The following is a 108,902-nucleotide window of genomic DNA, read 5'->3' as shown; positions in this document are numbered from 1 at the left end:
TCCAAATCTGTTCAAAAACTCTTGCAAGTTTCTACAGACGGACAGTGAACACTATGCTGACTGATATGGAGGCTCCAATGTACAGGATCACAAGAGGCTGTGGAGGGTTGTAAACTCAGCCAGCCCCATCATGGAGAAAATCTTCCCCACCATTGATGACATCTTCAAGAGGCGGTTCCTCAGTAAGGTGACATCCGTCTTATTGACCTTCACCATCCAAGAAATGACCTTTTCTCATTACTACTATCAGGAGAGAGGTAAAGGAGCCTGAAGACCCACATTCAATGATCTAAGAGCAGCTTCTTCCCCTTCTGAAGATGAAGGAATCCATGAACATTACTTGATTATTCACTATTTTTTGCACTCATTTTGTAATTTATTGCAATTTTATGTCTATGTCTTGTACTGCTGCCGCAAAGCAACAAATCTCTCTTCACACAAGTCAGTGACAATGACCTGATTCTGGTAAAAAGGGGAAAGGTAAATCACACTTTATGATGTGCCTCATCATACTGAAAATGTTTAACATGCAATATATTCCCTGGTAGTAATATAAAGAATTGCAGGTACATTTCCCTTCTGAAGATGGAGGAATAGAGTCCGATGAGGGGAAACCTCTCCACTGATTCCTTGGTTAATGGTAGAGATCCTTGGCATAGAAAAGGTGGGGAACCCCTTCTCTAAAGCAACAAAAAGGGTTAATTAGCCCATTAAGGGGCACACAAGTGACAACAGTGCTATGTAAATAAAGGTGTTAACACGACCTAATGTGTGGACCAAATGACACAAAGAATCGTAAAGATTTTGTACTGTGTTTATTCTGTCTATATACATTATCAACAAAAGTTTTTGGGGAAAAAAGTCTATTGGGTGTAAGGCATTTGGATTTACAACATTTTTCGCAACACTTTGATGTCACTCTACATTCAAGGGCTGTGAAAATGCTGACACTGGTCTTAACCAGCATTCTGATAGCTGCTGGGCATTAGTTCTCAGGCTTCGCTCCTCTTTAAAGCTGTTGTAGGAGTTTCCCAGGTATCCATTGTCCTGCAGTTGTTTCTATTCTATTGGCTGTCTACACCAAACTGATTGAGGTATTACATGGGTTTGCTCACTCTTCTCAAGTGACTAACCTCGCTACAGATCAATCATCCAAAATGTCTTTCTATATACAAGTACCTTCTTTAGATTTCCTATATACCAGTACCCTCTTTAATTTTCCATCATTACTTCTTGCTTATAACTCAGTGCCATACTTTTCCCATTACCCCCCCAAAACAACTGCACAGCACCCTGCTTACTCCTCCGCAATAAACTATTTGTCCTATTCTTCCCTCTTCACAGCCACACCAGTGACCCCTTCTCCAGTGATAGCCCCTTTCCTACACCCATGGAATTGCTTTCTCCCTCCAACCTTACTCCCAGTCTGATGGATACCCTCCGGAATGGCACATCACAGATGAAATCACACACACACACACACACACACACACACACACACACATATTGCAATGAGTATATGTGTTTGAAAAGTTGGAACATTTCCCCCTCCCACTCCCAAGGGCATTCCTCTTCAGTTTGGTCATGGGTTAATCATCCCTGCCCTGCATAGTCCAGTGACTAGCTAACATGCTCTTATGTGAATAAAAGCTCCCCGACTAAGATCTGAGATGTGAGAGAGGAAAAGCAGCAAACATACATTTTGTGAAAAGACCTCCTCCAACCATTGGAATTGGGATGACATTTCGATGGAAACAGCTATCAGAAAACCATCAATAGTCAAAAACAATCAGGCTTAGAAATTACAGATATCCAGGTGAAATGGATGCAGCATTTCACGTGTGCTCAATGTGCAAAACTAGGGCAAAGATCTTTGGAGTAGTCTGTGGTAGAAGCCCAAGAGAAGATTAAAATTCCCATGGAGAATCCTGGGAGGTAAGATGACATACCAGAGCCTGCTTGACACATTTGTTATGCCTATCAATTTGCATTTCCTGTGCACAAGTCCTTGAATTCTGTATCCATTAAATGGTGCAATATGCAGAACTCAGCATCAAATGGCAAGATCATTCAGAAATAAGACAAGTAGTGTACAAAGGCATACTTTTATTGCATTTAACAGAAATAAAGAGGTCACTAGAAATATTACCTGTATTGTAAAAAGTATGTCTCTCCTTCAAAAAATAATAAACAGAAGGTGCTGTGCCAAAGTGATTATATACATTCTGCCTTCTAACAGGTACTGCTGGTAACGTATTGTAAAGCTCAAGTGGAAAGATGGTACCATTAATCTTTTGGTCCATGACACTTCCATTTTGCCTGGCTTTACAGTTATAGAAGCATCTACATCTTTGAGCTTCAACTATATTCATCAGTTAGCACTGCACAGCACAACAATAAAACCTCTTAAAATATAAAGACGATTGGATAGCCATTTTTTTGTTTTTACAGATGCATTCATCGTGGTCACAGTGTAGAGACATGAAATCTTCCAGAAGCCTCTACGTGACTTGTAAACAAGGTCAGCCAAACTATGGGCAAAGCAATAAATACAAAATATAGCAGGTACTTCTGCCTTTATCTTACAAAACAGGTACATAGTGGACACTATTTTCATAAAATACAAAAGGTAATTTTAAAATACAGCCTTCTGTACCCTCATAATACAAATCCAGAAAGAAATATTCTTTACAAAAATAGTACAAATCTTTGCAATGCAAACCCAATTTTATAATGAGGGAGGATACCCACCAAAGAGCAAAAGTTCTGTTAAAGTCATTAGAAAAACACATGGGTCATGCAAACTTACCAATATATTGCTCGAAGTAATTTAAGTGATACATTCCAGAATAATATATTTGCATTTATTTTCCAAAAATCAATGGCTCCCTGTTCCTTGAAAGTTATAATTCCACCCACATGCACCAACAGGTCCTTTAAATTTATCAACAATTGATGAAACTTCATGTAGTCCAATATATAGTTTTTTTTTTGGAAAAGGTACAAAAATCAAGGAAAGTACTGCCTGTGCTTTGTGAGAGTTGAATCCTTCATATATGGGAGGAAATAAAGGGAGTTTATCAGAAATGTAAGCTGCATTGCCTCTAGATATCAAGGTTTACCCAGATCGGAAAAAAAATGATTCAGGCTAATTACTGTGTGTGTACCTAAAAGGGATAGACTTCAAAAGGTTGGTGATTGGAATTGGCTCCATTTCTGGAGCAGTCTGAACTCACAAAACATATTAATCAGGAACGGGAATTAAAAGCCACCCACAATCAGAAACACTACTGCTTGAGGGCCGCAGATGCTTCTCTTTCCATTTTGACAGAAAACTTTAACCCACCTATTGAATCACTGAAGGGAGGACCTGCACATTACTGACAACTAGCTCTGCCTTTGCAAATAATGCAGTGTGAATTGTACAAGTGTTCTTCAATTTACAACATTTCTGAACGTCACCAAGCCATCCACTGCCCAAGTTCAAAAAAATGCTTGAGTGTCTCAAAATTCACCCTTGTCAAGTTAAAAGTGCAACAAAAAGAACCAAAAGTTCCAACTAATCTATTTCCGTTAATACAAATCCCACTTTTTAAATTTAATTTTACCGGTTTATTGAAGTCACTTTTCCAAGTGTAATGGGCCCAAAACTGCACACTGACTGCACTCAAATTAACATATGTTGATGCTTAAACCTTCCAACTTCTACCTAAAGATAGAATTCCTATCAAAATGTATGCTGTAAGAGGATGTAGAGGAAGCCCAGGGCATCACTGGTTGGGGCAACACTTCTGTATACTGTTGACTAACATACTATTTGCTTTAAAGTTAACCTCTGTTTGCACATGTGTGGACAGCAGCTAAAGCATACTTACTGAATAGCTGCTGATCTTATCGGTATGGAATATTCATTAAGCCATTAAAAGGAAGCTTTAAAAATACTGCACAGGTATACCCTGCATATTATATTTGTTCAAGATTGTCATAGCCAATAAATTCAGAAATGAAAAACAAAAACTGAATACAAACAAGCCAATTTAAATGTTTCTAAAAATTGGTTGAAGTCCCCAAAAGCGCAATTCTTTGGTCCAACTTCTGGTGATTTATTAATTGTAGATTTAGGAGTCTTCCTTCGGTTTTCTCTTCCTGACCACGTTGTCCACCTCATAGTTGGAAGATGTTGCTTCCAACTCCTCCTCATGTTCACCATTTTCAAGATCATCCTCAAAAGGGGAATCTTCTCCACTGACCTTGTCACTCAAGCCATCCCCTTCTGCCTCTGCCTCCGCCTCCGACCCATTTGCTTCCCATTCTGGAACATCTTGACCCTTCTTCTCCGCTTCATCAGAATCCTCCTCATCAGCCTCATTTTCTTCATTTTCTCCTTCAATAACCTCTGTCAATAAAGATATCAGACATGCAGTGTTCTCAGACACAATCACTATGTAACAGACTAGTAGCCACATGTTAAATTCTGTTCACCATTTCGCAACGTAGCCAACAACCAGTTCCTAATACCTGGTGTCCCATGTTTTAAGAACATATTAAACCATCTCCTTACCCATACTGCACCACTTTTGCACCAAGAAATTACTCTGAAAGCTTTACTAATATTTAGAAAAAACATATAGCACACAGCCCAGCTTTAATCAAACAGAGAAGGTTCCACATCATTTCACCCTCATCATCCCTTCACCCCAGGCCCCCTCAGGTGCACTCTTCCAAAAAGCACTGTGCACCCAGCATGTGGTCAAATAATGGCCTGCTTCTTCTTTTGCATCTTGACATCTACAGTATACAATAAGTGAAGCAAACTTGTTAAGTCTGACTCTCATTGACAAGTGAAAACTGGAAGCTTGGTAAGGTGTGGACTCACAGATGCTGACACACATTTCAATAACATACTGCACCATTAGTTACAACATTATCAAGTAGACTCTTTGGCCAGGTTTCTGGAGGTACGAGAATAATGAAGAAGAATCTAAGTGAGCACCAGCTGATCCAGGAAGAAATGTGCGGTTATCTGCAACAATCATAACTACACAACCAAAAAGCAAGTTGATTAGTTACTCTTATCATCCATTTACCAGGGCAGTCCGATCTAGGCTGACATCTCGCCACAGCTGGGGAGAGACTGGACCATGGTTCCACGTCTCATGACAACAAGTGAACGTCAGATGAAAGGTGACTGGACTCAGCTATGGGCAACCCCATCACACATCCCACAATTTCACTATTTGACCCAAACTCAACCCTCCCTGCCTTTCGGCCTCCAATCAATCACTGGCCACCCAGGCATGGACACCAGGAAGAATCAGCCCAAGTCTCAGCTCCTGCAGCCCTCCAGGGAGCAGTCTGAACACCAAGTACTGGCTTGCTACTCAAAGGGCCTCTCTACCCAATAACCATAAACTCAAAGAGCTCTTTTAAAGAGCTGCAAAAAAGCACCGATCATTCCTGCTCCAGCCTCCATGTACATGTACGTGAACCCAAGTCATTCACAATAAAGCCAATGTTGTGGAAGACAGCGGTTTTTAAGGATGGGTGGGCAGGAAATATGTCAGCTTCTTTGCGAGCTTGACATGTTTGCCTCAATGATGAGAGGTGAACATATCACTTTGTGTTTTGATGTAATCCTTTCAAGAGGCCTGCAGGGTCACCATTAGAGCAGTATGATCAGGTATCATGTTTACTGTCAAATGCACACATACAGGTACGTACAGGCACAATGAAAAACTTGCAGCACTATCTCAGGCCTGTTGCATTAGAACTGCAATAGAACCAGATTGGCCGGGGGGGGGGGGTGGAGTGGAGGAGGGAGAGGGGAAGTGGTCCTCCCAAAGTTGCTGCTTAACCTTCCTGAGTTCCTCCAGCAGTTTATTTGTTGCTCCCTACTTCCCTGGCCACTGTTTAATTCTCCAGCAACTAGGCAGCTCTGCAATATGGCTGGCAGTGGTCTGAAAACAGGGCCAAAAACTGTTGCAGGCCCTGCTACGGGCTCATCTTATTCCTTGCACCCATTCACCTTCCCCACAAAAACAGCAGCCCACATGCTGAAGGCACCAAAACAAATCTGCATTCTGATCAACACTCCTAAAAGCGAAAAGGGGTATGCACAGCAGCGGGGTGCAAGCTTACTGCTAGGTGTACAACACAGCGGTGTGCAAGAATACCCAAATCAAGACGCTCTTACCTGCTGCTTCAAGCTTATGTTGACGCTTCGGTGGACATAAACAATCAGCAATTAAGACCAAAATCTAAAGAAAAATGACATAATTGATCACTGACTTCTCAGGAAATGGTTAATGAGTGTGACATTCCAACATTACACCAACAGCTGTGCAAGGACAAGTGAAATCAAGAGGGGCACGCTGAGCTGAGGTGCCACCTCACAGCTCCACCTGTCACTGCTGACTGCGTGGAGTTTGAATGTTCACCCCGCATTTATAGGCATCCGTTACTCTCATGAGACCATGGATTTGCGCCTTGGAAGGTTTCCAGGGCGCAGGCCTGGGCAACGTTGTTTGGAAGACCGGCAGTTGCTCATGCTGCAAGTCTCCCCTCTCCACGCCACTGATGTTGTCCAAGGGAAGGGCATTAGGACTCATACAGCTTGGCACCGGTGTGAACGCAGCACAATATGTGGTTAAGTGCCTTGCTCAAGGACACACGCGCTGCCTCAGCCAAGGCTCGAACTAGCAACCTTCAGATCACTAGATGAATGCCTTGACCACTTGGCCACATGCCAACACTGCAAAGGTTTTCCCCAGATGCTCCAGTTTTGACCCAAAGCCCAGACGGCATACGGGTTGGTAGGCTAACTGGCCACTGCAAATTATCCCCAGAGGGTATGGGAGTGGTAGAATCTGGAGGCAGAGGAAGATGGAAAAATTGTGCAAAGAAGGATAATTTGATAAATGGAGGATTGGTGTGTATGGGTGTTTGACAGTCAGCATGGGCTTGGTAGGCCAGAGTCATATTACCCATCTAACTTCCATAACTGCTTTGAAACAACAAAATAAAATTTATTAAAATTAATATCTGAATCCGTACTCAATTTACTTAGAATCACAAAGGAGCACATCTTTAAATAAAATCACAAGGCGCCAAGAGAATACAATAAATTCAAGATATCACAATTATAACATGTTGCATTGTTGTAATTACTGCAATTAACAGGTGATACTGCATAGTCACAAGGTATACAACACAGGCACCAAAATAAATTTGACCTTAGTCAGAAGCTCTGAAGGTAAAAAAGACAGTAAGCATTGGACTCTGGTCATTGGAAATGGTCTTTGGAAATGCAGAGTTTACAGATTATATTACACCTGGTCAAGCACTGGAGGCAATATTGCATGGGATTGAAACTTGCCCAAGTACAAATTTGTTGAAATGGCCATTTTATGGAGAATTGAGTAACAAATCTTACACTCCTCCACACCCCTCCTTCATTGCTGTTCCCCATCCTTGTCTGTGCTCTATTACTCTTTAGCTCTATACATAACATCTTGTGCTCAAAAGTTCACTGTTTGCCTTGCAGTTGTGCCTTCACGCTTGCAATCTCAAACAGGGTTTTTAATCTTTTTTCTTTGAGCCACTTAAAGAAGTGCTGCCGCTACTTGCAATGGGCTGGTTTAGAAGTGTAAAAGTAAAAAAAGCTAAAAAGAAGATCAAAGGGACTGAGATAGTAATAAAAAGCTTACAACAAGCACGTATCACGAAAGTGTTGACCAATACTTGTAAAACTTGCTAGGCCACAAGGATCAGCAGACAGCAGCAGCTTTTAATTTATGTAGTAGCATTTTAATCATCAGAAAAACTCCAATAAGAGAACATAATTGGGATGGTACTGGACTCGTTGGCTCTTCAAATTATTTTCAAAATTCACTTTAATTCACTTATTTTTGAAAGTTACAAAGTATTTTTCCAGTAACTTTGATAAGCTTAAAGAAACATGGGAGTCAAGTCTCAAATGAGTTGGAAGGGTGGTGTGAGAATTAAGGCCCCAGTGAGTTGGAAGACAGCATGGCCAACATCCTCTGGGGGCAATCACAATCTTTTTTCCCCAGAACAGAGGAGTCCAGAATTAGGAGGGTATAGGTTTAAGGTGAGAGGGGTGGAACTTAAAGAAGACGAGGAGCAAGCTTTTCCACAGGGAGAGTTGCAAAATCTAGAACCAGCTGCAGAGGTGGTGGCGGCAGATACAATCACAATTAAAAGCTGTACTGGTGGGTCCCTTCCCCTCCTGTCTTCTCCTATCATTTTGGATCTCCCCCTCCCCATTCCACTTTCAAATCTCTTACTAGTTCTTCCTTCAGTTAGTCCTGACGAAGGGTCTCGGCCTGAAACATCGACTGTACCTCTTCCTAGAGATGCTGCCTGGCCTGCTGCGTTCACCAGCAACTTTGATGTGCGTTGCTTGAATTTCCAGCATCTGCAGATTTCCTCGTGCTAGTGGGTACTTGGATAGGAAAGGAGTAGAGGGATGTATACTCAATGTGAGAAAGTGGGATCAGCATGAGTAGACTTCACAGTCCGCATGGATGAGGTGGGCAAAAATCCCCTTTCTCTGCTGTATGTTTCCATAAGTCTACGAGCCAGGTGCCAACAATCAGAATTTCTGGATAGTCAGTGAGCAGATTGTTGTTGTTTTACCTCAAAACATAATCCAGTACACTTCACAGAAGCAATCAAACAGGACATGATGCCAAGCCTCATTAAAAGAAATCATAAAGATAGGTGCTCAGAATTTTGTTCAAAGAGACAGGCTTTTAAAGGATCATCTTAAATGAAGAGGCCGAGGCAGAGATGGAGAAGTTTCAGAAAGGGGTCTAGTCACCTATAGTAAAAATTGCAATTACATTGGTGTTGACATGTTAAGAATGTGAGCGCAGGAAAATCAAAATATATTACTAGCACTGTATCAGTCTGGAATGCAAAACGAATTTTATCTGGGATAGCCAAAAGATAAGTTACAAAGGGTTACTAAGTACCTTAGAAAAAGCATGGCTCAGTTCAGATTCAGAATTATCATGTTGGGGATACTAGCTTACCAAGCCAAGGATGAGACCAACCACGAGAGTAGCCACAGCAAAGATGACGTAGGAACCCCAAACTGGAATTCCCAGTGTATCAGTCAGGTAGCTATGTAGTTGCTGTAAATCAAAGAGAAATAAATGGATTAGTTTTTTTTCCAGGACTTCCCATGTTAATGCTAGGATCTTCATCTTCCTACTATTTACATATGGGGGAGGGGGGAAGACTGCTAGCATTTCTCAGGATAATCTGCAATCCTAGTTGTCTCTGATGAGAATCTGGATATTCTTAACAACCCTCTGAACCGGCAACACATTCAAGAACTGCAAGTCAACACCTCAGCTGCAGGGTGGGTGCCATCAACAAAACAGAGGAAGTTTTATAAATCACTCATCTTATTGAAAATGCATCCCAGAAGGTCTGAGAATGAGGCCTAAATTTAGGTACGTACTATGAGAATTCTCAAGGACGGCACAGTAGCGCATTCACTTTACAGCACCAGCGATCACTGATTGGAGTTCGATTCCCACCGCTGTCTGTCAGGAGTTTGTATGTTGTCCTGTGACTGCGTATGTTTCCTCCTGGTGCTCCAGTTTCCTCCCACATTCCAATGATGTACACTGTTAGTGAGTTGTGGGCATGATTATGTTGGCACCAAAAGCATGGCAAACCTTGCAGGATGCCCCAAGTACAATCCTGGGGTGGACTATGTTGGTCTCTATTGCAAAACAATGCACTATATGTTTTGGTATTTCAATTTAAGTTTGACAAAAATTAGCTTTATCTTTAAGTTGATTGAACATCAAATGCTTCGAATAGTTGCTTGCAGCCAATTCGTTGGCTCTGCTATCCAGAATGTTCACTGCAGTTTTAGCCCAATGATCTCGGCAAACAGTTTATACCATACAGCAGTGGTCCCCAACCTCCGGGCCGCGGACCGATACCGGACCGCAAAGAACGCAGTGGTGCAGTGGAAGCCAGAGCGCACTCAGCACATCTTTAAGAAAAAAGCTGATATAAACAAGCTAATTAATTAGGTGCCGCCCGGCACATAAATGTTGGCCCAGATCAGAGGCGATTGCCGATTTCACTTGCTCTATGCGATGTTCACTTCTCTTTCCAGGGTGCTGAAGCCTTTAGCTGTTCCATTGTTTGGTCAATTTAAACGCCAGCCCAGACAGGCTGAAGAGACAGCGCTTTCAGGATCAAGGTGACATGCTGAATCTACACAAACTTCTAATAAAGTATAGGCGCTGCTGTGCTTTCTTTGTAATGACAGTTACGTGCCGGTCCTAGGACAGATCCTCTGACACTTTCCAGAGACAGAAACGTTGATCCTTAATGCCGAAGAATTTAAAGTTAATGACCCTCTCCACCTCAGTTCCTCTCATGAAGACCGGCTTCTGGGCGGCACCTAATTAATTAGCTTGTTTATTTCGGTTTTTTTCTTAAAGATGTGCTGGGTACGCGCCGGCTACCGCTGCATCCCTGCATGCTTCGCGGCCCAGTATCGGTCCGCGGCCCGGAGGTTGGGACCACTGCAATACAGGAATACCAAATTAAAAAATAGCTCTAATATTCAGAGATGCAACAAAGATTAACAGCAGAGAAATGCTCTATTCCACTGAATCAAATTAAACATACAAATAAGGGAAAATCGGCAGATGCTGAAAATTCAGAGCAACACAGACAAGATGCTGGAAGAACTCAACAGGCCAGGCAGCATCTATTGGAAAAGAGTAAACAGTCAATGTTTCACGTCAAGACCCTTCATCAGGACTGATGAAGGATCTCATCCTGAAATGTCGACTATACTCTTTTCCATAGATGCTGCCTGGACTGCTGAGTTCCTCTAGCATTTTGTGTATGTGAAGCAATACAAATAGTCAGCAACCAATTCTGAAGTAAAGACTGCACCTTCCCATCATAACAAACTCAACACCACGCATATTACTCATTTGAATATCTTTCAAGGCCTTTCGCAGCAGTACTATCACGCAATATCTGACCAAATCACTTAAAAAAGGACAGATAACCAAGAGCTTGATCAAAGATGTAGGTTTAGCAAAGTGCCTTGGTGGAGGTCCTATTGTAGCAAGTGCTGCAGCCAGTAGAAACACAGCCCAGAGCTCGAGCACTCTGCCCTAACCTTCAGTGCTGTTCGCATGGAGTTTGCACGTTCTCCTGGAAATTGCTTGGTTCTTCCCTGGTCCTCAATTACCCTCACACAAGTGAATTGGAAGATTTATTGGCCACTGCAAATTGCCCCAAGTTTGTACCGTATGTGAGTGGTATACTCGGGGGGATGTTGATGGGACTTGGTGGAGAATAAAATGGGATTAACATAGAATTAGAGAAAGGGGTTCCCAGCCTGGGGTCCAAGCACCCTTTGGTTAATGGTAGTGGTCCATGGCATTAAAAAATGTTTGGAACCCCAGGATTAGAGTAAAAGGATGATTGATCTCCATAGTGTGTCACTCTGACTCCATAAGAGGTGAAAGGAGAGAGGCAGAAGGTTTAGTGAGAGTAGTCGAAAGCTTAAAACCATGGAAACTACAAGAACAGTCTCGGTTGTGGAGCAATCAAATTCAGATATCATCCAAAGTCTAGAATTTAACTGTATAAGAAACCGTATATGGTTGTGGAGTTTGGGGGAGGCAAATCTTGAAGAACCCTATTAAACAAGGATGTGAATTTCAAAACTGAGATTCTGCTTTGCCAGGAGACACAGGAGGTCAGCAAGTACAACAGTGTTGGAACAGGACTTCAGACAAGTTTGGCCAGAGGCTATGCAGTAATTAGCCTCAAATCTGAGCCTGGGCAATGGCATGCTGGAGTAATGAAATCTACAGTTAATGAGCGAGCACAAAGCTTCAACAGCAGGTTAACAATACAGCAGGAACAGGTCGGACAATGGACGGGGGCACCAACAAGACCAGCCGAGCAAGTCCAAAAGCAAAATCTGGAAAATGCCGGAGAACTGAAATAAAACCAGAAGAAAAAAAACACTAGAAATATTCATCAGATAAGGCAGTAACTACAAATTTTAAAAAATTGAGTCAAAGTTTCAGTTTGTTGGTTCTACCGTTTGAGTGGTGAAAAGGGCCCCTAATTGCCACTTTCCCCCAACTCTAAACCCTTACTATATGGCTAATTTAAAGCAAGTTAACATCTCCCTTTCTCTTAAAATCAACTGCAAATTATTTTTAGCATCTATTTTAAAATTTAAAGTTAATAAATATTAAATTTGGGATGCAGTTATAAAACAGCAGAGAATTTGAGCAAGCAGTGTTGTATGCTACAAGAATATTCAAAGCCCTGTAAATTACTTTGCACAGATCAATAATTTGCCACTTGCACTGTGCATTGCAATAACACGCACAAACAGAATCTTCAGACCTTCATGGCAACTAATTTGCAATCCCATCTGTGGAATTGGCCATGGTAACTTGTTCAATTTCTTCTTTGGTGACTGAGCAATTGCAGAATCTTAATGGAACTGGACTGATATTCATAATGTACTCTATTCAAACTGAACATTAAATAAAAAGACAGGTTATAGACACTGAGGTTGCATGATGCTGCCCATCCATTTGCTATTTAGTTCCAATATAAATAAGCTTGTCATCTATTCTAGACCAACTCTCACACTTGAACTGAGATTGCAACCTGTCTGCAAGTTAAAATCCAAACCTTCAACCCCCTGGGTTAACACAAGGGCAGCCTGCTCAAAGGCAGTACTTCTGAAGCATCACTTTCATGTCCCATGACTCTCTTTTACCCTTTATATGCTTAAAAAAGCTTTTAGTATCTTCTTTGTTATTAGTCACCAACTACCTTTCATAATTCATCTTTTCCTTCGTTAGTTCCCTTCTGCAAATTTTGAAAAGCTTCCCAATCCTCTATCTTCTCACTAGCTTTGGCTTCCTTGTATGCCCTCTATGTCTTGTATACAGGCCTAACATGGGCAAATGGAGTAGAGGAATATGGGGCTAACATGGGCAAATGGAGTAGAGGGGTACAGGCCTAACATGGGCCCCATCACTGCTATTTCAACACACACATGAACTAACACTATTTAAAAACTGCTTGCTCTAAGCAGTGTTGTCTAAATGCCACACAATCACACACGACCGATGCTAGCAAGAAGCCATTCAGCAACTGTCTCCATCCTAATTAAGCGACGCAGTGTCCCGCATAAACAAAGGAAATCCTGATTATTTTCTCGATTAGTTTTGGCTCATTAAAAGTTGTCTCAAATAAGCGGCTGTCCTAATTAACCGAAGGCCCAATTAACCAGAATATGACAAACAATATTGCACCCAGCAGACTTCCAATCAAAGAAACACCCCTCTGCCTTCTTAACACCAATCTATTGACATAAAAGAAAAACTGGTCACCTTCTATATGGCAAGAGAATGACCCACTATCATCTGTCTGAGCATTCAGCTCATGTGGATGCCATAGGTTTAAATACTGGTGATCAGGCTTCCTCGATTATAACGAAAAGGTGATGCTGGAAATACACAGCATGTTGGGCAAAGAGGGAAAGTGGAGAGAGAATGAAGAATTTGGGATGTCGCTGGATTGGAGTATTTTAGTTAAAGGGAAAGAATGGATAGGCTGGGCATGTCTCAGAGCACAGGAGCTAAGCACAGACCTGACGGAAGTATGTAAGATTATGAAAGGTGGACTGACAAAATAACTTTCACGTGTTAGTGGTATCCAAAACAAGAGGGCATAGGTATAAGGTGAAATGAAGAAGTTTTTAAAGAGGATCTGAGGAGTAATTGTCTTTAGAAATAGGGCGTGGTTAACTCTTAGAACTTGTTGCAAGTGGAAGTGGTGGAATCAGATATAATTAGTCATTTTAGCAGACACTTTAATGAGCAAGGCATAGAAGGATATGGGCTAATGGGATCAGTCAAATGGGATTAACGTAGATGGGAGAGAATGGTCAACATGGACGTGGTGGGCTGTTCAGTCCATTTCCATAATCTCCAAGTCTGTGACAATGACATAAATTGTCTTGGGTTGGCCCAAACTTCTTTTTTCCCCCCAACTGAGTTCCAAAGTTGCATCTAGATTTTGTGTTCAATTTTCTGCCCAGCAAGAAAAAAGTGCTTGACTGGAATAGAGTAATTCCTTGAATAGTGAACAGTAGATTTACACATTTTCACTGGCATCTTTAGGGTATGCACTTGAGTCAAAACCATTTTCTTTTGCAATGATTGCACAGCACATTCTGTGTTTAGGAAGATACTATACCAGAATTACTAGAGTGCATTTTACACAGCTTAATTTTGTTCAACAATAAGTTTTCCAGGAAAAGCTTGGAGACAGTGCTAAAGGGAGGATAGGCAGGTGATAGAGAAGGGACGCATTCAGACCGATGGCTTGAGATGTGTATCTTAATACGAGGACTATTATGAACAAAGCAGATGAGCTTAGAGCGTAGATCAGCACTTGGAGCTATGATGTTGTGGCCATTACAGAGACTTGGACAGTGCAGGGGCAGGAATGGCTACTTCAAGTGCCAGGCTTTAGATGTTTCAGAAAGGACAGGAAGGGAGGCAAAAGAGGTGGGGGCATGGCATTGTTGGTCAGGGATACTGTCACAGCTACAGAAAGGGAGGAAGTCATGGAGGGATTGTCTACTGAGTCTCTGTGGGTGGAAGTTAGGAACAGGAAGGGGTCAATAACTCTACTGTTTTTTTTTTAAAAAGACCACCCAATAGTAACAGAGACATAGAGGAGCAGAGAGGGAGACAGATTCTGAAAAGGTGTGATAAAAACAACAGGGTTGTTGTGGTGGGAGATTTTAATTTCACAAATATTGATCGGCATCTCCCTAGGGATAAGGGTTTAGACGGGGTGGAGTTTGTTAGGTATGTTCAGGAAGGTTTCTTGACACAATATGTGGATAAGCCTACAAGAGGAGAGGCTGTACTTGATCTGGTATTGGGAAATGAACCTGGTCACGTGTCAGGTCTCTCAGAGGGAGAGCATTTCGGAATAGTGATCGCAATTCTATCTCCTTTAGCATTGGAGAGGGATAGGAACAGACAAGTTAGGGAAACGTTTAATTGGAGTAAGGGGAAATATGAGGCTATCAGGCAGGAACTTGGAAGCATAAATTGGAAACAGATGTTCTCAGGGAAACGTACGGAAGAAATGTGGCAAATGTTCAGGGGTTATTTGCATTAAGTTCTGCATAGGTACGTTCCAATGAGACAGGGAAAGTACGGTAGGGTACAGGAACCGTGGTGTACAAAGGGTTTTGTAAATCTAGTCAGGAGGAAAAGAAGAGCTTGCGAAAGGTTCAAAAAGTGATAGAGATCCAGAAGATTATAAGGCTAGCAGGAAGGAGCTTAAGAATGATATTAGGAGAGCCAGAAGGGGCCATGAGAAGGCCTTGGCAGACAGGATTAAGGAAAACCCCAAGGCATTCTACAAGTATGTGAAGAGCAAGAGGATAAGATTAGACAGAATAGGACCAATCAAGTGTGACAGTGGAAAGGTGTGTATGGAACCGGAGGAGATAGCAGAGGTACTTAATGAATACTTTGCTTCAGTATTCACTACGGAAAAGGATCTTGGCGATTGTAGGGATGACTTGCAGTGGACTGAAAAGTTTGAGCATGTAGATATTAAGGAAGAGGATGTGCTGGAGCTTCTGGAAAGCATCAAGTTGGATAAGTCACCAGGACCAGATGGGATGTACCAGAGGCTACTGTGGGAAGCGAGGGAAGAGATTGCTGAGCCTCTGGCAATGACCTTTGAATCATCAGTGAGGACGGGAGAGGTTCCGGAGGATTGGGGGGTTGCAGATGTTGTTCCTTTATTCAAGAAAGGGAGTAGAGATAGCCCAGGAAATTATAGACCAGTAAGTCTTATTTCAGTGGTTGGCAAGTTGATGGAGAAGATCCTGAGAAACAGGATTTATGAGCATTTGGAGAGACATAATATGATTAGGAATAGTCAGCATGGCTTTGTCAAAGGCAAGTTGACTGGATTTATTGAGAATGTGACTAAACACATTGATGAAGGTAGAGCCGCAGATGTAGTGTATATGGATTTCAGCAAGGCATTTGATAAGGTACACCATGCGAGGCTTATTGAGAAAGTAAGGAGGCATGGGATTCAAGGGAACATTGCTTTGTGGATCCAGAACTGGCTTGCCCACAGAAGGCAAAGAGTGGTTGTAGATGGGTCATATACTGCATGGAAGCCAGTGACTAGTGGTGTGCCTCAGGGATCTGTTCTGGGACCCCTACTCCATGATTTTTATAAATGACCTGGATGAGAAAGTGGAGGGATGGGTTAGTAAATTTACTGATGACACAAAGGTTGGGGGTGTTGTGGATAGTGTGGAGGGCTGTCAGAGGTTACAGCGGGATACTGATAGGATGCAAAACTGGGCTGAGAAGTGGCAGATGGATTTCAACCCAGATTAAGTGTGAAGTGCTCCATTTCAGTACGTCAAATATGATGGCAGAATACAGCATTAATGGTAAGATTTTTGGCAGTGTGGAAGACCAGAGGGATCTTGGGGTCAGAGTCCATAGGACACTTGAGGCTAAAATGCCGTTTAAGAGCCAAGAGGTAACGCTGCAGCTATATAAGACCCTGGTCAGACCCCACTCGGAGTACTGTGCTCATTTCTGGTCGCCTCACTACAGAAAGGATGAGGAAACCATAGAAAGGATGCAGAGATTTACAAGGATGTTGTCTGGATTGGGGAGTATGCCTTATGAGAATAGGTTGAGTGAACTCGGCCTTTTCTCTTTGGAGGGATGGAAGATAAGAGGTGACCTGATAGAGGTGTTCAAGATAATGAGAGGCATTGATTGTGTGGATAGTCGAAGGCTTTTTCCCAGGGCTGAAATGGCTAGCATGAGAGGGCATAGTTTTAAGGTGCTTGGAAGTAGGTACAGAGGAGAGGTAAGGGGTAAGTTGTTGTTGTTGGTGTTTTACACAGAGAGTGGTGAGTGCATGGAATGGGCTGCCGGTGGCAGTGGTGGAGGTGGAAACGATAGGGTCTTTTAAGAGACTCCTCGATAAGTACATAGAGCTTAGAAAAATAAAGGGCTATGGGTAGGGGCATGTTCAGCACAGCTTTGTGGGCCAAAGGGCCTGTATTGTGCTGTAGCTTTTCTATGTTTCTAACATTCTCCGGGAATAGAAACCAGCATATGAAGGGTAAAATTACAAGAAATGGTGTACAATTTATAGGCATTCTTCTTAATTTACTGGATTAATGGATAATCCAAATATAATCATTTAGAAGAGGGATTTAGTGGAATAGATACAGCAAAATGTCTTTCCCTGATGGGAGAATCTGGGCAACAGGGTTCAAGTGAAAAATTACAGCTAGGCTGTTTTGAAGTGAAATCAGAAAACCCTAGAGGATATAGCAATTCTGCAGCATATTCCCTCCTGAGGCTAGGAAAGCCTTGACAATAACAGGCTTTAAGTTTAAGGTTCATTTTTATCTGATAAAGCTATCAAGGGATACAGAGCACAGGGAGTTGAGTGGTGCTGAGGACATCAATCACTGACCATCCCACTAATATTCCCACACTCCAAAGTTATCAGAAAGCATGTTTGTTTTAAATCTGATTCTCTGCTAACTTACTCACAACTCTTTCAAGAAAGTAATTTCCAATGCCACTTTGAGAATTCAATTAAAAATGGCATTATAGTCCACAATTTGGAGACATCAATAAGATTTGGAGAATGGTCTGCTCATAAATCACTGTCAATTACATCTATCAATTCATTTCAATAGAATCGACCAATAAATCATCAGCTGGGACAGAACAAAAGCCAGACAGTCAAAATCTCTGGGACACCTGACAAATAATTCCACCAGCATCTCAGTCTCACCATCATGACAATGAAAGCAGTACAGAACGTAGAGCGGGTACGCACCATTCATGCCCACTTATGCAGACCATTTTGCATTCTGGCAACAGTTAAACCACTGACTACTTTTAGCTCTGACTGTTAAACAAATTTATTTATTTAGATAATCCATCTCTCAAATTTGTGATACTCTGTCAGTAGCAGATCAATTACTCTGTGAGAGGTTTTGTACGGCTGGCACTTACTCTAATCCATACAGAGAGCCGGAAAAGACCTGCCATCCCAGACATCCTGAAGGAGGAAGAAATAAAGCAAATTAATAACAGGAACTAATTAGCTGTGCCATAGCATAACAAAGCAACTCAACAGAACATAGCCATTTGACCACAGGATAATGGAGTCAAAATCAGCTAGCATGGCTTCAGTGGGCCAAATGGTCTCCTGAGCCGCACGATTCCATTCCAAAAGGTGAGTGCGAATTAAAGCTCAAATTGTCTTCTAATCCTGATGATCAGGAGAATTCGGATCTTCAGGATCAGCCTTGTGTGGTGACTCCTGCTGGCTATTATTCTTTTAGCCTTTGCGACTTTCCTCAATTATTTATTTCACTTCAAACATTTCCCCACCTTAGCCATGTGCCATATTTTCTGATTTCACTGACCATCTATGTAACACCTCATCTCTGTTCCCAGTTCCTTTTCCACCCAACTACATCCCAAAGAACACAGCAAACAGCACAAGTCTGGCAAATCCATTCACCAGTCTCGGAGAGCAAATATCTTCATAAATAAATGATTCAGGCAAGCAAGAACACACAGCTTTTAAAAAGTATACTAATGAAATATACTTCACTCTTTTACCTACAGAGCTAACGTGTGCTGTGCAAAATCAGATCTGCCTCTTTTTGCCCCAATAGAAAGAAATGCAATCACTTACACAATGGAAGATGGGGATTTCCACCCACTGATCGACTCCACAGCCTCCCATTTCTTCTCCTTAATGAAGCTTCGGAAGTCTTCCAGCATCCGTGCGCCATGGTACTTGCGAAAAACCCCTTCTTTAGCACTGCAAAGAGAAAGGCAGAAGTGCTTCAGAACTGAGATGTCATCAGCAGACCCTCAAAGTGAGTCTCACTTGCATTCAAAACAATACAATTAGGCAACTCCCATCAATGTACGTAACCAAGATAAAGTGGGGAGAGGTTCAATGAGCTGCACACAAGAACTGAGGAGTGCCGTCGATCGTCATAGCACAGAGACATGCCTTTCAGCCCACAAGATCACTGCCCATCAAGCACACATTTACAAACCCCATTTCCAGAAAAGTTGGGATATTATCCAAAATGCAATAAAAACAAAAATCTGTGATATGTTAATTCACGTGAACCTTTATTTAACTGACAAAAGTACAAAGAAAAGATTTTCAATAGTTTTACTGACCAACTTAATTATATTTTGTAAACATACACAAATTTAGGATTTGATGGCTGCAACACACTCAACAGAAGTTGGGACAGAGACATGTTTACCATTGTGTTACATCACCTTTCCTTTTAATAACACTTTTTAATCATTTTGGAACTGAGGATACTAATTGTAGTAGATTTGCAATTGGAAATTTTGTCCATTCTTGCTTGATATAAGACTTCAGCTGCTCAACAGCCCGTGGTCCCTGTTGTCTGATTCTCCTCTTCATGATGCGCCATACATTTTCAATAGGAGATAGATCTGGACTGGCAGCAGGCCAGTCAAGCACACGCACTCTGTGTCTACAAAGCCACGCTGTTGTAGCCCATGCAGAATGTGGTCTGGCATTGTCCTGCTGAAATAACCATGGACATCCCGGGAAGCGACGTCGCCTTGATGGCAACATACGTCTCTCTAAAATCCTAATATATGCCTCAGAGTCAATGGTACCTTCATCACGTACATGCAACTTACCAATGCCGTGGGCACTGATGCACTCCCACACCATCACAGATGCTGGCTTTTGCACCTTTTGCTGATAACAGTCTGGATGGTCGTTTTCATCTTTGGCACGGAGAACTCGATGCCCGTTTTTTCCGAAAACTAGCTGAAATGTGGACTCATCTGACCACAGCACACAGTTCCACAGTCTTTCGGTCCATCTGAGATGAACTCAGGCCCAGAGAACTCGCCGTTGTTTCTGCATAGAGTTGATGTATGGCTTCCTCCTTGCGTAATACAGTTTCAAGTTGCATTTCTGGATGCAGCCACGGACTGTGTTGAGTGACAATGGTTTTCTGAAGTACTCCCGAGCCCAGGTGGCTATAATTGTCACAGTAGCATGATCAGCCATTATCACAGTGAATGGCGGTTCTGGCTCGAAGGGCCGAATGGCCTACTCCCGCACCTATTTTCTATTGTTGATAGCATGACGGTTTCTTAGGCAGTGCCGCCTGAGGTCTCGAATATCACGCGCATTCAACAGTGGTTTCCGACCCTGCCCTTCACACACTGAGATGTCTCTGAATTCTCTGAATCTTTTTACAATATTATGTACTGTAGATGTTGAAAGACCTAAATTCTCTGCAATCTTGCGTTGAGAAATGTTTCTTTTGAACTGACTAACAATTCTCTCACGAATTTTGGCACAAAGGGGTGAGCCATGACACATCCTTGCTTGCAAAGACTGAGCCTTTGATGGATGCTACTTTTATACCCAGTCATGATACCTCACCTGCTACCAATTAGCCTGCTTAATGTGGAGTCTTCCAAACCGGTGTTACTTGAATATTCTGTGCACTTTTCAATCTTATTTTAACTCTGTCCCAACTTTTGTTGAGTGTGTTGCAGCCATCAAATTCTAAATTTGTGTATATTTACAAAATACAATTAAGTTGGTCAGTAAAACCATTGAAAATCTTTTCTTTGTACTTTTGTCAGTTAAATAGAGGTTCACGTGAATTAACATATCACAGATTTTTGTTTTTATTGCATTTTGGAAAATATCCCAACTTTTCTGGAAATGGGGTTTGTAGATTGATCCTAATTTTTTATTAGTTTCTCTGTTTTCATCAAATCACATTGAGACCAATCCCATTTTCTGTTCTTATTTTCCAATGTTGCTCAATTTCCCCTTATTACACACAGGAGATAATTTACAGAGGCCACGGAAATACTATGAAAATCCCAAATACAGCTCCATCAAAGAGCAACACAGAATGTAAAGATCCAGCAATGTCAGCAGATTGATAAATGTTTCCCCGCTAGGGCATCATGCACCAATAGTTACCTTGAGTTACCTTGTGTTCCAGAGGTAGAAGTCTGAGAAAAGTATGTAATTCAAGAACGTTATCCCAATCCTCAATAATTATTCCACCTACGGGACAGTCTGAATTTTACAGTTCCCATAATTGTCACTTTGTGGTCCCACAAGTTAAATTTACTGCAGAACAGGTTATTTTGTACAAGAGCACTATGACATCAGAACTGTTTCCCATTCCTATTCATTCAACATCATCTTGCCTTGCGCGTGAATTAACTTACATTCAAAATACATTCATGTTCCTTGCCTCACTAATTCAAATGTTAGGAGAATGCTCCACATTCTAATCAATCTCCTGGATGATTCTTCCCGAGTCATTTGTGCAAATATTACATATTGTGTCTCCGAGCTTTGGTCTCACTATAACAGGAAACATTTTCTCTATTTCAACCCTATCAACACTTTCCATCCTCTTCAAGACTTCAAAACATCTGGATTAAACGTTGCTGGTGGATGAACTATCCCAACTTAAAGTTAACAGTCATCAAATCAATCAGGCTTCAATCACATCAACTCTAGCTAGGTTTGAACACTGATGCCTGGTAATTGGAGAACAGTGGAGGAAAGAGTATTTTCTTCCAGGTTTTTGGTTGTAAATAATCCGATCATTCTGACAATTGGTGGAAATGACGCTTTGCATCAATAAACCTGATATTTGTCAGTAAATCTGACTTGAATTAAGACACAGCATTAAAAAATGAGAATGGAAAGAAACATCATAATAATCCTTTTACTTACTGATAAATGGTTGGCAACGTCGTAACAAAGAAGCGGCCACTCAAACCTAAGGAAAAGATTTTGAAGAAAAGCATTTATGACAGTATTGTACTCTAATGCCTTATCATAACACAGAATTATTGATTTTTGAAAAGATGCAAATTAACTTTACATTTACACATCATGCCCTAAGAGCCCAATGTACTGAGCGTGATGTACATTCATATTTTTAACAAAAACCTTGCATTTATACATTACCTTTCATCATCTCGGGACCTCCTAAACCAAATGAAGTACATTTGTAATAATAACACATGTCTTCCAGTAAATGCCTTGAGCTTTAATCATTTGAAAGGATTTAATTCCTGGCCCAATTTGGAACTCAGTATAGCCACAAACAAGGCATGGTCACTATCTCATATACCAATTTAGGAAACATACCAACACATGCAGGCAGGACAGGAGAGACAGATAAAGCAATGTAATCTGCATTCCAAAGCAAAACTCTAGTTCAGACGTCTTGGTGATATGGGCTCAGGCCTTATCCAGACAATTGTTTTGAATGCTACTGTGTTACATGTTTACTTAATTCAATCAGGCAATGACAAGAATAACATAAGGGCATTAAAACTCCAGACTACAGTAGCATAAACAGCACAAAGCAGAATTCTAGATTGTAGAATCAAAATCCTTTTGTGTAAGAATTCAGTTTCACCCTTAGTTGACATTTTAAATGTGTTCTGCCAAGGAATCACCAAAGAGAAATGTGACACTAGGACACACTAATTTTAAGAAAATGTGATCGTGATTTATAAGCAGTAGAACATGTTTGCCAAGCTCGGAAGTGTCCTGACACTTGTGCACTGCTCACTTCTCAGCAGGCGGCAATCAGCGCAAGAGGTCAGTCACTGGCGACATCGTAATGTTTAAAAAGAGCTCTAGTGTTTTTTGGCTTTTTACTCAACGGGTGGCAATCAGTGAAAGAAATCGTTCATTGGTGAGGCAGCGCCAGGTTTAAAACAAGCTTGGGCGCTCTTCCGCTTTATTATTGGCGGGCAGAAATCACTGGAGGGCCAATAAAAAGAGGTGCAAGTAGTGCAGCCATTGTTGGACTAGAGTAGTGGTCACCAACCCTTTTAAGCCCAAGATCCCCTACCTCGACTTCAGTGAAAGGCAAGATCTACCTACTATATCGTTTAGAGAAAAAACAGCTCAGATTGTACTTCCAATTTGAGGCCTTTTATTTGGGCGAGTTGTATTTGAATTACACAAAACACTTTTGTCAAACTTTCAAATTAATTCAATCAAGAAAACACTGTAACTAGCATATCAAACAGGCCATAGCTGTCTTCCTTTAAGAATATTACAATACTTCACACCTTTAATTCTAAGTTTCATTATTTAATTTTATTTCAACACGAAAAATAAATGAATAAATATTGACTGTTGCACTCAGTGTGATGACTGGGGCTGAATACTTTCTGCCAGTTCCCTGAAATTTGGTTCATAACTACAGACAGCCAGTCTGAGACAGTCTGTGAGGTGTAGGGTTGCCAACTGTCCCGTATTCCCCCTGCTAAGGTAGAACGTTCTTATGAAACCGTTCGTGCCGAAATGTTTTACGCCGAAGCAATTTATATGGAAAAAAATTTTGAGCGTTCCCAGACCCAAAACAATAACCTACCAAATCATACCAAATAACACATAAAATCTAAAATAACACTAACATATAGTAAAAGCAGGAATGATATGATAAATACGCAGCCTATATAAAGTAGAAATAATGAAAATTAAGCCAAAACCAATTCGTGGGGTAAAAAAAAATTGGCACGTACACGCATGCGCACACAGGTGCCCGCGCAAGACTTCATGGTCATGGTAATCTTTCTCAGGGTAAACACAAATGTCCCAGGATTTGACTGCTACTTTTGTCCGTTATTTGGGAGTGAGAAAGTTAGCAACCCTAGTGAGGTGTCTGTCAGTAAGTCAGCTCCTGTACTTAGATTTAATAATTTTCATCTGTGAAAATGCAATTTCACATAGATAAGTTGACCCAAAGTAGGCACTGACTTTTAGTGGTATAAAACCAAAGTGCACACGGCGCATTGCTCTGCCCCATCAGTAGTAATTGCCACCAGTTTATGAATGGGGACGTCATTTTCACGGACATATTTTTTAAAACTCATTGTAAATATCCTCACCTCTCGTTCTTTCCTTTAATTGCAAAAGAGTGAGGAAGTCCTCCTTTGTTGTAAAATCCTGGAAAGCTATTCTGACAAATACAACAAGCTGAGCTGTTTGCATTACATCCAGGGATTCATCGGACTGTAGTGAAAAATAATCACGTCCTCTGACAGTGACTCTACCCTCCTTGTCACTGTTGCAGGGCCAAGCGGTATATTATGTATTGCGGTTGTGATGCCGTTTTTGTTTTTAAAGTCATTAAAAACAGTCTCTGTGGTAATGACCATTGCTTCCTTGAATAAATCGCCATCTGTAAAAGGCTTCTTGGGTTCAGCCAAAAGGTGACTTACACGAAATGATGCTTCAATAGCAGCCTTATTTTGAGCAGCATGTTTTGTGAAAAACGATTGCTGGGCCTTCAACCCTGATTTCAGCTCAACTTTCCAGGCACGAATTGCGCTCTTTGGGTGGTAGGTGTCTTTAAATTCCTGGTGGTTGGTGTTGTGGTGCCGCTCCAGACTCCCCCTTTTAGTCAGTGCTTGTGTTTGGTGGCACAACATACATACACACTTGTCTTTCACCAAGGTAAATCGAAATTCATCTTCCCATTCTGGATGGAATTTGTATGTTTTCACCTTCTTTCGTGGAGCCTCCGCTATGCTATCAGGATATCACGAGTGATTGCCCATTGCATCGCCTCTGATCTGGGCCGACATTTATGTCCCAGGCAGCACCTAATTAATTAGCTTGTTTATTTCGGCTTTTTTTCTTAAAGATGTGCTGTGTGCATCCCAACTACCGCTGCACCACTGCCTGCTTCGCGGCCCAGAGGTTGGGGACACTGCCGTATATTGATGTTTGTGACAGTCTGTACTCTTATCTAATCTGATTGGTCACTTTGATGCAGCACAGGCTACACTGAAAACGCGGTGCATGGCGGGGGGAACTACACACATGCGCACTGGGCAGAAAGAACGGAACTAAACTCCCGCAACCCGGAAAAAATCTCTCCTTACAAACAGCTTTTTAGCGAAAATATTGCTATATTACCATTATCCTAATTAGTATTACTTACTTTTATAATGCTCACATTGCAACAGTATTTGTGTATTTATTTTTGATTTTCCTTCGGGATCTACTAGGAAAGTCTCAAAGATCGACGGGTCGGTGACCCCTACAGTAAAGAATTGTAATAGTGGCCCAGCTTTGGCTCAACAGGTTTGGGCAAGCTCATGCTGAGGCTCTAAATAAGTAAGGAAGGAAGTTTCAAAAAGTTTTTTTTTCTCTGTTAGAACATAGCTAGTGCGCTGAGAATGGATCTTTGTGAGATGTGGGGAATTTAAGAGACCTCCAGTCTTCCTGAACTACATCTGCAAGACGTGCATTGAGCTGAAGTTCAGAGTCTGTGTTAAGGAACTGGAGCTGCAGCTCATGCGTGAGAAAGAGAAGGAAATTAGTCGAAGGTACAGGAAGGTAATCACCCTTAAGTTGCAAGAGGCAGATCCCTGGGACCATAAGGAGAGAGACAGGGAATAGGCAGATGGTGCAGAATACTCCTGTGGCCATTCCTCAATAACAGGAATACTGCTTTGGATACTGTTGGGGAGACAATCTACCGGGAGAAACTGCAACGACCAAGTCCCCGACACAGTGCCTGAGGAATTGGTGCAAGGAGGTAGGGTTTCAGATTTCTGGATCATTGGGGTCTCTTCTGGGGAAGGTATGCCCTGTAAAAAAAAGGGTGGCTTACACCTAAACCGAGGAGGACCAATTTCCTTGCGAGAAGGTTTGCTAAAGATGTTGGGGAGGCTTTAATCTAATTTGGCAGGGGAATGAGAACTGGAGCGATAGGGCTGAGGATGGGGCAGTTGATATGCAAGTAGATGCAGTGTGTAGCGAGACTGTGAGGAAGGACAGGCAGGTGATAAGGCAAAACTGCAGTCATTGGGATGAGTTTTAGTCTAACAGGGTGCCAAAATCAGAAAGGGTGATTAATACAAGACTGAAAGTGTTATATTTGAACGTACACATTATACAGAATAAGATCGGTGAATCTGTAGCGCAGTTAGAGATTGTGGGCATCTCCAAGTCATGGCTGAAAGATCATGGTTGGCAGCTTAACATCCAAGGATACACATTGTATCAAAAGGACAAGCAGGTAGACTGGGAAGTGGTGTTGCTCTGTTGGTAAAAAATGAAATCAAATCCTTAGAAAGAGGTGACATAGGATTGGAAGATGTAGAAACCTTGTGGGTAGAAGTAAGAAACTGCTAAGTTATAAAGACCTTGATGGGAGTTATGTACAGGCCTCCAAAACGGTGGCCAGGATGTGAGCTACAAATTACAAGAGGATATAGAAAAGGCTTGTAAAACTGGCAATACGTAGGTAGGTTGGGAAAAATGGGTTGATGCTGGATTCAAAAGAGAGGGAATTCGTAGAAAGACAACTTTTTTAGAGCAGCTTGTGGTTGAGCCTACTAGGGAAACGGCAATTGTGGACTGGATGTTATATAATGACTCAAATTTGACTAGAAAGCTTAAGGTAAAGGAACCCTTAGGAGACAGTGATAATAATATGATACAATTCACCCTGTAGTTTGAAAAGAAGCTAAAATCAGATGTAAACAACAGGAATTCTGCAGATGCTGGAAATTCAAGCAACACACATCAAGGTTGCTGGTGAACGCAGCAGACCAAGCAGCATCTGTAGGAAGAGGTGCAGTCGACGTTTCAGGCCAAGACCCTTCGTCAGGACTAACTGAAGGAAGAGTGAGTAAGGGATTTGAAAGTTGGAGGGGGAGGGGGAGATCCAAAATGATAGGAGAAGACAGGAGGGGGAGGGATGGAGCCAAGAGCTGGACAGGTGATAGGCAAAAGGGGATACGAGAGGATCATGGGACAGGAGGTCCAGGAAGAAAGACAAGGAGGGGGGTACCCAGAGGATGGGCAAGAGGTATATTCAGAGGGACAGAGGGAGAAAAAGGAGAGTGAGAGAAAGAATGTGTGCATAAAAATGAGTAACAGATGGGGTACGAGGGAGAGGTGGGACCTTAGCGGCAGTTAGAGAAGTTGATGTTCATGCCATCAGGTTGGAGGCTACCCAGACGGAATATAAGGTGTTGTTCCTCCAACCTGAGTGTGGCTTCATCTTTACAGTAGAGGAGGCCGTGGATAGACATGTCAGAATGGGAATGGGATGTGGAATTAAAATGTGTGGCCACTGGGAGATCCTGCTTTCTCTGGCGGACAGAGCGTAGATGTTCAGCAAAGCGGTCTCCCAGTCTGCGCCAGGTCTCGCCAATATATAAAAGGCCACATCGGGAGCACCGGACGCAGTATATCACCCCAGTCGACTCACAGGTGAAGTGTTGCCTCACCTGGAAGGACTGTTTGGGACCCTGAATGGTGGTAAGGGAGGAAGTGTAAGGGCATGTGTAGCACTTGTTCCGCTTACATGGATAAGTGCCAGAAGGAGATCAGTGGGGAGGGATGGGGTGGACGAATGGACGAGGGAGTTGTGTAGGGAGCGATCCCTGCGGAATGTGGGGGGGGGGGGGGAAGATGTGCTTAGTGGTGGGATCCCGTTGGAGGTGGCGGAAGTTACGGAGAATAATATGTTGGACCCGGAGGCTGGTGGGGTGGTAGGTGAGGACCAGGGGAACCCTATTCCTAGTGGGGTGGCGGGAGGATGGAGTGAGAGCAGATGTACGTGAAATGGGGGAGATGCGTTTAACAACAGAGTTGATAGTGGAGGAAGGGAAGCCCCTTTCTTTAAAAAAGGAAGACATCTCCCTCGTCCTAGAATGAAAAGCCTCATCCTGAGAGCAGATGCAGCGGAGACGGAGGAATTGCGAGAAGGGGATGGCGTTTTTGCAAGATAGAATGAAAAGCCTCATCCTGAGAAAAACGCCATCCCCTTCTCGCAATTCCTCCATCTCCGCCGCATCTGCTCTCAGGATGAGGCTTTTCATTCTAGGACAAGGAGGATGTCTTCCTTTTTTAAAGAAAGGGGCTTCCCTTCCTCCACTATCAACTCTGCTCTTAAACGCATCTCCCCCATTTCACGTACATCTGCTCTCACTCCATCCTCCCGCCACCCCACTAGGAATAGGGTTCCCCTGGTCCTCACCTACCACCCCACCTGCCTCCGGGTCCAACATATTATTCTCCGTAACTTCCGCCACCTCCAACAGGATCCCACCACTAAGCACATCTTTCCCTCCCCCCCTCTCTCTGCATTCCGCAGGGATCGCTCCCTACGCAACTCCCTCGTCCATTCGTCCACCCCATCCCTCCCCACTGATCTCCCTCCTGGCACTTATCCGTGTAAGCAGAACAAGTGCTACACATGCCCTTACACTTCCTCCCTTACCACCATTCAGGGCCCCAAACAGTCCTTCCAGGTGAGGCAACACTTCACCTGTGAGTCGACTGGGGTGATATACTGCGTCCGGTGCTCCCGATGTGGCCTCTTATATATTGGCGAGACCCGACGCAGACTGGGAGACCGCTTTGCTGAACATCTACGCTCTGTCCGCCAGAGAAAGCAGGATCTCCCAGTGGCCACACATTTTAATTCCACATCCCATTCCCATTTTGACATGTCTATCCACGGCCTCCTCTACTGTAAAGATGAAACCACACTCAGGTTGGAGGAACAACACCTTATATTCCGTCTGGGTAGCCTCCAACCTGATGGCATGAACGTCGACTTCTCTAACTTCCGCTAAGGCCCCACCTCCCCCTCGTACCCCATCTGTTACTCATTTTTATGCACACATTCTTTCTCTCACTCTCCTTTTTCTCCCTCTGTCCCTCTGAATATACCTCTTGCCCATCCTCTGGGTCCCCCCTCCTTGTCTTTCTCCCCGGACCTCCTGTCCCATGACCCTCTCGTATCCCCTTTTGCCTATCACCTGTCCAGCTCTTGGCTGCATCCCTCCCCCTCCTGTCTTCTCCTATCATTTTGGATCTCCCCTTCCCCCTCCAACTTTCAAATCCCTTACTCACTCTTCCTTCAGTTAGCCCTAACGAAGGGTCTCGGCCTGAAACGTCGACTGTACCTCTTCCTAAAATCAGATGTATCCATATTACAGTGGGAAAAAAATGGAATTACAGGGGCATGCAATACGAGCTGGTCAAAGCTGATTAGAAAGGAACACAAGCAGGGATGACAGCAGAACAGCAATGACTAGAGTTTCTGGAGGAAATCCGGAAGCCATAGGACAGATACATCCCAAAGATGAAGTAGTACTCTAAAGGGAGGGTAAGGCAACCGTGGCAGAGAAGGGAAGTCAAAGACAACATAAAAGAAAAATGGAGAGCAAATAATATAGCAAAAATCAGTGAGAAGGTGGAAGGTTGGGAAGCTTCTAAAAACAAACAGAAGGCAACCAAAAAAGACAAAGAGAAAAAATGAAATATGAAGATAAGCTAGCCAATAATATAAAAGAGGATTAAAAAAAGTTTTCTCCCCCCCCCCCACCCCCACAGATATACTAAGAGTAAAGGAGAGGCGAGAATGGATATCAGACCGCTGGTAAACGACCTTGGGGAGGTAGTAATGAGGGACAGAGAAATGGCAGAGGAACTAAATAAATATTTTGCAACAGCCTTCACTGTGTAAGACACTAGCAGAGTGCCAGAGATGCGAGGGTGTGAGGGGGCAAAAGTGAACATTGTTACCATTACTTAGGAGAAGGTGCTTGGGAAGCTGAAAAGTCTGAACGCAGATAAGTTGTCTGGACCAGATGGACTACAACCCAGGGTTCTGAAAGAGGTAGCTGAGGAGATTATGGAGTTATTAGTAATGATCTTTCAAGAATCACTAGATTCTGGAACAGTTCCTGAGGACCGGAAAATTGTAAATGTCATTCCACTCATTAAGAAGGGAGGCAGAAGAGAAGAAATTATAGGCCAATTAGCCTGACTTCAGTGGTTAGGAAGATGTTGGAGTCCATAATTAAAGAATGAGGTTTCAAGGTATTTGGGGGCACGTGATAAAGTAGGCCAAAGTCAGCATGGTTTCCTTCAGGGGAAATCTTCCCTTACATATCTGTTGGAATTCTTTGAGGAAATAACAGACAAGATGGACAAAGGAAAGTCAGTGAATGCTGTTCATTTGTTTTCTCAGAAGGGCTTTGACAACGTACTGCACATGAGGCTGCTTAACAAAATTAGAGCCCATGGTATTACAGTAAAGGTACCAGAATGGATAGAAGATTGGCTGACTGGCAGGAGGCCAAGAGTGGGAATAAAGGGGGTCTTTGCTGGTTGGCTACCAGTGACGACAGGTGTGTCAAAGGGGTCGGTGTTGCGACCACTTCTTTTCGTATTGTATGTCAATGATTTGGATGAAGGAATTAATGGCTTTGAGGTCAAGTTTGTGGATTTTACAAGGATAGGTGGAAGGGCAGATAGCATTGAGGAAGCAGAGTGTCTGCAGAAGGACTTGGACAGATTGAGGGAATGGGCAAAAAACTGGCAGTTGAAATATAGTGTAGGGAAATGCATGGACATGCACTTTGACACAAGGAGTAAAAGCACAGACCATTTTGCAAATGGGCAGAAAATTCAAAACTCAGGAGACACAAAGGGTCTTGGGAGTCCTCGTGCTGGATTCCCTAAAGGTTAACGTAGGTTGAGTCAATGGTAAGGAAAGTAAGTGCAATGTTAACATTCACTTTGAGAAGACTAGAATTCAAAAGCAAGGATGCAATGCTAAGGCTTCATAAGACATTGATCAGGCTGCAGCACTCACAACACGCTGGAGGAACTCAGCAGGTCGGGCAGCATCTGTGGAAACGATCAGTCAACGTTTCGGGCCAGAACCCTTCGTCAGGACTGAAGAGGGAAGGGGATAGGGCCTTGTTGGAAGGGGAGTGTTGCTTTGACCCCAGCATCTGCAGAGTATTTTGGGTTATTGATCAGACTGCATTTGAAATACTGAAAACAGCTTTGGGTCCCTTATCTAAGAAAAGATGTGCTGGTATTGGAGAGAGTCCAGAGGAGGAGTCAAGAAAATGATCCCAGGAATGAAAGGGTTAACATACAAAGAGCATTTGATGACCCTGGGCCTGACGCCTACTGGATACTGGAAGGCCTAAATAAGAGTGGATGAATTGCGGATGTATCCTATAGCGAGGGGGTCCAGAACTGGTGGACACTGCCTCAGAATTGAGGATGTCCATTTAGAACAGAGATGAGGAAAAATTTCTTTAGCCAGAGGGTGTGGAATCTATGGAATTCTTTGCCACAGACAGCTGTACAAGCCAAGCCATTGGGTATATTTAAAGCAGAGATTGATAAGTTCTTGATTAGTCAGGCGTCAAAGGTTACAGGGACAAAGCAGAAGAGTGGGGCTGAGATGGATAATAACTCAGCCATGATGGAACAATGGAGCAGATTCGATGGGCCAAATGCCTAATTCTGCTCCTTGGCCACACATTGGGATGCAGGTCAACTCAATTCATTTGAAGTGCAAGTCTACTTATTGGGTACAGAAAAATAGGGATGTGTGGATCGGGAGGAGGCAGGAAACAGCACTATAGCCCTCTCTTTGAGTCTCACTATGATATGGTGCTCCAAACCACAATGACAGCAACAGGATCACTGGGGTCACAAATCACCCTATACTCATGCATGGTGCAGAGTGAGCCGAGTCCGGGCTGGATGTCATGAAGAGATCAACAAATAAAATAACATTCCTGAGGTGACTGGTGAATTTAAGTATCATGCAAAGCTTTTTCCGTCTTACTGCAATGGGGAAATAAAGATGACAGGTCAAAGCATTCTGGGCTAATTTTTGGGCACTGTTCACATCACACAAGTTTATGACATATGCAACGACGAAAGGGAGAAATGACTTTCACAGTATGTTAAATCACACTCCAATTTGTGCAGTCCTTTTTCCCTCACCAGCCCAGAACACGAAATTGACACAAACAATTCAGGATATCTGCAAAATGATTTTTCAATATGACTTGCACAAAAAAGGCACTGTGGGTCTATTATCACCATTTATAGTTTGATAGCCAATGAGTTTATTGCTTTCAATTCAAAGTTCTTCCAAGGCAAGAGAAAAGTGTGCTCCCAGTAAAACTAAAATACTGGTTTCACAATGGTTTCTTTCTGGGATTAGATCTACAGGAAATTATAAGCAGGATAACAAGTCTGGATCCCATTCAGATCAGTCAACCAAAGAATTACATATCCATTCCACTAGGTGGTGCAATTACATTGGAAAACTGGAATGTTGTGAATCAGGTTTGCATCATTTAGGATTAATAAATTTAAGTTTGTTGTCAGATGCACAAGTATAGTGGTATATGGGGTGTCCGGGAGGGGTAGCACCTCTGGTGGGGTAACATGTCACGTCCTTTTCAAGGCGGGTAGTCCACCTTTGGTCCCCACCTGGCACTCAGCTCTCACCTGTGGCTCCCCATAGCTATTTGCATGCAACATCGGCCACACCCCGGGCAACAGCTTCGAGAAGCCGGCTAAACCAGGTGAGGGTAGCTGACGGGTCTCAAACCCTCGGTGAGATAGGGAGTTGTCTATCCCAGCATGTGAAGACAGACTCCGGCAGACTGAGCGGATGAGACCAATGGAAGGTCCAACAGTCAAGGTGGCGGACCCTGCAAGCATCGTGGAACGTGTAGAGCAGGACAAGACACAGAAGACGTCCTGGTCATCCACTGCACCTAGTCCCATCTCCAGTCATCTCCACTCTGTCTTGCCACTGGATCTAGATGGGAATTGGGAAGACAGAGTGAGGCTGACGCTGCACAACTCTCCCTCACTTAAATCCAAGTCACGCGCTAGACTCGACACCATCATAATGGTGTTGAGGTCCTCATTGATGTTGACAATGGACCAACACACATAGTGAGATACAGGTTCAATGAAAAACTGTCTTCCAGCAGTATCACAGGCACACAGGCTCAAACACATAAACATAAAATTATACAAGACAATGAAGAAAAAGACTCTGCAAAACAAGACACTACTGCAAAAAACCCACAATGCTTACCCCCAAATAGTAATTGAGCTCTAAAGCTGATAGGCTTGGGAACAAAATCAACTTTTTGAGATTAAAGAGAGCTCCCTTAAAATATGCTGCTTCAATTGAATAATTAAATGCACATGGAGTCACTTCGTACCTCTTCTGTTCCAGAGGCTAAGATTAGCCCAACATACACTCAGAAAAGGTAAAAATCAAGAAAAGGAAAACCCATTTCCACATGACTGGTTCACAGAACAAAGAACATTACAACACAGTCCTTCTGCCCATGGTGATGTGCTGACCTTTCAACCTACTCTGAGATCAAACCGACCCAACCCTCCGTTTTTCTATCATCCATGTGACTTTACAAACAGGTCATTCCTGTCGTCAGTACCAAAGGTCTAACAGTCTGGCTTTACACAAAGATATAGTCCTAATACAAACAAGCGAGACTTATGCAGATGGTTTTTTTTAAATAGACATTGTGGCTGACAAGCCCCTTTCTGTAGCAAAAGAAAAACAAATCGTTGGAGGAACTCAGCAAATCAGGCAGCGCCAGAGGTGGTAAAGAAATACTGTAGTCGAGACCCTGCATCAGGACTTGGAGTGTAGAATGTAGGTTACTGACTCAAAGATGAGGGCATGGGTGAGGCAGGAACCAGCAAGTAATAGGCGGAACCAGTTGTGGATGGGCTGTGTAACTTTATGACTCTTGTTTTCCCTCCTTCAGATTTTTTTTTATTTCAAAATATACTTTATTCAAAAATAAATATATACAATAAACCATTCAATAACTTTTCATCCTTTACATACGTTTCCATTATACTCAGTAAAATACCCGTGTTTATAGCCACCCACGTGGCACTCCAGTAGTTCAGCTTAGCATCTCATTGTTGAGGGGTATACTCCCCGCCCACCGACCCCTCCCACTCCCACGGGTGGAGAAACCTATACTGTGGTCCTTCCCCACCGGGCCCTTGCGGTGGCTGCACCAAGTTTCAGTGCGTCCCTCAGCACGTACTCCTGCAGCCGAGAGTGTGCCAGTCTGCAGCATTCTCCCACGGACATCTCCATGTGCTGGTAGATCATCAAGTTTCGGGCTGACCAAAGAGCGTCTTTCACCGAGTTGATGATCTGCCAGCAGCACCGGATGTTGGTCTCCGTGTGCGTCCCCGGGAACAGCCCGTAGATCAGAGAGTCCTCTGTCACGCAGCTGCTGGGGATGAAACGTGACACTAGCCCGTCCATCCTCCTCCACACCCTCTTTGCGAACTGGCAGTGTGCAAAGAGGTGGGTCACAGACTCCTCCTCACTGCAGTCCTCCCGTGGGCAGTGGGGTGCGGAGATGACGTTCCGGGCGTACAGGAGGGCTCTGACTGGGAGGGCCCCTCTCACCGCCAGCCAGGCGAGGTCTTGGTGCCTGTTGGTGAGATCTGGCGATGAGGCATTTTGCCAGATGAACTGGACAGTCTGCTCAGGGAACCACCCCACTGTGTCCATCACGTCCTTCTCCTGCAGCGCCTGCAGGACACTTCGTGCCGACCACTGCCTGATGGCCTTGTGGTCAAAGGCGTTCTCCTGGAAGAACTTTGCTACGTGGGATAGGTATGCCGGCAACGACCAGCTGACTGGGGCGTTGCGCGGGAGTGGGGCCAGACCCATCCTTCGTAGCCAGGGCGACAAGTAGAACCTGGGCACATAGTGGTACTTGGTGCCCACATACCTGGGCTCTACACACAACCTGATGCAGCCACATACGAAGCTGGCCATCAGGGTGAGGGCGACATTGGGGACGTTCTTGCCCCCGTTGTCCAGGGACTTGTGCATGGCGGTCCGTCTCACCCGCTCCATCTTGGATCCCCAGACGAATCTGAAGACAGCTCGGGTGATTTCCGAGCGGTAGGAGCGGGGGACGGGCCAGACCTGCGCCAAGTACAGCAGCCCTGAGAGCACCTCACACCTGATGACCAGGTTCTTGCCCGTTATCGACAGGGAGCGCCCTCCCCACAGTCCCAGTTTCTGTTTCACCTTGGCAGTCCGCTCCTGCCAGTTCTTGTTGCACGCCTCAGCCCCTCCGAACCAGATCCCCAACACCTTCACGTGGTCGGACCTGATGGTGAAGGGGACGCTGGATCGGTCGGGCCAGTTGCCAAAGAGCATGGCTTCGCTCTTTGTGCGGTTGACCCTGGCCCCCGACGCTAGCTCGAACTGTTCGCAGGTGCCAATCAACCTGCGAACTGACCTCGGATCAGAGCAGAAGACGGTGACGTCGTCCATGTACAGGGAGGTTTTCACTTGGGTCCCTCCACTGCCTGGCAGCGTCACCCCTCTTATGCCCTCATCCCTCCTGATGGCTTCCACAAAGGGTTCTATGCAGCAGACAAACAAGACAGGGGAGAGGGGGCAGCCCTGCCTGACTCCAGACCTGATGGGGAAGCTGTCTGTTTCCCACCCGTTGACCTGGACTGCACTACGGATGTCTGTGTAGAGCAGTCTGATCCAATTCCGGATTCCCTCCCCAAATCCCATTTTGGAGAGCACGTCCGCCATGTACGTGTGCGATATCCTGTCGAAGGCTTTCTCCTGGTCCAAGCTGACCAGGCAGGCGTCCACCCCCCTGTCCTGCACGTAGGCGATGGTGTCCCTCAGCAGCGCGAGGCTGTCTGAGATCTTCCTGCCCGGTACAGCACAGGTTTGGTCCGGGTGGATCACCTGTCCCAGAGCAGACTTGACCCTGTTGGCGATAGCCTTGGACAGGATCTTGTAGTCCACATTCAGGAGAGAGATGGGTCTCCAATTCCTAATGTCCTCCCTTTCCCCCTTCTGCTTGTAGATGAGGGTGATGATGCCCTTCCTCATGGACTCAGACATACTGCCAGCCAGAAGCATAGCGTTGTACACTTCCAGCAGGTCTGGGCCCATCCAGTTCCACAGAGCCGAGTACAACTCAGCCGGTAAGCCGTCGCTTCCGGGAGTCTTACCCGACCCGAAGGAACGGATGGAGCCTGTCAGCTCGTCCAGGGTCAGTGGCTGATCCAGACTCTCCCGCTTGCCGTCGTCTAAGACCTGCGTGATAGACGACAGGAAGTTGCGGGAGGCTGTGGATTCTGTGGCCTTTTCCTCGTACAGACCGGCATAGAAGGACTTGCAGATCCTCAGTATGTCGGTCTGCGAGGACGCGACTGAGCCGTCCTCTTCCTTAAGGTTGTGGATCACAGAGCTCCCCCTGTGCACCTTTTGGAAGAAGAAGCGTGAGCACGTCTCGTCCTGCTCCACGGTTTGGACCCTTGATTGGAAGATGATCTTGGAGGATTCAGCGGCGAGGTGCTGGGCTTGCCGGCCCTTCACCTCTCGCAGTTCCTCCCTGACATCCACCCCCTTCGACTGCAGAAGGAGAAGTTGCTGCAACTCTGTCTGGAGTTTACGCATTTCCCTCTGCTCCTGCCTTGCCTTCTGAATACCCTTGCGGATGAAGAACCTCTTAATGTTCTCCTTGGTGGCTTCCCACCAGTGAACCGGGGAATCAAAGAAGGCTTTCAAGGTTCTCCAACCTGTGTACTCCCTCTCTAGTTCCTCGATGTTCTCTGGGGTCAGCAGCTTTACGTTCAGCTTCCACGTCCCTCTGCCTGCCTTCTGGTCCTCCCGTAAGTGACAGGTGGCTCTCAGAAGGCAGTGGTCAGAGAAGAACACCGGCGAGACGTCGGTGGACCTGACCGTGAGGGACTCAGACAGGAAGAGGAAGTCGATCCGGGAGCGGGCTGAGCCGTCAGATCGTGTCCAGGTGGCTTGCGGCTGTGCTCCACCTGTGGGGGTGCCAAAGGCGTCGCGCAGCTTGGCTGTCTTCACCATTTCCCTCAGGAGTCTAGAGGTACTGTCTAGCCTGCCGTCGGCCCTGCCGGGTCCTCCAGCCGCATCAATGGTGCAATTGAAGTCTCCGGCCAGAACGACCGGCTGGGTCGTCACCAGCAGCTGTGGGAGCTGCTCGAAGACGGCCAGCCGCTCGCTCCGCACGGGGGAGGCGTACATGTTGATCAGCCGGAGCGGAGTGCCCCGGTATTTGACGTCTGCTACCAGGAGGCGCCCCGCAACCACCTCTTTAACTTGGGTGATTGAGAAGTTGCCTCCCCGCAGCAGAATCCCCAGGCCGGAAGCGCGACAATCGTTGCCCCCCGACCACACCAACAAACCTTTTTTCCACCACCGTGACCACCTCCGGTAGTTACGGAGATGTGGTAGTCCACACTCCTGGAGGAAGGTCACATCGGCCTTTACAGTGTCCAGGTACTGGAGCGTGCTGACGCATCGCCCAGTACTCTTCAAACTTCGCACATTCAAGCACGCCAATTTAAGGTCTGCCATCGTTGTAAGTCTTTTATTTTGGCTGCTCTCCGTCCTCACCCCTGCCATCCTGAGCCTTCATTCCCACCGCCTTTGTGAAGTTTTCCACCTCCTGTGGGCTCAGGTACTGCTGGTAGTACTCCTCCGTGTGTGGCCGTTCTGGTTCTGGGTCTGGGCCCGGGGGGTTGCTGACTTCCTGGGCTGCTTCCCCTTCCGGCTGCTGGGTGCCAGCCGTGGCTCTGCTCCCGGATTCCCGGAGCTCTGTGCGTCTGCTGCTCTCCGCCTCCTGTACTTGGGGGGTGGCCAGCAGACTTTCTCCCCTCTCTCTCCTCCTCTCCACCTGTTCTGCCAGCCGCTTCTTCCGCCGGGGCTGCTGGCCTCCCCCAACTCCTTCTTCCTCTGAAGAGGACAGGGTACCAGGGGCTGTGTGGTTCCCTGCCCTTTTCTGGCGTTGCTCCGCCTTCTGTCGCTTGGCCGCCGCCTTTTGGGTCTTTTTTCGTTTCACGACCTTCCATTCGGTTTCCACCTCAGCTCTCCCCTCCTCCATGGACTCCTGCTCGTCGTTTGCCTGGTCCTGGAGGGTCTGCAGTGGGGTGGCAGGTCTTGGGGTGCTTGCACCTTCCTCCCTGGTCTCGTCATCCGTCCTGTCGGGTGCCTCATCTGCAGCGCTGGCGGGTACGTCCGCATCAGCCTGGGCCCTTTCAGGGCCAGCACCTCCCCTGGTCGCCTGTGCGTAGGTGCCCCCACGCTTCGGGCAGGCTCTGTACAGGTGGCCAGCCTGTCCGCAGAGGTTGCAGGCCTTGGCCTGCGTGCAGTCTTTGGTCAGGTGGCCTTCGATTTTACAGTTCTTGCACATCACCACCCTGCACTGGGCTGCGATGTGCCCTTCCTTGCCGCAGTTTCGGCACACCCTGGGTTGTCCCGCGTACACCATGTACCCTCGGTTCCCTCCGATGGCGAAGACGGAGGGGGGGTGGATGACGCCGCCGTTGGAATCCAACCTCAGCTTCACCTTCACCTGCCGTTTGCTGGTCCAGATTCCCAGCCCGTCCTTCACGTCCGCTGGTGTTCCTACGCTCTCCACATACCGAGCGAGGAACGTAAGGACATCTACCACTGGCACGTGCGGGTTGAACATGTGCACCGTGATTGTCCTTTCCTGTTGCGTAGCCGTTGCAAAGAGGGCCTGTGCTTTCAGCAGCGACAGCGGCGCCTCTGTCCCCTTCAGCTGAAGCTGCTGGTACAGCTTCTGCCACCCTGCAGCCTGCCGGAAAGTGACATCGAAGAAACCTGCGAAGTCCTGGACGCAGTAGATGTCATCGGGCGTAAATCCGCAGCATTCCAGCAAGACCTTCCGGATGAAGGTCTCTCGGGTGAAGCCGGTGCCCCCGTTCCGGTCTCGCACTGTCAGCCTGACAGTGTTCTTGATACCCTGGCCTCGAGCTGATGTACTGCTCGCTGCTGCCATCTTCTTCCTCACTGCTGTCGTCGCTGGTATTTGTTTTCCCTCCTTCAGATGTTTCAGAGCAGCCATTGTGTGTTCCAGGGAAAAAATAACTAAAACAACAGGAATTCTGCAGATGCTGGAAATTCAAGCAACACACATAAAAGTTGCTGCACCTCTTCCTAAAAAATAACTAATCTTGCTCAAAATGCAAAACACAAGTACAATTTTATTGAAGGAAAGGCGGCCACATTATCTTTCTTCCAAAAGCTAATTGGAAGAACTTAAGGTCTTCACAAACAATGCAGATGCAAGAATTTCTCTTCCACTTAAACTGCACACACAATGAGTTAGAGAAGTGTGGTCCTCCAGAACTGTTAAATTGCTTGCATTACGTTGCATTTTGAGGGAGGAAATGAATTGAATTGAACCAACTCTATAATTTACATCCTTCACGTACACAAGGAGTAAAAATCTTTACGTTATGTCTCTGTCTAAATGTGCAATGTATAGTAATTTATAATAAACATTATGTCCAAAAACAAACGCAAGACAGTCAACCTAACATAGAAATACAGTTGTATCAGCATGAATTAGTCAGTCTGATGGCCTGGTGGAAGAAGCTGTCCCGGAGCCTGTTGGTCCTGGCTTTTATGCTGCGGTATCATTTCCCAGATGGTAGCAACTGGAACAGTTTGTGGTTGGGGTGACCCAGGTCCCCACTGATCCCTCGGACCCTTTTCACACAACTGTCTTTGTAAATGTCCTGAATAGTGGGAAGTTCACATCTACAGATGCACTGGGCTATCCGCACCACTTTCTGCAGAGTGCTGCAAATGAGGGAAATGTGGTTTCCATACCAGGCAGTGATGCAGCCAGTCAGGATGCTCTCAATATTACTAAGAGTTATATTTAAGATGTGAGCATTGCTGGTAAGGCAACTCTGGACTGCTCCTGTGAAGCTAGTGGTCAGCTACTGCACAGAACCACTTTACTGCAGCAGGCGGCCAGTGGTGTAGTGGCATCAGCACCGGACTTCGAGGCGAGGGTTCGAATCCAGATGCCCCCTTGCACACTTACCATCTGAGCTGGATTGAGTGTCGAGCTAGCAACTCAGCCTCGGAAAAAACAGACAAATGCTAAAAACGGCAAAAGGTGCTGCCTGATGTGCCACAAGACACAAATAAGAACAACAAACTATTTCATTGCGGATTAAAGCCCACCGTATTTTTGGGAAGGAAGTTTCAGTAGTAAAGGAGGAATGGCTGTTACTTCTCCTGGTCAGGATGGTAGGGGCTTTGAAGTTGAAGCAGTACGTGGCTGTGTTCCTGTTCTCTTGCTGCCCCTGACGTCGCAGGATTACAACTTCTGCCAAGGAAGTTTTAACAAGATGCAACTGTCTAACTTCAGGCGGGGCAGTGGAGCAGCAGTTAGTGCTGCTGGTTCACAGCCCACAGCTTCAGGCAAACAAGGCTCCATCTTAGCTTCCTGTGCTGCCCCTGAGGAGTTTGCATGTTCTCCAGCATCCATGTACAGTACTGTGCAAAAGTCTTTGGCACATGCACATAGCTTGGGTGCCCAAGACTTTTGCACAGAACTGAATTTGTCAACATGGAGCAGAGAGCAAGTTTGTAAATCTGGCGGGAACAAAGGATCTCAGGAAAGCCACAAGAGGGGTGTGGGACAGGTGGCAGAGAAGGAATACCAGGAACGGGGGGGGGGGGGGGCGGGGGGGGATCAGTGCGAGTGCAGACACACCCATCCCTGAGACACCAGGAAAAGTCATTCGACTCCAAACAGTTGGTTTACTGATCGTTACAGGATGTCCCTCTGGTGCTACCCGCTTCCTCCCCTCTCCCTTCCCCTTTTCCCAAAGGATGGATATATATCTTTAGCATGGGACAGTATGCACAATGGTTTTGTGCCCTGGCAATGCAATACTCTTATAGACAACTGTGCTTATGTGGGAGGAAACCAAGAGATAGTGAATGCAGGGAAAGTTCAAGGACAATCAAAGAAGCATTTATGATGACAGAGACAACAGCCATTCCGCTCATTGGATCCTTGTTAACTCCAAGAGAATCCCATTCCATCTCTTATTTCCCTGGAATTCTTCCTCACATATGCTCATCAACTCCTGTTTTATTCTTTTGCCACTGACCTACACCAAGGGTAATTTACAATCGCCATTGAACCTACCAGCAGGTCATGGGAATATGGGAGGAAACCAGAGCACCCAGTGGAAACAACAGACAATAGGCGCAGGAGTAGGCCATTCGGCCCTTCGAGCCAGCACCACCATTCACTGTGATCATGGCTGATCATCCACAATCAGTATCCAGTTCCTGCCTTATCCCTATAACCTTTGATTCCACTATCTTTAAGAGCTCTATCCATCTCTTTCTTGAAAGCATCCAGAGACTTGGCCTCCACAGCCTTCTGGGGCACAGCATTCCATATATCCACCACTCTCTGGGTGAAAAAATTTTTCCTCAACTCCGTTCTAAATGGCCTACCCCTTATTCTTAAACTGTGGCCTCTGGTTCTGGACTCACCCATCAGCGGGAACATGCTTCCTGCCTCCAGCGTGTCCAATCCTTTAAAAATCTTATATGTTTCAATAAGATCCCCTCTCAGCCTTCTAAATTCCAGAGTATACAAGCCCAGTTGCTCCAATCTTTCAACATATGACAGTCCTGCCATCCTGGGAATTAACCTTGTGAACCTACGCTGCACTCCCTCAATAGCAAGAATGTCCTTCCTCAAATTTGGAGACCAAAACTGCACACAGTACTCCAGGTGTGGTCTCACCAGGGCTCTGTACAACTGCAGAAGAACCTCTTTGCTCCTATACTCAACTCCCCTTGTTATGAAGGCCAGCATGCCATTAGCTTTCTTCACTGCCTGCTGTACTTGCATGCTTGCTTTCAGTGACTGATGTACAAGAACACCTAGATCTCGTTGTACTTCCCCTTTTCCTAACTTGACTCCATTTAGATAATAATCTGCCTTCCTGTTCTTACCACCAAAGTGGATAACATATTTATCCACATTAAACTGCATCTGCCCACTCACCCAGCCTGTCCAAGTCAACCTGCATTCTCATAACATCCTCCTCACATTTCACACTGCCACCCAGTTTTGCATCATCAGCAAATTTGCTAATGTTACTTTTAATTCCCTCATCTAAATCATTAATATATATCGTAAACAGCTGTGGTCCCAGCACTGTACCCTGTGGTACCCCACTGGTCACCGCCTGCCATTCTGAAAGGGACCCGTTAACCACTACTCTGTTTTCTGTCAGCCAGCCAATTTTCAATCCATGTCAGTACTCTGCCCCCAATACCATGTGCCCTAATTTTGCCCACTAATCTCCTATGTGGGACTTTATCCAAAGCTTTCTGAAAGTCCAGGTACACTACAACCACTGGCTCTCCCTTGTCCATTTTCACAGTTACATCCTCAAAAAATTCCAGAAGATTAGTCAAGCACGATTTCCCCTTTGTAAATCCATGCTGACTCGGACCGATCCTGTTACTGCTATCCAGATGTGTCGTAATTTCATCTTTTATAATTGACTCCAGCATCTTTCCCACCACCGACGTCAAGCTAACCGGTCTATAATCCCCTGTTTTCTCTCTTCCTCCCTTCTTGAAGAGAGGGACAACATTAGCCACCCTCCAATCCACAGGAATTGATCCTGAATCTATAGAACATTGAAAAATGATTATCAATGCGTCCACAATTTCTAAAGCCACCTCCTTAAGTACCCTGGGATGCAGAAATCTACAGTACAGTGCAAAAATCTGAGGGAAATATACATAGCCAGCATGCCTAAGACTTTTAACCAGTTCTATAGGTTTACACTAGTGAAACAGTTAATTGGAAGATATTGGTAGCCAAGTCTGAACAAATTTTCCCCCGCCTTGAGTTCCAGTACCACTGCAGATAAATGAGGCTGGGACACTCATGAACAAAAGTGAGAGTTCAGTGCCACTGATGAAAGGACAAACTAAACTGATGTCCTGTCTAAAGCAACACAAACAAAATGCTGGAGAAACTCAGGTCAGGCAGCATCTACGAAAACGGATAGACAGTAGACTTTTCGGGCTGAGGGCTTTCTTCAGCCCATTTCAGGTGTAAGGGAGCTTTAGTTAACAGGATTGGAATAGCAGCAGGTACTTGTTGTCCATCCAACTACAGCTTTTGCTCAACCATTGCAAACAAGGGCCCTGGTAGAGGACTTTGTCCAATAGTGCAAGCTGAATCATCTGCAGCTCAACATCAGTAAGACAAAGAGGAAGGTAAAGAAAGAGGAAGATGGACTTTAGGTAGACTAAGCCTGCATTGCTTCCTGTTACTATTGATGGTCAGGACGTGGATGTGGTGAGGACCTACAAGTATCTGGGGGTACACCTGGATGACAGACAGACTGGAACACCAACATGGATTCTGTGCACAAGAAAGGCCAGTGATGCCTTCACTTCCTGAGGAGACTGGGGTCCTTTGGAGTATGCAGGCCTCTCCTTCACATATTCTACCAGTCTGTTGTCACCAGTACAATCTTCTATGCGGGGCAATGGCATCAACACGGGTGATGCAATCAGGCTCAATAAACTGATTAGAAAGGCTGGCTCTGTTACAGGAGTCAAACTGGATGCACTGGTGACTGTGGTAGAACAAAGGACCCTATAGAAAATCCTGGCAATTCTGGACAACGTTTCTCACCCTCTGCATGCCACTTTGGCTGAACAGGGGAGCACGTTTATTAATAGACTAAGACAAACTAAACTGATGTCCTGTCTAAAGCAACACAAACAAAATGCTGGAGAAACTCAGGTCAGGCAGCTCCAAACAGTGCCGTATGAGTTCAATCTTGCCCTTGGCCATTAGGCTCTATAATGAGTCAACCTATAGCCGGGGAAGTTTTGACCCATTCCAGTTAGACTGTTTAAAATAGCTTATTTTTATTTATTCTTCTTACTTCCCTTCTAATATTGTACATCTGTGAACTTGTAATGCTACTTTGACATGGTAATTTCCTTTGGGATCAATAAAGTATCTATCTATCTACGTATCAATTAGCCACACCAGTCATGTGCTCATTCTGAGCTCATTCTATTGGCTGATTGGCTACGGTTACTTGTCAACAAAGAGTAAAAATGCTGCAAGGGCTTGACCAAATCAGCTGTATTTTTCAAACATTTTAACCTCAAAACAGATATATACGAGACATCAGGATTTAAGTTTCATTTCAGTTAATAAATAAAAGGAACAATCTGTTCCTAAAACCACAGTTTGTACAGATTTAAGGTAGATAAAACATGGAGTCCAGTTGAGATATAGCAACTAACCACAATAAATTTCCAGATAATCTCTCTGGCACGTAATAGAGATAAACTTAATAAAGTTAATGAACATACAGTCCTCGCAAACACAGCAATATGGTGGTACTGTACATCCGTCTCAGTTTTCAAGTCAATGACAACTATTTTAATAAGAAAGTGAAAATAGGATCCAATTAACATATTTAAATGATACTATCTACCAAGGATGTTATTCTTGATACAAACAACTTACAAAGGACAGCACTGGGAAAACTCATTTTCTAATTAACCAACTAATTTAAATTAGGAATTTCAGTTTAGCACCTCTCTGCAAGGCTCTATATCACAGAAAGCATGGGAATTATCCCTGGAGTCCTGGCAAATATTTATCCCTCAATTATTAAACACCAAACTATATTTTCTGGTCATTAGCACATTGATTTATCATTGGGGCACGCCGTGTGCAAACTGGCAGTCATGTTTCCTGCAGCTGCAAAGGCTTGCGTTCAAATCTCTGGTGTTCCCTGGGTGGAGTTTGCACATTTTCCCTATGGAAACCACAGGTTTCCTCCTATGTGCCAAAGACAATACCGATTGTAGGTTATGTGCCCCAAGTGCTGCTTGGCAGCAGGAGAACTGGGAGTGGAGTTGATGGGATTGAGAGAAAAGAAGTGACGCTGGTGTAGCTGTGTGAGGGATACCCGATAATGAGGTGGACTGAAAGGCTGGTTTTCTGTCACTCGCAATTACAACGACTTTATCACAAAACTACTTCTTGGGTTGCAGAGTATTCTGAAACAACCCGATGCCGTGAAGGACACATCTTCTATATTTATAACACCGGCTCTCTCACAGACATCTGAAATTAAATCTAATTAAAGCACATTGTTAATCATCAGTGTCACTTTGGAGCTCTCAATCACTGAAATGATCTGTCTTCCCTTCCTGCACTCTTCCTCCTTGCTATAAAGGACTTGAGTCAAGCTGCGATTACAATAATCTGTTGACCAGCAATGCAAACCTCCCTCATAAAGAAACAGCAGCTTTGAAAGACTCCTCTCACCTTCCCCCTATTAATTATACACAGGCGTCATTTCTACCAGGTAGAAGCAAATAGAAATAAACATAAAATACACACATATTATCTGAATAATAAATTCGAAATTGGAGTACTGCACAGACGCAACAGGAGCATACCCGTGCAGGTTCAACAAAGATTTTCAATGGAACACCCGGTCTCTATAAGAGAGAGGTACTGCCACGCGGAGTGGTCATCAGCGGAGTAACCTGAGGCAGAGTAGTAAGGCTTTGGCTCAAACAAGGTTTCGGCGTGAACAGGCAGAGGTACGGTAAGTAGGCAAGATCATTCCTTATTTAAATCTTGAGAGAATAGGAGGTATGTCTACAGAGCTGGGTGCCAGACGTGGGATTTCCAGGAGACTCCCAGGCTCCCCGATGACCACATCTGCACCAGGCGCATCAAAATGCAGCTCCTTGAAGACTGTGTTGGGGAAATGGAGCTGCAGCTTGATGACCTTCGGCTTGTTAGGGAAAGTGGAAATAGTGATAGAGAGGAGCTACAGGGAGGTAGTCACCCCAAGGCTGATAAATGGGTGACTGTCTGGAGAGGGAAGGGGGAACCAAAGGAGAACAGAGAGTGGAGAGCACGTCTGTGGGGGGCCATCCCTCTCAACAATAAGTACTCCATTCTGAGTTCTGTGGGGGGGGGAGGGCGGGAGGGGGAAACTACCTAGGGGAAGCAACAGCAGCCGTGCCTTGAGCACAGAGTCTGGCCCTGTGGCTCAAAATGGTGGGGCACTGAAGAGGATGGCAACAGTAATAGGGAACTCTATAGTCAGGGGGACAGATATGCAATTCTGTGGACACAAAAAGGAAACACGGATGGTAGTCTGCCTCCCAGGTGCCAGGGTCTGAGATGTTTCTGGATGTGTAAGCAACCGGAAGTCGTGATACATATTGGTACCAACGATGTAGGAAGAAAAATGGAGGAGGTCCTGAAAAAATATAGGGAGTTAAGAAGGAAGCTGAGAAGCAAAACCTCAAGGGTAGTAATCTCCGGATTGCTGCCTGTGCCACGCAACAGTGAGGATAGAAATAGAATGAGATGGCAGGTAAGTGCGTGGCTGAAGAATCGGAGCAGGGTCAGGGGTCAGGGTTTCAGATTCCTGGATAACTGGGGCAGGTGGGACCTGTACAAAAGGGATGGGCTGTACTTGAATCTGAGGGGGACCAAAATTCTTCCAGGCAGATTTACTAGCGCTGTTAGGAGTGGTTTGAACTAATATGGCAGAGGGATAGGAACCAATATGATAGAGCTGAGGATGAGCCAGTAGGTTTACAAGTAGATGATGGATGTAACGTGAATGTAAGGAAGGACAAGCCAATGACTGGGTACAAATGCAGTCGAGCAAAGAGCTAAATTGTACCATAGAGGTAAAATTCAAAAGGGCGAAGATTGCAGGACTGAAGGTGCTGTATTTAAATGTGCATAGCATTCAGTAAAAGGTGGATGAGCTCGTAGCACAATTAGAGATTGGTCAGTATGACATTGTGGGTATTACTGAGTCATGGCTAAAAGGCAGTCATAGTTGGGAGCTTAATATCAAAGGATATACTTTGTATCGAAAGGACAGGCATGAAGGCATAGGCGGTGGTGTGGCTCTGTTGGTAAGAGATGGAATTACATCTTTAGGAAGTGGTGACATAGGGTCAGAAAATGTTGAATCTTTGTGGGTGGAGTTAAGAAATTGCAAGGATAAAAAAAAACATTAATGTGATCATATTTAGGCCTCCAAATAGTAGCCAAGATGTGGGGTTGAGATTGAAAAGGGAGCTGGAAAGGGCATGTAATAAGGGTAATGTCACAATTGTAATGAGGGACCAATACGCAAAGGGATTGGGAAAATCAGGTTGGTGTTGGATTGCCAGAGAGGGAATTTGTTGAATACCTACGAGATGGCTTTTTAGAGCAGCTTGTGTTTGAGCTTACTCTGAGAAAGGCCATCTTAGATTGGGTGCTACATAATAACCCAGATCTTATTAGGGTGCTTAACATAAAGGAACCCTTAGCAGGGAATGATCATAATATGATTGAATTCATACTGCAATTTGAGAGGGAGAACCATAACTCACATGTATCAGTATCATAATGGAATAAAGGGAATTACAGAGGCATGAGAGAAGAGCTTGCCCAGGTGGACTGGAGGAACATACTGGCAGGGCCAACAGCAGAGCACAGATAGCTGAAGTTTCTGAGAATAGTTCACAAGGCGCAGGAGAGATATGTCCCACAGAGGAAGAAGTTTTCAAATGGTAGGGGTTGGCAACCATGGCTGAGGAAGGAAGTTAAGGACTGCATAAATGCCAAGGAAAGAGCATTTAAGATAGCAAAAGTGACTGGGAAATTGGATGATTGGGAAGCTTTTAAGATCCAGCAAAAAAGGCAACTAAAAAAGCTACAAGAAGGAAAAAGATGAAATATGAGGGCAGACTAGCCAGTAATATAAAGCAGGACACCAAAGGTTTTTTCAGTTATATAAAAAGTAAAAGGGAGATGAGAGTTGATATTGGACCACTGGAAAATGATGCTGGTGAGGTAGTAATGGGGGAACAAAGAAACAGCAGGTGAATTACACCTGTCTTCACTGTGGAAGACACATCAGTGTGCCAGAGGTCTGTGAGTGTCAGAGAGCAGGAGTGAATGGTAGTGCCATTACAAAGGAAAAAGTGCTAGGCAAGCTCAAAGGTCTTGAGGTGGATGAGTCACCTGGGCCAGAGAGACTACATCCCAGAGTTCTGGAAGAGGTTGCTGAAGAGATAATGGATGCATTGGTCATGACCTTTCAAGAATCACTTGATTCTGTCACGGTCCTGGAGGACTAGAAAGTTGCAAATGTCACTCCACTCTTTAAGGAAGGAAGGAAGCCAAAAGAAAGGAAAGTATAGGGCAGTTCGCCTAAACTCAGTGGTTGGGAGTCCATTATTAAGGAAAAGGTATTGAGGTACTTGGAGACTAATGATACAATAAGCCGAAGTCAGCATGGTTTCTGTAAAGGGAAATCTTATCTGACAAATACGTTTTTGTTCTTCGAGGAAGTGACAAGCAGAGTGGACAAGGGAGAGGCAGTAGATGTCACTTACTTGAGTTTTCAGAAGGCATTTGATAAGGCGCCACATATGAGGCTACTTAACAAGATAAAAACCTACATTACAGGAAAGATACTGGCATGGATAGAGGAATGGCTGTCAGACAGGTGGCAACGAATGGATAAATAGAGCCTTTTTTTGGTTGGCTGCCGGTAACTAGTGGTGTTCCTCAGGGGTCAGTATTGGGACTGCTTCTTTTTACATTGTTTGTCAGTGATTTCAATAATGGAATTAGTGGCTTTGTGGCAAAGTTTGCAGATGATATGAAGATAGGTGGAGGGGTAGGTAGTGCAGAAGAAGCGATGGGATTGCAGCAGGACTTAGATAAATTGGAAGAATGGGAAAAAAGTGGCAGATGGAATACAGTATTGGGAAATGTATGATAATGGAGTTTGGTAAAATGAACAATAGTGCAGACTATTACCTAAAGGGGAGAAGGTTCAAACATCAGAGGTGCAGGGGGACTTAAGAGTCCTCATGCAAGACTCCCAGAATGTTAATTTACAGGTTAAGTCTTTGGTAAATGCAATGTTAGCATTTATTTCAAGGGGAATAGAATATAAAAGCAAGGAAATAATGCTGAGTCTTTATAAATAGACACTAGTCACGCTGCACTTGGGAGTATTGTCAACAGTTTTGGGCCCCATATCTCAGAAAGGATGTGCTGTCATTGGAAAGATTCCAGAGGCGGTTCACAAGGATGATTCCAGGAATGAAGGGATTAACATATGAGGAGCATTTGGCAGCTTTAAGCCTATACTCACTGGAATTTAGAAGAATGTGGGGTAATCTCATTGAAACCTACCAAATGTTGAAAGGACTAGATAGGATGGATGTGGAGAGGATGTTTCCTATGGTGGGGGTATCCAGAACTAGAGGGCACAGCCTCAAAATTGAGGGGCAACCCTTTAGAACAGAGGTAAGAGGGAATTTTTTTTAGCCAGAGAGTAGTAAGTCTGTGGAATGCTCTGCCACAGACTGTGGTAGAGGCCAAGTCCGTGGGTATATTCAAGGCAGAAGTTGACAGTTTTCTGATTCGTCAGGACATCAAAGGATATGGTGAGAAGGCAGGTGTGTGAAGTTGAGTGGGATCTGGGATCAACCATGATGCAATGGCAGAGCAGACTTGATGGGCTGAATGGCCTAATTCCTTTCCTCTGTCTTATGGTCTTAAAATCAGAGACAATACTTGAATTAAATATTATATGCAGAGAATGTTGAGGCTGCGATATTACGTAATATTGCGGTTTAACATTCTGTTTACCTTGCACTAAATATCTGACGATGTTAGGAAGATATGGTGAGAAATTAAATAGGATCCATATTATAGGCTCAAGAATGAATAAAAAAATTTATAGAGATATGAAGGGCTTCTATCAACGTACCTGGCTCCCGAGTGACATCTATCTTTCCCACATGGATGCCAAGTTCCTCACGGGATTTTCCAAGGTCTTCCCAGTCAGCCTGGATTTGCTTGCACGCTGGACACCATGGAGCATGGCTGCGGAGTGAAAGGAAAGCAAAACAGTTCACAATTGGAATTTGTTTTTCAAACAAAAATCCAATCTAAGAGTCATAAAGCATGGAAACAGGTTCTTCAGCTCATCTTGTCCAGGGCCCACTGTGTTGCTCAACAAGCTCATCTGACCTGCCTGTATTTGGCCCCATAGCCCTTTAAGCACTTCCTGACCACATACTTAACTGGATGGCTGTTAAATGCTGCTAATGTGCCCATCTCAACCACTATTTCTGGCAGCTCATTTCAAAGACACATCAATCCTTTTGTGTAAAGAAGCTGCCCTCCCCCACGTCCTTTTTAAATCTCTCACCTCCGACCTTAAACCTCTTCCCTCTTGTTTTTAGCATCTCCCTCCTGCGGAAAAAGATTAAGCATTTCCACCCTGTCTGTGCACCTCTATTCCTTTGAACATAGGAGATTGATAAAGTCCTAGTCTATGCAATCTCTCTTTATAACACAGCCTTCTCAGCAGGATTGAAAAGAAAAGCAAAACCCTTAAAAAGATGTGTCAAAGATGAACAGGAAGGAGCTGCAAGCATTGAGGACACACTGTCCACAATTCAAAACCCACAGTTAGATGGGGAGATGTTTCAAAGAGAAATGAAAGTGATATTAAAAAAATGCTGAGAATAAATTTAATATGCTTTGCGCTCACATTAGTTCCTTATCTGAATTCCAGATCAGAGAATTAGTAATTTATTTAGTCCATTACTTGACAACCATTGTGCCTTTTGGTGCTTCTGTAGAGAGAAGATAAAATGAGGGTGCACCAGTAGAAATGTCTAATGTAATGATTGATAAACCCTTGCCAAGATACTTAGTAAGCCCAAGCCTTACCAAACCCCAAGAAGGATCAAAAAAATGATTAGAACATTTCCTCTTTAAAAAGCTGCTCACCACAAGGTTAATATTTAAATCTGCAACTGTGCTTTTGGTTGATGTTCCGGTCTATTCTGTACCTTTCAATTTCCTCTCCTCTCTGATGATTCACCCGCTACTCCTCTTGGCTGATACTTGACATGACAGTTGTCTACCTTTCTTCAATGAGGCATGCAACTGGAAATCACTTCCACGCTTTTTAACTGGGGTAAATCAGAGACGAAGCTTTGCTGCTGCTCCTGACTATAGGACGTGCAGCATATAGGGAGGGAGGTACAGGATGGGAAATCCTGATGATGTGGCACGTGTACAAGCTCCACCAGCCATCTTGTTCAAGCTGACAACACACTGGTAACCTTCTTATAAGAGAAACCAGCCTGAGAATGACCGGCAAACAGCTCAGAAGAACGATGCATTACTGAGGAACTCTTCTAAGCACTGAATTGCACCTTGGCTACCGGAGGTAGATGACCTTCAACTACATTCAACAACAGGAATCTCCTAGCTCAGTCATATCTCTGTAGTTCTCCAAACAACCAAGATCTCTGATTCACTGGCCTGCTCATGATCTTCTGTGTTTCAAATGCCAGAAGTTACACCCACACCAAGCACTCCAGATTCCCAAATCAGGACAATGACAATTCCTCATGACTTTCAATAATAGAAAAACAGAAAGAAATCTTCCATCAGCACCAGCATCTGATGGAAATGTTAAGTGAAAATTATTTATTTAGCAAACCTGAATTAATGGCAGATACAAACATTAATGGATGTGTGCAAACATTACTACACTGAAATATATGTCTATATAGAGTAGTTAACCCATGGTACAGCTGTGCAGTCCATAAGAATGTCTCTCTCATGTAAGCCTACATCCCTCCAACGCTCTGATCTGAAACCTGACAATGGACAAAGCAGAAGACAGATTTCAGAACAGAAGATATGCTGACAATTCTCCAAAAACAATTGCCCAAACTCTAGAATTCTATTCCAGAATCCCTCTACTTTGCCCTTCTTTAATACATTCTTTAAAACTTTTAATCCTGATTAGGGCTCTGGTCATCATATCCTGGTATCCCCTTAGGTATCCTGGTGCAGGATTTTGGATGCGGTGTGCTAAATCATGGTGGGACATTTTGCTAAGTTAAAGGCCCTATATAAACACAAACAGTTGTTTATCACTTTCAGCATTGCGACAAAGAGGCTTTCACAACAAATCTTGGTGACCACTGTTGGACCACAGCATATCAGTCAAGTGAAATCATGATCATTCATTCAGAACAACAGCACCTGAAGCAATCTCTCACAAACAAGATTACCTTAAGCCATATGAAATGAAACTATCTCAATATATCGTGGGCATGCTTAAAATTCATTGTCAGCCAATGCTGAGGAGTGCATTTAAATTGGACAAAGTTTGAAAATATACACCTACTTATACAGGTTTACCCCGCCATCCGAAGGTAGAGCGTTCCTATGAAACGGTTCGTAAGCCGGAATGTCGTAAAGCGAAGAAGCAATTACCATTTATTTATATGGGAAAAATTTGTGAGCGTTCGCAGACCCAAAAATAACCTACCAAATCATGCCAAATAAAACAAAACCTAAATTAGCAGTAACATATAGTAAAAGAAGGAATGATATGATGAATACATAGCCTATATAAAGTAGAATTACCTTTCCACAATAATTGCCTGCACTGCTCTCCGTAGCAAAAATCTCACGCAAGCACTCTCGGCAAAAGCACAGCACAAGCGCTCTCCAGTAACCTTTAAGCTATGAAGCTGCCAAATCATACCAAATAACACATAAAAATACCCAGCCTATATAAAGTAGAAATAATATATGTACAATGTAGTATCACTTACCAGAATTGGGACAGCGCCGAGAACACTGATGATGGTGTGTTAGGCTGAGTCGTCGGAGGTTGGGGTGGTGCAGTGGCCCCCACCCTCCGGGCAGCGACCCGATACAGATCCGCGAAGCATGCAGCAGTCCAGCGGTGCCCGGTACGCACTCAACACATCTTTAAAAAGTCGAAATAAACAAGCTAATTAATTAGGTGCCGCCCGACACGTAAATGTCAGCCCAGATCAGAGGCGATGCAATCAGCAATCGTCTCTGATCTGGGCCAACATTTACATGCCAGGCAGCACCTAATTAATTAACTTGTTTATTTCAGCTTTTTTCTTAAAGATGTGTTGGGTACGTCCCGGCTACCGCTGCATTCTCCGCAGATCGGTATCTGTCCGCGGCCCGGGGTTTGGGGTAGTGGGACACTGGGGTGTCATCTCGTCATCTGTTTTCATGAGGGTAGGCAGGTCATCTTCTTCTATGTCTTCCTGCCTCAATGTCGAAGGTCGAGGTTTGTCGTCTGCTGTGGAAGGCTTGCTTGACTGCTTAGCCTCGCGCATTTTTCTAACATACAGTTCTTTGCAAGCACTCAAACCATCCTGCAAATATGCCCTAAACTGACATACCCCTTCAAAATTGAAGTCATACTTTATCATTGCAGCGAAAATCTCACGTAGTTGCCTCATGTTCAGCTCCTGGACGACTTCACTTTCGGTCCGTTCACTACTGCATTCAGTTTTGATTGTTATCCTTTCCTCTTCCAATTGCATCAGCTCTTCATCTATCAGTTCTTGGTCATGGGATGCCAAAACCTCTTCAACATTATCTTCGTCAACTTCCACAAGCCAAAGTCACTTTGTCCTTCCTTCGATCGAAACGCTTAATTATGTCTAGTTTTACGCTAAGTGTAACACCCTTATGAGCTCTTTCAGGCTTTTCCAATACCTTAGAACTCATCTTGCTAACGGCCGCTCACAGGCACGTGTTCAAGCAATGCCGGCGAGAATGCCGTTCCGAATCCGGGGGCGGTGAGCAGCTGCTCGGGGTGTGCGCTGCCTTTTATAGACCGCTGCCTTTTTTTATCGCGCGCTGCTTTTTTTCGTAACATTGAGAACACCTTCTGTTAGCGAAAACAAGTAACTAATGTAGGTCTTTCGTAACAGTGAGGTTTCGTAAAGCGAACATTCGAAAAGCGGGGGACACCTGTACTCATATTTATGTTCATACTTAAGGGACTGGCGATTATACAACAGAAAATGACCTGCTCAAAAATGCAAGTTTGTTTTTCCACACAGTTACATATAAAAATTTTAAAGAGTAACATTTAAAAATTACATAAATATGTTTTTAAAAGGTTAAATTGGAATGGCTTTACAGCTTCTGTGTTATCAAGCACCAATTTTCAGTGAATATAGTTGTGAGCAGGCAAATAACTGCAACTACTGGATTATTCACTTCAATGAATTTCTGAAAGGCACCATTATTTAAAGCCTGTTATGCCTGGTAATTTATGAGCATGGAATAATTGCTCATAAAAGTTGTGATATTATGGTTAAAAGTATAATTTTGACAGAATAATATCCTGAAATGAAGCCACCCTTACTTCAGAAGCTACATTTCTGTAATGGTGAGATACAGCCATGCTTCATACAACAAACTACTCTTCCATGGAAATCTGAGTCATTAAGAGCAACATTATAGTTGAGTCAGACACCTTAGGGAAGGAACAGTTTTTCACAGTAGTTACAGCCACTTTGAGGAAAATGGACTCTGAACCGGTTCAATAATCAGGAATACAAAAATTGTGATGGACTTTCAACAAAGAATTGGCTAGTCACCACCTGTTTCTCATGGACTAATGCAAAAATGTATGTATAATAAGCCTAAACACAAGATTCTGCAGATGTTGGAAATCCAGAATAGCACACACAAAATGCTGGAGGAACTCAGCAAGTCAGGTAGCATGTATGAAAAGGTATAAAGAGTCAACGTTTTGGGTTGAGACCCTTCATCAGGACTATAATAATCCTGAACTTTTGGCAGATATAAATCTAATGGAACATGTGCAAACATTGGAATATATTCTAGGCAGTTTCTTCAGTAGGTTACATGGTCAGCATAATATTGTGGGCTGAAGGGCCTGTAATGTGCTGTAGATTTCTATGTTCTATATTGACAAAAGTCACAGCTAAACAAAACTACATTTGATCCTCACTTTAAAGGAGGTTGCATTCCCAGAAAATAGACCATATCACAATTTTTATAACATGAAACCATGACATCTATGCATGCTTAAGAAGCTTGAGTTGACAAAAACAAATTCTGTAATTATTTATTTAGTTTTTGTTCATGTAACTTCAGGGAGAATTTTATCCCGTTTCTCCTACTTGTGGGTAGTGATGTGAATGACAGCGATGAGGAGGAACGAGTATTCAATTCATACAAGGGCCTGCACCAAACAGTTGCGTCGAATACCTTGTACATAGTTCCATATACTTCATTCCATCAACTACATTGGGAGGGATGACCAGAAGTGCTCAAAATGAATATCCATCCTAACTACACCAGTTCAAATCCAACTGCCTTCAACTCAAAGCTTCCATGAAAAAGCTGCAAACAAAACCCATGGGTGTATAAGGCATCATTCATTTTAGCAAATTTCAATTCTGAAAACAAAAAAATCAATACCAGTTTTGAAATCCTATTTATTCCATCAATGAGGCACTGTGTGGCGTGTTATGTATTACAATTTCATTGCCTCCGATGAAGTTTGGTATTGTATAACCACATACACATGTGCTAAAATTCTGGTGAAGGGTCTCTGCCTTCTGTTTATTCATTTGATTAGGTGCTGCCTGATGTGCTGAGTTCCTCTAGCACTTTGTGTGTTCCGCATGAAAATACTACATCCGCACACTGTATACTTTTATTTTTGAACAATAAGCAGTCAATTTCCCTTCACACAATCTTATTACTTAGTGGTATAAAAGCTACAGCAGTTTAAAAGCCGCAGCATCACCAACATTCTTTTTTTTTAAAAAAGAGCTTTCTAAAAATACCCAGTTAGTATGCTAACTCAGAATTTACAGTAATTTTAAGGAACAGCTATCCAAAAAGAAAATGGTTGTGGCTTGTTTTTAATGGAAACCTCAAAGCAACAACAGTCCTGTAATTGCACAAATTATGTAGGGCTAATTTTAATGTGGAAAATTGGAAGCCAGCCTTTTAGGTCTAAGACAAGTAACTCCTACTCAGCACAGATCCCCAGCATGCAAAATAAAAAGTTTATTGAAGTCAGCTACAGAAGTCAGATTTATCTGCTCCTTCATTCTGAAATCATATTTATTCCATTAACAAAATACTGTGTTGTTGCATTATATATTACAATTTCACTGCCTCCAGCAAACTTTGGTAAAGTATAATCAAATGTAAAAATGCAGGCATCCACATAAAACCAACTGGTTATTTTTAGTTGCAATATGAACTTTCAACTGATTTAACCCTCCCCTCCCCCCAAAGACAGTGTTAGACAGAGGGTCTGCAGTGGGCGCGAGCTGAGATCAGCTACATCAAAGAGCCAACAACTAAACCAGGAACTTTCCATGTTTCCACAACTCAAAAGTTACAGAACAACACTGCTTCTACCAACACTGTTGATAGTTACTTTCTTCAAACACAAGCATGGCACAATAGTTCAATTCTAGAGACTCAGATTTGATCCTAACCTCCTGTATGTGCAGTTTGCTTGTTTTCATGCACTTTCCTCCCCACCACTGAAGACATTTTCAAAAGGAGGTACCTTAAGGTTGTCAAGCCGAGGAGTGGTAGTGGGAACAAGCTCTCACTACCTAAAAGTGCTCCTCACGGCATGCGCCTCAAATAGTCTCTGACAACTAAGTCCAACTCCTGGCCTTCTCATGTGGCTCAGCCTCTAAGCCCAGCGGAACTATTTCTACTGACAGGAGAAGGAGCGAAGACGGGTCCTGGTGCCTTAAAACCATTGCTTCGGGTAGATGGAGCTCATCAACCTGGGAAGGCAGTCCATCTAAGAGAGGGAAAACTCTGATTTCAAACCACCGCTGCCTTGCGGCCATACCCACTCATGGGAAAGGCTTCGGAAGTAAATCCTGAGGTCAAATCCGAAGCTGCAGTCCCTAAGGCAGTCCGACGTTGCCTTCAACCTCGTCCTGGCAAATCCTGCGATGACACTGGTACCAAGCTGTATCGGCCCTTGCCCTTCCCTTGGATAACATCGGTGTCGTGGAGAGGGGAGACTTGCTGCATGGGCAACTGCCTGTCTTCCATGCAACCTTGCCCAGGCCTGCGCCCTGGAGACCAATTCCAGGCGCAGATTCATGGTCTCACGAGACTAACGGATGCCACCACCTCAAGAAGGCAGTATCCATCATTAACAACCCTCACCATCCAAGGCATGCCCCCTTCTCATTCCTGAACTCAGAAGAGAGGTACAGGAACCTGAAGACACACACTTAAGCATCTTTTAGTAACAACTCCTTCCCATCCATCATCAGATTTCTGAACAGTCCATAAACACCACCCCTCTATTCCACTATTTTCAAAGTTTTATTATCAAAGTATGGATACATTATACAACCTTGAGATTCGTCTCCTTATAGGCAGCCACAAAGAACCCCAAAGAACCCATAAAGAGACCATAATGAGTGTTATTAATGAAGTATTGAGTTATATTTTTTGTTTTGTTTGCTGCCAATAGGTAGTCGTTGGGCTTCGCCAGTGCCATCTTAAATCAAAACTTGTAGAAATATCTTTTAGTATTTCTCCCGGGAGGGGGGAGAAGATGGGGGTGCAACGACAGCGCGCGCAGCCACTCCGGTGATGAATATCTGTTATCTGTCAAGTAGGGGACCGTGCACAATTCTGATTTGATGGAGACAGACGTGAGAGCACAGCGGAACATCTGGAAAACTTCTGAAATGCCTGCTTCGCTGCCGCTGCTATTGTGTGGTAACCGGAATCTCCGGAGCTGAAGGCCCCGAAATCCTCGGCTTTGCGTGTTTCAGTGGCCAGGGAGAGGTCAAAGGCGCTCAGCAGAGGATGGCGCTCGGGAGGCTGTATTGGAGAGGCTGGTCAGAAGCTTGGAGTTTTCGGACGGATGGACTCAGTGTCGGCTGCTTTCAGGGTATCGGCAAGTTGACGGTGCCTGGAGGTTTATGGCAGGGAGTTTCTCCCTTTTGCCGCCTGCTATCAGGGACTCGGGAGTCGATCAACTCGGGGACTTTGAGACTTTTTTTTTTTAAAACTGTGCCCATGATCTGTTCTTTATCAAATTATGGTATTGCTTTGCACTGCTGTAACTAAATGTTATAATTATGTGGTTCTGTCAGTGTCAGTCTTTAGTCTGTCTTGTTTTCTGTGCTATCACTCCGGAGAAACATTGTATCATTTCTTAATGCATGTATGCATTTCTAAATGACAATAAAAGAGGACTGAGTGTTCTCATAATCTAATATAATGTTTTGCACTACACTGCTGCAACAAATGAATTTTATGACATACATCAGTGATAATAAACCTGATTCAAATTAGTTTCTTCTCATATCCCAAAGAATGTGCAAGTTGGTAGGTTCACTCTCCTCTGAAAATTGCTCTCAGTATGTATGTGAGTAGTGGAATCCAGTGGGAGGTGACTGGAACGGGTGGAAAATTTTTAAAAAATGAGGTGAGTGTTGAATTGGTGCAAATGGATGTTTGATGAGCAACAGAGTTCAGCCTGGTCCTTTGCTATCTGACATTATGTCTCCCTATAACGCTCATCTGCGGAGTGGGAGATCATGGTGTGAGTTGGGAGACAGTTTCTTGTAGAGTTTTTGCGCCAGGTCTAAAAAGCAGCCAGGGCCTGTCGGAACTCACCTGCTGAAGATTGCTTGGGTTATTAGTAAATTGGTCAAGGCCAATAAAAAGAATGAAACTGTAAGCAGAGCGATCATTGCTGGAGTGGGCCAGTGTTAGAGTGGTCAAGCTTCGGTAAGAACAGGCAGAGGGAAAAGGTGCTAAGTCATTTGGGATCATTTAGTTGATTGCAGACCTTAAGCTTAAGAAGTTACAGCCAAAGATATAAGTTTACTTAAGGTTGTGGAATACTCCTGCAAGATGCGGCATTGCAGGATACCCAACAGTCTCATCAACAGGAAGTGCATCCAACTTCAGCTCCTGACTGACAAGGTCAAAGAACTGGAGCTGGAGCTGGATGTACTCAGGACTGTCTCATAGATGAGACATTTTACTGAGGTGGTCACGCTCAGAGTGCAGACTGCAGATAGTTGATAGGTGACCACCAGGAGTAGTAAGGAGAGTTGTAGGCTTTTCAAATAAAACAAAGTGAGGCGTCTTATGTTTAATGAAACCTGTAACACATTTTATTGAGCTCCAAAACCTAAAGACAAAAGCATGCTAAAATTCCTTACGCAACAATGGCACCGTGTCAGACCAGCTTCTTAAAGTAAACCCAACTCAATGTCGGTGGTTGTGAATTATGTACATCTCTCTCAATTACGTTGCCCTACAGAGTAAGCAGTCCATGCATGGTCCCCTCATCAACAAGTGTACGCCTTTTGGGGCGGGTGGGGGTGTGAAAATGACCGATCAGAGCAGTGCAGCAACAGCCAGGCTAGTGGCACTGTGGTCCCAGTTCCAAGGATCAGCAGGGAAGGGTAAAGTCAGGTAGAGTGATAGCAATGCAAGACTCAATAGTTAGGGGACGGACAGGAGATCCTGTGGCCTCAAAAGAGACGCCAGGATGGTGTGCTGCCTCCCAGGTGCTAGAGTCAAGGATGTCTGATAGAGGCTGCAGATTATTCTCAAGAGGGAGGGTGAGCAGCCAGAAGTCGTAGTGTACATTGACATAGGTAGAAAGGGGGAACAGGTCCTGTGCAACAAGTATCGGAAGTTAGGGCAGAGGATGAAGAGCAGGATCACCACAGTAGTAATCTGTGGATTACTCCAAATGGTAGTCAGAGCAAGAATAGGACGACAGAAGCTGAGCAGTCTCCCTGTGGGCAAGTTTCTGGGAGCTGCTGGGGAGGGCTTAAACTAATTCGGTAGCAGGATGGGAAACGGAGTGATAGGGCTGAGGACAGAGCACTTGGTAAACAAGGAAGTGTCATGTGTATTAAGACTGTAAGGGAGGACAGGCAGATGACGGGGCAAAATTGCAGTCAGTGGGATCAGTTGAAGTGTAATGGACAAAATTAAAAAGGGTGATGAATACAGGACTGATGTTGTTATATTTTACTGCACACAGTATACGGATTAAGGAAGACGATCATGCAGTGCAGTTAGAGATTGGCAGGTATGATGTTGTGGGCATCACTGAGTCATTGCTGAAACAAAGTCATAGTTGGGGGCTTACATCCAAGGATATACATCGTATCGAAAGGACCGGCAGGTAGGCAGAGGGGATGGGTTAGCTCTGTTGGTAAAAAAAAACGGAATCAAATCCTCAGAAAATGGTGACACTGAATCGGAAAAACTGTAAGGGTAAAAAAAAACCCTGATGGGAGTAGCCAGGATTTGGGATACAAATTACAACGGGTAGATAGAAAAGGCATGTCAAAAGAGCAACGTTGCAATAAACATGGGGATTCCAACATGCAGTGAGATTGGGAAAATCAGGTTGGTGCTGGAACTCAAGATAGGGAATTTGTCGAATGCCAAGGAGATGGCTTTTTAAAGAGCAGCTTGCAGTTGAGCCCACTAAGGAAAAGTCAGTTCTGGTTTGGATGTTGTGTATTGAACCAGATTTGATTAAGGAGCTCAAGGTAAAGGAACTCTTAGGAGACAGTGATCATAATACAATAGAATTCACCTTGCAGTTTGAGAGGGAGAAGCTAAACTCAGATGTATCAGTATCACAGTGAAGTAAAGGGAATTAAAGAGACATGAAAGAGGAGCTGGTCAAAGTTGATTAGAAGGAGACAATAAGAGGGATGACGGCAGAACAGCAATGGCTGGATTTCCTGGGGGCAATTCAGAAGGCACAAGATAGATACATCCCAAAGATGAATAAGATACCTAATGGGAGGATAAGGCAACCGTGGCTGACGAGGGAAGACAAAGACAGCATAAAAGCAAAGAGAGGTCATATAATGTAACGAAAATGAGTGAGAAGTTAGAAGATTGGGAAGCTTTAAAAACCAACAGAAGGCAACTAAAAAAGCCAAAAGGAGAAAAAAGATGAAATATGAAGGTAAGCTAGACAAAAATATAAAAGAGGGTTTTTAAAAAGTTTTTTTTTAAGATACGTGAAGAGTAAAAGAGAGGCAAGAATATATTTCAGACCACTGAGACGTAGCAATGAGGGACAAAGAAATTGCATCAGTCTTCACCATGGAAGACACTATCAGTATGCCAGAAGTTTGAGAGTGTCAGGGGCAGAAGTAAACGAGTTGCTATTGCAAAGATCAAGGGTCTGAAGGTAGGCAAGTCACCTGGACCAGATGGACTACATCCCAGGGTTCTGAAAGAGGCAGCTGAAGAGACTGTGGATAAATTAATAATGATCTTTCACGAACACCTAGATTCTGGAATAGTTCCAGAGGATTGGAAAATTGCAAATGTCGCTTTCAGAAGGGAGGAAGGCTGAAGAAAGAAAATTATAGGCCAGTTTGCCTAACCTCAGTTGTTGGAAATATTTTAGAGCCTGTTATGAAGATTCAAAGTACTTGGAGGCACATGATAAAATAGGCCCAAGTCAGCATGGTTTCCTTAAGGAGAGACCTTGCCTGACAAATCTATTGGAACTTTTTGATAAAATAACAGACAGGATAGACAAAGGAGAGTCAGTGGATGCTGTTTACTTGAATTTTCAGAAGGCCTTTGACAACGTGCCGTACACGAGGCTGCTTAACAAGATAAGAGCCTATGGTATTACAAGAAAGATACTAGCATGGATAGAAGATTGGCTGACTAGCATGAGGCAAAAAGTGGGAATAAAGGGGGCATTTTCCGGTTGGCTGCTGGTGACTAACAGTGTTCCACAAGGGTTGGTGTTGGGACCGCTTCTTTTCACATTATACATCAATGATTTGTGTGACGGAAATAATGGCTTTGTGACCAAGTTTGTGAATGATATGAAGGCAGGTGGAGGGACAGGTAGCATTGAGGAAGCAGGGAGTCTGCAGAAGGACTTAAGACAAATTGGGAAAATGGGCAAAGACCTGGAAGATGGAATATAGTGTAGGGAAGTGTACGGTCATGCACTTTGGCAAAGATAAAAAGCCGTAGACTATTTTCTAAGGGAGAAAATCCAAAAGTCAGAGGTGCAAAGGGTTTGAGTCGTTGTACACGATTCTTCAGAGATTAACTTGCAGGCTGATTTGGTGGTAAGGACGAGAAATGCATTGTTAGCGTTCATTTTAAGAGGACTAGAATACAAGAACAAGGGTGTAATGCTGAGGCCTTTTAAGGCATTGGTAAGATTGCACTTGGAGCATTGTGAGCAGTTTTAGGCCTTTATCTAAAAAAGGGCGAGCTGGTATTGGAGAGGGTCTGGAGGAGGTTCATGAGAATGATCACAGGAATGAAAGTGTTAACATATAAAGAATGTTTGATAACTCTGGGTCTGACATACTGGAGCTTAGAAGAATGGGGGGCGGGGGGGGGGGGGGAATCCCACTGAAATCTATCGAAGATTAAAAGGCCTAGTTAGAATGGAAGTGGAGAGGATGCTTCATATAGTGCAAGAGTCTAGGACCAGAAAGCACAGCCTCAGAATAGAGGGACATCGATTTAGAACAGAGATTAGTAGGAATTTCTTTAGCCAGAGGATAGTGAATCTGTGGAATTCATTGCCATAGGCAGCTGTGGAGTACATTTAAAACAGAGGTTGACTGGCTCTTGATCGGTCAAGTGTCAAGGAGGGTGAAGGCAAGAGGATGGGATTGAGAGGAACAATATATCAGCCATGATTGAATGGTTGAGCAGATTTGATGGGCCAAACAGCCTGATTCTGCTCCTATGTATTACAATCATCCAGTTGATGGGGTGACAGAAAGTCTGGCCTTACTCTGTCTCTGACACTTCCTTCCTCCTGCACAACTGTGTCACTCTAGCCAGTCTGGACAGCTGCCTTTGACCCACTGATGGTCTGAACCTGATCTTCCAGTTCTTTCTGGAATCACTGGAGCTCAGACAAAGTATTTTGTATCTAAACAAATACAAAGAAAAAGCTTCACAGACCGAAATAGCAAGTAGACTCAATGCACACTTGCTGAGAAGACGACGAAATTCCATCACCAGTGCCCAGGTTGTTGGAAGGCCCTCGGACAATCAGCGGTAGAGAAAACAAACAGCCTGCAATATGGAAAGGGCGCAACTTCTTGGTGAAAAGCAATCTCACTGTCTTCGTCATCCCATAGCAGATACACAAAGCGTGTGGAGGGTGAGGGTGCAGGGGCGGGCGACTAAATTAACACCAGCACTCATGCATGAGGAGCAATTAAGCACTTTATGCTTTTTTTTTGTCCCACTCCAAAAAGGGAAAGGGAGAGTGGAGGATAATTGAAGGTCTTCTTAGCAGCTCAATAAATAGCAAGCAAGCTCTTCAACTGTGTACAGAACTGAAGGAGCAATGAGGACTGATTCAAGATGACAAAAAAAGCAGTCAAATTAGATAAATTGTCAGCTTTAGGGTGATTAACATGTCCATTAAGCTGTCAGTGCTGGTGGCCAATGGGGAGGCTGCAAGTTGTTTTGAAAAGGAAGGAGCTTCGAAAGGAAACAATGGTTCAATTTTATGCGCTCAAGGCTCATGTTAATGAACGAAAAAACAGACACGCAGATTCTAAGAACTGATGGCTCAAGAACCTGATTACAACATCTGCCAAACTTTTCAACCACTTGAGAAAAATCAACTGACCTCCTTAGTCATGGGTGAGTATCGGAGGACTGGAGAGCAGCTGAAGTTGTTCCGTTGTTCAAGAAAGGCCCTAAGAATAAGCCTGGAAATTACAGTGCCTTGAAAAAGTATTCAGCCCCCAACCCTTTGCTCACATAAATGAGAATTACAACCAGGGATTTTGATCAATTTAATTTAGAATTTTTATTTGTGCATCACATGTTCCTTTTTCTCCCTCCCCCTCAGTAAAATCCTAAACATAGGGAAAATTGTAAAGCATGAAAAACTGAAAAATCAAAATCTGCAATGTCAGCAGTTCAAAAGTACTCATCTCCCTTTCCTCAGTACTTAGTTAAACCATCTCTCACAGCTATTAGAGCCGGTAGTCTTTTTGGATAACTCTCTATTAGCTTTGCACAACATGATGCTGCAAGATTTACCTATTCCTCTTGCTCAAGCTGTGCCAGATTAGTTCGGGAACAGCGTGGACAGCAATCCAGAGGTCTTGCTAGAGATGTTTGATTGGATAGTCCACACAAGGACATCAATTTTCTTCACTTGAAGCCAATCATGGTTGCTCTGGCAGTGTGCATTGGGTCATTATCCTGCTGAAAGATAAAATTCCTCCCCAGTTTAAGCTTCTTGGCAGAGGCCAACAGATTTATATCCAGGATCTCTCTGCATTTAGCAGCTTTCACCTTCCCATCAAATCTGACCAGATTTCCAGTCCCTGCTGCTGAAAAGCATCTCCACAGCATGATACTACCTCCACCATACTTTACAGTAGGGATGGTGTTACCTGGCTGATGCGCAGTGTTAGATTTACGCTACACGTACCACTTACTGTTGAGGCCAAAAATTCCATTTCAGTCTCATCCGACCACAAGACCTTCTTCCATGTCTTTACAGTGTCTACTAAGTGCCGCTTTGCAAAGTCTTTATGGGCAAGGATATGTTTTTTTAAAAAAAGAGTTACTTCTGGCATAAATCTCATACTGCGCATCAGCCAGGTAACAGTAAGGTGGAGGTAGCATCATGCCATGGGGATGCTCTTCAACAGAAGGGACTGAAAATCTGGTCAGGATTGACAGGAAGATGCATGCTGCTAAATACAGAGAGATCCTGAATAAAAGCCTGCAGCCTCTGCCAGAAAGCCCAAACTGGGGAAGTTTGTCTTTCAGCAGGACAATGATTCCAAAGCACACTGCCAGAACAACCATGGAGTGGCTTTGAATGAATAAAATTAATGTCCTTGAGTGACCTAGTCACAGCACCGACCTTAGCCCGAACAAACATCTCTGGCAAGACCTCAAGAATGCTGTTCACCACCACTTCCCAACTAACCTGGCACAGCTTGAGCAATTTGGCAAGGAAGAATAGGGAAATCTTGTGCCATCACATTGTACAAAGCAAATGCACTTATCCAAAAAGCCTACTGGGTGTAATAGCTGCAAGAGTTGGTTCTGAGCAAAGGAGGATGAATACTTTTGAACTGCCGACATTCAAATTTTGAATTTTCAGTTTTCCATGCTTTATAATATCCCCTGTCTTTTGGGTGCTACTGTGCAAAAAAAGTAAGAATGATTCACAAATAAAAATTCTCAGATAAATTTATTCAAAATCCCCGTTTGTAATACTCATTTATATGAGCAAAGGGCTTGGGGGCTGTACATTCAACAAGGTACTTAATTAGAACAAAAACTAATCAAGAAAATAGCTGGGATTCCCTTCATTTATTTGGAACACTATGCCACTTAATAGGGGCAGAGGATTGCTTCCAAAGTTTCCAACTAGAATTAGTCGCGTGCACTTGTGTAGCCGTTAAACAGTACATTGTGCTTTGAGTGAACAGTTTTTAAACAGCGTCAGTTGTGTGTGGTTGTGTTCAAAAACCAGTAATATTTATCACTGATGATTGGTGAGAAGCAAGACATTTCGGAACCGAACGCAGTTTCAAGCATTCGGGTATGGAAATGCTACAAGAATCCGGGAGCGAAAATGAAACATTTCACTACTTCAACAAGTTAGGGACCATGAAGAATTTGAAGGTATCGACAATCATCTTGAATGCCACAATCAAAATGAAGATTTGGAGAATGCAAGCATCAAAAGCATTGTATAAACGTCACACATTATCTGCACTAGGTGTCTGCACTGTGGTTCATTTAGTCAAACAGAAGAATATGGCAGCGCACACACTGGGTTAATTGCTCTGTTGATAACTATCAGGAACTACAGTACTGTAGCAGTATTGTTACTGTTCCAATTTGTTCTGCATTTCATTTCAATACATAATTTGTTGATCAGTTGAATAAATGGTAGTTCATCTTTTTATACATTTTTAACTATTTTCAAGAAACTTTGGCTAACTGGGGCAGCTGCTTAATTGGGCCAAAATATACTGATTCTGATGTGTCCCAATTAACCAGAATATACTGTATAAGTATTTCAATCGACAGGGACTGATTACAGATAGTCAGCATGGCATTGCATCTAACTAATCTTAGAGTTTTTGGAGGAAGTTTATCAGGAAAGTTGACAAAGGCAAGGCAGTGGATGTTTTCTACATGGACTTTAGCAAGGCCTTTGACAAGGTCCCGCATGGGAGGTTGGTCAAGAAGCTTCTGTCATTTGACATTCCAGATGATGTAGCAAAATTAGATTAGACACTGGCTTCGTGGGAGAAACTGTGCCATTTTGTGTTAGCCATTTCCATTTCAGCCCTGGGAAAAAGCCTCCAACAATCACACAATCAATGCCTCTCATTATCTTGTACACCTCTATCAGGTCACCTCTCATCCTCCGTCACTCCAAGGAGAAAAGGCCAAGTTCACTCAACCTTCTCATAAGCCATGCTGCCCAATCCAGGCAACATCCTTGTAAATCTCCTCTGCACCCTTTCTATAGTTTCCACATCCTTCCTGTAGTGAGGTGACCAGAACTGAGCACAGTACTCCAAGTGGGGCCTGACCAGGGTCCTATATAGCTGTAACATTACCTCTAGGCTCTTAAACTTAATCCCACGGTTGATGAAGGCCAATGCACCGTATGCCTCCTTAACTACACAGTCAACCTGCGCAGCAGCTTTGAGTGTCCTACGGACACGGACCCCAAGATCCCCCTGATCCTCCACACTGCCAAGAGTCTTACCATCAATGCTATATTCTGCCATCATATTTGACCTACCAAAATTAACCACTTCACACTTATCTGGGTTGAACTCCATCTGCCACTTCTCAGCCCAGTTTTGCATCCTATCGATGTCCCACTGTAACCTCTGACAGCCCTCCACACTATCCACAACACCCCCAACCTTCGTATCATTAAAGGCATCCGTTAGTCTTGCGAGACCATGGATCTGCGCCTGGAAAGTCTTCACTCTCCAGGGCACAGGCCTGGGCAAGGTTGTATGGAAGACCAGCAGATGCCCATGCTGCAAGTCTCCCCTCTTCACGACACCAATGTTGTCCAAGGGAAGGGCATTAGGACCCATACAGCTTGGCACCAGTGTCGTCGCACAGCAATGTGTGATTAAGTATCCACAACACCCCAACCTTCGTATCATTAGCAAATTTTCTAACCCGTCCCTCCACTTTCTCATCCAGGTCATTTATAAAAATCACAAAGAGAAGGGGTCCCAGAACAGATCCCTGAGGCACACCACTGGTCACTGACCTCCATGCAGAATATGACCCGTCTACAACCATTCTTTGCCTTCTGTGAGCAAGCCAATTCTGGATCCACGAATCAATGTCCCCTTGGATCCCACGCCTTTTTACTTTCTCAATAAGCCTTGCATGGGGTACCTTATCAAATGCCTTGCTGAAATCCATATACACTACATCTACTGCTCAATCGTCATCAATCTGTTTAGTCAGGCTCGTAAGGTACAATCTGCCTTTGACAAAGCCATGATGACTATTCCTAATCATATAATGTTTCTCCAAATTTTTATAAATCCTGCCTCTCAGGATCCTTTCCATCAACTAAGTAAGACTCTATAATTTCCTGGGTCTATCCTACTCCCTTTCTTGAATAAGAAAACAACATCTGCAACCCTCCAATCCTCTGGAACCACTCCCGTCCCCATTGATGATGCAAAGGTCATCGCCAGAGGCTCAGCAATCTCCTCTCTCACCTCCCACAGTAGCCTGGAGTACATCTCACCCAGTCCCAGAGACTTATCCAACTTGATGCTTTCCAAAAGCTCCAGCACATCCTCTTTCTTATATCTACATGCTCAAGCTTTTCAATCTGCTCTAAGTCATCCCTACAATTGCCAAGATCCTTTTCCGTAGTGAATACTGAAGCAAAGTATTCATTAAGTATCTCTGCTATCTCCTCCAGTTCCAGACACACTTTTCCACTGTCACACTTGATTGGTCCTGTTCTCTGAGTCTTATCCTCTTGCTCTTCACATACTTGTAGAATGCCTTGAGGTTTTCCTTAATCCTGCTTGCCAAGGCTTTCCATTCATTCTGGTCAGCCATGATTGTATGGGATGGCAGAGCAGGTTTCAAGGGGCGAATGGCCTACTCCTAGTTTCTATATTTGTACAAAAACAGAATTTATCAAGTCTTGTGAACATGAACAAATAGAATTCATGGTCACAACAGCAGCACAATGTTTCAACACACAGCACTGCAGGAACTCAGCAGGTCGGGCAGTTTCTATAGAGGGAAACGGACAGTCAATAAGATGGAAGCACGTTCAATCACCGTGGCTTCCACAGTGTCAAACAAAGGTGTTATTGTCCTTTTTAAACTTATTTTTAAACGATCGCAAGACACTGCTGGACATTAAGAACTTGAAGTACCACACGTCTACCACATTAGCGAGTTGCTCGTTGGCAAAGAAATTAAGGAATTGGCCTTAGTACAGATAGTGTTGCTGCCAGGTCAGAGAGCCATTAGAGTTGGTGCAGAAACCCTGTTGGATATCTTTAATGTGGACTGCTGCAAGTCTGATTCACTGATATATCGGCAGACGCCAGAGAAGCTGCGTGGCCTCGGTCGTTACTAGGACGAGGCGTCAAGTCGCAGTGTTGCCTGTTTATAGCCGCCCAGGAGACAGGCATCAGAGTTGGTGCGCTCCACCAGTCAGTGAGGCGCGGCGACCGAGTTAGAGTTGGTGCAATCCCTTCTACCGTCTGCGTGAGATGACGGGACTTTCGAGAGACTTTGAGACTTTTTTTTCCCATGCCCATGGTCTGTTCTTTATCAAATTACAGTATTGCTTTGCACTGTTGTAACTATATGTTATAATTATGTGGTTTTTGTCAGTTTTTTTTAGTCTTGGTTTGTCTTGTGTTTCTGTGATATCATCTGGAGGAACACTGTATCATTTCTTAATGCATGCATTACTAAATGACAATAAAAGAGGACTGTGTGTTCTCATAATCTAATCTAATCCTTGAAGGTTCACTCAGCAGAAGACAAGCGGATCACGCACTATATTTTTGTGTGGCTGTTCTTTTATCTTATATGCGCTTGCTCTCTTAAATGTGCTATATGTACCTTGTGCTGTGTGTGACTGTTGGTACTGTGTATTGCACCTTAGCCCTGGAGTAACACTGTTTTGTTTGGCTGTATTCATGGGTATTCATGTATGGTTGAATGAAAATTAAACTTGAACTATTTAACGTTTTGTGTTAAGACTTTTCATCAGGAGACGTACTGAAGTCAACACAAAACTGCAATGACTTCAATAGAGCAATCTCCCAGTGTGACGATGGACGAGTTACCCAGTCTTCTCCTTTCTGACTGAGGACATGGGTAATCACTGAGAAGCCAAGTATCTGCTGTATCTTGCTGCTGGAACCTTTGTGTGCCGATCAAAAGTGAATGAAGCTATGAAACATCACAAACTGAAGTGTTGGTATTTAATGAGGTGATAAAGAGGTGAACGTAAATGAGTTGGCAACCAGTCATCTTTTTTCCATGCCTGGGCAAAAACCCTTGCAAAATGCACTCAATTGTTGACTGGCCTTAATACAGTGTCCAGCAAAACAACACTGTTTTATGCTTCATTTAAACTTTTCAGGCCTTTATCGACTACTCATTTAAATGGAATCAATTGTACTCCCATTATGTCGAGGTGTAGAACCAGCTTATGCATTGTTTGAAAACATTTACTTACTAAGCGATAACAGACATCCAAACACAATCCCACTAACTCATAGCAATTGTTCTCTTTTAATACCAATAGCCTTTCTTCAGTCAAGTCTCATTTACTACCAATTGGGCTTGAATTTTAAGTAAACCAAATATTGGGCAAATTTAACAGCTATTTACAAATCTTATCTTAGGGTTTACTGTCCTGTGCTCAAGTACTGTGACAAACAATGAACTTATTAATGTGGTGTCGTAACAACAACCGTTTGCTCAATGTCAGCTCAGTAAAGAAGCTGGTCATTGAGGGGGAGGTTGTAGGGTGGAAGTAGCAAGAGGAAGCAGAGGGCTGCACATGCTTCTGCCTTCATCAGCGGTACTGAGGTTACGAGGATTCAGAGCTTCAAGTCCTGAGGAGTGAACATCACCAGTTGCCCGTCCTGGTCCGACCATGTCAATGCCTTGGTCAACGAAGCTACTTCCTCAGAAGGCTGAAGACATTTGGCATGACAACAATTTTTATCAATGCCCAGCAGAAGCACCCCAATCCAGGTTCATCGTGGGGCCGTATGGCTACTACTCTGCGAATGACCGCAGAGAGTGGCGGGCATAGCTCATCACAAAACTGAAACCAACTTCCCTTCTAGGAACTGTCTATATTTCACACTGCCTCAGTGAATCAGCCAGTATAATCAAAGACCCCACCCAGCGCAAACGTTCTCTTTTCTCCCCTCTCCCATCAGGTAGAAGATATAGAAGACTGAAGGCACGAACCATCAGGTTAATGCACAGCTTTACCCTACGAGACAATGGAATGGTTTCCTAGTATGACAAGATGGACCCTTGACTTCCAAACCGACTTTGTTATGATTCTGCATCTTATTGTCTACCTGAACTGCACTTCTCCTTAGCTGTTACGCTTTACTGTGCATTCTGTTATTGGTTTACTTTACACTTACCTCACAGCACTCTATAACGGTCTAACCTGTATGCAAGAAAACCTTTTTACTGTATCTCAGTACATTTCAATAATAACCGAATTCCAATACAAACACAATGAAGAACTTAAGAAAATCTGCAGATGCTGGAAATCCAAGCAAAACACACAAAGTGCTGGAGGAACTCTGTGGAAAAGAGTTGATGTTTTGGGCTGAGACCCTTCGTCAGGGCGAGGGGGAAAAAAGATGAGGAGTCAGAGTAAGAAAGTGTGGGGGTGTGGGAGCAGAGGAAGAACCACAAGGTGATAGGTGAAACCGGGAGGGGGAGTGGTGAAATAAAGAGCTGGGAAGTTGATTATTGAAAGACTTATAGGGCTGGAGAAGGGGGAATCTGATATGAGAGGACAGGAGGCCATGGAAGAAAGAAAAAGGGGAGGAGCACCAGAGGGAGGTGATGTGCAGGTAAGGAGATAAGGTGAGAGAGGGAAACGGGAATGGGGAATGCTCAAGGTGGGGGGGCATTACTGCAACTTCGAGAAATCAATGTTCATGCCATCAGGTTGGAGGTTACCCAGACAGAATATAAGGTGTTGCTCCTCCAACCGGAGTGTGGCCGCTTCACGACAGTGGAGGAGGCCATGGACTGACATGAGAATGGGAAGTGGAATTAAAATGGGAGATCTTGGGAGACCCACTGCGAGATCCTGCTTTTTCTGGCAGGTGGAGGTGCTCGACAAAGCAGTCGCCGATTCTGCGTCGGGTCTCACTGATACACAGGAGGACACACCGGGAGCACTGGATACAGTAGATGACCCCAACGGACTCACGTCATGTCACCTCACCAGGAAGGACTGTTTGGGGCCATGAATGGTAGTGAGGGAGGTGGTGTAGGGGAAGGTGTAGTAGTTGTTCCGATTACAAGGACAAGTGCCAAGAGGGAGATCATTGTGGAGGGACGAATGGACAAGGAAGTTGCCTAGGAAGCAATCCCTGCAGAAAGCTGTTAGTAGAGAGAGGGGGCGGAGAGAGATGTGCTTGGTGATGGGATCCTGTTGAAAATGGCAGAAGTTACGGAGAATAATGTGCTGAACATGGATTTGTCCTCCTTCTTCAAAGAAAGGGGCATTCCTTCCTTCACCATCAATGCCGACCTCAACAGCATCTCTTCCATTGTTTGTACGTCTGCTCTCACCCTATCCTCCCGCCACTTTACCAGGGATTAGGTTCCTCTCGTCCTCACCTACCTCCCCACCAGCCTCCGCATCCAGCACATAATTCTCCACAACTTCTGACATCTCCAACAGGATCCCACCACCAAGCACATCTTTCCCTCCCCTCTACTTTTTGCTTTCCGCAGGGATCACTCCATTTGCGACTCCCTTGTCCATTCGTCCCTCCCCACTGATCTCCCTCCGGGCACTTATCCTTGCAAGTGGAACAAATGCTACACCTGCCCCTACGCCTCCTCCCTCACGACCATTCAGGGCTACAAACAGTCCTTCCAGGTGAGGTGACATGACACTTCACCTGCGAGACCCGACGCAGATTGGGAGACCACGTCGGCAAACACCCTACCCTCCGCCTGCCAGTAAAAGCAGGATCTCCCAGTGGCTACCCACTTTAATTCAACTTCTCATGCCAACATATCAGTCCATGGCCTCCTCTACTGCCCTGAGGAGGCCACACTCAGGTTGGAGGAGCAACACCTTATATTCTGTCTGGGTAGCCTCCAACCTGATGGCACAAACATCAATTTCTCGAACTTCTGGTAATGATCCACCCCCCCTCCCCTTTCCCATTCCCCTCTCTTACCTTATCTCCCTACCAGCCTATTACCTCTCTCGTGCTCCACCCCTTTGCTTCCATTCCCCCCCCATTTTCCTGTCCTGTACGATCAGCCCTTCTCCAGCCCTCCAGATCTTTCACTAATCAACTTCCCAGCTCTTTACTTCACCCCTCCAAAGACCTGAGTCTCCTCAGGAAGTAGAGAGGACTCTGGCCCTTCTTGTACACAGCCTGTGTTGGTGCTCCATTCAAGTCTGCCATCCAGGTGCAGCCCAGGTACTTGTAGGTCCTCACCACATCCTGTCTTCACCATTAACAGTAACAGGGAGCAGTGCAGGCTCAGTCTTCTTAAAGTCCATCACCACCTCCGTTGCCTTACGGATGTTGAGCTGCAGATGATTCAGCTTGCACCATTTAACAAAGTCCTCCACCCTGAATTCATTCTCCTGACCTCCCATTGTACACCCAGCTATTGCTGAGTCATCAGAGAATTTCTGCAGATTGCATGAGTTGGTGTTGTATCTAAAGCCCGACGTACAAGAATAAACAGGACGGGAGCCAATATGGTCCCCTGTGGGGCCCCAGTGCTGCTTATAGCCATGTCTGACACACAGTTCTGAAGCTGCACAAACTGTGGTCTGCCAGTCAGGTAGTCCATTATCCAGGATACAATGGAAGTGCCAACCTGCAGTGAATGGAGCTTTTTCCCCAGCAATGAGGGCTGTATAGTATTGAAGGCACTTGAGAAATCAAAAATCATGATCCTCACAGTGCTGCCCTGCTTATCCAAATGGGAGTGGACTCTGTTCAGCAGGTAGATGACAGCATCGTCGATTCCAAAGTGTTCCCGGTAAACAAGCTACAGGGGATCGAGGGCTGTTCTGACCAGGGGTTGGAAGTGAGCCAGGACCAGCCTCTCTAGGGTCTTCATGATGTGCGAGGTCAGGGCCACTGGATGGTAGTCATTCAAGACTTTTGGTTGGCCCTTCTTGGGTACGGGACAACACATGACATTTTCCACACAGTCGGGACCCTTTCCAGGCTGAGACTCAGACTGAAAATGTGCTGGAGAGCCCCTTACAGCTGCTCAACACCCTCCTTCAGGACCTTGGGGTTCACACCATCCAGTGCCAATGCTGCACTATGTCTGAGTTTCCCCAAAGCCCTTCTCACCTGCTCAGTAGTGAAGGAGAGTCCATAGTGACTGGGGAGTTGGTGGAAGGTACCAGGGAAGGTGAAGATCGGGACAATAGCTGTTGGTATGTGGAGGTGTGGATGGTAGGTGCAGGGCAAGGAGGGGATGTAGACAGTGGTAGCCTGTGTCGTTCATCCACATGTTGAACTGGAGGGGAGGGAGGAGGGAGCAGGGAGCAGGGGGCAGGGGAGGGGTTGGTGCTGAGGGAGCATTGGGTGCCTCAGAACCTGGGCAAGTGTGCTGAGGGGGCTGTGAACAGGAGGGCATTAGTTTAACTCATTCACCCATTCACAGCTGCATTCTGACACTCTACAGCTAGGCTGATGGAAGCCTGTGATGTTCTTCATGCCTCTCCTCACCTCCCCATTTCAATTCCTCCCTGTCTCCTAACCTAAAGGTTTTCTTTTTGTGGTTGAGAGGAGCCTTTAGATCACTGGTTTAGTTGTTAGGGAAGCAACGAACAGTCCTTGATGGTATTAGTGTCCACCAGAGTGTTGATGTAGCCAGTGGTGCAATCAGTAAATCCATTAAAGTCCTCCCCACATGGTTCACAAAACATATTCCAAAAGTCACTGACTGCAAGCAATATGGTTTGGAGAACAGGTCACTGATTTTAAAGAAAATGCTGTTTCACTCTCCCTCTTGCTTTCCGCTCCCTGACGGAGTCCCTGATCGGTTTCCGTAATTTCTTCCTTTGATTTTATCTATCCGGCAATCAGCAAGATTTTGCTTGCAGTACACCCTTTCAATCTATGCTGCTTGGGGAAGATTCCTTACACCGTCACTTGGCACACTTCAAACCAATTTTCCAAGTTAAAAGACATCTGATAAGGTACATAGATAGAAAAGGCTTAGCTTGTTAAGGGTCAAACACAGGCAAATATGAGTGGTTTGGATGAACATCTCCATCAGCATGGATGAGCTGGGTTGAAGGGCTTGTTTCTGAGGGTGTACGACTCCATGGCCAAGCTCGGCAATAGAGACAATAATGCTACTCACTTAAAATGAGAAGGTCTAGAGCAGTATTTTCTACCCTTTCTTCTCCTCAGAAGTTCCCCATGATTGGAAAGTATTACAAAATGTACTGCTAACCTTTCCCAACCCTTAAATCAGCGGTCTCCAACCAACGGGCCGCAAAGCATGTGCTAGCGGGCCGCGAGGAAACCATATGATTTGGCAATATGAAACGATGTGAGTCAGCTGCACCTTTCCTCATTTCCTGTCACACACTGTTGAACTTGAACAAACCTCACCCCACCCCCGGGTCGGCCGGTCCACAAGAATATTGTCAATATTAAACCAGTCCGCGGTGCAAAAAAGGTTGCGGACCCCTACCTCAAACAACACTGGGGTGAGAGACAGGAAGACCAAAATCTGGGCCTAGTGAGCATCCACCTCTTGCCTCAGTAATATTGGGCAGGACAGTAGCATATCAGTTAACCGCCAATAATCACCGATCGGGATTCGATTCCCACCACTCTCTGAAGGGGGTTTGTATGTTCTCCCGATGACCATGTGGGTTTCATCCCGTCTCCTCCCACATTCCAAAGACATACAGATAAGTGAGTTCTGAGCATGCCTATTTGTGGGCTGCTCCCAACAGAAGCCTCACACAGACAATGTTGGTCGTTGGCCCAAAAAAAAAAGGTTATTACATCATATGTTTCAATGCAGGCTTAATAGAGCTAATCTTTTATCATTAAATATACTGAAAAGTTGTTCTTCCATAGTCACTTCGTTGTCTTGACTTATTCTCCTCCTTCCATTTCATCGCATCAAAAAACACTTGCTCAGAATAAGGGCAAAGCATTTCAGCAATGTCCAACTCTGAAATAATCTCATATCCTTCCTCCTTACTTCACTAAAGCACCCAGCCACACTAGTTTTTAAATCAATGATGTCTTCCAAAAGAATAGCAGATATTCCACAGCTGGACAAGACTCTGAACACCCTACAGTTTTTGAGATGTGCAGCATCACAGATATGAGATAATGGCTAACTGCAACACAGCTATGCAGGGCTGACTGTGCCAGACACCAACGGAATGCACAAGTCCCAAAGGCTGTATTGGACAAGGCTCCACGGGGGCAGTACAGAAGGGAGACCACAGAAAGGAGCTCAAAGGCACATTCTAGGATGAATCTGAAGGGTTGAAACATTAGCAGGAATAAAAAGTGAAAATGCTGGAAATATTCAGAGTAAAGTTAATGCTTCAAGTGCAAGACTATCTTACCTGAAGAAGAAAAAAAACAAGTTACTGTTCAGTAACAAATAAAGAGGGGGAAGAAATGGATTAAATAAGGTGAATATCTCATTGATAAAGTTATACCACATTACTGAATACAGCAATTAGAAACATATTGTGTTTCATTATCTGTGTTACATATGGCCAGTAGCAAGACTATGCGATGTGCCCAGCAAATCAGGTTATACTAATAGGAGAAAAACAGAACAGAAATAATGCCGGGCAGAAGTGGCCAGTTCTGATACAGACAGAACATTATTAGGAAACGGGAGACAATCCCAGAGGACAGAGCTACATGGTGCATGAGCTGCAATTTATGATTCAAAGCCTCACCAACCAAGAGTCAGCAGACGATACGGGTGTCAGCACAGTGCCTGGACTGCCCGTTCACAGCTGAAGTACCCAAGTGGCACTTGCAGCTCCACTGCAGATCCCTGAGGAGTGTCGCATCACTCAAGAGCTTACAATTGATCGTGACCTGTCATTTTCACAAATCGGTTCAGCAGCAGCCAGCACCCAGACAACCTCACCGACACTCAACAGCCTGCCTTTCATTCACAGATTCTCTTTTCCTCGCTGTATTTATTTCACAGTTTCATTCTATGGTTTTCAATCCTCCCTTCACAGGCCAAGATTTACTTTCATCGATCACAGACAAAAGTGCACGACAAGAACTGAAGCATCTGAATTCAGACTGTGAAAAATAAACACAGGCTGAACAGAATTGTGAATGAGGGCGTCAGCAGGTGTATCGACTAGAGCCAAAGATGGGCAGGTTGTCAGTGGTGAAACTCGACTAAACTTTATGAAGAGTGAGACAGAAAGCACCAAATGGAATCTGCAGCTGGCAACCACAAATGGTGATCACAGTCTTCGTCTCGCTTGATTGGAGTTTTATTTAGAGATACAGGCCCTTTCAGCTCAACGAGCGTGCACTGTCCAATTACACCCATGTGATCAATTAATTAACTAACCCATAAATCTTTGAAATGTGGGAGGAAACCGCAGCACCCGGAGGAAACCCACGCGCTTGTGGGGAGAATGTACAAACTGCTTACAGTCAGCGGCAGAACTGAACCCAGACCACTGGCGCTAACAGCCACACTACCGCACCATCTGCTACCATGTTTTCTCGTAACAAAATGGGAAAACTGACATGCGACAGGCAGGAAATTTTTAGCAAAGTTCTCAAAATCTAAAGCTCCAAACTATTATATAGCATTGCATAAAATTTGACCTTTGGCATACCCATACATGATGGATTTCACAGCTCAGATAAATAAACTAATCTAGAGTTTATCAGAATGCCAAAAAGAAATCTGCAGATACTGGAAATCTAAAATTAACGCAGAAAACATTGGAAGTACTCAGGCAGCATCTGTAGAGAAAGAAAAACAGACGTGGAAACTGCTTTCTTTCTTCACCAGTGCCATCCAAGTATGTTCAGCATTTACTGTTTTTATTTCACTCCACCACTGAATTTAATGGAAAGTCATCAAGAAACATAAATGTTTACAAACCATATGGATGCCACTTGCTCCAATAACAAAAGTCAGAGTCAAGAACAGAACACCCTCTGGAGAGTCAGACTACATTTATGGCTCTGCCACACTTAAACAGGCACAGTAGGCTTGTAAATAGGAGGGAAAATCCAACAATTCCCCCGTGGAGCCATGGCTGGAATAGTTCATAACCCTAATTCTCAGCACATTAAAATTTAATGTGTTACTTAAACAATTTATGGCCAGAAAGGGCAAGCGCTCTCACACCAACAATAAAAGATGACGGGGACCAAAAGGGCAAGGAGCAACATTAAATAAAACACCTTCAAATGTACTAACATAATTCCCAACGCCCCAGAGAGACACAAACTTAAAATATGGTGCTGTTCTTTTTAGAGGTGACATCAGAAATTGCCTGTGAAGTTTGCACTCTCTAAAGTATACACAGAAAATGCTGGAAATACTCAGCAGCTCAGGCAGCATCTGTGGCGGGAGAAACAGAGCTAACATTCCAGGACTGAGTTCTTTCAACGACTGCTGCTGGGTCAATTGTTCACTTTAAAATCTGAAATTAAATAAGATTTCTTTTCATCGGTCAGAGGTGTTACGGAATAAAGAGGGAAGTACAGAATGTGGTTTAATCACCGATCAGCTTCCATCTTCACTGAAGACAGAACGGTTCAAGAGGTTAAATTAGTTCCTATAAATGACACAGGAGGTGTAGCAGTTTTATTCCTTTATTTTCAATGTTTTTCGCTCAAGAACTCTAATTAGTGCCAACTTGGGCAATAGTGAGAACAATTTTATACCATAGGTGGAGATTATAAGCTTTTGGTGGTGCGGCTGTAATGAAACCCAATTTCCCTCGGGATTAATAAAGTATATCTATCTATCTTTTGCAAACTGTTCCACAAACCATCCTAAGCTTCATCCTAATAGAAAGCTCTGGCAAAGGAGAGCATAACAAAGCTGCAAACCAGAACATTAGAAAGTCATCAGGCTGTTTAGCAAGCCCTAACCCTACCAAGTCAGAATAGAAATCTGACACACACGATTGAGATATCCCAGCAACAGGAGCGGGATGCTTGGTTCCTGTAGTCAGCCCCACCGTTCAACAATGGTGGGGCAGCATGCTGCATCCTCCCACTTGGGTCTGTAACCCTGGGACTCTTTGCGAATGCAAATGCATCTGTTTTATTTGATATCTAATCCATTAGTGCTATCCTCCATCAACATTATCCACTTTACAGTTCAGTGTGTATAACAGACCACTACAGATGCACTTACTTCCACACTCGTGACAACTCTGATATCAGCTCCTCACAACTGCTGTTGTCAAGTGCAGCCTCACCATACTGTACTGTTTTACCCACCCCCACCCCCCGAAACATCTCCTTTTCAGCATCGTTCCCTTTAGAACTCTTCTGATCTTTTGGCCACAACATTTCTGGTTTGCTGGTTTTGGGTCACGTGTGACTAGCTTTCAGGCATCACTGATATACAATATGTACTTCCCAGACCCTCAGCTCAATCAGAGAGGTTCTAATAGGGCAGAGTCCAGCGTATGGGAACATTCTTCCAGCATCGTCATGAACTGACCCCATTTAAACTCAACATCCCAACACATGCTCAACAAAAATCAGCATGAATGTGGCACTTTTAAACTCATTGCTGGTACCAGTACTCTTCAAGAATAGAATCGTGAAGAGCCTCTTTGGTATGATGGGCTAAGAGAGATAGATAAATAAACAACAAACATAGCAATCACTGAGCAAAGGATAATCATGACTTGCAGGAATCACAGCTATGCTTGGTTACTAAGAATCCACTTATGTGAATTAATGCCATTTTCTCATTCTTTTTCTTTTTCAATCTTTTTATTAGTTTCATAATAATAAACATAACATGGTAATGGTACAAAGTTATTGGGAATACATTGTTATAATTAGCATAATTATAAAGCCAGTTGACACTTAAATGATAAAACTCCCAATCATATAGGATACAGATGAACAAAACAAAGAAAAATATCAAAAAAAATCCTGAAAAGGAAAAAGAAATTATTACCCCCCCCACAAAAAAAAACTAATCTAAACAGAATTAAACAACTAAACTAAAAAAAAAGACATGGGTTGTTATGTAACATCATAAAAAAAAAAGAGGAAACCGTTCCTCTCAACTAATACCAAAGAAATAAAATAAGTTTGGAAAAGGTCAAATTACATCATCCATTTTCTCATCCTAAACAAAGACTTTTGCAAGGTCACATCTCTATTTCTGCCAGCTTCACTGTGCAACTCTAGTCACCATTACACTTCCACCTTGGTAGCTATCGAAGACTCAAGAATTCTTCAACGAAATACTTTCCTTTTGTACTGAGTCCCAATAGTCTTTCATTAATCCCATAGAAAGCTTTTAAGACACTCAACTTGTTTTTTATTCTGAACAAGCAGATTCTTCAAAACACAAAGTTCTATTCTGAAAATGTCAGTTTTACTTAGTACTGGGGAACTTCTTTAAATCATCACTGAAGAGGTTTGGACATTAGAAAAGCATGGGGCAATGCAGACAGAAACTGACAACAGTTAGCTGAACCGTTCTCATACATCTCCAATAACCCTAGTTTAATCCTGGCTTTAAGCGCCATCCATTTGCAGTTTGCATGTTCTCCTGGACACAGTCTGGGTTATTTCCAAGTACTAAAGCTCCCTCCCAGTCCTGTGGGTTGGTTAAGTTAATTGGCCAGCGTAAAATGAACACCAAACACCCCACCAAGCCTCCACAGTTTGGTCGGGAGGTAGAACTTGAAGGAGGTTGATAGGAATGCATGAATGGATTACAGGGAAAACTTGTGGGAAGATAGGATTGCTCTGTGAGTACGCATTTACACAAAAGACTAAAATACCACCATCTATACTAAGGACATATGGACACTAATGCCATGTATAGAGGGCTCCAGAATGCATCTGAACTACAAGTGACCAAGGACAGGCAACAAATAATACAGCACAAACACAAGAAAACCTGCTGATGCTGGCAATCCAAGCAACACACACAAAATGCTGGAGGAACTCTCAGCAGGCCAAGTAGCATCTGTGGAAAAGAGTAAACAGTCGATGTTTTGGGCTGAGACTCTTCATCAGGACTGGGAAAAAAAAATGAGAAGTCAGAGCAGTGGGGGGGGAGGAAGAAAGGAAGAAGTACAAGGTAGTAGGTGATAGATATTTTCATTTCTTGATAAACCTGGTTGAACTTCAAGGAGGAACACAGAAAGAGAATGGAACCAGAATTGCATCAGTGTTTACCAACAGACTTGCAAGGAGTTCAAAAGGTAAAACCACACAGAATCACCTGCTCTGAATTAGCCAAAGAAGTTTAAAAGTAACTAAATTTACACCAAGAAAATGGAAAAATTGAGAAATTTATTGCAAAGTTTTTTCCTGGTTGGATAAGTGATCTATAATTAAATTAACAGAAGTTAACTGTGCCTGTTATATAGAGTTAGGACAATAACTGCACACAGAAGGCAATTTGGAAGGTAATTACTCTCATGGACCAGCCAAGTAAATGCCTTGTCTATTCACTGTAATTCACTTCTATGCAAAATAATCAGATTAGCATATAGAATATCCCAGAGGACAATATGTGAATATAAAACAAAATTCTGCCCCATGCAGTTTTTCAAAGCTATAAACATTTTCTTTTCAGATCAATTCCCCAAGTTACTTCAGAAAACTCCCAATCTCCACCTCATGATCAAAAGTGATATATGCGAATATGATAAACCCTCTCTGCACGCTGTTCAGAACCAACCTGCTACAGATGCATGTTAGGGCAGATCTTATGCAAAACCATTGTAACTTGAGAACCAAAGATAAATAGCAAGGATGAAAGACATCCAAGCAGAGTCATGAATAAATCATGATAGGGGAGATTTCATGACAATAATCATGGGAGATTTCACTATGAAGGTAGATTGGGAAAATCAGATTTGGTGCTGGATTCCAAGAGAGGGAATTTGTAAAATGGCCAGGAGTTGGCTTGTTAGAGCAATTTGTGGTTGAACCCACTAGGAGAAAAGCAATTCTGGATTGGGTGTTATGAGCTAGATTTGATGAGGGAGCTTAAGGAACAAGACCCCTTAGGAGGCAGTGATCACAATATGATAGAATTCACTATGCAATTTCAGAGGGGTAAGCTAAAGTCAGATGTATCAGTATTACATTGGAGTAAAGAGAATTAGAGGCATGAGAGAAGAGCTGGCCAAAGTTGATTGGAAAGCAACACACATCAAATTTGCTGGTGAACGCAGCAGGCCAGGCAGCATCTCTAGGAAGAGGTACAGTCGACGTTTCAGGCCGAGACCCTTCGTCAGGACTAACTGAAGAAAGGGCTAGTAAGAGATTTGAAAGTTGGAGGGGGAGGGGGAGATCCAAAATGAAAAGCAGAAGACAGGAGGGGGAGGGATGGAGCCAAGTGCTGGACAGGTGATTGGCAAAAGGGATATGAGAGGATCATGGGACAGGTGGCCCAGGGAGAAGGAAAAGGTGGGGGGGGGGGGACCCCAGAGGATGGGCAAGGGGTATAGTCAGAGGGACAGAGGGAGAAAAAAAGAGAGAGAAAGAATGTGTGTATATAAACAACGGATGGGGTACGAGGGGGAGGTGGGCATTAGCGGAAGTTAGAGAAGTCAATGTTCATGCCAATGTTGATTGGAAGGGGACACCAGCTGGGATGACGGCAGAACAGAGAGCAGGTATGTCTGGGAGAAATTATCAAGGTGCAGGAAAGATACATCCCTAAGATGAAGATGCAACATTGGCTGATAAGGGTTTTAAAGAGAGCATAAAAGCAAAAGAGCGGGCATATAATACAGCAAATATCAGGGGGAAGTTAGATTGGGAAACTTTTAAAAAACGACAGAGAGATAAGAAGAGAAAAGATGAAATATGAAGATATGCTAACCAATATAAAAGATACCAAAACTTTTTTTCCAGATACATAAAGAGAAAAAGAGAAACAAAATTGGATATTTGACTGTTGGAAAACAGCACCGGAGAGGTAGCAGATGAACTTACTAAGTATTTTACGTTAGTCATCATTGTGGAAGACACGAGCAGTATGCCAGAAATTCAAGCGTGTCGGGGGCAGAAGGGAATGTAGAAAGTGCTTGAAAAGCTGAAATATCTGAAGGTAGAAAGGTCAGCTTGGCCAGGTGGACTATGCCCCAGGGTTCTGAAAGAGGTAGCTGAAGAGATTGTGGGGGCATTAGTAATGATCTTTCAAGAATCACCAGATTCTGGAAAGGTTCCAGAGGACCTATCTACCTTCAGACATTTCAGCTTTCCAAGCACCTTCTATACTCTCTTCTGTCCTGACACGCTTGAATTTCTAGCATACTGCTAGTGTCTTCCACAATGAAAACTAATGCAAAATACTAATTAAGTTTGACTGCCACCTTTCCGATGTCAGTTTCCAACAGTCCAATATCCACTCTTGCTTCTCTTTTACTCTTTATATATCTGAAAAAAAAATGGCACATGTTACTCCACTCTTTAGAAGAGGGAAAGCAGAAGAAAGGAAATTATAGGTTAGTTAGCCTGACTTCAGTGGTTGAAAAGATGTTGGATTCCACAATTAAGGATGAGGTTTTTGGGGACTTAGAGCATGTGATTAAATAGGTCTATGTCAGCATGGTTTCCTCAAGAAGAAATCTTGCCTGAAAAATCTGTTGGAATTCTTTGACGAAATAGCAGGCAGGATAGGCAAAGGAGAGTCAGTGGACATTTCTTACTTGAAACCTCTACTTTGACAAGGTGCCACACATGAGGCTGCTTAACAACCACAGAGCCCATGGTATTACAGGAGAGATTCTAGCAGACTAGATACCACACCTGGGGCACAATAGAGAAGATGGCTATGGAGGACCTTGGCTGCTGCCCTAAATGCCAGCACTGTTACAGGCATTTGATGATGATGACGACAATTAGCATGGATGGAAGATTGGCTGACTGGCAGGAAGCAAAGGGTGGGAATAAAGGGGGACTTTTCTGGATGGTTGCAGTGATTAGTGGTGTACCGCAGGGGGTCGGCATTGGTACCACTTATTTACAACTTATATCTCAATGATTTGGATAAGGGAATTGATGGCTTTGTGGCCAACTTGGCAGACGATACGAATATTTGTGGAAGGGCAGGTAGTGTTGAGGAAACAGAAGGACTTAGACCAGTGGTTCTCAAAGCAGAGGGAGTTTCTAAGGGGGTGCTTGGTAGCAAAAGGGGGCGGCTGAGAGATTACAGGCTTAATTTTAAAAATGAATTATTATAAGCATTTGATCCTCAGTGCCTCCAAATTGATTACAATGATCACGTAACCACTTCATCTCTTAAGACTGTGCTCGGTGCAATATATATGTTGAAAAGCAATGTGACTCTTCTGTAATTGGCGCAAGAAATCTGGACTGAAAACGTCATGTTATTTCCAGGTCTGGCCCGCGCATTATTGACATTATTGACTCTAATCACGCAGATTTAGGGTATGGTGTTCAATGAGGTAAAGTTCAGAATCTGCCCTTTTGAATGGACTTAACATTTCTCTAGCCCACAGCCCGAGATATTGCTGTCCCACTTTGTGTACCTTTAGCCAGAAAGACAGGTTTTGCCTGAGTTGTGATGACATCTTAACCTTCTCCTTTATTGATCGCAGTGCTTGAGGTTGGACTTAATGATTGACTGTGGTCTCTAATCCATAACAAAAATGGCAGAAGCAGACGAAACAAAAAAGTGTCGAGTATCTGAAAAATCGAGTTATATCATACCAAGCACCAACAGCAGCCAATGTGTCTGTTATGTGAAAACACTTTTTCTTAAATGAAACAACGAAACCATCCAGACTCCTTGAACATTTGAAGAGAATACATACTAACAAAGCAAATAAGAACTTGGCTTATTTTCAGTCACTTTGTGAAAACTTTCAGAAACTGAAAACACTTAAAAGCATCACACATCAAAGTTGCTGGTGAACGCAGCAGGCCAGGCAGCATCTCTAGGAAGAGGTACAGTCGACGTTTCAGGCCGAGACCCTTCGTCAGGACTAACTGAAGGAAGAGCTGGTAAGAGATTTGAAAGTGGGAGGGGGAGGGGAAAGATCCAAAATGATAGCAGAAGACAGGAGGGGGAGGGATGGAGCCAAGTGCTGGACAGGTGATTGGCAAAGGGGATATGAGAGGATCATGGGACAGGAGGCCCATGGAGAAAGACAAGGTGGGGGAACCCAGAGGATGGGCAAGGGGTATAGTCAGAGGGACAGAGGGAGAAAAAGGAGAGTGAGAGAAAGAATGCATGTATAAAAATAAATACGGATGGGGTACGAGGGGGAGGTGGGGCATTAGCGGAAGTTAGAGAAGTCGATGTTCATGCCATCAGGTTGGAGGCTACCAGCGGAAGTTAGAGAAGTCGATGTTCGTGCCATCAGGTTGGAAACTACCCTCTCTAACTTTCGCTAATGCCCCACCTCCCCCTCGTACACCATCCGTTATTTATTTTTATACACACATTCTTTCTCTCACTCTCTTTTTTCTCCCTCTGTCCCTCTCACTAGACCCCTTGCCCATCCTCTGGGTTCCCCCCCCCCCACCCCCGTCTTTCTCCCCGGACCTCCTGTCCCATCATCCTCTCATATCCCCTTTGCCAATCACCTGTCCAGCTCTTGGCTCCATCCCTCCCCTTCCTGTCTTCTCCTATCATTTTGGATCTCCCCCTCCCCCTCCCACTTTCAAATCTCTTACTAATTCTTCCTTAAGTTAGTCCTAACGAAGGGTCTCGGCCTGAAACGTCGACTGTACCTCTTCCTAGAGATGCTGCCTGGCCTGCTGTGTTCACCAGCAACTTTGATGTGTGTTGCTTGAATTTCCAGCATCTGCAGAATTCCTGTTGTTTACACTTAAAAGCATGTTTGTCAGCACTTCACAACAAAACAGTGATGATTTGTGTGCTTCATGCAACATTTTGTTGCTTATTCGTAAATCTGGAAAGCCCAATACAATTGGAGAAGAACTGATTCTGCCAGCAGTAAGGGAGGTTCTGAGTGTGGTTTTGTAAAAGTCACCGCACCAAATAATTAAAAAGTGCTTTTTTTTTAAAAATCAAAACTGCAAAAGTTTATTTACAACACATAGACACAAGACAATCAATATTTACAAGACAGGAGCTACACTCAAATTACAATACAGTTACTACCGTTTATAAAACAGTCTATACCTCAGGGAGACCACCGCTAGCAGCTGCGACCATGTGTTCCCTCTTCAAGGACAACCAGCAATGGACGTATCCTCGGAAAGGGGCAGTCCTCCTGGGTATCGCCCTCCACCTTCTATCACCTAGACCCGTGAATGGCCATCTTGGCCAGGCCCAGGACCAAGCTCACCAGGAGATCCTCCTCACGCCCCGCCCCCTTCCGAACTGGGGGCCTGTAGGTGAGCAGCGTGGAACTAAAGGGCAGCCAGAGACTCAGTAGCAGCTCCCTGAGAAACTCAGCGGCTGCAACCTCTCACATTCCGTGTACCTGTGGCAAATCGACTCCTCCCCACTGCAGAATGGACAGCTGGATGGGGTGTCCGTGAACCTTCTCAGGAATCTGTTATACGAGACTGCCTGATGCAGCACCTTCTACCCCAGGTCCCCAATGCACAGTGACAATGTTGTTCAAAGGCAAACAGATTAAATATCTGAGAGTGTGGAAGACACATCGTGCAACGTACTTATGACAACAGAATTAGTTCTGCAGTTGGACGAGTCAACTTTTCCAAGCAACAAATCATAAAAGATGAAAGCATGGTTCAAGAGTTGACAGATATGAAGGGGGAGTCAATATTTTGGGTTGTTGAGAATTTTTTCAAAGAGAAGGACAACTCCTACTCCTCAGTCCAAATACTTCCTAACCAACAGACCCAAGATAGTCATGATGCACAACTGCTACTCCCTCCCCGTTATCCTCAACAAAGATGCTCCCCACGGTTTTGTACTGAGCCTATTGCTGTGCACTCTGCTCACACATGGCTGCACGAGCAATCACATTGTCAAGTTCACTGATAACACGACAGCGGCGGGGCTCATTACCAACAACAACGAGGAGGCCTACAGAGAGGAGGTAGAAAAAACTCAAGGCACAGTGCAAGACAAATAACCTATTCCTCAACGTCAATGAGACAAAGGAGATGGTTACCAACTTGCGGAGAACTTGTACCACTCAAACCACAACTTACATTGGCAGCACAGCAGTGGAAACTGCGAGCAGTTTCAAAGTCCTGGGAGTGTACATCTCACACACACTCTCATGGTCCCAAAACGCATCCTAAACAGTTGAGAAAGCTCACCAACACCTCTGTTTCTGAGGAGGCTGAAGAGACTGGACCTTGCACATCCATACTCACAGGAAGGCTCCACAATGGATTGTGAAAACTGTCCAGTGCATTTACAGCACCAGCCTACCCACTGTCAAAGACATTTACACAGTAAATTACCAAAAAAGGGCTGGTAACATCATGAAAGATCCCACCCACTTTACCCACGGACTGTTAGTCCCACTCCCATCAGGGAGAAGGCAACATATCATCCACGGCAGGACCACCAGACTCAAAAACTGTTATTTTCCCCAAGCAGTAAGGCTGATCAACACCTCCAATCACCAACTCCACCACTACTTTATTATTTCCTGTCAGTCACCTTATGTACAGCCCAGTATCACTTTATGGACACACAACCGATGTATATAAACTACCATATATATGTATTAGTGTTTACTGTGCTTTTTTATTATTACTGTGCTCTTTATCTTTTAAGGGGTTTTTTTGTGTTGCATCGAATCTGGGGTAAGAATTATTTTGTACTCCTTTACACATCTGTACAGGAAATGACATTTAACAATTTTGAATCTTCAATCAAAATTCTTCAGTAGTTTTTAATGTAATGGACAGAAAGGGAAAGGCGGTGTTCTGGGAGCCAAGGGGGCATTAACCTCAAAAAAGTTTGGGAACCACTGATTTAGACAGATTAGGAGAATGGGCAAAGAAGTTGCATGTAGCGTAGGGAAGTGTATGGTCATGCACTTTGGTAAGAGGAATAAGGTATTAACTATGTTCTGAATGGGGAGAAAATTCAATCATCAGTGGTGCAAAAAGACTTGAGAGTCCTCATGCAGGATTCCTTAAAGATTAACTTGCAGGTTGAGACAGTGGTAAGGAAAGCAAATGCAATATTAGCATTCATTTAGAGAGGACAAGAACAGAAAAGCAAAGATGTGATGCTGAGGCTTTATAAGGCACTGGTCAGATGCACTGGAGCATTGTGATCAGTTTTGAGTTCCTTATCTGAGAAAAGATGTGCTGGTATCGGAGAGGGTCCAGAAGTTCACGGGAATGATTCCAGGAATGAAGGGAGCAAATGAGGAGTGCTTGATGGCTCTGGGCCTGTACTCAACGCAGTTCAGAAGAATAAGGTGGGGGAAGGGAAGTCTTATTGAAACCTATCAAATACTGAAAGGACTAGACAGAGTGGATGTGTAGAGTTTGTTTCCTATAATAGGTGAGTCCAGGATCAGAGGGCATGGTCTCAGAATAGAGGAACATCCATTTAGCACTGAGATGAGGAGCAAGTTCTTTCGTCAGAGGGTAGTGAATCGGTGGAGTTCATTGCAACAGTCAGCTGTGGGGGCCAAGTCATTAGGTATATTTAAATAGGCCTTGATTAGTCAGGGCATAAAAGTTACGGGGAGAATGGGGTTGCGAGGGATAATAAATGGTGGAACAGGCTCGATGGCCCAAAGGGTCTAATTCTGCTCCTATGTCTAATGGTCTTATAGTCATATAATGGATTGCAGGGCAAAGTTAGTGGGGAGATAGGACTGCTTTATGAGTCTGCAGAGACACAAAGGGCTGAAATTCTGCTATCTATATTCCAAGGACAAATGTAAACTATCTCTATTTATTGCGGGCTCCAGAATCAATCTGAACTTCAAGAGATCAAAGACTCACAACAGACAAATGAGATTTCTTTTCTTGACAAATGGTTGAGAATCCAGCTTGCACGTAGACTAAGAGAACTGAACCAGAAACACATCCATACTTACCAATTAGTCATGCAATTAGTCATACTCATAGGGTATATGTGTAAATGTACCTTCAAGAACTTAAGTGCTCTGCATATAGTAGAATTAGATCATGTAGAAATGGAAATGTATCATCAGATAATGTAAAAATGGAAACAGGATTACTTAATTACATCTATTCCACAACTAAGGCTTGTGATAAGCACAGTACATTTAAGGTGTTCCTGTTGATTGAAGCAATAATAAATATGCTCCTCGATGCAGAGGCATAACAGTCACCCCCAGATGAAATGGAACAAAACAGCCTTGTGAATATTTGTGGGAAAAATCACTCAAGTTATGGAGAGCATCACGAGAAGATTGATGGGTTTGGCCGCTTTCCGCAGTTATAGATGGACTACGAGCATGCGTCAATGATCATGCAACAAGCCCCAGCAGAGCTGTTGTCTTGAACTTGAAGGGATCACTGCATTCAACAGCGTGGAGATTGGGAATCCACTCATGAACTGGCCACAACTGAGCTAACTGCTGGTCACATGGCCGTGGGGAGGTGCAAGTTGGTTGGGAGAGCCCCCTCATTTGACTGCTTCTGGGCCTGGCCAAGGTGAACGCTCTCAGGTTCAGGCACAGGTCGAAGCCCGAAGGTCGATCGGCAGTCCGGAAATCAAAAGCCCGATGGAGGAAGCCTGGAGGCCTATCCTAGGATTGGAGGACGGTCTGTGTGTGTGGTGGACGGGAGGGAGGAAAGGGGCTTGTTATGCTGTTTTTGCTTTTGGTGCTCGTTGTGTTATGGGTTGTTCTTCCAAGCATTATGGCATGCTAGGTTGGCACTGGAATTGTGTGGCGACTGCCCCCAGCACATTCTTACGTTGTGTTGGTTGTCAATACAAATAACACATTGCACTGTATGCTTTGATGTACATGTGACAACTAAGTCATTCTGAATTGGAATCTGCCAGCGGGCAGCCACTGGTTCCGCCTGAGCAGACCATTTCGCCCCTCTTGTAAGGATATGTCCACGCCCAGCATGCCTGGAGAGGGAGCACGAGATACCTACTAACTCCCTGAAGGCCTTCTGGGACTGGTGGGCAGCACTGAGGCTGTGGTACATCGTAAACAAGGAAGATAACGGTTTAATTTGAAGTTAATGTGAATTTTCCAAATATTCTGCTAAAAGTGATGTGACTACTGTAGGAACATAAATAAACCTTTTTAAAGAAAATTCTTCACTAACAAACACCAGCAGACCAAGGTCCAGCTCCATTTAGCAAGTTATGGGAAAAGATCAGTACGCAGTCACCTGGAACGATGAGAGAAAGTACAACCTCGGAAGACAGCGCGGTGGTCAGGCAATTTTCTTTACGAGACCTGATGTGCTGATCAAGGTGAAGGATTTAGAATCCCAGTCATTCCACACAAAAGCAGTCCCTTCACTCACTCGGTTCACGCTAACCTGAGGCCCTCTGTTGGTCAGCGTCGACCATAGATGCTGCGTCCCAGCTGTTGACGTCATACGCAAGTCAGGGCAGTACTATATGGCGAGACAGCTGTTGCACGTACAGCAGGCCCCCCTTCTCCACATGGCTGATGAATCCAAAGGAACTTCAGATACTGATACCAGTGGCACCGCAGGACTTGCCGGTCAGCGTTGAATATAGGGGCTCCTTATCCATATTTTTCCTTGAGGTTTACTCTCAAAGCCTTCCCCATGAGTGGGTGTAGCCACACAGCAGCAGAGGTTTGAGACCAGAATTTTCCTTCTCCGAGATGAGCTGCCAACCACGGCTGACAATCCCCAACTGCCTGATCCTAACCATCATGTATGACATCTACGAACCCCATTTACCGGCCTGTTATGCCCTGGCGATTCCAACGCTCATCTTACACATTGTTTGTATCATGACAGCAGTCATGTGGAAGATGTTGATTAAAAGAGGTTAACACAAGGTTGAGAAACAGATCTGCAAAGCAAAATTACAAGGTACCAAGGCATTATGGTTAGTGTAACACTGTACCCTACCATTGACCAGGGTTCAGTTCCTGCCACAATCTGAAAGGAGTTGGTACATTCTCCCGGTTACTGTGTGGGTTTCCTGCGGGTGCTCCGGTTTCCTCCCACAGTCCAAAGAGGTACCAGTTAATTTGGTCATCATAAAATTTGTTCTTTGATTAGGCTAGAGATAAATGGGTGAGTCACCAAGCAGTGCAGCTCGCTGGACCAGAAGGGCCTCTTTTGCACTGTATCTATAAATATAAATAAATATATAATCAAATAAAATAAAATAAAATGAGGTCAGAGAACTACAGAGCTGAGGTGTCCAAGAGGGGGATGAAGTTCAGAGGCAGTGGGGTATCACCCATTAGACAATGCCCTGACAGTGCTTGAACGGTCTGAAGGAGACACTTCTCAGCAAGTTCAAGCCCACAGCTCTGCTGCTACAAGAGCCTATCAACAACACGAGAAGCAAAAGGCTCAGCACAAGGCCCTATAGCAACACGATACCCTACTGAAACTGGCAAAGATAATGCTGATGGAAAAGATGAGACTACACAAACTCTGGAGAAGAGACAACAGTGCCAACAAGGCTATTGTTAATTATAGAATTACTTAACAACCCAAATCCTGCTCAGACTCAGTCTACAGCTATAAGAAAGCTCTGCATTGTAGTGAGAAGCAGTTCCAAAACTCTGAGTATCCAATGAGGGATCTCCAAGCATGGATTTACAAAGGTTGACCCAGTACAGGGTTAGCATTAGCCAGAGTGCAAAAGGATGAATTGAAAACAATCAGGCCTTGGGGAAGATTCAGAAAGGCACAGAGGAGACAACTTCGTTGCATCAAAAGTAACTTCAACAAAAGAAACTGTCTAGTTTCTACAAAAAGTCAGAATGCTGAAGCATGGAGAGCATAAAGAGCAACCACACAGACTTTTACAACTAACTTAATTGTATCCAATCAAATATCAAATATAATTGGATCACCTCTAGTAATTATTCCACACATTAATCCTTGTCATAAATGGCAAAATCTGCAATACAATTTGAAGATAACTATGTTGATCCACTACAATTATTAGTGCCAAGATTGGACATTGCATAGATGGTAAGTACAGCTTGTTGTGAAGAGTTTGTATAATAAAGAGAACCAACAAATTTACTATTGGTTAAAGTTGCCCAAAATTTGATGCAAAGAGTCAAGCCATAAATGTCAATTATTAATGGTTGTGTTATTAAGGGTTCTAAAAGAGGTAGCTGAAGAAATTGTGGAAGCATAGGGAATGATTTTTTAAGAAACACTAGATTTTGGAATGGTTCCGGACGACTGGAGCATTGCAAATGTCACTCCACTCTTTAAGAAGGCAGGGAGGCACAAGAACGTAAATTATACACCAGTTAGTCTGACTTCAGTAGCTGACAAAACGTTGGAGTCTATTATTAAGGATGAGGTTTCAGGGTACTTGACGGCACATGATAAAATGGACAAAAGTCAGCAAAGTCAGTTTACTTAGTCGGAATTCTTGCCTGACAAACCTGTTGGAATTTCTTTGAGGAAATAACAGACAAAGGAGAACCAGTGGATGCTGTTCACTTGGATTTTCAGAAGGCCTTTGACAAGGTGCCACATGTGACAAGAGCCCATGGTATGACAGGAAAGATAAGAGCATGGATAGAAGATTGGCTGACTGACAGGAGGCAAACAGTGAGAATAATGGGGGACTTTTCTGGATGGGCAAAGAAGTGGCAGATGGAATGTAGTGTAGGGAAGTGTATAATCATACACTTAGGTAGAAGGAATAAAGGCATAGACTATTTTCTACACAGGGAGAAAATTCAAAAATCAGAGTTGCAAAGGGACTTGGGAGGCCCAGTGCAGGATTCCCTGAAGTTTAACTTGCAGGTTGTGTAGTGGGAAAGAAGGTAAATGCAATGTTAGCAATCATTTTGAGAGGGCTACAATACAAGAGCAAGAATGTAATACTGAGTCTTTAAAAGGTACTGGTCAAGCCACACTTGGAGTATTGTGAGCAGTTTTAGGCCCATTATCTAAGAAAAAATGTACTGGCATTGGAGGGAGTTCAGAGGAGGTTCATAAAAATGAAAGGTTCCTAGAATGAAAGGTTTAATGTAAAAGGAGTGTTTGATGGCACTGGATTTTAGAAGAATGAGGGGGAATCTCACTGAACATTGAAAGGTCTGAATAGAGTGGATGTAGGGAGGATGTTTCCTACAGTGGTTGAGTCTAGAATCAGAGTGCACAGTCTCAGACTACAGGGACGTACTTTTAGAACAGAGATGAGGAAGAATTCATCACCACAGGCAGCTGTGGAGGCAAAAATCATTGTGCACATTTAAAGCAGAGGTTGTAGGTTCTTGATTAGTCAGAGCATCAAAGGTGAACAGGAGAAGGTAGGGGAATGGGTTTGAGAGGGATAATAAATCATCCATGATGGAATGGCTGTGCAGACTCGATGGGCCAAATGGCCCAATTCTGCTTCAATGTCCTATGATCTTATGAACATCAACTTCTTATCTGGGACACCCAGAAGCCCACGATTTCCTAGCCACAGTTCTTTGCTGCATATCACATATCTGAATCTACCCTGCTATTGACAAGGGTTGGCTGGAAGCCTGTCACCAAATACCAAGTCATCTGACATTTGACAAAGCACAGGCTCATTGAACAGAGGGGGAAATGGACATATAGAAGTTGGCATGCAGTTAGATGCAACAATCCTTGCCGTTTGCTTACAGTGCGGTGTCTGCATGATTACATCTGTAGTGTTTTTTTTTAAAAAAGAGCCTAAATTTAAATGATGTATTCCACTCTTGAATCTGCACCAATTTCCCGGAAACATGCAGAGTGCAGGGCCGCGCCCGCACCCTCACCCTCACGGGTGGCTAGTTGCTTTAGGACAACCTCTGGGGGATGTCGGTCTGCCCGCCCGCGCGCGTCCCGAGGGAATCCCCGGGGTCTGCTCGGTCCGCGCGCCCCGGGCCCACGTTCCATTTCTGCTACAGTACTCACAATTGCAACATCCATTCGCCAGTCAGAATCAGGGTCCAGTTGGTATCGCCTAACGATTCGACCGCAGGCGCGGCTGTCACAATGGCTCTATCGCCCGGCTCCGCCACGCAGCGGGCCGACTGGGCCAGCACCACCCACAGGCTCCAAATCCAGGACGCTTGCACCGCCAGACCCGCCATTTCCTCTCCAGTTAAATGCAGAAGCAACTGCGATAGGTTTTAAGAAAGGTCGTTTAAAAAAAAAGCCGCCTTATTTCAAACTCTTTTTCGGCGCCTTGTATCGTTGCTGCCGCACAAGCCCCAATGGGTGAGGTCAAAATACCTCAAGTAACTCCGCCCTCCAACATAAATGCTGCATCGTAGCACCCAGATGCGTGCTCTGTGTGTCGTGCAATGAATTTCGGAGGAACACTACTACTAAGGAACTAGAAAGACTTGAATTTCGATACTACATTTGCAGAGTGGAGGGAACAACAGTATGAGCGTACACGAACTGGAGTAAGCCATTCAGTTGAATCTTAACCACTTTCAAATTAGGTAAGAGCCCACCTGCACCATAACTCCATCCACACATTGTACTCAAATATCAAACTTCAGATGTAAATTTATTATCAACATGCATGAATGTCACCAGGATTCGTTTTCTTGCAGGCACTCACAGTAAATACAAAGAAATACAATAGAATTTAAAACTCCACAAAAATGGGCAACCAACATGCAAAAGAAGACAGACTGTGCAAATACAAACAAAATAATAATAAATAAATAAATAAATAAATAAATAAGCAATAAATAATATTGAGAACATAAGTTGTCAAGTCATTGAAAGTGAGTCCATAAATTATGAAATCAGTTCAGAGTTGAGGTGAGTGAAGTTATGAATGCTGATTCAGGAGCCTGAAGGTTGAAGGGTAATAACTGTCCCTGAACCTCGTGCTAAATCTTTCATCTAGCAAAAAAAAATAGTTAAAACAAAAAAAAAAGATTGATCAAGCTACAAACATTTTTTTCACCTGGCTACTGTTCCAGATTTCATCAACATTTTGGATATTTCCGAACTTTTTCTGGAAGGCCTGGCTGCAATTGTAAGGTTATTCCCTTTTGTCCTAGATTGTCCCATCCATGGGGCAATTAGAGACCCTTAAAATAATGAAAGAGTACAACATAGTAGGCATGTTGACATTTCCATCTGTTGGTGAGAACAACATTGGAGACCACCATTACAAAATAGTGTAGTCACTATCTCATAGGGAATTCGGGAGAAATACCTTTATGTACGGAGTTAAAAGGTAAAGGCAGAGATAGGCTTAAGAGGAAGTTACCTAAAGGCAAGAATGGAACAGACACTGATAGATTAGGATAAAAATTGATGCACGGGAGCTCGGGTGAAGTTGGATCAAATGCCCTGCATCAAAATTAGGGTGGATGTACATTCATTCTGGAAGGGAATATATTGTATCAGAGCTTGTCATGAGTGAAGAACGCACTTGCCCAAATGTTATGTCTCCTATAGAATTAGTTTGACACACCAGCATAGGTCAAAGGGCCTGTGCCTGTGCTGTACTGTTCTATATGCTAAGATGTAAGTTTCTCTTGAATACATGAAGGAACAGATCCCCTTTTTTTCATTATTCTCAACCCTGGTCAGCTGTTTTTATAATATATCTTATTCCTTTTCTACAAAGGTAACTCAGTTTATTGTAGGGCTATCAAAGCTATTGAAATCAAACATTGCAGACAAGTTTTTTTCTAAACTTGGACAATCTGGGCATATATGCTGCGACTTCAGTTGTGTGTGTTCCTTTGTGTTTATATACCCTCTATATGCAGCTCAGGTTAAGGAGGAGATTTAATTATTTAGATCTAATGAAATTTCTACTTAGTAGTGATGATTTTGACATTATATTTAAAATATAAATTTCTACATCCATAACGTATTGCAACCTTCTTAAGAAAATATGTTGCTCTATAATTATGCATTAGGGTGGGAATAGCTGAGAGGGAAAGTGTGCCAACATTCAGAATATATTAAACAAAAGACCAGTTTAACGATAGCACTTGCAAAGAACCTTATAATCAATGAATTACTTTTAAAGTTTAGTTAAAAGTATAGTATTGTATAGGAAACACGGCAGGAAATTTATGTTCTTACATTCTCTGGTCTATACTAATGAGCAGATAACCTCTCTTCTTTAGTTTCTTGATTGAGGGATAAATATTTAGGAGCTAGATTACAACACTGATGATTCCTAAGAGGTATTTAATTGCCTTTCAAGTGCCAATGTACATTCTGATGTCATAAAGATCACTATGTAAATTCTACCTGTCCTTCATTCTTTCCTACCACTCCACTAGCCTCCCTGCCCAGCACATAATTCTCTGTAACTTCTGCCATCTCCAACAGGATCTCACCACCAAGGACATCTTTCCCTTTCCCCCACTTTCTGCTTTCAGGAGTGATTACTCCCTATGCGACTCCTCTGCCCATTCGTCCCTCCCCACTGATCTCCCTCCTGGCACTCATCCTTTCAAGTGGAACAAGTGCCACAGCTGCCCCTACACTTTCTCCTTCACCACTATTCCAGGCCCCAAAGAATCCTTCCAATTGAGGCAACACCTCACCTATGAGTCTGCTGGGGTCATCTACTGTAATTAGTGCTCCTGTGTATCGGTGAGACCCGACATAGATTTGGAGGTCGCTTCGCCATGCACCTATGCTCCATCCGCCAGGAAAAGGGGATCTCCCGGTGGCCACCCATTAAAATTCTACTTCCCATCCTGATTCTGACATATCAATCCGTGGCCTCCTCTTCTGCCACAATGAGGCCACACTCAGGCTGGAGGAGTAATACCTTATATTCTGTCTGGGTAGCCTTCAACCTGATGGCATGAACATCGATTTTTCTAACTTCCAGTAATTGCCCACCCTCCCCCTTCACCATTCCTCATTACAGTTTCACTGTCTCACATTATCTCCTTACCTGCCCATCACTCCCTCTGGTGATCCACCCCTTCCCTTTTTTCTATGGTCTTCTGTCCTCTCCTGTCAGATTCCCCCTTTTCCAGCCCTTATATCTCTTTTAAAAATCAACTTCCCAGCTCTGTAATTCAACCTCTACCCCTCTCCTGGTTTAACCTAACACCTGCCACCTTGTACTTCTTCCTCCCTTCTCCCCACCTTCTTACTCTGACTTCTCCCCTTCCGTTCCAGTCCTGATAAAGGGCCTCGGCCTGAAAAGCGTCGACTGTTTACTCTTTTCCATAGATGTTGCCTGGCTTGCTGAATTCCTCCAGCATTGTGTGTGTTGCTTTGAATTTCCAGCATCTGCAGATTTTCTCATATTTTTAATACTTCATTCTGAAGTATGTTTGTTCCTGGTAGTCGGCTGAAGTAGATCTTATGTACAACATCAATATGATATCAAATAGCTGGTGTTAAATCCTCCCTGTTGCCATTCTTATACCAGAGGACAAGTAACGACAGAAGAAAAATTACATTTGATGCTAAGACTGGAACATAGGTGCTTGGTGTTAGATTAGATTATAAAGACACTCAGTCCTTGTTTATTGTCATTTAGAAATGCATGCATTAAAAAATGATACAATGTTCCTCCGGTATGATATCACAGAAACACAAGACAGACCAAGACTAAAACTGACAAAAACCGCATAATTATAACATATAGTTACAACAGTGCAAAGCAATACCGTAATTTGATAAAAAGCAGACCATGGGCACGGTAAAAAAAAAAGTCTCAAAGTCCCCATAGCCCCAACATCTCATGCAGACAGTAGAAGGGAGAAACTCTCCCTGCCATGAGCTTCCAGCGCTGCAAACTTGCCGATGCAGCATCCTGGAAGCACCCGACCACAGTCCGACTCTGAGTCCGTCCGAAAACTTCGAGCCTCCGACCAGCCCTCCGACACCGAGCACCATCTCTGCCGAGCGCTTCGACCCCACTCCGGCCGCCAAGCAACAAGCAAAGCCGAGGATTTGGGGCTTTCCCCTCCGGAGATTTCGGATCACATAGTAGCAGCGGCAGCGAAACAGGCATTTCAGGAGTTTCACCAGATGTTCCTCCATGCTCTCACGTCTGCCTCGATCAAATCAGAATTGTGCAGGGCATCCTACTTGACAGATAACAGATATTCATCACCGGAGAGGCCGCACACACTGATTCGTGTCGCCATCTTCTCCTCCTCCTCCTCAGGGAGGATAGTCAGAGTGTTCAAGGGATGTGGACTTGTGCAGAAGAGAAACATAAAACTTGGTGAAAAGCACAACCATCGGCAGGTCGCATAATCACTTGCTTTTTAAGGGATCTCATGAGCAGAGATTGCTTTCTATAAAATAGTGGTGATGATGCTTCCAATAGAAAAATAATTGGATGTGATGCAGGACATTGAAAAGCAAGAGAACAGAATAAAATTCCTCCTAATTTGTTGCAGACCATGCATTAAGATGCTGCATATAAGAAAAAACAGCTTCCCTCATTTTGCATAAAATCAATGAACTAACCACTACATGAATGGCTGTCCAACTCACTGATTATGTGTGGTGAGAACTGCAAAACACAGCAGGATTGTGAACACTGCCTTCAACTCAACTTGAATGCAAACAAGTTTTCACTCAGAGTCTTTTCTGATATCGCAATTACTTTGTTCATAATTGGAAGAAAATTAATTTTGTAAAATCATTTAATTCATAGCTTTATGCTACTGGCCATTGCTTTTTTACTGGTTTCCAATGTGCATTTTTCTTCTTTCACCGTCCCACACCCCACCTTCACAATAACTGGATAAAGAGTGTTCTCCAGCAACACAGTAAAGTGTTTAGAAGTGGTAGGTTTTAAACCAGGCTACAAATTCAGTAAAACATTTTCATTTTAGGACACCTGCACTAGGCTGGAGATTGGGGACTGAGTAGGAAAACAGTAGGCACATTATCTCAAAGCCTTTTTTGAGGCCCAAGTTATTTTGCATCGCAGTTTCACAATGCAATCTATTTAGATCTGCATGTTAGCTGTTGCAAAGTTATGGGAACTAATCTTAGAATAAATAAATAATAGCATCTAGAGGACAAATTACTGGTTAGAATGAGCTTGAATTTATCTTTGAAAATAGAACTTCACAAAATAGGTGGAGTCCTTTAAGCTGGTGTAAAACCAGTTAATTTCCATTTTTATGTCTTTAATTAGCTTTCTGCTACTGCCCATCACTTTATTTCTGGCTTCCAATGTGCATTTCTTTCGTGCACCCTCAGATACTCCATCACAGTTACTTGGCTGCACCTATCACCAGCCAGCTCTTGCGCCAGCCCTTCCCTGCACCTTTTAATACTGATTGGCTCCTCTCTGTGTTTCAGTCCAGATGAAGGGTCTGAACCAGAAATATTGAATGTCCATTTCCCGACATGGATGCTGCCAGACCCACTGAGTTCTGCCAATGTATTGTGTGAGACCTTTAAACCCTCTGTGCCCCTCCGTGACGCAGTTGCAGCCTAGAGCACATCCTGTGGTCATCCAGGTACAACGTAGCAATAATGTGGGTATTTGCTCCACTACCCAGTCAAGATCTTCATGTCTTCGTCTTTGTCAACTCACCTCCAAACTTTCTACCATTCACTCTAGTTCTTTGCCTCCTCGTTACTGACTTCTCATCCAAGGGAAATAAGAGCTTACTGGTAACCCAGTCTAATTCTCTCATAATTTTATAAACTTCAATTAACTCTCCACCAAGCCCAAAGTAACAAGCCACAGCAGAGCATTGCTAACAACTCCTCATAACTAAAATTATCTATCCTGAAATCAAGACCCTCTCAATGCTATCACATCTTTCCCATTATACACCTTATTGGTACACGTTCAATATCTTCATATTCAACATCTCAGCAAGTAAAGTCCAATGTCCTGTATGCCTGAAGCTATATTCAACGGTCATGCATTCCAAAGTCTCTCTATTTGTCTACAATTCATGTACTCTACCATTGAACTTGCTTTGTTTGCCTTACCCAGATCTGAAACCTCACATTTCTCTCTTTGCATTTTAATTTCCACATTTCTGTCCAAGGCCAGCCATTCATTATGTGCCTGCTCTCCTCAGCTTGCTTCCTTCCTATAAAATGCAGAGCCAGTGTTGGGACTTTCTGCATTTTTCTTAGTCAGGGCTGCGACATTCAGCTCTGAATCATTAATGCATGCCACAAAAATTCAGTGCTCCACAGGAAATTACTGCACATCTGTCTTTAGTCACAAGAATCTAGAAACCAAAAACCCTTTCATTCTGTCTACTAAGGCAAGTTTGGACTGAACTTTTCATTTGCCCTAAGGTCTTAAGGTACACCCTGCTATGTGCCTCTTCCTTAAATCTACTTGGTTATGTTATATTCAACATCTTTTTATCTTCTCAAAAAACTTAATCAGACATAACTTTCCCTTTGCACATGCAGAGTTTTGACACAAAACATTGACAATTCCTTTCTTTCCGCAGATGCTGCTCGAACCACTGAGTTCATCCAACAGATTAGTTGGTGTTCCAAACTGCAGCATCTCAGAATCAAAATCAGGTTTATAATCACCGACATATGTTGTCAAATGTGTTCCTTTTGTGGCAGGAGCACAGTGCAAGACATCAAAAATACTTGTAATAAAAATTATCGGTTACAACGTAGAACGTAGTACAGCGCAAGAACAGGCTCTTTGGCGCACATTGTTGTACCAAACCAATTACATTAGTAATCAAATGGCCAAATAATCTAACCTTTTCTACCTACACAATGTCCATATCCTTCCATTTTCCATACCTTCATGTGCTATCTAAATGTCTCTAATATTTCTGCTTCTTTCACCACCCCCCCCCCACCCTCCAGACAGCATATTCCTGGCACCCACCACTCAGTGTAAAAAAAACTTGCTCCTCACATCACCATTGAAATCACTCCTTCTCACCTTAAATGCACTTTTTTATAAATACTATGACGAGGTTGGACGAACTTCTCTGGAGCAGCAGAGGCTGAAGGGAAACCTGACAGAGATTTATAAGATTATGAGAGTCATAGGTAGAGCAGACAGGCAATACCTTTTTCCAAGGGCTGAATTGTCTTATGCCCTCTATAGTAGACATTTCAACCCTTGGGAAAAGACATTGTGTGTCTTGACAGCGACTGAAATGTTAAAGTGGAGCAAGAGATTATAAGCTGAAAGAAACGCTGCAAGCTACAGCGAGTAAAAAGAAACAGCCCAGCACGTGCACAGATGGGTCAAGATTTTAGTAAACTAAAGCAGCGTTCTTCAGAAGGGAAGACGCAATTGAGTTTTTTTTAAGAAAACTCAGAAAAAGCAAGAATTCAAGGTTTATAAAGAGTGAGTATCGAGTCAAAATAATTATTTTAAAAAAGCAGAACTGGCTGGCTACATTGGAAGGACTGAGGAGTTTGATTACACAATGGGCAATTGGCTCATGTATACTGAGCTATTGGAACAGTATCTTGAAGGAAGTTAAATAGCCAGTGAAAATCCCATTTTGCTGAATGCATTGGGTTTAAAGTTTGCTTTGAAGTTTGACTGCCCCAACCAAACCATCAGAAGTTAGCTCTGCAGCTATTGTAAAAATGACGTAGGAACACTTCGAATCGAAGCCATTGTTGTTTGCAGAACACTTCAGGTTTCATAAGGAGAATAAAAAACATGGGAGTCCATTGCAGCGTACATGGCTGAATTGAAGAGATTGTCTGAGCATTGTCAGTTCAATGATAGGCTTAATGATACACTAAGAGATCATTTAGTTTGTGGGATCTTGAAAGAATGCATTCAAAAACAGCTCCAAACTGAAGCACAGCTAACATTCAAACAAGCAGTGGAATTCGCTGTTTCAATGGAAACCGCAGACAGAGACACAATTAAGTTGCAGCCAAGGATGAAAGTGAGGATGAACAAATCTGCAACGTCTAAACAGAAACCGGCCTGGCAGAACCAATTGTGTTACCATTGTGGCAGGGGCTCACAATCACACAACAAATGCAGGTTTAAAGGTGAAACTCGCAGAAAATGCAACAAAGTAGGACACATACAAAGAGTATGTCAGGCACTCAGTCTGCGTAAGGAAGAGAAAAAGCTAAAAAGTCAAGTTGCAGTTTCAAAAAGAGCACTAATCTGCATCGGTAGCTTTGAAATTTACAGTGTGAAAATTAATAATAAACAAGCAGTATGGTTTACTCCAGAAGTGAATGGCAAATTAATTAAAATGGAATTGGACACTGGTTTGGCTGTTCCAGTTAATCCACAAAATAAGTTTGAACAGCACTTCAAAGATATCAAACTGAAGCCTTCAGATATCCAACTAAGAATTTACACTGGAGAAAAGACAACTCCTGTGGAAATAACATTCATAACTGTGAAATACAACAACCAACAAGCCACATTGACCATCTATGTGGTAGAAAAACAATAACCAACATTGTGGAGGTGTGATTGGCTGAGACAACTACAACTTGATTGGAGATCCATTCACAATTTGCATGCCACAACCCCTGGAATAAAGCCACCTGAGAGCTAATTAAGAAGGGCAATGGATGATGCCACAACTGTCTCCATGTTGAACACCGCTGCCCACAGAGGACAAACAGGTGTTGGTCCCAACCTCTGTGCCTTTGGTTCGAAAGCATGTCGGACCAAGGAAGGACTATGCTGTTCCGAGGAAGTGTGAAAGTGACAAACGCAGTAGTCCAACTACAACCATTTTTGGAGGTAACATATCTGAGAAAGCTTCTGATATGTTAATTAGGCAGCTACTTGTGAAATGTGGATATGCTTTAAACTGGGAGAGAGTTAACGGAGCTTCAGGAAAGTTGCAAGCATTCAGCTTTTGTGAGTATAAAGAACCAGAATCTACTCTGCCTTATTGCATGAACTTCAAGTGGGAGACATTAAGTTGCTTGTAAAAGTAGATGCAAAGACCAAAGCTCAGCTGGATGAACAGAAGGCAAAAAAGAAAGGAGTCTATGGAGATATGATAACAGGATTCATCAGATGTTGTGAATGAGGAAACCAAGAGGAGAGATCAGATCGTAAAGGGAGTAACAGAAGAATTAATAAGCGAACAATCCAGTGAATTAAATGGACATTTCCAAGATCACGATACACAAACTAGAAGAAGGAAAAGGATGGAAGAGATGAAAAGAAAAATGTGAATGAGAAAGAAAAAGGTGTGAAAGAGAAAGAATTTGAGAAAAAAAATAAAGGGATCGAAGTAGATTTAGAGAGAGAAAAGGAGAAGAAAGAGGTCCAGAGCTGTCAGAATCACCTACCGCAGTCTCACAATCAATTCCTACAACCACCATGGAGGAGGCCCGAGGACCTGAAAATGTTTTCACAGCCAGAAGTCTCACCTACCAAACAGAGTAATCCCCCTTGTCAGGAAAGACGTTACCCCACAAGAGTAACAAATCCTCCTCAGCAATTAAACATTTAGGCCTAAATGTGACAATTTAAAATTTACTATGCTATGGATGTTTGTATGGAGTAGTTGTGTTATATAATATACTGTGTATATGGTGAGATGTATTCTGTATTGAGTTGGAATTTATAGCTAAACAGGGAGGAGTGTTGTGTATTTAATATTTTAATATTATTTGAGTAATCTTGTATATATATTGGTTGATTAAACTTTCTAGTTTGTTTCAATAATTACAGGTTATATGCAAAAATATGCTAATTACATACGTCATTATGCTACCAATACATGTGTGCCTCACTTAAAGTGAATTCAAAGTTAAACTTGCATTCCCAGACTCCCATGTTTTCCTTGAATGAGTTTAATGTGTTGAAGCTTAAAGACATAACATTGGCGTCCATAAAATAAAATAAAATAAATAGTGCAGAAGAAGAATAGTGAGGAAGTGTTCATGGATTCATGGACCATTCAGAAATCTGATGGCAGAGGGGAAGAAGCTGTTCCGAAAAGACTGAGGGTGCAGCTTCGGGCTCCTGGACATCCTCTCTGAACATAGAAAATTACAGCACAGTACAGTCCCTTTGGCCCGTGATGTTGTGGATTATGATGACTGCTTTTTGAAGATGTCATCGATGGAAGGGCTCATAATGGAGCTGATTGAGTCTACAGCCCTCTGCAGCCTCTTCAATACTGTGCATTGGAGCTTTCATAACAGGATATGGTGCAACCAGTTACAATGCTCCTCACTGCTGTGTACGTACATCTACTGATGCCTCTGGACACATCTTCAGTGGTGTTCCTGGAATCATCGGCTGTTTCGGGTCTTTCAATATCATACACCCTCCTCCAGGTCACCCAGCCAGGGCTGATCAGACACCAGCTTGTGTTCAGATGGCTAGCTACATGGCTACCCTCTTTTGAGCCACAGCCATCTTGAGGCCCTCTCTGTCTCATTGGTGGTACTGCAGATGGCTCCATATACATCTGTAGAAATTTGCTGGAGTCTTTGGTGACATGCCAGATCTCCTCAATTTCCTAATGAATAAAGCCACTGGTGTGCTTTCTTCATGATTTTTTAATATGTTGGGCCCAGGGCAGATCCTCTGAGATGTTAATGCCCAGGAACCTGAAGCTGCTCACCCTTTCCATCGTTGAACCCTCAATGAGGACAGTTGTGTGTTCTCCCAAACTCCACTTCCCGAAGTCCACAATTAATTTCTTGATCTTGCCGAAGTTGAGTGCAAGGTTGTTGTGACACCACTCAAACAGCTGAACTACCTCACTCCTGTACTCCTCATTGCCATCGGAGATTCTGTCAACAACAGTGGTGTCATTGGTGAACTTATAGATGGTGTTTCTGTGCTAGTCATATACCTATGCGTGTAGAGGAAGCAGAGCAGTGAGCACACAACTTTGAGGTGCGTCTATGTTAACTGAAGTGAGGAGGAGATGTTATTAGCAATCTACATTGTTTGCCGTCTCCCAATAAGGAAGGCAAGGACCCAGTTGCAGAGGAAGGTACAGAGGCCCAGATTTTGAAGCTTGCTGACGAGCACCATAGGGATGATGGTGTTGAAAGGCAAGCCATAATCTGCAGTGTTTTATGTCTCCACTTTCCCTTAATGACTGTCCATAATTACAATCCATGTTGTTTAAATGGTGAGTTAACATATCCGTTAAAATATAAGGGTGAATGACATATGATTACTTTTTCTTCTCTTTCAAACAATAGTATTCATTACCAACCTTCCTTTCCTGGAGTATCATGATAAAATCTATTAAATTAACAAATTTAATCTAATTTAAGGAAACAATATATAATGGAATGTATGTCTTTTAAATAAGAGTTAATAATTTGCAAATGTATCTAGCTTAAGTATAATGTTAAATTAATTTGCTTGTTTAATTTATATTATAAATATATTTTTTGAAAATACATTTTATACAAAAACTGAATGCCCATTTTTTACCTGAAAGCTCCCTTACATATTTTGACTCCATTACCATAATACAAGACAGATTAGCATCTAAAATGGACATGACATAAACTAATAATCCAACAAGTCTTTTGGAATCCAACAGCAAAAACTTACTACATTTTTATGATGTTAGCTAGATTCTTGGCCAGATCATATCTGTGTTATGGATTCAGAAGATGGGAATTGTAACCCCCTTATGGCCCAAATGATATTTTTAAAAAGTAAAATTGAAGTTTGAAATACTAAAGAGAAGTCAGAGCCAAAAATGCTTTGGATCTGGATCAGAAATGTGGAAAATTATTCAACAGGGAGTCTGAAGAAGAATAAAATTTGCATTTGATGTTAAGCCAACAAATAGTTGGGCTAGTGCATACGTTCTAGGTGCTAAACTTCTCACTGCACCGGGTAATTGGCCCTTGGACGCTCTGCCCAGATTTTGCCGCAGTAACAAATTTGCTGTCAGCATTCACTCTGACTAACAGGTGATATGGACCCCTACTGACATCTGCGCACAGGTAGTTGAATACATAAATTAAGAAGTTCCCTACTCCTTCACCATCCATACCTCTGATGTTCCTGTTAATAATCACTGCTTTGATTTTATTGCAATAGGATAATTTTGTTTTATTTGTCCACAATGAAAACCGAGAAAATGATTAGGGAAGAGTTCATCCAACAGGAAATGAATTTTCAACCACGTTACTACTGAACAATCTCTCTGAAATTGAAATCTTAATTCTCGTATGGAGTTTCATTCCCTCATTAAATTTTATTTACTGTTGTTCTCTGTCTTTTTCAACTCTCTCCAAAAATTAGATACTCTTCCTTCATTATTATAATGCGCCATTTAAATACACTTTGTGTTTTCTGCTTCTTCGCTCCAGGTTCTGACCTTGCAAGACTGTACATTTGTGAATCTGATGGCAGAGGAACGTCACCCATTCCTGCTCGCAGTCCCTTTGCAGAGTCATCGGCAACTCCAGCATTCAAGGCCTGCATCCAGGGTTATCAGCAAGTCCTGTGTCAATACTGAAGATTTCATTCCGAAGGTCAATCGAATTTCCAGAAATCAAGGTCCCATGGCTAGAGTCTGGAGTCTGCAAATCTCTGTGAGTCTGCTACAGAAATCAAAAGGCCAATGTCTGTGAGTCCGCTGGAGTAGGGAGGCCCAAGACGGCCTGACCTGGGGTTAGAGGACTGTGAATGTGTGTGGATCTAAGAATGGGGCCTGTTTTTCTGTTGTCAATTTGTTGCCTGGTATGTTCTGTTTTATTGAGTTCTGTCTTGTTCTGCCGAGCATTGTGGGCATTCCATTTTGGCGCCAGAATGTGTAGCCACACTTGCGAGCTCCTTGTGCGTGTTGACTGTTAACACAAACATTATATTTCATTCTATGTTTCAATGTACTTGTGATAAATAAATTAATCTGAATCTTGGAAAAAAAAATCTTAAGCAGAGACAGGGCACGAACTCAGTGACAGAATGTGGAATACAGCTTGTCAGTGCTTTTGAAGCAACAGTCACTGAGATGAATGGTAAGGCATCATTTTTCCATTGCTGATGGCAGAGAACAGCCATAATTTCTACTCTGTGGATCCATTTCGTGCTTGTGCAGGAAAGTGATGCAACTGCCAGACTTTAAAGCATTTCAAAGTAACATGTTCAATCATATTCAATTTCTATTAAAATTCAGTATGCTTACAATTGAAGTTAGATTGGAATCTCAGGTCAAACTGAAACATTCTGATGGTTCTCGATTAAGCTACAATTTATAACTGAGCCTTTCAGTGAGATTTCAGACTGATGGAAGATGAAGTCTGAAGCAGATTTAATCTTGTATATATCTTTCTTTAAGTCAATAGAATTCTGGGGCAAGTCGCGCGTGAGATTGCTTTAATTCTGTTCATTGTAGCTTGATGCAAAGAAGCACAGGTTGAATGTTTCCTGTCAAGCACCTTTGGGACCTGACCAGTGCCAGGTCACAGAATATCTGGACCACAGACGTTGCCTGTAAACATTTTCCTCTGAGCAGGACTGTTCTTCTTAGGTACAGTATCGGCACTTTACAGGTCACATTTCTTTCTCTCCTATTGCACAGATAGAGCAATGGAGCTGCCAAGCAGGAGAATGGAGTGCTCCTCGTGTGGGATGTGTGAGGTTAGGGAGACCACCTGTGTCCCTGCTGAATACACCTGTGAGAAGTGCATCCAGCTGCAGCTTCTCACAGACCGTGTCAGGGAATTGGAGCTGGAGCTGGATGAATTCCAGATCATTCGGGAGGCTGAGGGATTGATCAAGGGGACATACAGGATGGTGGTTACACCTGAGGTGCAGGGCACAAGTAACTGGGTGACCCTCAGGAGGGGTAAAGGTAATAGGCAGCCGGTGCAGAGCAAACCTGTGGCTGTTCTCCTCAGTAGTAGGTATACTAGGTATACTGCTTTGGATAATGTTGGGAGGTTGGGGGGGAGGTGAGGGAATGACCCAACAGAGGAAAGCCACAGTTGTCAAGTGTCTGGCACTGTGTCTGGCTTTGCGGCTCAGAACGGAAGTAGAGAAAAGAGGCAAGCTGTAGTGATTGGGGATTCAGTGGTTGGGGGAACAGACAGGAGGATCTTTGGATGAGAACGAGATTCCTGGATGGCATGTTGCCTCCCGGGAACTGGGGTCAGGGACATTTTGGATTGAGTCCACAGCATTCTTAAGTGGGAGGGTGAGCTGCTAGAGGTTGTGATCCACGTTGGTAACAATGATATGGGTAGATAGGGTGACAAGCTCAGGAAGTTAGGTACTAAGTTAAAGGACAGTGTCTATTTTGAAACTTCAAACCATGAAACTAATTCAAAGAAAGACGTGAAAGTCTGCAAATATGGGTGTAACCTTGAGTTTACTTTAAGTGAGGCGCGCACATATCATGTGGTAACGTGAGGATCTATGCAATTAACGTATTTTTACATATAGCCATAATTAATTGTTTAAACGAGCAAACTTAATTAAACAACACATATACAGGTTTATTCAAACATTACTGAAATATTAAATACACAACACTCCTCCCTGCTTAGCTATAAACTCCAACTCAATAGAGAATGCATCTCAACTGTATACACAATATATTATATAATGCAACTACTATATGCAGGCATCCACAGAATAGTAAATTTTTAAATTGTCCCATTCAGGCCTAAAGATTTAATCGCCATGGAGTAGTTCTTACTCTTGTGGGATAATGTCTGTCGGGACAAGGGGGATCACTCTGCTTGGTGAATGAGACTCGTGGCTGTGAAACAATCTCAGGTTCTGGGGCCTCCTCCATGGTGGGTGTAGGAGTTGACTCTGAGACTGCAGGAGGTGGTTCTGACAACTCTGGACACCTTCTTCTTCCTTTTCCTTCTTCTAGTTTGTGCATGTTGATCTTGGGAAGGTCCATTTAGCTCACTGGAGTATTCTCTTATTAATCCTTCTATTGCTCCCTTTTTGACCTGATCTCTCCTCCTTGTTTCCTCATCCACAATATGAACTGATAAATCCTCTGTTTTCATAACTCCATCAACTCCTTTCATTTTTGTCTTCCATTCATCCAGCTGGGCTTCGGTCTCTGCATCGACTTTTATAAGCAGCTTTTTCTCTCCCACTTAAAGTTCATCTAATAACTTTAATGCACACAGAGAAGGTTCTGGATATTTATACTCACAAATTCTGAATGCTTGCAACTTTCCTGAGGCTCCTTGAACATTCTCCCAGCTTAAAGCCAAGCCACATTTCGCAATTGACATATCAGCAGCTTCCTCAGATATGTTGCCTATGAAAGCTGTTGTAGTCAGATCTCAGAGCAGCATGGTCCTTCCTTAGTCCAATATGCTTTCCAACCAGAGGCACAGAGGTTGGCACCAACACCTGTTTGTCTTCTGTTGGACAACGGGTTATGGTGTTCGGCTTTGGGACAGTTGTGGCATCATACAGTACCTACCTTAATTCTCTTTCATGTGGTTTAATTGCAGAGGGTGTGGCATGCAAGTGGAGGATGGATCTCCAATCAAGTTGTAGTTGTTTCAGTCAATC

General features: G+C 43.6%; 1 protein-coding gene across 1 annotated transcript; it reads right to left on the bottom strand.

Moving 5' to 3' along the window:
- Nucleotides 1–2,086: 2,086 nt before the first annotated feature.
- On the bottom strand, nucleotides 2,087–93,783 carry tmx4 (thioredoxin-related transmembrane protein 4). The gene is made up of 8 exons (XM_072265530.1): nucleotides 93,413–93,783; nucleotides 49,765–49,880; nucleotides 21,934–21,979; nucleotides 18,844–18,972; nucleotides 18,153–18,198; nucleotides 9,057–9,158; nucleotides 6,194–6,257; nucleotides 2,087–4,396 (listed from the first exon to the last, which is right to left on the bottom strand). Exons 1-8 carry the CDS (start codon nucleotides 93,589–93,591, stop codon nucleotides 4,119–4,121), a joined length of 960 nt encoding a protein of 319 aa, XP_072121631.1. The 5' UTR covers nucleotides 93,592–93,783; the 3' UTR covers nucleotides 2,087–4,118.
- Between the last annotated feature and the right edge of the window lie 15,119 nt (nucleotides 93,784–108,902).

The sequence above is a fragment of the Mobula birostris genome, chromosome 8 (assembly GCF_030028105.1).
Source record: "Mobula birostris isolate sMobBir1 chromosome 8, sMobBir1.hap1, whole genome shotgun sequence".
Taxonomy (NCBI): domain Eukaryota; kingdom Metazoa; phylum Chordata; class Chondrichthyes; order Myliobatiformes; family Myliobatidae; genus Mobula; species Mobula birostris.
The sequence above is the reverse complement of the archived record's forward strand: the minus strand, read 5'-3'. Positions and strand labels throughout refer to the sequence as shown.

Excerpts from the sequence above, each read along its gene's own strand:
- tmx4 (XM_072265530.1), bottom strand. The coding sequence starts at position 93,591 with ATGGCGGGTCTGGCGGTGCAAGCGTCCTGGATTTGGAGCCTGTGGGTG. Across the intron at positions 21,980-49,764 it reads AGATGTCACTCGGGAGCCAG|GTTTGAGTGGCCGCTTCTTT; the intron begins GTACGTTGATAG and ends TCTTTTCCTTAG. Across the intron at positions 18,973-21,933 it reads ACGTTGCCAACCATTTATCA|TGCTAAAGAAGGGGTTTTTC; the intron begins GTAAGTAAAAGG and ends TTCTCTTTGCAG.